General features: G+C 27.3%; 9 protein-coding genes and 1 pseudogene across 12 annotated transcripts; 7 read left to right on the forward strand and 3 right to left on the reverse strand.

The window, feature by feature from the left end:
- Positions 1-20,659: 20,659 nt before the first annotated feature.
- On the forward strand, positions 20,660-32,249 carry LOC111033944 (activating transcription factor of chaperone). Its single transcript, XM_022314909.1, has 3 exons — positions 20,660-20,998; positions 22,854-23,150; positions 31,038-32,249. The coding sequence occupies exons 2-3, from the start codon at positions 22,880-22,882 to the stop codon at positions 31,694-31,696; spliced, it is 930 nt and encodes a 309-aa protein (XP_022170601.1). The 5' UTR covers positions 20,660-20,998; positions 22,854-22,879; the 3' UTR covers positions 31,697-32,249.
- Positions 32,250-36,210: 3,961 nt separating this feature from the next.
- LOC111033970 lies at positions 36,211-38,235 on the forward strand (annotated as a pseudogene).
- Positions 38,236-39,628: 1,393 nt separating this feature from the next.
- Positions 39,629-41,695, forward strand: LOC111033955 (ER membrane protein complex subunit 10). The gene is made up of 6 exons (XM_022314932.1): positions 39,629-39,891; positions 40,093-40,173; positions 40,237-40,395; positions 40,467-40,735; positions 40,802-40,898; positions 41,468-41,695. The coding sequence occupies exons 2-6, from the start codon at positions 40,114-40,116 to the stop codon at positions 41,537-41,539; spliced, it is 657 nt and encodes a 218-aa protein (XP_022170624.1). The 5' UTR covers positions 39,629-39,891; positions 40,093-40,113; the 3' UTR covers positions 41,540-41,695.
- On the reverse strand, positions 41,549-44,757 carry LOC111033953 (N-acetylglucosamine-6-phosphate deacetylase). 2 transcript variants are annotated; one of them, XM_022314931.1, is made up of 5 exons: positions 44,448-44,757; positions 42,973-43,116; positions 42,366-42,463; positions 41,994-42,312; positions 41,549-41,938 (listed from the first exon to the last, which is right to left on the reverse strand). In XM_022314931.1, exons 1-5 carry the CDS (start codon positions 44,641-44,643, stop codon positions 41,727-41,729), a joined length of 969 nt encoding a protein of 322 aa, XP_022170623.1. In that variant the 5' UTR covers positions 44,644-44,757; the 3' UTR covers positions 41,549-41,726. The 2 variants fall into 2 exon arrangements, with proteins under 2 accessions (XP_022170623.1, XP_022170622.1); XM_022314930.1 differs by having other exon boundaries at positions 42,366-42,713; positions 42,986-43,116; positions 44,448-44,753.
- Positions 44,758-46,043: 1,286 nt separating this feature from the next.
- On the reverse strand, positions 46,044-54,605 carry LOC111033962 (B-box type zinc finger protein ncl-1-like). Its single transcript, XM_022314940.1, has 14 exons — positions 54,256-54,605; positions 51,272-51,449; positions 51,080-51,215; positions 50,809-50,991; positions 50,580-50,726; positions 49,869-50,102; positions 49,706-49,806; positions 49,440-49,644; positions 49,005-49,335; positions 48,827-48,937; positions 48,542-48,759; positions 48,113-48,476; positions 47,818-48,050; positions 46,044-46,268 (listed from the first exon to the last, which is right to left on the reverse strand). Exons 2-14 carry the CDS (start codon positions 51,355-51,357, stop codon positions 46,170-46,172), a joined length of 2,448 nt encoding a protein of 815 aa, XP_022170632.1. The 5' UTR covers positions 51,358-51,449; positions 54,256-54,605; the 3' UTR covers positions 46,044-46,169.
- Positions 54,606-54,807: 202 nt separating this feature from the next.
- LOC111033961 (GATOR complex protein MIOS) lies at positions 54,808-64,616 on the forward strand. Of its 2 annotated transcripts, XM_022314939.1 has the most exons (17): positions 54,808-55,087; positions 55,182-55,321; positions 55,401-55,601; positions 55,664-55,939; positions 56,032-56,224; positions 56,368-56,558; positions 56,627-56,811; positions 56,878-57,011; positions 58,657-58,752; positions 59,111-59,334; positions 60,263-60,393; positions 60,458-60,596; positions 61,640-61,781; positions 61,862-62,084; positions 62,632-62,858; positions 62,936-63,025; positions 64,505-64,616. In XM_022314939.1, the coding sequence occupies exons 1-16, from the start codon at positions 55,074-55,076 to the stop codon at positions 63,015-63,017; spliced, it is 2,598 nt and encodes an 865-aa protein (XP_022170631.1). In that variant the 5' UTR covers positions 54,808-55,073; the 3' UTR covers positions 63,018-63,025; positions 64,505-64,616. The 2 variants fall into 2 exon arrangements, with proteins under 2 accessions (XP_022170631.1, XP_022170630.1); XM_022314938.1 differs by lacking the exon at positions 64,505-64,616 and having other exon boundaries at positions 54,809-55,087; positions 62,936-63,228.
- On the reverse strand, positions 62,892-73,495 carry LOC111033959 (E3 ubiquitin-protein ligase HECW2-like). 2 transcript variants are annotated; one of them, XM_022314937.1, is made up of 13 exons: positions 72,938-73,495; positions 68,714-68,827; positions 67,996-68,643; positions 67,795-67,930; positions 67,536-67,704; positions 67,292-67,477; positions 66,863-67,218; positions 65,436-65,630; positions 65,004-65,372; positions 64,746-64,941; positions 64,476-64,674; positions 63,817-64,015; positions 62,892-63,586 (listed from the first exon to the last, which is right to left on the reverse strand). In XM_022314937.1, exons 2-13 carry the CDS (start codon positions 68,811-68,813, stop codon positions 63,475-63,477), a joined length of 2,865 nt encoding a protein of 954 aa, XP_022170629.1. In that variant the 5' UTR covers positions 68,814-68,827; positions 72,938-73,495; the 3' UTR covers positions 62,892-63,474. The 2 variants fall into 2 exon arrangements, with proteins under 2 accessions (XP_022170629.1, XP_022170628.1); XM_022314936.1 differs by lacking the exon at positions 72,938-73,495 and adding an exon at positions 72,246-72,489.
- Positions 73,496-73,627: 132 nt separating this feature from the next.
- Positions 73,628-77,364, forward strand: LOC111033957 (methyltransferase-like protein 25). The gene is made up of 6 exons (XM_022314934.1): positions 73,628-73,834; positions 73,938-74,920; positions 74,984-75,505; positions 75,594-75,767; positions 75,837-75,983; positions 76,716-77,364. Exons 2-6 carry the CDS (start codon positions 74,360-74,362, stop codon positions 76,800-76,802), a joined length of 1,491 nt encoding a protein of 496 aa, XP_022170626.1. The 5' UTR covers positions 73,628-73,834; positions 73,938-74,359; the 3' UTR covers positions 76,803-77,364.
- A 13,173-nt stretch (positions 77,365-90,537) lies between these two features.
- LOC111033958 (DNA replication factor Cdt1-like) lies at positions 90,538-95,942 on the forward strand. The gene is made up of 9 exons (XM_022314935.1): positions 90,538-90,708; positions 92,222-92,374; positions 93,796-94,283; positions 94,730-94,851; positions 94,913-95,013; positions 95,084-95,246; positions 95,306-95,469; positions 95,529-95,730; positions 95,788-95,942. Exons 1-9 carry the CDS (start codon positions 90,538-90,540, stop codon positions 95,940-95,942), a joined length of 1,719 nt encoding a protein of 572 aa, XP_022170627.1.
- Positions 95,943-98,173: 2,231 nt separating this feature from the next.
- Positions 98,174-103,644, forward strand: LOC111033956 (PWWP domain-containing protein 2A-like). Its single transcript, XM_022314933.1, has 6 exons — positions 98,174-98,371; positions 98,485-98,644; positions 98,699-99,782; positions 99,876-100,001; positions 100,838-100,950; positions 103,479-103,644. Exons 2-5 carry the CDS (start codon positions 98,505-98,507, stop codon positions 100,943-100,945), a joined length of 1,458 nt encoding a protein of 485 aa, XP_022170625.1. The 5' UTR covers positions 98,174-98,371; positions 98,485-98,504; the 3' UTR covers positions 100,946-100,950; positions 103,479-103,644.
- The last annotated feature ends 2,016 nt before the right edge of the window (positions 103,645-105,660 follow it).

Consider the following 105,660-nt stretch of genomic DNA (forward strand, 5'->3'; position numbering starts at 1 on the left):
ATCATATACACATAACTTATAAAAATACGATTATAAAATTATCTTTCACTATGATTTCTGAGGTGCCAACATTATTGGAGGAGCAGAAGTTTCTCAAACTATGAAATATATATAATTATCATAGGTGCATTTGTGGGGGAGGGCGGGGGGCTCACGCCCTACTATATAATAATAATGAATAAGCTTAAAAAATTTAGGAAATTTTTGGGGGCTATTGTCATTTTTGGTGGTGATTTATCCGGGTGGGGGTACTATTTACGCCTATGATTATTATATACATAAAAAATATACAGGTTTCTTTTTTTATTATTTATAATAACTAACTGTTTTATTTGAAGCTACATAATAGTATATTGTATGTTTTATCTTTTATTATACCCGAAAAATATATCCGTGACACCTATATTATAATGTAAAATAGCTGAACGCGTGACGCTGGGGACATTTGTGTTTTATTAATGATTAATTTATTCAATTAATTATTTTATGTCTAAGATATATTTATATTTTATATAGACTATGAATATAAGAATTCTTGACTTTGTTAAAATACAGAGTCTTAAGTTACAGCTTTATGGAAAATAAAATTAATTTCCAGTTTTAAAATGAGTATTCAAGATTTCAACTAGGTACATTAACTTTATATACCCAAATTACATCACAAGTAATGAGTATATAATTTTGTAAAACAATCTTTTTTAGATAGTAATATACGTATATCCCATTTACCTAAATCATATTCATATATTATCATACTTAGTGAACCAGTGAAGTAAACAATATAATATAATGTATAAATAAAAATTATAATTTCTATTTTAAATTTAAATATTATTATAAAATATAGTTAATTAAAGAAGATAACTAATTTTTTTTTCATCTTTTAGTAGTACTTATTGAGCGGATTTCCGAAAAATTTTACAGAACTGTAGATATATTTTGATATTATATGGTGTTCGTTATCGTTAAAAAATAAAATAATTAAAATTGTGTTACGATTTATTAATTACTAGCATTTAAATTATTATCTTGCATTTTTTTTACTCAAATGATAAAAAAGTATTAGATATTAGTTTAAAGTTATATATAACAATACAAAATTCTTACCTATAATAGGTAATTAAAGGTAATATAATTACCTTTACCAGTACCTATCGATACAATACCTAGGTATATTATTACTTAAATATACTATTAAATAATTTTAGATGTATTAATTATTATTTTTTTACTAATTATTAATTATATTAGTCTCATACACACTGACGACAAACCTTGATTAAAATAAATAATGATATCAAATTATTTATAACTATGCTTAAAAAAAAATTCTTTCTTAATAGGGTATTATAATTAATATAAAATTAAGATTATTTTTTAAATCGTATGACAGATTAAATTAGTTTAATTTGTATAAGATGTTATGTAATGAATAATGATTAATGTGACTTACCATATTATCCTTGACATACTGCAAAACGTCTCGCTTCTGTATACACTTCACACTTTGAACTCGGATTAAAACTCTTGTAATTTCAACAAAAAATAAATAACAATAGACATATTCTGTAAAATTCAGAGAATAACCTACCTATTGCAGCAGCGACCAATGATTAAAATAAAACGTAGGTACCTACGTATGTACCATGGACAGACAAAATAAATAAATTCAGATTTGGACTTGCAGAATATATTATAATATGCATATACGATTATCAATTGCGAAAAGGCATTATTGAAATGGAACGAATAAACAAAAAAAAGTTGTCAGTAGTCGCACGTTAATTCAGTCGCTAAATACATGCCATTCATTTTTATATATTATGTACCTACTAATATTTAAATATGCAGGCTATGCATATATCACTAACATATGCATATAGTGTGGAACGTATGGTGTGTATATTATATTATTATTTTTATAGACTATACGGCGTATGCGTTATAGGCACACTACGGATGACAGACGCTCGGAAGTGGTCCATCGGGCGATTTAGCTGTGCGAATCGAACGAAAATGAAACTGGCAATACTCACAATCCCAGACTCAGACAAAAATATGTATATATGTTTATGTATACACGCATAATATAATATATATCATGTTATATAAAACAACGAATGTGCCTCCCCTGCTGCAGCAGAAGGTCCCAAAGCGGACAATTCCGACTAACCGGTTATATTGTTGTGCGCCAAACACAAATGGCGCGATTCGAATAGTGTAGTATACACCAAATCATATATTATAATAGTTGTCGGTATATATATAATATTGTATATTTGTATGTATAACGAACGGATTATATACACATTTATATATATATGCGACGATGCAGAGAGATCCACATTAAATCGTATATGCAGATTATACCTTTATTACAATAATATACCTACATATCGTGAAGATTTTTTATAAACGTATCCTCCATCTGTAGGTACGACTGTATAGCCGTATAGGTATACTCCTTTAAGAGCATAAGTATTTTAGTGGTTCACGTCATTAAATGATTATGATACATATACACTGCAAGTCTGCAAAAAGAAAAGATGCACAACATTTTCAGTCTGAGTAGAAAATTATCATTACACATATTACACTATATTATAGGTACTTGTAATACAAATGATATAGTACCTTAAAATTATAATGTTCGATCAAAATCACGGATACAAATGTGTAATATACTATAATATGTATCTTATCTATTATACGAATTGCGGTGAGTTTAATACAGTATATATTGGATATTTATATATATATATTACCTAAGCGATTGTGTCTATATTTTACAAAACGGTTAATCTTTAACTGTTTGATCTAAATATCATTGATAAACTTATATATGGTGATACCTTTAAATACGACACTATCTGGGGTGCTGAAATGTTGTCCGCTATCCAGAGGTCTTAGTGTGTAAAGAGTTGGTTCCTGAAATAACTTCCACCTTTTGGAGGTGTCAATTTAGAGAACAGAGGTGTCCGTCAGGTTGCACTGTATATCTTATATGAAATATGAATACGTAGGTGTAAATTCATGTAATGTTAATAATGTAAGTAATAATAACTATTCATTTGTATGTACCGAAGTCAAACTAGAAGTTAATGCATACTGCAAACGCGTAATTTAATTAGGTATGATTTATGCGTAAATTCTAATAAAATATATTTAAGTAGACCTGGTATTTAGCAAAAAGAAGTTAAGAATTTTCTTACTAAGAAATAATAATTTAAGCTCACAGGTTATAATATACAGACTATTAAATCATATGTAAATATTAGAAATGAGTTAGTAAATAATAATTTTATATTAGTTATTAAACCTGCTTAGTGCTTGGAAAATAAAATAACCATCAGCTATAACAATAATGATTAGCTTGATTTGCCAAGTATTAACACAAACAAATGAAGTAAATATTTAGGTATGACTGGTATGAGGTATGGCCCACAAGCCACATTCACAAGATATCTACCTCACATTATCAGGTCACATTAGTTTTTTAGTAAGGCACAGGCCTTAAACTAAGGTATAAGTAATTTAGACCTATTTGAAAGTGTATCTACACTACCTGTTTACCTATATGGAAATGAGTACCTATAGGGAATTGGGGTTTAATTTTAATAAAGTGAATAATACAAGAAATTGTCTTAAAATAATATTATAAAAAAAATTATAAATTATATACGATATACCTACTCATCTATTTCCTGACACAAATATTGTATTATTATTATTGGCTATGGGATAACTTTTAGTCTATAATACTTAATTCACCAATATCTAACTACTACTGATATCATCTGAAAATAAACTGAAGCACCATCTTAAATATAAAATAAATTATTATTTTAAAATTATAAAGACTTGTTTTAAAATTTTAAATACAAATATAGCCATGTAAGTACTAATCATATTTCGAAATACAAGCACTTTCAATGAATTTATACAGAATAAAAAATACTTTATAATAATTGTATTAGATACAAATCAATAATAAAACAATTTAAACATTTTATAAGTTATTTTATTTTAATGGTTTTTAATTTTTTTATTATTGAAAATGTATTTTATATAAGCATAGCTATTCAAAACATTGATACTTTAATTTTGTTATGTGAGCTGTGCTGTACTGGAGTTATATGCCTGAGTATCAAAATTGAATAAACATTTAAAAGTCAAAACGATGATTTTACTTTGAAACTTAAATTAAATACTGGTTTGGTGACTCCAGACAGAGGACCAATTATGTAAAAAAAAATAGCCAGAAAATCTGAATTAAGCGATTTATGACAATTGTTAAAAGTGCACCAAAACATAGAAATTAATATCAATTTAATATTTATTATATGTTAAAAATGTTAATGCACCTACCCTATTCTTAAATTATTCTGTGTTTAACGTTATTTAGTTTTAAACTATTTTCAGTATTATTTACTATAAAACTAATGTGTATGAGAATTGAGAACAAAAAACATTTTTGAGAAGCCCTAGTTTACGACCTTGAGCAGGTATTAGACAGACATAAACGAGAGGGAAAGAGAGAAAAATAAGCCAGACGACTGGTCCAGCAGCAAAGTATAATGGTTAATATTATTCTGTCCGCTTGATTATTAGTCTACATAAGTTATAAATATATAACAACATAGGTATAATAATATACTGGCACCTAATACCTATCATATAAGTATAGTACTATTATAGTATACGTATAATACACGTGGTACTACTGTACTAGTTGTAGCCGATAAGTTGCTAAGAAATCATAAATACAGTCATTCAAACAATAAGTATATCTGTATTTATAATATTATAATTTATGAGTATTATTGTAGTTTGACAGTTTCTTGTTCATCTACAAATATTATTACTATGGGTAATACGCATAGTTCATTTCGTACATAAATAGTTGAGGTTTTATAGTTTTAAATAATATTATCGGTATGAAAATTAAGAATTGTCTATAAAGATAAACTCCATACATATAGGTTAGGAGTTCACGACTTAGGTCAAACAATGTCTTACAATGAGTTAAAAACACTAACAGTTATGGTACTTTGCATAATAGACCATAGAAAATAGACATAAATCAAAACCTATATGGCTATATATGAATAAAATATGATGTAGAGATTATTTATTTGAAACTATTTTAGAAGTGAGATATCTAGCCAGATTGGTATATTTTTATTTAAATTCCTTACAAACAATGATAATCGAGAATCGAGGTACCTATTCAGCTATTGCCGAATATTTTGTCGATATTTTGTGTTAAAATAATATTATACCTATACTTATATTAGAATTAAGGGGTAAACAACGTAACTCTCATTATTTTAGAAAACACTAACATTTTTGAAGATATTTTTTTTATACATAATGTTAAGTCATTATTAAACAACATACAGTGGAACATCGATAAGTCGAAAGTCAAGGAAAATTAAATTGTTTCAATTTGTCGAGGTTTCGAATTAAGGGAACGGCATTTATTTTGACTTACCGAGGTTTTCGACATACAGACGTTTCACTGTATTTGGAAAAAAATGATATTTTTAACAGTTATTTATGGTTTTTATTTTTTAAGATTTATATTTTTTTACAGAATTACAGCATACAATTTTATAACTTCATATTTTAAAGCAGAATATTATTCGAAGTAATTTGATCTATAATCGTTCAAATATATATATTAAATCTATAACGTATTAAATCGTATAGCAAAAGAAAAAGGATAGAATGGGCTGAACATTTTTGGAGGGTAGATAGAAAAACTATAAAACGAGTTACAGAAAGAAGAATTGTGGGGAAAACCTGTATAAAGACCCCGAACCAGATGGAATTACATAGTAAAAAACATTTTGGAATGATCCATGACAATTCTGCAAATAGAGGATGATAATGATAGGGATCGATGGAATGGAATTTTGGTGGCAGCGATGGATCTACATGGTCCACTAAGCTGTTAAGAAGAAGAAGAATTTGATCCATAAAAAACAAATTTTTACATATAGTTTTCTTGTTTTGTGTAGGTATTTAAAGTTTAGAATTTTAGATAAGAGGATGAGTGGAACAAAATTTTGCATGAGTGTACCCATGTGCCTCTCCATATCGATCATGATTCATATATAAACCTTAAATAGGTACTTATAAACATGAATTATTGGTCCAAAATTCGATTTTTATATTTTAAAGTACTTCATATTCAGCTTTGGAAAAAGGAATTAAAGATTTGTATTGTCATAAAAAAATTTAAAAATAATACTAATAAAAATTGTAAAAATATTTTTTTTTAGAATTAATTGTTTTTTAACTTAGATTAAGCGTCTTTCATGGATCGAACGGTGTATAGTATTACAGAAGTACATATAAAGTTAATAGATATTTTTTAGATTTTTGCTTTTGAATTTCATTTGTAATTGATAATATCATATGATATTATAAAATAATATTAATTATGTAAAAACAAACACAATAATATAGCAATATCATAATTTAAATGTAATAAAGTCACTGTAAAAAATAACTTGGTTAAGAATTGATAAATAAATATTAGTATTAGAAATTAAGATTTATAAAAGGAAATAAATCCTTTTAAAATTCTAAAATGTATTTTAATAGCTAATTATTTAAATTAAGTACCATGTAGTATGCTATATGTCTGTACAGTGGAGTACTAACACTAGGACCCCCCCCCCCCCATAATTTATAGTTAGAATTAACTTTCATGAAAAGTATTTCTAAGGTCAAAAATAACGGAAAACTAAAATATATTACCCGCCCCCCCCCCAAGAAAAAAAAAAAATTCAGATCTAAATTCGCACTGAGTATGTATAATATGTATGTTATAATTGCCATGTATTTTTTAAATATTTGAAGGTCTTTTTCAATTTTAAGTAATTTGTTTACGTAGTACCCAGAACATAAATAAGAAAAATAAGAAAAAAATACACAATATTATGTTTTTGTTTATCTGGATGGTTTGTACTCATTACTCTGTAAGTACACGGTGTATTTTATTTCTGTTTTTCTATCAACTAGAAAAACAAAATACATTCTTGACATTGTTTTTTCTAGCAAATATATTAACATTTGTATAAAATTACATAATATATTTATATATACTATTGTTTTTCTTAGGTTCTTCAAAAAATTTCAAGTATAAACAATTTAAAAATACAAAATCTTTAATATTTTGTATTATCGGGATAATAATTAATAACATTTCGATCAAACTTTAAAAGTTTAAAACTAGTTGATTCTTTTACCGTTATTTTTTATTTGCCATTATTAATATTTCACAGTTATGTAGCAAGTAATTCAACATAGGTACTACTCTATATTATAGAGTATATTATTGTGATGAACTGATGACGGAACTTGAACATTTACTGTTTTGCTTAATTTTTTAATTTAGAACATTTACATTTGACATTAATTTAGTATGTAGTCATATAGGTGTAAATGGCGCACTAGTAGGTTGGCATCTTACTAGCCACTAGGTATCTACTTCAGAGTACCTACATAGTACATATATGATATATTATACATTTATACAGTCATTGGTATTTAGAGTATTAGTAATATTATGTAGGTATTATTAATCATAAATTATAATGTATATACAATTGTTGTATGTATGTATACAATTATTGTACATAGTAGGTACATCGTAAGAGCTATGAATTATAATTTATAACTTTATTTTTGTTGTTATAAATTAATTTGCGCTATAAATAAAAATACAAATTTATATTAATATTCTGATATCAAAAATGTATCTTTCTTACATTCGTTCTTCGTATATTATAATAATTTATCAAATATAGAATTTGCATAAAAATATGGATATCAATTTAGTTTTTGTCATTTTAATATTGTATTATATCATCATCTTCGATACTAGGTACCAATTTTATTTATCATATAAATCATTAAAAACTTTTTAAATCCCATGTTGATATTTCCTTACTAATTATAGATATGATATATTAATTATGTAATTATAATTAATTATTTGTACAATTAAATCGTTGATAAAATAATTATATTTTCCTTTTAAAATTCCTTATTCTTATTTTATAATTACCTATCAGCCAAATGTAATTAGTTTATATTATACTTAAAGTTATTGAAGAGCTTATTATTAACCATTGAATTATTAAATTCGTGAGTAAGTATAGCATTTATAATATACATTTCAAGACTTAAGAACATGAATGTATAATTTAAAATGTTATGTTCTAAAATGAACAAGCTTTACAAGTTTACGATTAAATATTATGTGGTTTATTTTTAAAAAATAATCTTATCATTATTATAATATGACATTTTTATTTTATATATATTATGTTATATAGATAAGACTTTTTTTAAATCAATAAATCAATGTCCAATTTAGTATTTATAATATAGGGCAAGGTGGTCCGACCTATTGTAATGGCGAACAAATTTACACTTTACTAACACTAGGGAGGTAGCCAACAGAAAAAAATTTTATTCGTATTTTATTTAATGACATACATATAATAATAATATAATACAATGCACACGTTATCACATTATCGAGTACGTATAAGTTAATATTCCCAGTGCGCCATCTCCCACCGCCTTAGTTTTGTTTTAATTTATCACACTTAAAACACTAAAATTATTAAATTTATGTTTTCTAAAGAGGTCAAAAAAAAAAGGCTTGGAGAGCCAATGGTTGGACCACCCTGGTCCCTGATAATTTATATAAGACATAGGTACTACTCTAAATTGAACTCAGTAATACTGTAATGGATAATAAGTAATAACTAGCTGACCATAGTTTATTACTTATCTGATATTAATTAAATTACCAGCTATACATATGGCAATATAATGAAAACTTAACAATACATTTTAAACATTAAGTCATATTTAATACAATTTAATGAATTCAATACAATTGATTGTAAATTCAATGAGGTCGTAACATCGTATAACATCGAAAATACTTGGTCAGTTGGTCGCTTTAGCAAAAATTATTTTTGTTGTTTTGTGATTGAAAGTAATCGCACAAGAAGTATACTACACCTATAATGTCTATATAATATTAATTATGTTATATCCTTATAAGATCTAGGTATGTAATTGTAATTAATTACCAAATCTGCCTGCATTTTAATGAACAAAGGGTGCATCGTGCAAATAACTTAAGTCTTTACTCTTTGCTCGTTACTTATTTTTTATACACGATTATTTATCTCTCTGAGACGGATTCATTTCTCATATTCATTATTTTAATTTACTGTGGGTATATGATATTATGATGATGCTAAGTTCTTAGCCGCTAAGAAAATAAAAATAAAAGCTCACTTCCATAATTAAAAGAAATTTGTTGACATAAGTTCAAAGTTGTGATCCAGGTAGAGGACATAGACTCATGAAAATCGCTCTGTTATCAGCTGTGGAATAGGTAAGTCGTGGGTGTCGAGTGTACCATTTCATTGTAGGTAATAATTCTAATAGATTTTATAAATTGAATTCAATGATTAATCATTATAGATACAAAAAACAATTTTGAGCGGAAACGGTGTGCCAAAAACTATTTCTAAGGATATTAATATAATTATAGGTGTAATTTATTTAAATTACCGTCAGTAATTTATTTTATTATTAGAAGTACTGGTATGTTAAACTAGTTACTAACAGAAAACATTGTAAGTATATAATATAAATTAAAATAATAATTATTTTATCAAATCATTTATTTATATTTTTGTTGTAAACTTAAAAGTTTATATAGATGCGCCTTAGCAAACCGCGAATAAAATCAAAGTATGTACAGGATGATTGACCAAGCATGCTCATCTCCATTTATTCCTTTAATAATACACTTATTTAAAATCTGATTTTAAGAATTTTCAAGTATACTTAAAGACCATCATGTATATTCAAATTCTTAAGATTTTTATGGAACCACTTAAGGATTAACATGTGGAAATACAAACTTCTGTTTTTCAAATGAGAACCTCCTTGTCAGCTGTAAATTATTCAGTGAATTATTTTTCTCAACAATTTACTGTACCTAATTCAAAATTTGCACAAATAGTTTTTAAGTTAATTAACTTTGTGTTCTAAGCATAAAAGTCCATGGTAATTGGTTTATAAGATATGGGGCCTATTTTGATTTAAAAATTTTAGTCATAAAAATATTAATTTATCAATATTAATAATTTATAAAAATAAACCATACGGGCGTGTGTAAGTATAATAAATACTACCGTTCCAAGAGTGGTCATAAGAAACCTCCACCCCTCTACCCCTACTGCTGATATCTCTTCGGCAATTGAGGAAATTGGGTTCTCAAGCAGGCAAGTTACAAATATAAAGCATCACCAAACAAAAATGGCTCTTCCCATGTTCTTCGTTGATCTTGAGCCTGACCCCTCCAACAAAGACATCTTCAACATCAAGTCAATCCTGAACACATTAGTCAAAATCGAGGAACCTCACAAACTCCGCGATATTTCACAATGCCTTGACTGCCAATTTTACGGGCACACAAGAGCTTACTGCTCCTACCCCCCACGCTGTGTTAAATGTGGTGAAGACCACCCAACTTCACTATGCAAAAAAACGTCTGACACTCCCGCCACCTGCGCGCTGTGCTCCGGCAGTCACCATGCCAATTACAAAGGTTGTACTGTCCACAAGGAGCTCCAAAACCGCCGCCGTCACCCACTCACCTCATCCAAACTCATTCAGAAACCCCATCAAAAGCAGCCTCCTCAATGCCCTGCTCCATCAAACAGCTCACCATCTTCCAATCTTCAATCAAACACGCGCCACAGATCCTATGCCAATGTAACAGGTAACGAAACCACTCATAATCAATTTTGCGGCAACCACTCCCCCAAAACTGATATTGATGTTTTCTCTAAGTTTTTAGATGAACTAAAATCTGTTATCAATCCTCTAATTACTCTCCTCACTTCTGTCATCTCCAAACTCTTTGATACTAAACAAAATGCCTAACTCTCTGAACTAGCCAAAACTCATTATAAACGTTTCAATAGCCGCCTAGCTCACCATAAGAATCCGTTAATCTCCGACCTATCATCTGCTCCAATCCCAGGTAACCCAGTCAAAAGACTTAAAAGACAGTGGTGTCGCGACCTGCTAGCCTAATTTAGTCCTACTCATGTCGTAGTACCTCCGCTGGGAGGCCTCTACATTCGGGATAATCTGTCATTTATTTTTATTTATTTTTATTTTATTTACTTCATCTCTTATTCTTATTGTTCATGTATTGAAACAGATTGAATAAAAATACTTTAATAACAAAAAAAAAAAATTTTATATTTTTATAAAACCATTTTCAAGGAATATTATAATTAGTAGACATTTTAATAACTAAGAAAATGTTTCGAGTTTTAAAATACATAGACATATCAACATTTAAAAAAAAATGATCTATTAAATAATTTACAATAAAATGATGTACTTACATATGGTGTAAATGTCAAGTATCTATATAGTCTTTTGTTTTTGAATTACAACAAAATAAGAAAATCGCTAGGTACGTAAGAAATCTAGTGAATATCCAATATCAAAAAATTTCAACTTCAAACGCCCATAAAAATGTAATTTGACTTTCTGGTAGAATTTATTATTTATGAATTTCTAATCGAAATAATTTGCAAATTTTCGTAATTTTTACGTATTTTGTCAAAATAAAGTAAAGTTCAAACGTTCATAAAAAACTATTGTGGACTTACGCTCAATATTCTTTTAATTTCCACTTACAACAACTTATAAGGAACAGTATTATATTTTCAAGTTTTTTGGCCTAGCTAACATTTTTTTATAGACATTGATCGAAAAAAAAACTAATAACAATTGATCATTTCATATGCCTATTAATAGTTCAACATGAGTCAAAATACTTTGAAAATTGTATGGTGTATAGAAAATAGTAAATACTAACACAAATATTCAGTGAAAATTCTATGTACTTATCTATCTATGGCCATTCTTTTTAGAGTTACAAAATCAAAATCGATTTTTTCGAAAAATTCCCGTTTTTTCTTAATTGTTTGTTTGTTTTTTCTGTTGCTTTAAAAACTATTGAGAATTTTGAATTTTGCCTCCCGAATGTAACAACTAGATTCACTTTCCTACCAGAAAAGTTGCTGTCTAAGAGAATCAAAGCACTTTTACTGCCCGAAGCCGTGATGACAGACACAAATAAAAATATAAAAAACTAAATACATAAAAATTGTATAAAAACACACATCATTGTAAAATCATTACATATTCATCGCTTCGCTCGGAATATTATAAATTGTTAACTAAAATAATAATTTTCATACATTTGTGATTTTGACGTATTTTGAAGAAATGTGAACCTTAAACGCTTATCAAAAAAATGTGGCCCATGTATTTTCAATAGTTTGAATTGCTGTAAAAACAACTAATGAATTATAACTTCATAAGCAATACGTTGCATTAAATGTCAAAATTTTTGAATTATAACAAATGAACAACATTTTTGACAGATATTGTTGAAAACGGCCGTTGCCCAAATATTCCCGTTTCCCCACTATTATTTGTAAGTTTTTTCCAAATATTAAGAAATTACCCCTTGACTCTTTAAAATATCAACTTTAGATTAAATTTGATATCAAAAACCACCCTCAAAGTTTAAGGTTGAAGTATGTTTACAGCTCTCATTTTTCAAATATGATGATAGATACAAAAAAAGTACGTATTCATGTTCAAGAGTTCATTGTCAATAACCTAATAAAGATGTATATAAGGGTATATATTATATATCTCTCATACTAATAAATCATAATAGGAAATTAAGATGTAGTCCTTGTGATATGCCATGGGAGCAGTAAAACAGGAGAAATCTATTCATTTGTAGAGTAAAGCATATCCAGACAAGAATTATGACGGAGGTTGCATTTAGAGCTTCCTATGATTTACAAATGTATTAATTTACTAGATAAGAAAGTCAAGTTATTAATATATTCTATTAAAAGATGGTTTTTAATTATTTGTAAGATTAAATTATTTGAAGATTTTATATGTGTCGATGATAGCTTTCTAGATTCGATCCGTTTACCCAATAGCACGAAGAAACTCATTATAAATTATAATATAAATATATAATAATTTATTATTTAGTTAGTAAGTAATTTTTTATTAGTTATTAAGACATTAAATGTATAAGTTATAAATTATAATACTACTAATTATACTCATATAGGCAATCGTTTGATTAGTTATTAGTTACTCAAGTTAAAGTTTAAATATACCTACATAAACTAGATAATTTTTTCAATATGTTTTATACAATTTATGCCTTAAAATAAACTTGCATGTATAGTATAGTCCAATATAGATATACCCCTAAATTATTTCCGGACTAAATATATTTATCAATATTATATATATGTCATAGGCATTAGGCTTATAGCAGATGCCTCCAAAGATTGGATGTGTTCTTGAGAACCAACTACACATCACTTTCTACAAACTGAACCCTCTGAAAAGCCAACACCTACGAATAGTGGATATAATAGCGACTGAGAGTGTCCGGTATTTAGAGGTTTTACTGGACATGTCTTATAAAAATTATTTATTTAGTAGGAAAAAGCTAAGGAGGGGTGTTTACTATCCCCCCACAACGTGTAAGCCGATTGCATTTTTAAAATGAATACAACCATATTCAAAATATTACTGATATCTATACAGGTGTACAAAATATTGTGAACCTAATCAATTATTTTTATATTTTATTTCCAGAATTTCGTTTTCCTTGTACCAGGGAAAAAATGTTATGCTTTGTTGGAAAACCTGATCGATTGGAACGGGGACGTCTCAGGTCACAGCAACCTTCAACTTCATAGGCTGGTATAAACGAAGGCTATATTATGTGACACTTAACCACAAAACCATTTAAATTTTAAATAATGAAATGTAATCGAAATTTTGCTTCTACATTTGCCATTACCATAATTGGTATTATAATATTTTTTAACAAATAAAATCACTTCAAAAACAGACATACATTCATACTCAGTATTGTTATGTTAATTTCTATGCATTTTCTCCCATGTTGAACTATCAAAGGTGTCTTTGTAAATAACATTGTATCATAATATCTATTGTAGGTATAAGGTATTATATTTTAAATTCTAAGCTGAGTGATGAATGTATTGATTTTATTAGATTTAGATGACTCGATGTTAAGTATTTTCATAAATTATTGTATAGGTTACTCGTAATATCTTAAATTATAAACTTATTAGTTATACTAACCTATTTAACTTTTTATTAAAAAATATTTCATTATTATTATATCTTTCAATATGTTAACAATTCGTAGTTGTCGAGTTGTTATTGATTTCGTTCGTGTTTAATAATATAAATGCATTTTAATTTTATGAAAAAATAATTATATTTTAATTATACACAATGTCCTTGCATTTAAAAAGAACGCACAAATTATTATAATTCTTAAAGAGTTTTTTGCAAAAAAGTGTGCATCTACAGTTGTAGAATACTTGAATCTTTGTAATTATCTATCACAAAAAAAATTATAAAATCGAAAACCATAGTTACGTATAGTAATGTATTAAACTACAGTTTAAAATATTACATCAAAAATATAAATTAGGTACCCAAAAATAATTGTTATTCAGCATTTTTAATAATCTAACCTTGATTATTCCTATAAGAGAGGAAACATCTTATTTACTTGACCCTATTTATATACTGACTGACTCACGAGATAAAATACACTATTGAAGATGATCTAAATTATAATTCAAATATTAATTTTAAATGGGTAATCTTATTTAAAATTGTTTGTTTTTATTTTATTGTCATTAAATATCAATTGTTGAGGACAAACTTATATTGTTAATATTTCATTTCTTATTTCTATACAATTGAATATCTTAGCTTATAAATAATAAGCAATAATAGTGCAATAAATTACACAATGGGCAATGGTCAAGGGTTTTATAAATAAAATAAAAAAACATTAAGGCATGCAGTTGGGTATACTTTATAAACTGTAAAAGCGTAAATGATCTGTTTTTATCTTGTATCAACATTTTAGGCGTGTGTATTAAGTATGTTTAAAAAAATCATAGTTATGTTACAAACATTAAAACTACTCCCAAATCAAAACATTGGACTAATGTAAAAATAAAATCACTCTAATCAGTCATGATCGATAAATTCTAATAGATATATTTGAGATCATTCTAAAATTGTGAAAACATTTAACATTTTTAACATCGTATAATCAAAAATTAATTACCTATTATAAAACAATAACAATTTTGGGACATACTTAAACCCATATTTCTACATTAAATAAATTAATATTTTTCATAATTTTTTGTACCTAACCTAACCTTGATTACCATAATTTTTTTTAATGTTGTATATAATTTTCTTTAGTAGATATATTGTACTTACGTGACTGTTTGTTATTATAATTAAATTATTAAATACGCAAGTATTAAGTATATATTGTGCATGTAACATACTAATATGTATATTATACTATGCAGTGTTAGTGTGTCACCCAAATTATAATTAATTATTTACTAAACTATCTGACATATATGATATATCAACCAGTTATGGTAGATTGGCAGTACATATAATCATACAATTATATACATACAATTATAATGTATGTATGGTTTTTGTTATAAAAGGTATAAAATAATTACCAATTATTAATTAATATACAATTGTTTAAATTACAGACATATTTTTCAACAAAATATGTAGTATAATATTCTATAGACCGAAATATAACATTGATAATTTCAAGTTTATGTTTTACAAGGATAAAACATTGTTATATTAACTTTTTATTTTTTAATATCACTTTAATTAATTTTATTATTTTATATAAATAAAAATAAATTGAACTTAACTACAACGCCGTGAAATATAAATTCAGCAATTCAAGCTCATGCATGAAATATTGTTGTATCGTCTACTCAGAACGTTGCTGTTTTACAAAAAATACTAGTTTGTAAAAAATTAAGAAACTATAAGATATTATTAAAAATTGTAAGCCATCAGTCTTTGCAATATTTTATAACGAATTGTATAAAATATAACCCACATAAAGATACAGTTAGTACTAAGTATGCTGTATTATGTTAATATGTTCCCGGCTTTATAAGATATAAGCCTAGGGCTCTTAAGTTTTATAAGTTGAATATTAATCTATAATATGATCTCAATGTACAGCAGACCAAGCTAGAAATCAGAGCTATACAACTATACAAATATACATTGATGAATTCAAAAGTCAAAAATTTAAAATACATATTTCGTCAATTTTAGAGGAAAAGTGCTCATTTCTTGATCATTTTTATTATTTATAATATTTTCAAAAAAATTGATTGATTTCTTTCTAAATCTATGTGTTTCCAATAATACTATTGAATATAAAACCCAATGTTATTTAATGTAGTCATGTATTTAGTTATTGTTATCGTGACAGTCGACTTTTAATTATACGACAACCTTGTGATACACATTTAATTTCTATCGCACTATTATTCCGATGTGTTATCATTTCGAATATTTTTGTTTAACAATTTTTTTCAGTTCAGTAAAATGTCAAAGTGTTAGACACTTTTCTGCCATATTACTAATATTATAAATTTATTTTTTAATATTTCACATTTCTTTTAGTGCAAATTTATGACAACATAAAATGGTTTTATTTGGAATTTTGAATAGTTTTGAAATTTTATGAAAATATAATACATTTTTTTGCAAATTTGAAATTTTTTTCATGCATAATTTACAATTTGTTTGTACATACTTAGATGCATATTTTTCTTTTTTTTGCTTCTAAGCTTCAGAGCCCTAGTTGTAACATATATACCTCCTAATATTATGAAAAAATCTTTAACTTATTTATTGTAGTATAGAACATATCAGTATATCACAGATACGTAGTAGTTACCTATGTTACTTATTTGTGTAACAATAATCATTATAATATTATATTAAAAATTGACGTAATAACTTTATGCACAAAATAATGACACTTGTTTTATCCACGTCAGAATGCGGACGATCTATGGACATCAGCGATGCGCCGATGCTTAGGTGCATTGTTTCCTTGTTTATAGTTTGTTATAAGTATAAGTTTATAACTTATAACTTATAGAACACCTAAATAGTTACTTTTTTTAAAAATATTTATTGTTTATGAAACTACCAATATTCTATAACTGGAAAAATAAAGTATTTATAATATAATAATAAATAAATAATTACTAGTATAAATATTTAATTGACTATTGGTTGTTATGTAACTTTGCATTGAATATTGATAGATAACAAAGGTACTAAAGATGAATAAATTAATTTTAAATCTTACTATACATTAAGGATTAAAAATGTGTTGACTTATGATTATTATGTTAATGTTGAACTTGTTTTATTCGAATGCTAATTATCTGTAATTAAATAAAATCAGAACACCTCAATGGAATTTAAATTTTAATAATATCTACGTTCACAACATATGAGTATACCCCATAATCCCACCTTATAAATGTTTTGACAACTATTTTGCGTAATACCTTCTAAAATTCTAACACAATAATTAAGTAACTTTCTTAATCTCTCCCCCTCAAATTACCTTTTGGAACCTACATTGATAATTCACTTTATTATATTGGTATTACATTTTATTACTACTTTATACATATAAAGTAGAGCAGAAATCTACACAAGTCTGAAGTCACAAATTGCTCAACTGCAACTATACCAACTATAGTTATATACAGTGAAGTACCCAGGAGGGCCTAAGTGAGCTTCAGCTCCCTCCCCCCCCCACATTGGCCATGTTGGCATAATTCTTATATAATAAAAAGTAAAGTACAAACCATGATATTTCTGAAAACGATTATGAAGAAACATTTTGCGAACCTATTATCAATTTTTTGTAGAGTTTATTACGGTTACGGGGTATAGTAATAACAACCTAATATAAGGTAACGGATATCAAATCATATTGTTGGTATTTTTTGATAAAAAAAATTAATTATAAATTAATATAAACGGCAACTTGCACGTAAAATATTATTATATTCACATAATGTGACTGAAAACTAGCACACAGAAATCTGCATAATATCTCAATTAGACAATAAAGTAAAACAATTTTAAAGGAATAAAATCTTGAAGCGTTTAATAATTTGGTTCATAAAATTGTACAATATGGGTTGTAAACTTGTAAGTTATAAATTAAAGCTGGCACCTTACGAGTTCAAGTAATAACTTATAACACAACTGCGAGCCATTCGCACGTTCACGTGATACACAATCATATATGTGTCATGTGTCCTCGTGTTTTATTATTATTACTTTTTTTAATATATAATAGATCCCATCCAAGAAAATAATATTGTAATATAATAATGTAATTTAAACCGTTTATAATCGAGTCAATAGTGACTTAACTAATAACGTCGTCCGTCGTCGATAATTATAATAATAGGTATATTATAATATTATTTTATTTTAAACGATCGAGTCTTATCTGTCAGGAGGGATTACAATCGCTCACGTTTACACACACAAACACAATATTATTACGGGTTCTGCTCAGTTCAATAAACTTTCTAAATATTATTAAGACGTAGGTACACAACCGGCTAAAACATAAACCTGACAAGAAAATAATTTTTTATACCTACTTAAAATACACATAATAATGTGTCGATGAAATATTTTGCACAATCGAACCGAAAATATACATTCAACAATTAAAAATAATATATAATATTATTACTTCCATTTAAAACGTATTCAAGTTCTAAGAACCAGGGACCGATAACGGTTAATTAACGGAGAGTGGAGTGGAGTAAATTAAATAACAAATATCATAATATCGGGTGATGATCCATGTAACACAAGACACTCATTATTTTTAAAAGTATAACTTTTTAGGAAAAATTTTTTTACATAATTTTAAGACGTTAAAAAATGATATTTTGCTAATAAAAATTCAACTTTACTATTTTGTATCGTGCTAATTTTTTTTAATTTTTACTTTTATTATGACATCATTATTATAATGCAGTATATTTTTGGCAGTACATCGATGTAAAAAAATCGAAACCTGGACGAAAAGTTCATGAGTTATAAGCTTATTTTAAAGTTTAAATGAGTAGAGTGGAGTAGTGTAAGAGAACCGCGCCCAATGCTGGTCCGCTCATCTTAATTTTAAATGTTTGTCACAAATAAATAACTTTACCAGAAATTTGATTTTTATACATCTAAATACTATTCTGCTTCGGAACATGAAATTTCAAATGTACGTTGCCATTCAAAAGAGTAAGCAACTTTTAAAAATGTCTTTTTCTACAAATGTTGTTTTTGTAACGACTGGGTAACGAATTAAAATCATGTTAAAAAGTGTTGGAGTTTTTTTGAAATAAAAGTCTGAGGCACTCGGGGACTGCCGCGGTAAAGCTATTCCATACCAATTTTGTAGATATGTATGGTGTATTTTTGTATGTTATTAATTCAAGTAACACTTTTTAAGGCGACCGAAAAGAAAAAAATAAGATCTTACGACTTAGGGTCACACTTTTTCATAACGAAAACGAAAAATATTTTTTCAGACACCACGTCAGGCCCGCGACAAAAGCTGTACAATAGCTTAATGAGTGTCTCACATTAAATGGATCACCCCGTACATATTGTTTATTACCTATACGTTGTTATAACGGATATAATATAAGTTTACCATTATTGCCTACCATATCTGAAGCGATTGCAGTTAATTTTTTTTATCAATATTATTATTATTTATTTGAATAATATATTACGCTTCCTATTAATATTATAACACAACAAATTACAATAAAAATCACGCGATCCATTGGATCGCCGAAAAGCATTTGCCATGTGCGATGTGCGTCGTAGAAATCAGACAATATTTACAATAATAAAAAAACCGCTGTAAATTATCATACCTATAATAACAGAGTAGATAAAAGTTTAAAATTTAAAATTTAAATGCCCATCCATACATAAAATTTTATCGATATTCGATAAGCGGAGGGCATGAGGTTACTTACGAAGGTGTGTGACTGTGCTCACAAAGCTGAAAGCGATGGTAATACAATATGTATTTTCATCGATATAATTACATTTAACCATTTAAGCAATCGGTATCGAATATGAGTTGATTTCGGATTTTTCATCGAAATGCGACCGCGCCATACGTTCCCTCATAGAAAATAAACATGATATGGGGGAGAAATGAACTCTAAATTACAACAGGTCGCTGTTTTTGTAGCCTTGTAGGTGGTGGACCTGTAAAATTGAGAAATATTCGAGACAGTTATAATTTTAATATTTTCTCCGAGTCGGCTATTATAATACAATATTAATCTAATCTTGTTCTATGATCTTTAGTATCATAACATCGATAATTGGCATTCGATAGCACGTTGTTCGGCCGCGGCGGGCGTCGAAACAATCGATTGTTGGCACCGTGACCCCTGTGCCCAGCCCACGGAAACCCGTCCTCTACCCTCCGCAACGTCGACGTTACAGACTGCCACTGCTCACTTCTACTTCTACCGATACTTTTACCACAATACTACCACCACTACCGTTTACCTGTACCACCTTTATACGACCACACTACCACAGCCACAAGTCACAACACGCACCGACGCTCCGTTTTTTCGCTCACTACAAGTCTCCACATACAAGTTATAACCGCTTTCACTCGTGACCCCGTAAGCCGTACAACTGATCAGACAACTCTGCCGTTAACCTCTGTCGTCCGCGGTTTTTGCATTTCACTATTTCAGTCGACAGCGAACTACAATCCACTGCAAGCGTGCCACGAGACACCGCCAACATGAAGTGATTCCGGGGTCCCCGTAGACGCCGTACAGCCCGCACACGGCCGTGTGCCCAAACCCAACAAAACGACCATGTCCGCGACGGCGAGGTGAGCGATTTGATTATTAATATTATGTCATTCGTACACGATGCGTCGTGTTCGCGTGCATCGTCAACGCAGCGATTACAGTAATACAGCGCCAATAGTAGGGGTACTAAATCGCATACACCGCGATCCGGCCGGCTCTCCGACAATTTAAAATATAATAATCGTCCGGCGACACGGCAGTGGTGGCGACGACTACCTATGCCGAATGGCCGCCGTCGGACCGCTCGCTCGAGCCTTCGACACGAAGTACATAGTGTCGGCGTGGGCGCGTGCACGGCTGCTGTGCCGACTTAGCATTTTCAAGTGCCCTGTACCTGAGCGGAAACGCGTCACAACCGTTGACGTTTAATATGAGCATTGTGTCCCCGAGTGGTTTGTTGTGACTCGTTTGCCCGCGGCGATAATATTAGGTACCAACTTACCACTCTGTACCACCTCAATTGCCCCAAACGTACTTACAACAGTAGCGCAGCCGTCGTCGTGTACTCGTCTACCATTGACACAGTTGGCAAACGATACGACTACAGATTAAAGTTAATTCAAATTATTCTGTGATACGATTATGATGCCGATGTTGCTCCCGGCACTTTTTGGGATGTAAGAGTATGGCCCAAATTGCTTTCCTTGTCGCACTTTGTCTAGGACTTGAGAACAAAATCAATATTACACTTGTTGATTCTTTCTGCTCTACTCGTTTCTTCCTTAGGGTTAATGTGTTCACCTATTGATTGTAGAATCTAGGCGATCGGCTGGTTTCAATAAACTTTCCCTATACCTTGCAATCAAGTCATCTTGAATCTTGTCCTTACATACAGCATTTACAAACGATATTACCTATACAACCTAAAGTTAAAATTGTTATTTTTCCTCCCACGTGTTGTTATACTTTATTATTATTATTATTATTATTAGAGGTGGTCTTGTCTATTGTACCATATCGTTTTAAAATAAAACATTTCTTACAGCAACATACAGTTGAATTAGATAGATTATTTATATTAAATATCATTTGTAAGTCATATGATATTATAAATTGGTTGAGTTTGTAGCATTTCTGTGTTATAAAAATACTTTAAGTGTAGCACATTAAACTCATATAATAAATATTTAATTAATATTCAAGTAGTAAACTATTATAAGGATTGTAGTTTTCTTATCTTTTAAACTTTAAAGGAGGTACAACAAAATTTAGTGTATTAATAATGTAATAGTATTAATCTAAACGAATAAATACAGATAAACTAGGTTCAGTGAAAACTAGCTCTTATTAATTTGTATTTGTTCATTATCTTTGATAATAATATTTTTTTTAAATTAAAATTACAAGGTTATACTAAACTTTCTGGTGAATACAACATAAATATTTGTTTGTACCTCAATTTTATTATTTTGTATCAAATATATTATAGGTAATACTTATTTATACCTTATTACCCATTATTTATTAATAAACTCTCAGCAATCTAAGGAGATTGAAAAATATTAAAATATTTAGTTAACATACAGCATAAGTATCAAGAAGTTTAATCTACCTATGTTTCAATTTCTGGGAGTTGTTTATTCTGTAAATATTAAATAGCTATTTTATAATCTGTAACAGTTTTTTTTTTTTAATTGCCTAATAGAAACAATCATTTTTCTTCTAGTGTCATTAAACCTATTTCAAATGATTTATTTTGAATAGGTATCAATTAATATATAATATATATATCATCTTGGGTACAAAAATAGTTTAAGAACGCAAGGTGTACAAAATATATTTTTAAATCTAAAAATACCTAAATGTGATGCCTTGTTAAAAAATATTTTTTGTTTCTGAAGTATGAGTTTTAATCATTTTAATTATTTTTTTTAGTGCCAATATGGCTTCCTTATTCAAAGATGGTGCCACCATCAAGAACATATCAACACAAATCATCAACAGCGTACTTTTCACTTCATATAATATTGTATCCAATCCATTACAAAATGTCAGGAATGTCGCAAGTAGTCCAACCAAGCTGCTCGTTGCTTTTAAGCAGCGAGCCAACAACTCCTCTGTCTTCTAAAGCCATATGTAATTTAAACGACACAGAATGGGATAAACTAACAAGGAGTGACATGGCTGGAAAATTATTAGAATACCTAGACAAACTGTATGATAAAAACGATGGTAGGTATTTTTTTAAATTTATAATACTAATTTTTATAGAATTAACAAAAATAAAAGTCTATAGCAACCGTGTTGAAAAAGCACATACTTGAAATTAAAATCACTGCATATAAGTGTATTTTTAATGTAAAAATACTTAAATTGTTCTTTTATATTATGAATCTATATTATTTTCTTAGTCAAAATCTAAAATCGTAATAATTTCTGACTGTTAGTTTTTGAAATACAAATGCCTTAAGTTTGCCTGTTTTAAGGTGTCTATATTAAAAATCCATGAACTACCTAATAATTAGTGTTTTGAAGTCTGAAGCACATTATTATCAATAACATATAAGATTAGTTATAACTAATCCTTAGAAAACTATACCATGTCTAGAAAAATTATAGATAACAGACGTGATTTTATGGTTTCCGATCAAAATATTCATTGGGCTACACTCTACAGCAGCTTTCAAGTATCCTAAGCTCTAATCTATTATTTTATATAGCTGGCCAAACACTGATGCAATTATTGTGGAGTGTTTAGTCACTTTTCTACCGTTAAACTAATAACATTTAGTTAGTTAAAGTTTACGTATCAATTTACTGACAACAGCATCTCATTTATTATTTGGAAATAGTCATTGTCACAAGTTTAAAATGTATGAAACTGAGTGCTCTAATATCACCATATCTGAGATGGTTTCAGGTAAATTTATGTCTATTACTATTTTTACCTCAGCCTTAGTGTTATACATATTAAGTGTTCAATAATCAAGTTTGAATTAATTAATTTATTGTACTAAGTATTATTTCATCAGTTTCACGTAGAAGTTGTTAAATGTTAGCCATAACATAGACGTACAATTAATTAAAGAACAACATAATTTATATTATATAAATTAAAACTTAATTAGTGAAAATATAGGTAATATCACATTAATTAAAATAAATCACTAAATTAGGCACTTTATCAATAATAAAAATAATTATGATGATAGTGGAAATAAAACATCGTTATTGAAAATCAATTAGCTTATACATTAAAAGTTAAAATACTGGCAAATATTTTTTTTAAATTACTATTAATTATTGTGAAGAAGTATTCAGTAATTAAACTAAATATAATCTACAAATATATTAGTTTAAATCGATACATGTAAAATAAGAATAATTTTATCTTAAACTCTTAATAGTTAAAACATTTAACTGATACTGATTCATAAAATTTTTCATTTAGTTTAATTATTATATATATTGACATTTATACATCTAACATTATATTATTTAAAAAAAAATATTTTAATAACTGTACCACTGATTAAACATTCATTTTTAATATACTATTTAATGAATTAAGTGTTTATAGAAACTTGATTGTCTTATACAATTTCTGATAGTCTTTGAGCTTTGATCGCCTTTATTTTTCACAGTCGAAAAGTTGCATAGCTATAAATATTAAAATATATTGTATCATATTTGTGTTTTAATAATCAAATAATTTTTTGTTAAACCTTGATGATTATTATATACCACGAAGATACTCAAAATATGAATATGAATATTTAGAAGCTAATAGAGTTGAATATTACCAAAATATTTTAAGTATTTAATTTAACACTTAAATTTAAAAAAAAAATGTGTTGGTAGTTGGTTATGTATTATTGTATTGTTAAAATAATGTTCTATTTATTACGAGGTGTTTATAAAAATGTTCTCTTTAAGTCTGTAACTTAGTGCCTTAATATAATTTCTAGAATTTTGTAACATGAAACATGTATATTTTTCAACAACAAAAACATCGTAAAATGAATAGACTTTTCCTCTATGCCAGATTTTAAGATCATGAATTAATTAATTAAATTTAGTAACTGAAATTCCTTGAAATATTATTTTTATACAATATTGTATTTTTACTTTTGCTTTGAATTATCTATGCTTTACTATAAAAAATAGTTATGTATATTTTAAAGGTGTCTGATTTCTTTAAATGTTAATACTTAGTACATAAGTAATACAAAAATACACAAATCCTAATTGAAACTTTTCAAGGATAATTACTATCATCAGCTGACAAAAATTGAAATCATTTTTTGTTGATCGTAAATATTGAAAAAAATTGTCATTTTGTGCCCTACTTTTTTATTGTATGCATTAGAAATCATTTTGAAAAACATTAAATAGCTATACGTCATCCACATTAATAATACTTAAGACTTAGGCTTTCAACTCTTGTCAACGTAATGTCTATAACAATGTCACTGTCAAGTGTCAGTTACTAAAAATATTTGTTAATGATAAGTTATAATTTTTAACGACTGCAAAATCACATTTGGTTCCACAACACAATTTCAACCAATCATAGATTATTATGGTAGGTACTTATATAAATATATAAGTATGCCCAGTATGGGGAAGGGGGTTCGCGGGCCCCTCCTATAAACCTCCTAAATCAGTACTGCTAATAATTTAACCATTAGGGGTGTCAATGTCAGTAGTCACATTGTCACCTAACCTATATCTAGCCAATTTATTACTAGTTGTAGTTGATGCTTATTTTTCTATTGTTTTGCGTTTTGCTTCAGTTGAAGTATATAATATTAACACATTAATTTTATGATTTTCCACTTTAATTCTGGCAAATATTTGATGTAAACACAAAACACTGGAAACAGATTCAACTAATGCTTAAAATTCAAAATAAATCCATTAACGTTAAAATTTGTATTAGTCTTTATGAATGTGTACAGTGTAATCCTACCTAATGAGATTTTATATTATGCAGTACAAAAAAAATTGTTTCACTATTTAATTCAATTCCAAGAAATTCATAATAAATATTTATTATGCATAACAAAATATAACTGCATCCCGAAAATGTGAGTTTACAACAAAACAGTTAATAATATCTGATATAAAAATTAAAAGTCTAAACGGACATTGGTGCGTATATATTAAGTATACTAATTCCAAGCACAAACGCCCAAATCCAGCATACACAACGTATTTGTGTCTTTCTAATAAATAAATGATAGAATATTAACTTATAAAATATCTTTATACCGAATTCATACAACCCGTGAAACTCACTCCGATGTATATTAGATATTGACTGAACCTCGTAATTGAGTAAGTCACTTGGTCGTGTTAGGTTTGAATTTGTGGAGATCAACATCTATTTCTAAAAATAGTTTGAATTTATAATATTATTAGTATTTTTTCAAATCAGTATGTTGAACTCAATACTGAAGTTTCTTAGACTGGTGTGTATTGTGTATAATATGTTCGTGGTATAAAAGTGATTGTATAATTAGGCGATAGTAATGTAAGTAATAGTGAAATACAGTTTTTGTGATTAATATTTTTTGAATAACTACAAAATGACTAAAATCGTTATATTTCAACATCCAATTACGTTAACATTTGTCAAAAACTAGCGTTGCGTAAATATTCTCGTATTCTTTTGATTTTTAGTTTTTTTCCGATTTAAAATATGAAAAAATTCTCGGGAATTTCCTACTTTTGCGGCCCAAGTAACACAACTAGATACATATTATTAGCAAAAATCACCCCCAACATTGAAGTCGGAATCATTAATGATACTAAATTTAATGACAGATCCAAAACAAATAGATAAAACACAATTATTGATTTAGTGATATTCATGAAATATTGACTAATGACTATGGAATGTAGTGTCGTAATTCAGTTCGAGTGAGTGAAGCGAGAAAAAACAATCCATTTTTACCTCCGAAAGTGAATCTACCGTCTACACCAGCACACCCCCCATATGATTTTGTTCAGGATGGCCCTGAATACTACAATACTACTATTTATACTATAGGTATACTTGCATTACAAGTTCTATAATGCCTCATTTCTTATTATTCCTTCAATGATACTAGGCACTAAATACCTGGTGACTAGTCGACTCCTACTATTTTTGTTACCTACCACTACTACTACTACTACTATATTTTGATATTCGGTTGCCAACTAGTGAGAATTTATCCGGCTTTAGATCAATATACATAATTATAGCGGTTCACCTTGTTATACTTGCGCGTGTGAATATATGCGTATTATGATAAATACATAATATACAATATAAAACATATTATACTCCATTTATGTGTTATCTATGCACAAAATAAAGAAAAACTTGTTAAAAAAATGACAGACGCGCGCATAGCGAGGTACGCGTAAACATGTTGTTAGAAGTAAAGGAACAATAATAATAATAATAACAATATTAATAATACAAATTGCAAATGTAGGAGGAGGAGGGGGAGGGAGATTTGTTGCCCGGAGTCTTTGTGCGAGATAGAGGAACCAGAGCGGTAGCGTGTCTGTCCGTCCCGCAGTGTTCAGTCAACTTCTCGCGCGGCACAACCAGTTGTTCGTTGAAAGTTTATACACTTCGTTTAATAGATGTATTTTCGTTCACATGGTAGGTCGCAACACATCACATAGTTGTGTGATTATGAAGTTCATCTATCATTACACCTGGAGCAGGCAAATTATATTCAACTCGCAAAAATTGGTAAAAAGAAGGTGAACGGTAAAAGAGCAACATTTTGCACGACATACAAGTGAAACCAAATATCGAAATTTACCATTATTATTTTGTTTTAATTGCTATTACCCTAAATTCCATTTCATTTAGATATCTAGATATAATTCTATAATTGTTTAATTTTTTGTTTCGATTGTTTTATGAACTATATTATATAAACATATATTAGTATTTTACCACAGGCAGGACTACTTTGTATATATTATATTCTGTTGTCTGGTATTAACATAAATTTCGCAATAGCTTGATATTTGGTTTCGTGTCAAAACACGCCAAGGCTGATGATAACACAGCACATGGCTACCGGAATGATTTCATCTCATTGGTGCTCCTCTGGTACGTTGATGCATCTTTTTTATAACAATTATTTCAGTTTTATAGGGTAAATGTGTAATTTGGTATTCTATGTAGAAAACCTAATTTTAATTCATGGTTGTCACAATTTTCTCGATGTTGCATAGTTCATATAATATTTTATACTAACAATGTGCTAAAATAATAAATTCGGTATTATTTAATCTTTTTAAAATTTCAACAAATTATTATATTCCTCATTTTCAACAATTTAGTTAACAGTAAAATGTTATGAATTGATTCAAAGTTTAGTGCATTTAAATGTAAAGTATGCAAGGGTATGAGGTGTATACAAACATGATTTAGTCTAGAACTGTGTTTATGACTTGTTGCAAATTGTAGGCATTATCACATTATTGCTAGGTAGGTTCATTCAACGTTTTTTTGTTCGTTAGATTGGCGGGATTTCTGTTCAATCGAGTTTCGTATTTTTTTTAAACACTTTGTATAGGTACCAGTTTTGTTTTATTTTTTCATTATTTTCCTTTACAAAATTGTTACGTATTTCTAAATTCAAAGACATTTATTGAAAATGTACATTGTTTTAAAATATAATTTATTTTACATTTAATTTAGGTAGGTATTAAATATTTTTCTTTCCGAAAATTATCCAAATATTTATTTGACTGTTTCCTTATTTCCAAGGAAATCCACTATACACCATCCATATAAATATTAATATTTGTTTAACCTCATTTTTAGTTTTAATTTATTTATATATAATAAGTATTAGACAATTTTTGTTAATTTCTTAATCTAAAATCTGATGTTTCGAAAATGAATATATTTAATATACTTAACTAGCTTTGAGACATCTGCACAAGCCTTAAATTATCATATTACATGATGTTGCAGTTTGATAAAATCATTTTGATAAGAATATTAAGTACAATATAATTTCTATTTCCTATCATTTTGTTTCTTGTTGCCTCAATTTTAAGAAACATTTAGAGTATATCTAGGTTAAAGGTTGTTATTGTAAAAATTATATATTAAAATTATTGGAATTGGAGATAATGTAGGCCTGCAGTGTATCAGGAATTGTATGATTTTTAAAACGTTAATGCGGGGAAATCAATGCAAAAAATGGAATATAATTATCTCGTGGAGTAAAAATTTTACTACATAATAAAAACAATTTTGTTGTTAGTGGGGTGTGAATGGTACTTTCTGAATTTTTAAATTTATTATAACTCATATTAATTATCATAGTTGTGCCTACTGCCCATGATTTCCAGTCTAAAAATGTATGATAATTATAATTTTTATCAACTTATGTACCTAATTGCTAATGCTTATAATGACATAATCATTTAGCAGCTGTAATTATTTGTATTAAATTGTTAGAAGTTGAAACATAACATTTTATTTTAAATATGTTATAATAATGTATAAAAAATGACTTATTCAATTAAATAATTGTTTGTAATGTGTTAAGCCCAAAGTCCAGTATTCTGAGTATTCATAACTATTTTTATATTGTTTTTCATCTAAAATTCGATTACATTTTATAAATTCATGTTATTGCGATAGTTCTCTTATAATTTGTTTAAATATAAATAAATACAAACACTTATATTAAGGAAATACATAATATGTTATAATTATATATATATTATATGTTAGACTTTAGAGTTGTATAACTTATGGGGCTATATATATATATATATTTATTTACTTAAGTAAATATGGTTACATTTAGTAGAATAAATCATACAATTGGATATATATTTTAGTCTTATTTATTCGAAAACTTCCTTGACTTATTGACTGCGTCTGGTGATATGAATAATGAAAATATAATAGTCAAATTATAGTATGATGATAAAGTACTCTGTCCTTTGTTACTTTTAAAATTCGTTGTATTTTTACTGTAAGTAAATACATATGATAATGTATTAATAATATTCTGCTACTCGAGGGACATATATAATAATTAAAATAATTACAGTTTATCTCATGATTCTTTTAAGTTAATGTTTGATTGACATCCAAAGACATTTTTCCTTATATATATATACACATATATTTAATGACAACTATTATATGTCGGGTTGACTATTTAGATAAGCAGACGAGCAGCAATTGTCTCAAATGTTCTATGTGTCTATTTGGGTCACTTCATCAAAGGTCAATATTTATCATAGGATGCTTTTACACTATTGTATTGTAAATTGTCAGTGATGGTTTTGATCTTAATATATAGTTTTGTGATTTACCCAGAATTATAACAAAACTAATCATAACTATTAATGTCAATCATGTCTACATGAAGAGAAATAATATTTTATCAAATCAAATCATTAGTATTAGTATTCATTTTCATTGGTCTAATGTATTTAAAAGGATGGAACAATTTAATTTGTCTTGTTCTTATATATCATTATCAATAGTTGTGTTATAACTTGAGTTATTATTAGAGACTAGTCTAATTTATGGATGAGAACATAATATTCCTTTTACTACCTAGTCCTTATCTCCAATGTAGTTTTTTTTTAAATATTTATATTTTAATAAGAGCTAAATAAAATTGGTTAAGTGTTTTTTTTAAACAAATAAAGAGTAGTTTTAAAATTTAAATACTAAAAAAAACCACTCAGAAATGTTAGGTAAAATTTACTCTAATAGTTATATTATGGTAAGTCAATGATGTCTGTGACAAACATCAAAACAAATGCTATTTAACATTTCTCATTGTTAAATCCTCTTAAGTTTAAGTAATTGTTGTATTGGATAATATCATAAAAATATAAGACAGTTTATAGTTTTATGTAATAATTCAAACTTGAAATAACATTTGATATTATTATTACTTAATGCCTATGTTTGAGTACAATTCATCCATAGTTTGTGATAAACTGGCATGAAAGAATTCAAGTATATGTGATTTCAATATAATACTCACATTTAGTTATTTTTTAATAGTTTTTTAAGTATGAGTTTAAAAATACAAATTTAACACAAAGTTTTTTTTTCAGAATCTGAAACTATCACAGATTGGTTAAATGAAGAAAAATTCATTGACCTTCCAATATTTGATGATTTCATGACTAACACTTCTCCAAACAACATTGAAATGAAACCAATGGAATATCAGAAATTTGTCCCTTCCAACAAAGCTATCCAATACCAACCATATCCAACCCAACAGTATGCACCTATGTACTGTCATGAAACGTCCATTCAGCCGAAATTCAACTATGTTCCACCCGCTTCATTGACCCCACCAGAAAGTCCTAAAGATACCGATGTCCTAATGTCTATGCTAGATGATATGCAACCAGAAGAACTCAGTCAGTTGGTAGTCGACGAAGACACATTGTCAGACTTTATGTCGTCAGACGCTAGTAGCCATACCGATTCTTACAGTGATATAACAACTAAACGAGACAAGCCATACTCTCCAAAGGCACCCAATGAAGAAAAGCGATTACGTAAAAAAGAACAAAACAAAAATGCAGCTACAAGGTACAGGATGAAGAAAAAAGCTGAAATCAAGGAATCTGTAGTAGAAGAGAAACAACTTTTGCAAAGAAATGATACACTCAAGGACGAAGCTAAAGAACTAGCTAGAGAAATTAAGTATTTGAAATCACTGTTGAGGGATGTTTACAAAGCTAAGGGACTATTGAATTGAAATACATTTAAAATTTTTGATCTGATTATTTAACTTTTATGGCATATATTTGATTAATAGTTTGTTGGGTTTTCTCGCATATGAAATTTTTATGTATCCTTAAGTATAATTACAGTATTAGAATATTTGGAAAATCTACTTATAACACCAGTGCAGCCATTATCTCCTTGTAAATATATTCTTATTCTTTTTGTACTAGTTTTATTTTAAATATTTTGTATCCATTATAGGCTTGTTAGAACTAACCAAGAAAACTTGTATCATTTTCAAACATACATCTATATCTTGTGATATTTTAAAAACATACCATTACTGTTGAAGTGTTAGTAAACCTTAAATCAATTACTAAGCAACTGTCTTGATATTTTTTTGAACGATGTTGGTGAAGCATTTTTAATAACTTAACACATTTGGTGTTGTATAGTATATAAAATCTCACAAGTTGTGTATGCTTGATTGTTATATTAAATCCCTTGGTTTAGTTAAAATTATTATTTAGATAAAACATTTATTTTTGCATTCTTATTACTAGGTTAAGTCGTATCAAAAAAAATAATAAATAATGTAGCTTAACATAATATTCTTTTTTTTTTTAATTCAAAACCTTATATTGTTTTAAAACATAACATTATTTTAGTTATTATAATTTATTTTTTGATTTCAATTACGATTTTTAGTTTTACTTACAATTTACATGCGTGTTTATTGATTAGGTTGTTATGATATTTGTCTAAATGATATTGTTGTTTCAACTTGGTAATATATTGTAAAGTTCATTTATTTCTCATAAAAATGAACAATTGTTTTGCAAATGAAACAATTTGGTGTTGATCAATTTTTATCTCAATTTTTATTTGTAACGGGATTAAACTACTTTAATTTAATTTGAATATATATATTAAGATGACTGTTTTAATTTTTAATAATTAATAAAAATTATTCTAAAAACTAAATATTTTGAAATGTATCTTAAAAAAATTGGTTTTATTTGATTTGATAAACCTTATTTTAGGTTGTTTAAGAGAAGATGTCAGCGCACTATTTGTTGCATATCTGACTCATGCACGTTTAAGACAAAACATATTTACTCAAAATAGTTTTTTCTGATTTTTAGATACTCTTTGTGTAAAATTTCCTATTATAAAAATTATATATTTAATGGTTTGACATAAAATATTGTCTGAATATTGTCTCAGAAAAATAAATAATAACTTAATATCCTTTTAAAGTTTCAATACAAAACTGGGATGTTAAACCCACATTTATTACTGTCTATCATTTTGGTAATAGGTATTTACTAAGAAGACTACTTATAAATTGTATAAAAAATAAAATAAACTAATATGGTTCACATCTTCTTTGAATATAAAATATTTATATAACTGCTCATGTTATATACTTTTATATGAAACTATACTAGTAAAGTAGTAAACTAAGTAACTAAATTTATAGTGTTAAATGATTTGTTGTTAAATTTAACACATTTAATGAACCAGTGTCAGGCCCGGATTAACACTACTGTAGGCCCTAGTCCTAGTGCTAATATGGTGCTGTAGTGTTCAGTATTCAAATGATTAAGAAACCTAATGTTTGGGAGATGTAGTGTTAAATCTCAGCGTTTTTAGCCTTTTAAAACGAAAATATTTACAACATGAAAATCATCATGATATTTTACATTTTAAGCACATAATAAGTTCTATTCTTGTTACATAGTTATGTTATTATTACTTAATATTACAACAGAAATAGTATAAGTTTAAAAACAAGTGTACTTCTCATAAGTGCCTCCTAATAAGCCACGAAACGGAGTACTATATTTAATAAAACAAATAAAAAAAGTAATATTAATATTGAGTGTGTGAAATGTTGCAACCCAGAAAGTTCACAAAATCGGAAATACACTCTTGACGGTTACGAATAATAATGACAAAAAAAAATTGTTTTTAGCGAAATTGAAGTTAACCTACTGTAGTACTATTTCCTAAAAGTGAAATGAATTACTTTAATCATAGTAACATCATCAAATATACTAAGTAGTATTAATATACTAATATCATAGGCTGACAGACCGTGATTTTATATCATTGAATTCAAATTCAGCATCATTCATTACACTATTACAGTGACCCACTTGGCACTTGTGACCTACCCACTGTAAAACAGAGCGACATCTCCTTACACGCTTTTTAAATGAATAACAAACATGATATTTTTTTAAACAATATATCAATTATAATCTATATTATTATCACCGGTTTCATAATACTATGGAGGCAAGGTATACTTATAAGTACACTTTGTATATATTTAATATAATAATATATTAGCCATAAGGTATATCCATAGATAAACATTTAATGTATTACCTGAGATAATTCTTTAGTTCACGTTCTCACAAGTTGTAATTAGGTTTAAATAATATGTCAATTAAAGTAAATCATCAATTAGATATTTTTAGTCTTGATCATACAATTAAAACGTTTTTTTTTTTTAATTTTAAATTAATGCATTTAAAATAGTATTTAATAGGGTTCCTAATATTTTTCTGGCCTACACCAAAACATCGTTACGATAGATTTGACTAGTATAAATCAGAGGCGTACCCAGAATTTTTTTTTTTAGGGGGGGGGGGCTAAATTCAAAAAATTTTAACATTAATAGGTATTATTTATTTTAAAATATGTACAAAAATCTTAAAACTTGTTTACAATCTTATAAAGTTGAGATGCCTTGGTCCTTTTTTCCCCATTACTGAGTACTTCTGAAGTTCGAACATCGATTTCTCTGTGAATATGAAGAAAAGCTAATCCATTCAGTCGATTCTCACTCATTGTATTTCTCAAGTATGTTATTATTCTTCTCAAAGTGGAAAATTATCTTTCTGTTGTACTAATCGAAACAGGCAATGTTGAGAATATTTTTAAAAGTATAAGTATAGTCTCAAATAGAGTATCATTACACAAATTTAATGCATCGATTGCATTATGTGGTAATGAATGATTTGGGCATTGGAATTTTTGATACCATAAATCAAATTCGGCTACTGCAGCGTTAACACCATTATCTGGTATATCATCTTTAAAAAATTCTAAAAGTTTTAAATGATGTGATTTTTCTGTTTGATTAGGAGAATTTCCAATTGGTAAAAGACACTTAAAACTTTTAATAATACATTTCTGCTTTGAAAATCGGTCGGATATATTGTTTATAAAAGAATCTAACCATGGAATAAAAATGGCACGTCTATAATATTCTTTTTCATTTTCTGCTGGTACATTGCATCGTTTGGTTTGATTTTTTGTTGATCTGGGCATAGTAATTGTTAGTTCTAAAGCATTAGCAATTTCGTTTGCTTCGTCGAAAATAATTTTAAATTCATTTTCAACATTAGTTCGTATCTCGCGAAGAACGAATACTACACCGTCTACGTTATTCAAAGCCTCTGAAATATCTGAATCACTCGATTGAAGAATTTTACTGACTGGTAAAGTATAACTTAACATTTTCTCTGCACACAATAGTGAAATAATAAAACTTGATTGTCGAATCCCACTTAACAGTAAGAACGCATTAGACGATGAATCTTTACAACTCCATTACTGTATATATCTTCTAAAGCTGCAACTACGGGCAACAACATTTGTTTCATTATAATAACCGAATCATGACGTTCAACCCATTTGGTTGGACAAAGTTGCTTTAATTTCGTTTTATTTGAATTATTAGTTTTAATAATTTAAGAAGAAGCCCCATCAGCCTTGTCCACGTAAAAAGTTTAAATCAATTCCAACATTGTTTAATGTTTCTAAAATAACACCTGCCAAGTTTTGGCCTGTTGTAGATTGAACAGGAACAAATTTCAAAAATTGTAACAAAAAACAATTAACAATTAAAAACGAATAAATCAATAAAAAAAAAACCAACGATGTCGACTTGAACAGTTGAACGACAATACTAGTTGAAAGTGGAAAGTTGAAAGTGGAATTTGTCGCCAAGATACCTGCGGTTTGAGATAAACTAAATTGTATCGATAAAAATGTATAATCTAGAATTCTAGACGTTTCCGGTATCCTACACACAGTACACAGTTTCAACTAACGACGTCGCGACGATAATAATAAACAATACAGAGGTCTCTCCCGGGGCCCGGAATGACAGGTATAAATATAATATAATATTATGTTATACCACTTATACCTAATGTTTAAATTTCGATAGTTGATATTTTTTTTTATAATAATTTAAAGTCAAATGTCAATTGTCAATAAACCTAATAAAATATGTTTTGGGGCTAGCCATTTGGGGGGGGGGGGGCTAAAGTCCGTTAGCCACCCCCTTGGGTGCGCCCTTGGTATAAATTATTTTTGTAACTCGAAAATTATTTTCGCGTATTGATCACTATCCACTAGCTAAGCTACCTTGAAGCATCTACGTGCGCATCGTGTTCAGGTGTTCTATACGTTCCCAGTATTAATTGTTGAATCGTTGTACGCTGTTAAGTCATATAATTAAATATGTCTACCGTAGATTCTAACGACATCGTAATGCTGGAGTTAACGGAAGGAGAAAAGATGAAGAGGATATTTGAAGAGCTGAGATCGGCAAAGTTCAACAATCCAACTAAATTTTCGACACGGGTTGGAACTTGGCCGACGTTGAAAAGACACAAGTCTACGCCGAACGTGGCCACGACTTGTCATCAACCAGCCGCAGCAAGAGACTCCGAAGTCTCCCACCAGTGTTTGTCCGCTCCAGCCGAGTTGCCCTGCAAGCCTTTTGAGCTTTCTGAAGTGCTCACACAAAACGGACCCCCATTCAGTCCATCGGACCTCGAGATGTCCGTTCCAAAGGACGCAGGATCCAACAACGCATCGCTGCAGGATAATGGTGCTGTGAGTCCGATGGCTACTCCGAAAGGAGTTAACGCGTTATCGTGTACGTCCGTGCAGTCGGCGCCCGACCTGCCAGCAACATCGCCCAACGTCCGGGAGACAAGCGAATTTGAAGACTGTTCAGCGCAGAGTCGATGGTCCTCACTTCCTCAGCGCCAAATATACTTATAACTTTTGGACTGGTGGACCACCCGGAACCAAACAAATTATAACCATCTTATTTACTCTTTAAGTTAAATTTAAAATTTTCATGAAGTCACTTTTTGAGTTATTACATTTAACTTAAGGTCTTTTAGGTCACCAAGGAATAACTGAGGAATAAAAAAGCCGTATATAGCACTATTAGTACTAAAGTATTTAAAAGTCAATTAATTTTGTAGGTTAAAAAATGGAGGGGACCGCAAATACTCGCTGCCAATTGCATTTGAAAAAGCAAAAAAATAAATAAAAAGACTTATGAATAAACTTAACATTAATTGGTATAAAAAAACGGGAAGAGCTGGTACGGGATACCTACAAATAAATCCATTTCAAGAAGAAAGAAAAAAATCATATAAAATGATGTATAGGATAATTGGAAATAAAATAAGCTGGAAACTAGACTACAGTCAACAATTCATTAATAATAATAATAATAATAATACAGTAGGTTGAATCTGTGGCGTACCGAAGAGGGACAAATGGACGTAGCCATTTGGACGTAGGGACAATTAAAAAAAAATGTTTAAATGAAATAAAGAATAATATTATTATAATATAGATCATTATCAAAATATATTAAATACAGGGTTTTTCTATCATCTAACAAAAAACTTTTGTAAAAAAATAAACGAAATGGGTTTTGCTTCAATGTATAAAAATCATGCTGATTTTTCATTATCTATAAAAATTGTGGTAGCTCTTTCATTTGTTCCAATCGAAAACCTAGATACCACTACCGGGCACTACACAACAATTAGGAGATGATTTACCAGAATGTTTACAACCTTTATTTGACTGGTTTGAGGATAATTATGCTCGGAGGGTTAATAAAAACGAAAAAGAGGTCGTCGGGCAGCATTATTAACACCACACATTTGGAATTTACACCTACGAGTTTTGAATGGTCACGATAGGACTAACAACCACGCTGAAGCAGCTATAGACGATTAAAATATGTCGAAATGGGAGTTCAACATCCTAGTTTGTAGTCTTCCATCAACTGTTTACGAAAAGTACAAGCTGAGCGAGATGTATTTTACAGCTAACTTAAAGCAGGTAAGAGTCCCTCCAAAAAATTAAATACATTTATTGATGCGGATAAACGTATTTTAAGAATTGTTCAAAGTTATGAAACTAGAACTATAATATCATTTTTACACGGAATCGCTCAAAATACTTCTCTGCATTAACATCAAATGTATAATTTAATATAAAAAAAAACTTATAAGATATTTTATAAATTTCACAAAAAATTACATCTACACCAATATCTTCTTATCTCCCACCTATCATCACGTACACTTCCTGACAATCCCCCTCGCCGCCTTATTAGACGCTGGTGTCGTGATCTTCTATGATTCAATGTAAAATAAAAAAATAAAAAATAAATCAATAAATTATGTTTAATTTAAATCTGAAGGGTTCTATCATTGGATGGCTTCTCTTATCCTGTCATTCTGTCATTATATTATATTGTTTGTTGTACATATTATCACATTTACTCATTGTGTTTTCAAAATACAGATTGTAAATTTTCAAAGAGAAAATAAATATATTTTATATATTCTATTTTGGACATATTATAATTTATAATAATTAGTACAAATAACTTTTTTTGATATTGTATTTTGATTGCTGGTATACCTACAAACGTAATAAAAAATTGTTTGGATACATTTTTATTTTTAATATTTTATGTAATAAATAATTTGTATATTTAAATATTTTGTATTCGTTTTTGTTTGACGAATAAATATTATAATACATGCAAATAACTTATTAATTTTATTTACTGCTTTATGATTTCGATTATAATTTTTTTTTACGTCCGATTGTCGACAAGTCTAAACGGCCACGTCCATTTGTCTTAGATCTGTGGCGTACACAGATATTTTCATTGGGTGGGGTTATCGTTATATAACAATTTGATACACATATTTACTATGTAAATATTATATGAAAATTGTTTTTTAAATGTTTATACTTTTATACAAATAGTGGAAAAATAATTGGGGTTTGAACACCGCCCCCCACCTCGTCCCATATTATGTACGCCACTGGGTTGAATTAATATTTTCTGAAAACATTGAATGTATAAAATATAATAAAAATACAAAATGTTTCAAATGTTTCAAGTTAACATGAAAAATATTCTTAAATTACAACAAAATAACTAAAATCGTATATATTTTTTCCACTAAATAATTTCTTCCTATAAAAAAACCGTGTTAATTTATTTTTAAATATTTTGGTTGCAGTACCTATAAGCTATTAATTTCTGAGAAATTTTGTTTAAAATTCAATTCTCATACATTTTTAACTACAAAGTAATTAGGTAACAAATTTGCGTGATTTTGATGAATTCGTCTTTATAAGTAAACTTTTTTCTCTGTTCAAGATACAAACAATTATGAGGAATCTTGTATTGAATTTTAAAATCTAAGATCTAAAAATCAAAAATATTATGAATTTCTATCTTAAAATTATTTTTCGATTTGACGAATTTTATCAAAATTGTAACTTTGGACACTCATATAAAACTATTTTTTAAGTTACGCTTGTTATTTTTGAATTACACAAACGACAAATTGTTATTTTAATTTTTCAAAAATTAAAATCACTTTTCTTACTTAAATGGAAGCCACTAATAAAGTTATACCACAGATTATATTTTCATATAATCTGCGGTTATACTTTACTTTCTCTTAAATCGTGGTAGATCACAGAATAATATAACATTTTTATATTATTACGTATGGTGGCAGTCTGGGTAGGCAGCGCTTCCAGCGGTAGTTACATGTACTTATAACTACTGTAATTTGTTACTTGTTAGTCTGTTATCATACTATCATAGTACCCAATTGCTAATGGTGTAAGATAATATTATTAAAATGTTAGCTAATAACTAATAAGTTTTTTGTTTAAGACTTAAGAATTAAGCTTAAAAATTGGAAACCTAGTACCTATTATAGTAGTGAACGCTAAACACTAATTGTTAGAATATGTTTATGATGGAAACTAAAGTTCCGCCTTTCATTTTATAAATCCATTTTGAGTAATATTAATAGTGATTACTGATTAGTGAATACAACTAGCTATATAGTGAGTAATCTACTTATACTGATTTATTATGTATTTTGAATGTAAGTTTGTTAATATCGTAGTCTGTTGACATATCATTAATTGTATTTTCTGTGTGACTGTGTAAACTATAAGTATGTAATATAGTATCTGTTACTGAATTCAAGCAAATGGTTTTTTTTTGTGTAATCTCTTATGTGAATTATTTTTTTTATTTTAAAGGATTAAACAAAAAACATCAACATGATCCATTATAAACTAATCTTCTTATTTTGTTCTGTATTAAGTGGTATTTACTGTTCAGTAAGTAAAATTAATTGAAAATAAACTGACAAATAATTGCAATAAGTCAATTTATTTTTACAGGACACAAGTTATGATTCAATATCTGACGTTTATTTAGAACATGAATTGATTCCCAATGCTGGTTTCACCAAACGCAGTTCCATTCTTGTTAATTTGGAGTCCAGGAATGATGTTGTATCTACTACCGCTATTAATGACTCAGACATACAGTTATTAAATGTAATCATTTAATAAATATTCAATTAACTGTTTTATATTTATCAATTATATATATATATATTTATTTATAGCAATTAGCATCTAAAAATGAACTATACAGAGTGAAAGTCACCGTCAGAACATTATCCGGCAAAGAAACAAGTTTTCTTACTTTTACTAGAGCATGTCTTATAGTTGGATCCAAATTAAATGATATTCTAACACTACATTTGGATCATTTAGACTCTCCATTTGCGGTTAACTTAGCAACTACATCAAACAACTGTAACAGTTTTAATGAATTGAGCACAAATAATTTTACAACTACAGTATTTTTCAGAAGGCCAGAAAACAGTCCTGTGTTTGTATTTTGATTTTTTTTTACATTCAAATATTTATATTTAACATTATGTTTGGTTATTTGTAGACCTGATACCGCAACTTATATTCAGAAGATGGAACGTGAGCGTGACGCAAGGGAAAAAGGAAAATCAAGCAATAACAAGTCAATGCTTGGTAAATATGTAAGTAAAAATATATTTAAAATTATTAAGTATACCCAAGTGCACTAAAACAAATTTAGTTAACAAGCCATCTTTTGTTCTTCTAATAGATTCTATGTTGATATACATATAAGTTGATATATATATATATGTTGCACATATATTTATTTTTTTAGTTATTTACAAAATAGATCTTGCCCTCACATTCGTACATAAGGTCACTATAGGCTCATCCATCTAAGTATTTTTCAAACAATTTCAATTTAGCTAAATAAAAACTCATTATGATGTTTTATTTTGAAGAAACAGAAATCGACAATACTCTTGTACCTTTGACATTGATAAAATTATCTTAAAAATTATTATTGAATAGGTATTTTTTTTATCAGTCAATCATTTGGAAAAATTAAATACTTTCATGGATAATAACAACTTATTTTATAACTAGTGTAAATCACATTTAATAATTTATTTACAATTGAAAAACCAATTATTAGTATGGCCTGTTCAGTTATGAATTATTGTATACTAGTTAAGTTAAGATTTTATTTATTCCAAACATCAACTCATTAATAAACATATTTTTTCAGTGGATGTATATATTACCATTAGTCATATTTATGATGATTGCTGGTGCATCAAATCCAGAAGCAAGACAGTAAATCCAAAAATGTACTTCTAAGTTGTATTTATTTTATTATGTTCTTTAATCAACTAATGGAACTATCCCGTTGGTGTCTTTATGTTCAATAATTTAAGTTTCATAATATGTACATTAAGTGATATTATTGATTAAATTACAATATTTGGCTTAAAAATTAAAATGGTGAAGTAATAACTAAAAAATATTTATGTACTTTTTTTCACAATATAACCAGCTCCACTCTTATGTTCAAATACACACTGTCCATTGATCCAAGTTGATTGAACATTCAATTTTTGTCCCAAAAATACAAAATCAGCATCAGCCCCATAGTTAAGCGTGCCTTTAAATTGTTGTATCCCTAAAACTTGAGCTGGATGTAAAGTTATTGTCTCAATTGCTTCAGCAACACTACAATCTTTTAAGATATTTTTTTTAATACACAATTTTACCAAATACGAGTTATAACTTACTTGTTGATTTAATAAAATATCTCATACATTCATCTAAAGAAGTCACGCTACCACATAATGTATTTGTGTTTGCTATGTATGCTTTTGAATTCTTTACTTCAATTTGCTTATCACCCAAATAATGAATTCCATTTGGTAGCCCAATGGCTGACAACGCATCTGTTACCAATATAAGACCTTTTGGGTTGACTTTATGGGCTATTTTTAATGCTGCTGGATGTGTATGAGTACCATCAGCTATAATACCAAAAAATAATGGCTTCTCGACAGTAGGTGGACATGCTATGAGTCCAAGCAACCCTGGATCTCTGTGATGAAACTATAAACACAATTCGTTCAAACAGTTGTTGTTGTGTAATAAAGTATACCTACAGGAAGCATTGCGTTAAATAAATGTGTAATGAATGTTGCTCCATTTTTTACTGCTTGTATACTGGTTTCCATATCTGATGTTGTGTGTCCTAATGATACTACAATTCCATTATTAGATAATAGTTTGATTACCTCCATTGAACCATCAAGTTCTGGAGCTAGAGTAACTATTCCTATATTATCCAAGCTACCATAAGTATCTGTCAAGCTAGAATTTCCTAAGGTTTTTATATTAGAAAGACTATGTGCCCCAAGTTTTAGACTACTAATGAATGGACCTTCAACGTGTGCCCCTAAAACTGCAGCTCCTTGTTCATTGCCACGACAACGTTTGAACTTTGGTAGTGTCTAAAAATGAAATATGTGTAAAAATGATGATATAACTAAATTATGAAAATTGAAACCTTCAAATAATATAATAGAAAATAACTATTGAAATAATATATACTTTTAATGTTTTTATTAAATTAATATTAAAATCTATACACCTACCAATGATATAGTTTTTAATTTTCCTAAAACATTGTTTTGTAGTGTATTAACAATTGTACCCAACAAAAACTTATAGTAGGTACCTAAATAATTTAAAGGTAATTTAATACTGTACTGTCTATACTTGCTTCATGGTAATTTGAACTGGTTGTTGTAACTATAGTAGGACAAAATCCAGTAACACCGTATTGTAATAATCCTTTTCTAACTTTATCAAGTCCATCTCCACTGTGATGAGTAAAATCGACTCCAAAAGCTCCTATACATATATTACATTTTTATACTTTAAACATGATTTAGTTAATAGGTCCATTCAATTTTAGTGAACAAACTATCAATTTTTATGCAGCTCGACAAAACTTTTTCTTTTACTCGGTTTATTTATTTTAAATATTTTAGAATAATTTCATAAAAACTAATTATGTATTAAATAGCTGACTGGTGACTTAATCGATAGGACGATAGATGTACCCAAAAAATGTAACTATTTGAAAATAGGGTAAATATATAAAAACAGTATTACTATTAATAATTAATATACAAAAAGATGCTCTTTTGTAATTTAACCATTTAGATCATCAAAGATTAAATCATGTGATGGATTCATAGACGTGCATTAAACATTTGTTTTGTAATATGCAATAAAAATTCAATATGCTTGGTAAGGACAATTAGCAGGTCTATACAATTTTCACTATGGATTATAAATGTATCCAAGTTAAATCTTAATTTAAGTAGGTATGCTTTTCATTTCACTATATGGAGTGATCCCTAGTTTCAAATTTCTTTTAGTTATGGGCAAAAGGGATTATCTCATTGCACCGCCAACACAAAACTGAATTGTTTTATAGTGTGTGAGATCTTCATATTTAAAGGATAGCTCAAGTGCACAACAAATTGTGAATCACAGAAATCATGGTAGAGTGCTCAAGAAGCCACTGAACTACTTGTAGGTAGCTAATGACACCATTATCAAGTATTGCATAAAATAACATCATATGAATATACTATACAAATAAATACAAAATTGGGCAAAAGTTTTGGCAGTACTTATCATTTTATAAAGAAAGTATAATTTAAAATAAACATTGCAATAATTAGCTGTAGATGACACTTAACTAATATAAATACTGTGCATTTTAATATTCAATAAAATATGAATATGCAAGAAAACTATAGTCCATAATGTATTTATTAAGATTTACACAAACATTTATAAACATGGCAAACCAAGTCTTATCTGTTTTTATTTTGTAAATAGATAAATGTTTGTTCTTTGATCTTACACAACTTCAATGTGATGTCAATTTATAGTTGAATAATATTATAGTAATGGCTTTTAATCTATGGTAACAAGGTCATGAAGATAATAGTTTATATTTTATTTTTTTTTAAATGAAAATGGGGAACCTTTATTATTAAAATATTGTAATTAAATTAACATTGAACGTGATTTATAACTTTTCTGGAACTTTGAATGCAACTATGGAAAAATGTTGGTTAGAAATTGTCAAATTGTGGAATAAGAAATACATGAGTAAGTTATTCATGCTATGTTAGGATTGATAAAACATATAACTTTATACTAACCGTTAATTTGCAGATCTATAAATCCAGGAGTTATTAAAGATCCTAGGCAATCAATTTCAATGTCTGGAACTTTTTTATTGTCATAAAATATAATTTCTGGATTTGCTATTCGACCATCCACAACCCATAGGTCATGTGCAAGAATTTTGCCATCTTTTAAAATGTTGCAGTTAAAAAACTTAGTGACAATATTCATATCTGTTGGATCACTTGGATAGAAAGAACTATAACTGCAGCTAATTGAAAGATAACTGAACAGTATTTGTAATATAACTTACCACACGTGCCATATGACTTATTAGGATTTAACAAGGTCATAATTCATTACATATTTTGTTACATGTAATTGTTATCATTGTTTTCATATATAACTATCTGTTTATGTAGAGTAAACAATTTGTTTTATTGCAACTTAAAATAGTACATCATAATAATATAGATTAGATATAAATAATTCGGTAAATAAAACAATTTCCTTAGTTCTTAAAATTAAAAGAAAAAAAATAACAAAAATATCACCTAGTATTTTTTAGCGATTCAGTCTTCTTAAATATTTACAACAAAATTAAATATTTAATATATAATTATGATAAATATGTTTATGACAAGGAAGATTTTTTTCTTAACTTTTTCACATTTACAAAATAAATAAATAAGATTTGTAAAACAAGAGCAGATATCTTGTCACGAACAATTAGTGATAAACATGGATCTTGGTCCTAAAATTAATAACTATTTCAAATAAAATCAATTTTTTTAATTCAGCATTTTTATCATGAAATTTATTTTATTTATGCTTCATGCCTCTTATGGCCAATATGAAAAAAAAATGGCTTTAGTTGTAGATGACTAGATATTTAAATTAATTCCATGTTGTTATATAAGTATAGAACCAAGAAAATAATTATTAAAAAATTTATCGAACTATATAATTTAAATTAGGTTTGTTTTATAATCACGGAACGTTAAAGTTTGAGCGAAAAAGAAAAACACTTGCTTTGTTATCTGTGTTAAAAAAAAAAAGTAATAACAAATAAAATTACAATTGGTACTAATTAGTAACCAATATAACGAAAAAATAATATCTTAATATTGCAATTACGTATGAGAACACCAACAACAAGTTAACTAACAATTAAACAACATGCATGTCATAAAATAATGATAATAATAATAATAATGTGAATGAGTATATATACATAAAATATATAATTAAAACTTCAAAAAAATTGTTTTGCCTATTTCTAGATTAATTTGACTAAAAAGTTCACTAGATTGTTTAAACGAGGTAAACGTCCATTATTTATAAAAAAAAAATAATATAATATATATACTATGTATATAATAAATGACTTACAATATATATCTTAATACAAGAAATTTAATATTATGAGACTTTTAAAATAAAAACAAAAACAGCTCATACATTTTTTTACCTTTTAATAAATAGGAACTAAAATTACTTTTTCTTGATGAGGAAATAAATTAATTTAATAATAATAATAATAATAATCATCATATAAAAGAAAAGAAAGTCAGTAAAATGTCAGTGTTCTTAAAATTAAATTTGTTAAATCTAAAAAAAAACAAAAAAAATGCACTTCGAGCAGTCTCAAAAATTAATTAACTATTTATATAATAAAAATTGAAGAATAACAGGAAAAATAAGTTAACAACAAATACATTTTTGGGGGAGTTTTTCAGATAATTTTCTAGAGTAACTTACACAGTTGCATTCAAGACAAGAACATGGTGATTATTTTTTGCCAAAGTAACAATATGACCACCACTAGTTATTTTCAACCCACAACAACGAGACACCTATAACAAATATTTAATAATATTATATAAAGTGTATAAATTACTACTAAGTCTTTATAGAAATATTGGACGATAACTCAGATGTATGTAAAAGATTAGAATAGTTAAGTTTTTACACCATCAAGTCAATAAAGTGATGATACAAGGTTCTTATTTTACCTTTATTATATATTGGAATTTCATTTAAAAAAATGATCTAAAAATATGTAGTTATGAGGATTTTGAAATTAATGTTTCCCATACTTTAGTTAAAATGTAACTGCAATGTAAGATATTTGTTACATTTATATTTTCAGCGCAATATAAAAAATAAACTGAAAATGCTATGTTATTTAATAAATTATTATATCAGAATACATTCAGTAAATGAATTGCTTGATAGGAAAAGTCATCCATTGGCCATTGATAATACCCTGCATATAATTTAAATGATATTATCTAAGTGTAGGGAATGGAATAAAATGTACATGAGTAATTAGCCTTGATTCCAGTTTCTTTTTAATATGTGCAAGGCCTGATCAGGGTATAAATAAAATTTGAAGACTTAGTTAGAATTGAGGGGCTAGTCAATTGAATGTAAGTTTTGTGTAAAAATGTTTATTATTTAGCATTGCAAGTTCATTTTTAGTTTTAATTTGTAGGTTGTTGGATAGGGCTTGGTAATAATTCTGCTATATAACTAATATGGAGCATTAGTTATGCTAATAAGAAGTAACTATTGAAATGGTTGAATGAGACAATTGTTGAATTTTAAAGACAAAAATTAATTTTATGAATTTTATATCATATATGGCAACACATATTTAAATTTACAAAAATAAGTATTAGAACTCTTAGATTCAGTATGTTACCATGCACTCATCATGTTAAAGAATTTTTGAGATAAGCGATAAATGGATACTTCAATCTTCAACATTGCTACCTTCAATTTCTGGTATGGTAACAAATTTGATGCTGGTGGTACATGTGGGGGGGAAGGGGGTCTAGAATAGAAAAACCTGGAATGGTCATGCCACAACAATCATTTTATGTTTTAATTCATAAGGGAAAATGTATAACATTTTCTAAACATATTATTTTCAAAATAATTTGACTTTATTAAATACTGCTACTACTAATGGCAGTTAAAAATATCAAAAATATAAAGCTACGAATATTATTTATAAGCATCCAAGTTAAAATATAGACAAAATTCTTAAAAATTGACTAACATATTAAATTTCAATCCTTAGGACTTCAGTATTACAGTACAAATACCTAAGGCTTGATAGTTCATAAGAAGTGTTCAAAACGAAGTTGTACATTAACATACATCTAACATTTTGCTAACTACATATTGAATATACTAAACATGACACTGAGTTATAATTACATCTTCAGGTTTTATTTTTAAAACACATAGAATTCTAAAATATGATGCCCATTTAAAATTTACATAATTAGTTATTAGTACTTGTTAGGTATTTCTTTAATATGCAAGTTATATCTCCAGTATATCACATAACTCACATTTTTAAACTAATATAGATCAGTACTACAATATACTTACTTTAATATAAGGACACTCTAAATCTGTTAAATGAGTACCATCATGAGAAAAAACTGCAACATGGAAACGATTCCCATGAGAATCTCCAACTAAAATTTCACCATTTTCTGATATATCTATGCCATTTGGAAAACTAGTGATATATTCACCACCAATACGTCTCAAGCATACACCTTCATCATTAAACACTACAATTGAGTGTCCTTTGAAATCACAAACATAATAGTCGTCATCTGAAATTAAAAAAGTAAATTAATTTATATTATATGGATTTATTGTACTTAAACACTCATACCTCTGACAATAATGTCTGACGGTTCTTCCATATATGAAGCACAATCAAACCACTTCATTATACCGTTATCTTCATTTACATTTAAAACAAATACTGTTGGATGTACACTATCAACCAGTGCAAGATGTCCATTTGCAGTCACAGCCACTCCAGCCACAATTTCAATAAACTGAACCTGAATCTTTTTTATAAATTTACCAGTAGGATATTCAAATATTTGTACTCTAGATCGATCAGAACCACGATCACAAACAACTATTTGATTATGGTTTAAGAAAACCACTTTTCTAGGATAAAATAAGTATCCATCCTCTTTCCCTTCTCTGCCAAATTCAGTCTTATAAGTACCATCTTTTTCAAATACCTAAAAAGCATAAACTTTTAAGTAAATGTCAATAGTTTAATACACAGGTACCCAGGTACCCTAACCTGAATACGGTGGTTGTGCGTATCAGCAACAACAATATCTTCTGTAGGACTGAGACAAAAACCATGAGGTGAATGGAATTGTCCAAGACCACTACCCATTTGACCGAATTTTGCTACTATATCCATACTAGGCCTACTAGAATGACGTTTTGGTCTAGTTGGTGGAGCTCTTCTTTCTTTGCCGTACCAACTTGAATTAGCAGCTACTCCATAAATATCTAAAATATATTTGTTGTACACATTTGAATTATCACATATTTAATCAATATTTAATATGAAAATTACCAGGAGATAAAGTAGTTGTAGGAGAACTCATAGATGACACACTACCTACAGAAAATGGGTCTAAGCCAGATTGATTCAAAGCTAATGGACTCATCAAGCTTTGAAGCATGTCTAAATTACCCAACATAAATAATAAAATAATTATTTATTTTTCAAATTTAAAAATAATATATCTTACTATTATTGTTATTGTTGATGTTCAAATTATCTAGTTTAGCAAGTGCCTGTAAATTGTTTAAAGCAAAACTACCATCCAAACTAGTTGGTGTATTCAATAAATCACCCAATGAATCAGGAGATGACATCGTTGATAAAATAGGGTTATCATCAACATTCAATGAACATAAGCGAGCCAAGTTTAAATCAAATATCTGTGATTCAACCATTGGTGACAACATAGGCGGAGGAAACACGCGGTCAGTTAAAAAATTGGTTCTTGGAGTAGGTGGAGAGATAGGTGCAACTGCAACATTCATTCCTTGTTCTGTTTCAATTTGGCCAAAATATTTCTATAAATGTAAATTAGGCAAAATCCATAATGAATTGTTGTAATAAAATTAAAAATGATCATAACTAATAAAGAAGTTTAATATCAATGTTAATGATTACTTACTCGGCAATGATTTTCAAAACCACTAACATCAGGAGAATACAAAAGCTTAGCATCTACATCAACATCCGGTATTTGACCAAATAACTGAAGCATCTGAGTAAAAATTAATTTTTTTAATGCCATAATTTCAGATTCACTTCCATTTTCTAATAGACGTGTGGCAAATTGTTGTACTCCACCAATGTTGTCAGTGATTTTTTTCACCCTTAAAAGCCAAAATTAAGTAATTAATAAAAATCTAAGTAACTTAAAAATTAATATCATACTCTTCAAATTTGTCCATAATCTTTAATTCTTGTTGTTTTTGAGAAGATTTAAGCTGAGCCAATACCTCATTTTTACAAGTCTCTAATATAGCTTTAAAACTCTAAAAAAAAATTGTAAAGATTAACAAAATGTATTATTCAATTATAATAATACAATTATTACATGAAAAGTTTCTTCAACGTTTGATTTTACATGGTCATGAGAAGTTTGTAAGCTATCCAATGCTTTTTCTAAAGTAGCTGGCAAAGTTGAAACATTTTTCATAACATTCTTACTTTCTCGCACCAGATACTCTAACTCAGTTCCATATTTTTTGTAAGCATTGGAAAGACTATCATAACTATGTTGACATGTCCTCGGAGAAGGTATATTAAGACATTTAGTACAAGCCAACTCCTATAAATAAAATGTAGTCATGATAAGTTATTAACAATATTATTTAATGAATAAAATCAATATTCACTAATACTTTGTAAGGATATTATAAGGAAATAAATATTACATAAATCAGCAACTTTAGTCTTAATATACAAAATAACTAACTAAATGACAATTAAAAACTATTCTAAAGGTCAGTGAATTTTTCAATCATAATACTTAGCTAAAACATTGTTAAATAGAAGTTGGGTTAATTCTCTAAGATTAAGTTAGAATAGTTAATTCTCTGAAATTTCTCTAAAATATAACTTAATTATAGTTTATTTAATCCAGTACTAAAATGCTTTCACACTTTATTAAATTATTATTTAAAACTTGAACTAAATTTAGAAACATATATTTATATAAATCATAGATCTATACAAAATAATATGACAGAAATAAATATAGACATGAAACTTTATCAAATTTACAATTATAACTGTTATAACTTACATTACAAGTGTTACAATAGTACACCATTTGTTCATTATTGTGTTTTTCACACAAAACCATTTTATGTAGAGCAGTTTTATCCTGAGCACTTTGAATCATTTCATCAATGGATACCATATAGTGATACTGCCCTGGTGTTACAAGCATCTAAGAAAAAAATATTTAACAGTATTTAAATGTTCTATACTTGCAAGTACAAATAATAAAAATCCATCATTTGAAACAATACCTTGTGCATACTTTCACAACTAGAACACAAAAAATTGCAGCAAGTAATACATTTATGAGTTGCCTCTTTATTATCTCTACAAGATTTGCAAACTAGTCTATGGGTTTTCAACATTTCAACTTCAAGAATATCCCTAGTCACATAGTCTTGGGGTAAAGTCAGAGTGCCACGATTCAATTGGGTCTAAATATTAAGTATAAAATATAACATGAATATTTTCATTTGAATACATAATAGGTAGATAATTAAAATAGTAAAATTAAATACATACAGTTGTTGGTTGACTGCATGTAGGACATATTATATTAAGAACACTAAACATTGAGTTAACATTTACGAGTTGTAAGATGCATTTTTCACAAAACACATGCAAGCAGTTGAGAACTCTCGGGCACATATACTCATTTCTGTAGAACACAATTCCATTAACATATAAACATACCAAAAGTATAAAATAACTTACTTGCAAATGTTACAAGTATTAACCTCCAAATTTGTTTCATCTTCAATCAAAAAGTCATTACTTGAATCTAAAGATGAAGTATCCATATTTAAGGATTTTTAATTTTATCACAGCGGGTACTTGTATACTCTTGTATCAAATTTTGTTATTATTGGAGTGCTAGTTTAAAATTATAACGCTAAAATCAAATAAAAAAAGATAATCATTAACAATTGAATATTATTCATAGCTACAATAAAGGTTTTATACACTAAGATTCAATACAATTTGTTACATATTACATATGTTAAATAATCATATATTTACTTTTGTTTTTCAATTATTTTTATCAACAATATAATTAAATATGGAAAATAAATTGTACAATATTATAATTGATATATTTTTTTATTGTTACAAGAAATATACAATCTATACATTTCAGCACAATAAGTAAATGTGAGATGAGAGAAAAAAACATAATGAGGTTGCGTGAATAAAGAGCCACCCATTAATGGCACTTAGCTTGGAAATTGTGTTGTTATAGGATTAAGTTAAACAATCTCTACACTATTTTCTTTTAAGTCTACGACGAGGATTTCCAGGAAGTAATGGGATATGTAATCCTTTTATTAGAGGATTTTCATGGTTTTCTAATTAAGTATAAAAACATTTATAGAAAACAGCATCTTCTTCTTCTATGGGTTGTAAACCTAGGTCTTTGTGTAGGGTCAGGTTTCAGATATAGGGTGGAGCACTGGTGATTTTTTGACGTGAGATATTTTTGAATGCCTGAATTTTATTTTTTCACGGAACCCCATAGTTGGATACTATACGTCCATATGGGTTTCAGTAGAGGTTTACATATTTGTAATTTAATTTTTAGGGTTTTGAACTTATTTTTTGAAAGTAATATTTTTAAAGATCAAGAATGGGCATTAAGTATTGATAATTGATATAAATAATTATTTTCATGTGGACTTAATAACTATTAGTACAACTATGATACAGTCATATTCTGTATGACCATTGTTATCTTGAGATCATCCACTAACCATGGTCCACCAAGAAATTTTCAGAGCAGACCAACCTAAACTTTTGGACATAACACAACAAGACAGGCAGTATATGTATAGTGCACTGTTGAAGGTAGAAAAACTAAGCACATGCAGTGAAAAAAAACTGCCAACATTTAAACTAGGGCACCGTTTGCATATTTAACTAATCATGGTTGTGCGTCGAGACAAAGTGCAATTTAAATGGGGAGAAAAAAAATTATTATATTATTATATCAATAATTTACTTTTTTTTTATTATCAGCATATTATCATGAATTTTTTTTTATTGATAAAAACCCAAAATGGGTGGACAAAAATTTAAATCAATTACATATATTTTGTACTCATTCTAATAACTGATTTTAAATATTGGTTTATTATATGAATTAACACTTTTACTCTTGGTAATAGGTATAATAATTTGTGGTTCATAATACAATTCAAATAACTCAAATTGTTCAGAATTAATGTGAATTCTTAGCAAAACAACACTACCAAGTCTTCAAATTACGTATCACAAAATATTTTTATTAACAAATTTTCAATGGAGAGCTGCTTGTTTATCTTGCCGGACAGACTAAATATATTAATGTTATTAAAAATTTTACATCTTTCACCAAAATACAAACATATCTTTTTAGTAGGAATTGCTTTCATTTAAATCAATCTACAAATAACTACTTATTTGTGCATAACATTACATAACTACACTGCTTGGTACTATACACAGATTTAGGCATATAAAAAATTAAAAGTACAATTAGATAGAACATTAATTGAATTACCCAGAAATAAAATTTCTTTAGAATAAATCATAAAAAATAATTCCTACTTGCTTATGATAAATACAGAATCAAAAGCTTAAAAATCTATAAGTGGCAGCATACGACACAAGAGCTAGTGTAATCAATGAAGTTAAACAATTATATTATATTATATAAAATATAATACACCCTATGTTAAATCATAATGATAATTTTAAAGTCTATATAATTTGTTCATGACTAAAATAATGAACAAATAATCATAATTCAATGCTATCAGTCAAATATTAGTCCATATACCAATAGTCGCATAAAGATCAGACTTATTCTACCAATGTAGAAACCTACAGTATAAATAATAGTGGATTAACAAAAATTAACAACTTTTTAGAGAAGAATATTATACACATACTTATAGGGATGAAGGAAAATAAAAATCACCACAGAGTATTACAGAATTGAGTATGTATAATATATATTTCAAAATGAATGAATAGTGTGAATAATTATGTAACCCAAATCTTCCACAATATTTAGTATAATATATGGGCTATTTATTTTTCAATTTGTAACAATTACTATCTAATTAACCTGACTATTTCATCACAGCTTAAGCCATACATTAATATATAAAACAAGGATTTATAATGATGATACTAATTATAAGCCATTAATCATTTTTATATATATAAGCATTAAGCAGGTATTTATTAATAACTTGTAGGTGATTCAGATTTAATAAAAATCTAGTTTAAGTACCAAATGAGAACTTATTTAAAGTATCAGCTGAGTAACAAATGTACCCTATATTAATATCATCAGAATGAGTATATCATTGTACCTATTAATACCCATAAACAAATAATTGTTTAGTTGAATCTACATATATTTGATATTTCAATAAATAAAATGTACAAATAATTATTATAATTATAATGTTAGTAATCATAGAATTTGAAATGAAAAAATTGTTTGAAAGTATTGTATTAAAGAATGTGTAGATGATTAAAATATGAAAGAGAAATTAAAATGTAGAGCCTTATCACATTTGCACAATGTATACTATTTGGGCAAAAATTTTGAACCCCTCCCTCTAAAGGGCATCGCTATTAACCTAGTATTTTTTATTGCCTTATCGTATAATAAGCTATAAACACAATTGTATTTGAAATAATAATCTTACCAGTACACGTTGAATAAATATAATATATCATGCGAAAACGCTGCTTTTGAAACAACGCAGCTGAGTCGCTGAGAAAAGTGACTAGACGAAAAACGGATTGCAACATGCAAATAACGGGTGATAGGGAGAGGGGTCGGGTCGGGTCGACGGCCATTCATGGTAGACTAACGACATACACTTCGACCGCGGTAACTAGTTATTCAGTTATTGTCTAGGAGTAACAATTTGAAAATTGAAATATTTTCTATTTGTGCTACAGACTTCAAAGTGTCATTAAACTTACACATGACTCTTTTAATATTATTCCACACAATGTATAAAACTATGATTTACTTATACAATAGATATATGTAATGGTTTTTAAAAATTAAAATATTGCTTGGAAACTAATAGAAAATTATTATAATTTTTGATTGGTGCTACATAATGCATATTATTAAAATAAAACGAGTTATGTAGTAGGTCTTGGTGGGGAAATCACATTTATTATCTTTTTCTTTATCACTGAAGCATAATAAAATTATCAATATTATATCAATTTGTTTTTTTTCAATTTCTACTTTCCACTTTCAACAATTTCACAATTCATTCATTCAGCAATTCGGCATATTTTTCAATTTTTAGTTTTCATACTGACAAATAGCAATTGTTTGATAAATATACAATTATATTTTTAAAATAGATTATTTTTATAGGTACTCAATGTTTTTTGGAACGTCTAAGATCCTGTACAGTGTAGTGTAAATGTAAATTATTAAATATAAGCATTTTACTTTTTATTTGATGATTAGCATACTTTGATCTGAAATCTTGTCAGTATGTTTGTTTCTCGGTAATTGTGTATAATTAAATTTACTTCATTATAAAAACACATTTTTATATTATTTTAACAGTTCTTGCTAATGTAACTTTTTTTTTATGTCTAGGGGAGATGTACCAAAACTGGAAGTACAATGGTCTCCTGTACATAAAAATAAATTTATTACATGGGGTCCTGATATTCGAATGTACGAAGTAATAAATACTACCATTTCTGAAGGTTCTAAAAGTAGTGACACTCCAAAAGGTTTCATTAACCATCTATTTATCATTGTTGATATTTTATATTTATGTATACAATCTATAATATTAAAACTTTTTTATAGGTTTGGTCTTGTCTTCTAATACAGCAGCTAATTTGTTAGCAACAAGTACAAACCACCGTTATGTTAAATGCATTGATATATATCCAAAACCAGATTCTGAAATTATGCTGGCTATTGGACATGCTAATGGCAAGGTGACTTTTTGTACATTTGGTTTAGCAACAGTGAATAATACATTAGCTGGACTTGAATTAGGGCCAAGTAAGAAATTAATTGAATAATAATAATAAAACATTAACCTATAGTATTTTAAATTATTTTAGATTCACGTTTTTCTCGTCAGTGTAATGCAATATCATGGAATCCAGTTAATTATAATTTATTAGCTTGTGGCTTAGATAGACATCGTTCTGATCAATGTGTTCAAGTGTGGGATGTAGAAAAAAGTCCTTTGATTAATGCTGAATTATCACCAGGAAAACCATTCTTTGATTATGGAATGGGAGAAACTGCTCATTCTTTAGCTTGGTTTAATTCATCTCCTCATGTCTTAGCTGTTAGTTGCAATAGTAAAAACATTCGTTGTATAGATATCAGAGGTAAATATATTTAAAAATAATAACTAATTGGTAGTTTTAAGATTAAATGAATTTTTTTACATTAAATGAGTAATATAAAATTTACTTTTCAGATGCATCTAAATCAACAAACGTTACACAAACTAGAGCAGTGTATGGTATTAATATAGCAGTGTATAACAATAACCATATTGTTTCATATTGTGATAATAGTATAGTTTTGTGGGACTCTAGGCATTTAGAAAAACCTGTCGTTACTTTAACACAGAGTAAAAGTGTTTCTAAAGTTCAATGGTGTCCAACAAGGTAAAATGTTTACTTTTGTAATTACATTATTTACTACTAATGTATAACATATAATTTTACTTTATCAATTAATTTAAATATATAAATGAAAAAATAGATTTTCCACTTAGGCATCATTTTGAATATTATATTATTTTTGCTAGGCATAATTTATTAGGGTCCTTACAAAAAGATACTATGGCTATAAGCCTACATGATATGCAACAAAGCATGGAAGAAGCTGAGCCTTCTGCTTTAGAAAGAACTGTACATCCCGGACAAGGCAACATACATTTAGCTTCTTTTTCATGGCATCCAACTCATGAAAATAGACTACTTGCTATTTCTCAAACTGGTAATATTTGTTAAGTACTACTGTTTTGTTTATATATGTATTACGTTTGTTTTACAAACCTATTTTAGGTGTCTTAAATGATTATTTTGTATTTGAGAGGATGACTTTGAATTGGTCCACTAAATCAAGTATAGCTTGGACATATGGACAACACAATCTTAAATATATAAGTGATAAAGACTTAGTTTATTCTTCATTTGAAGATATATCAACTATTATTAAAATGCGTGCGTTTTCTCAATATGGCATTAAAGTATAAATATTTTAAATTATTTTAAGTTGAAATTAACTGTATTATCTTTTTTCCTTACTGATTTAGGACTTAGCAGAGAACGCCAAACTTGTAGATGATCCTATCATAAAAAATGTATGGAATTGGTTGGATTTAAATAGAAAAGTGACTAGGGCTGGTCTTGTACCAACAACTCCAAATGTACCGTTTCCAGGAATCAAGTAGGTAACTTAATAAAATAAAAGGAACTAGTATAACTTATTTGTCAAGCAACTTTTAGATTCTAAGTGCTCCCATGAATGTTTAATATTTTAAATGGTGTCCATCATCCTCTTTATGGGCAATAAATGTTCTTCAATTTTCTACTTCAGCATCATTTCTGGTAAAATAATGAATCCAGTTGACATTTTGGTACATACCTAAGTAAAAAAGTTGCAGTAGTTTTCAAAAGTGTATAGAAGAACTAAATATAAATTTAAAAAAAAACGGTAATTTTTATGTAAAACCAGTTTTCAACAAAATTGATTTTGTAATTTTAGTATAACAATAAAATAAATAACCTTACATACTATTCATTATCACCAAATACCTATATGATTATATTCCATACACTTAATTATTTTCAAGATATTTTGGATTTTTGAGCTTTTTTTAAGCATGTGAAATTTCGATTTTTTTTTTTAATTACTGTTTAACTTTGCTTTATTTTTGAGGTTTTTGACTAAGCAAAAAGTTATTATTAAACAATAATTTAAAAAAAAAATCTAGAATTTCACATGCCTGAAAATAGTTAAAATTATAATTTTCTATGCATGATATCAAAGACACATAGCCTCAAATTTTTTTTTAACGAAAATTCAAATTGTGTTTTTAGTTGAAAATGTATAAAATGTTCAATCCCTATAGTATTGAAAAATCGAAACAATTGTTCTCATAAATAGTTCATTCTGGAAGTAAAATATAATAAGGCACCCCTTTTTATAGATATTTTAACTTCTAACTTCAAATTTGGACAAAATTAAGTATTTAAACCAAGAATAAGATTTAAGTTATTTTGTTGTAATTTAATAATATTATTCCTGGGTACTTTAAAGTTTATTATTGCATTTTATACACACAATGACATATTCGAATGCAATTTTTTTGCATTAAACTACTTTAATAGAGGTAATATCATAAAATAAACTTAATAATATAAGCTGGCAGATTATTTTTGCAGAGAACTGTTTTTTGTACATAATGATTTTGTACCATTAAGCTCAAATTTTCCACACCATTACAATGACCTACATGATACCCAACATACAGCAGAGTGGTTTCCCACTTGCTCACCTTTTATATTTTAATTATCACCCATAACTCAACATTTATAAATTTTTGTCAACTTTGAATAGTTAAAAATTATAATTTCAGCAATATTTATTTTAAATATTATACATAGTATAAAAAAAACAATTAGTTTGATGGAACTCATACCATTTCCACACTTAGCAAAAAACAAAATTATAATTAAATGTATATTTTCTCAAAAAAGAATTAACACATTTTGCGCATAGTGTCTGACCACTGCAGGTAACTGAGGCTGAATAATTAAATTTGAAATATTAATATTTGCAATTTCAACATAAAATATTTCCATGTAAATAATAGTTTAAAGTAAATTAATGTCTGAGTTTTGTTGATAAGATACATTTTAGTGTAATAGCTTTTACAAGGTTTGAAGTATTTAGATTTTAGATATTATGCCTAAAGTCAGTTTCACCTTAAAATTTTACCTCTAAAAACTTATATATATGTATAAAGTCACTCCACTAAACTACATTCATAGAATTTTAACATATTTCTAATTGGGAAAAATAATTTTAGAACTGTTCTAGGTTTAGATTCTGGATCTACTATGCCTAAATCAGAATTAAAACATGTGCAATGGGTTGATATCCAGGGCACAGTAAAAACTTATCGGTATGTATAAATTTAAAATTATCAAGTATATAGAAGAAAAAAATGTTAACCTTGGTAGGTTTTATTTTGTTGAGGCCAAGTTTACATTTAAAGGAACACTTGTAGTATATCTTGAGTTTGGTAAGCTGGGGAAGAAATTAAATAATGATTGAACAATGGTTCTTAATTAATTTAAATGTGCACATTTGAAATCTTAATTGCTAGTATAATCTTTTGTGTAATTTATTGTACTCGGACAAAATTCCCATTTCTTTTTTATGATCTATTAAAATTTAAACTTACCTATAATATTATTTATAGTATAGTTGTTTAAAGTTACTAAATAATACATTTTTATTATAATTTCATTATTTTTTAGGAGTTCAGCCAGAGATAATGCCTTATTTTTATGTGACTGGGGATTTGATCGTAACAATGCATTACATATATCTGCTCTACTACGAAAATTAGAAAATGAAAATTCTCATACTAGAGCAGCTTCCATAGCAATTTTTAATTTAAGAATGCGTGATGCTATTGAAACGTTAAATAAAGGTGCAAATCAACAACCCAATTTAAGTATGATTGCTATGGCTTTATCAGGTATAACTTTGTTTAAATATATATTAATTATTATAACCAAATTCAGTAAGGTTTTTATTTTGGTGCAATAGAATATTTTATGATTTGTAAACTGAGTGTTAAGAGGTATTTTAAATTTTAAATGAATAATAAATGTATAGTTTATGTTCACATCTGAGGTGTAAACAGGGCTAGCTGCTAACCCCCCCCCCCCAATTTACCGTGTTTATTATAGCCTATATTACAATTTTATATTAATAAAAATTATCTTACAAAAACCCTTTAGTCCTCCTCTCCCCGTACCCCCATACAAAGTTACAGGGTATGTCACTGGTCCAAATTTATTAATTATCAAAATAGATTGGTAATTCTTCAGAACTGCTCAGTAAATGAGTAGAATGTTGGATGTCCACACATCACAAGCATATAATGTGTTTAAATTTCTAGTTTTAAAAGAAGAAAAAGTACATGAAACCTGATTGCTTCTTAAACAAATATTCTGGAGTGAATAATTATTGAGTACATACTGAACTAAGAAAAAAGGGTATTATTAAGCCATATACGCATTCAACAGTTGCTTCAGTATAAAATAAAATGGTTTTGAAAAATGTTCTTTTAAGGACTCAAATTAGTCATATTTTAACAAATCTATTGTCAGTTAAAAATCAGTGACTATATTTTATTTTGACTATTATGTAAAAACCATGATTCTAAACTATTATTTTCATATTCACATAATAAAACTACCTTCTTCAAATTGTTGCAACTATTATAAATTAAAATGACAATCAAAATCTTACCCTATCATAATTTAATGTGCATCTAGATGAAACAGAATTAACAAGCTGTCTAATAAACTTTTTCATAGTAAAATATTTGTTCATATAATATTTTAGTAATTAGGCTTAACTAACTTTTTTATTTAATGAAATATAATATGTATTTTTAGGTTATAGTCCTGATAAATATAGCATGTGGCGTGAATTGTGTTCCAGAACTAGGGAAAAATTAACTGATCCATATTTGAGGGCAGCATTTGCTTTTCTAACATCAGAAACAGAATCACATGATGCTGTTTTGGTAAATATTTGATTTATTTTAATTAATATTTTTCTTTAAAATTGAGTATTAATATTTTTTTTAGAATGAAGTTGGTATACCATTAGAAGACAGAATAGCATTTGCTTCAATTTTTTTATCCGATATAAAATTAACAGAATATATTAATACAATTACAGATAAATTGTTGGATCAAGGCAATTTAACAGCAATTTTTTTAACGGGTAAAATTTTAAAATAATTTAGAATGAAAGTAATTACACTGCTATACAGTATTTGTCAATTACCTAGTATACCTATTATTATTAAGTAAGGGACTGTATTAGTGTTATACACATGTTAACTTTGATAAACATGAAAAACTGTTGTATACAAAAAATGACTATGAGTCAGTCTATATTACTAAGTATATTCCATGAAATTTTCTTTAAAACTTTCTATTCAAATAATTTATTTTATTATTTATATTTAATTATTATAATTACATAAAATGTGTATGATAAATACAATATACCTTTCCTTAGAATCATTTAAATAGGTTCATGGTATGAATACGCAATAAGCTTAATAGTTGAAATGAATCTTGGTATTTTGAGAATGTCATTAGTATATTGTGAAATATACTAACATGCGCTACAAGGCAGAACCTTAAAAATAATATTTTATAATTATAACCAACTAAAGATTAGCAAATCTTTGTTTAAATAATTAATTTAATCCAAATTTGGACTTGCAATGAGTATAAAAAAGTGAGGGGAAGTATGTACCGCTCTTTTGTACAGTAAGGGTCGAGTGTGCCTCATGGATGTGTTCAATTTGAATTCAATGACAAATCTTAATGGGTTGTGTGCGGAGATGGTCTGTCAGCATATCATCTATTGCTATTTTTTTATTTGGTATAAACTATTGATAGGCAATAGCATAAAGTCAATCTAAATATGTATAAAAATCAAATTTTAATGCAATTTTTTGGTACTTCAGATATCAGATAATTATTTAAAATAAAGTTTTTAGGTATTTTGGTAATGTTATGAACAACTTATGAGAAACTTTGTATTACATTTCTAGCCTTTAACTACACACATTTAAACTACATTTTTAATTAATCTAAATTTCAAAGAAATGTGTTTTGGGAATGTTTTTTTTGACTCATTAATTTACTTTCTAAGAAAAAATACATCATTGTCTAAATTCAATATATTCATCCAGAATTTAAAATATTAAATAAAAGATTACCGATTCAAAATGTTTTTTTTTCCATTATTAGGTTCGTCTCCAGATGTAGTTCCATTATTACAAAGGTATTTAGATAGTACAGGAGATATTCAGACAGTTAGTATATTAGTCTTAAAGACAATCCCAAGTGAAATTGTTCATGAAAATGAAGTAATGATGAGTTGGATCAATAGGTATGAAATGAATATTTAAGATTTTCTATTTTGGTTAAATAAATTCTGAATTTAATTATGTTATTTTAATTTGTAATTAGTTACCGAGAAATGTTAAACCAATGGCGAATGTGGCACATAAGAGCCAAATTTGATATAGCCCTTAAAGCAGTAAAACCTCCGCCTCAAAATGTATTTTTATCCTGTAATTACTGTGGGAAAAATATTTGTCCAGCAGCTGATGAAAAGGAGAAAGAAAGTGAAAAAGAAACTAAAGTTCTAAGAGTGAAAGACCAAGCAGAAAATGGATCAAATAATTTCAAAGTATGTTTCCAGAAAAATGGCCATTCTCCAAGAAAATATTTACTTGTTTGAATTACTGTTGGCCATTCATTCATGTTTTTATTTTTGAATAATTATAATGAATATAGTAGAAATTATATCTTTCAGTAATTTATTCAATATTCAATTTTTTAACATTTTATTCTAGTCCAATAAAGTAAAAATGTAAAATACATAAATCCTCAGTATTAGGAAATCTTGAGGTTTTGATGAATACACAAAAAATTCAAGGTTCTACATATTCATAAATAAATGTTAAATAGATCACGATTTTAAACTTTTATCAGTTTAAAGTTTGACTTGTACACAAAAAAATGTACATTACTCATCAAATCCATAAATCAATCCACTATTAAAGTTTTTAAGTACATACCAACTAATGTACTAAATTATTCATAATTATTTTATTTATCTGCATTCAGTATTACGGAATGTAGATGTTTTTATACTATATTTAATAAATGTAACCAGAATTTTGTTAACACCATTATAAAATAGATTTTTTTGATGATATGAAATCATTTTTCAGTTTACATCATGCCCTAATTGCCAAAGTCCGCTGCCTCGGTGTGCATTATGTCTTGCACATTTAGGCACTGCCAGCGCCAAAGTACCATTAAGAAAATCATCTGGCAAACAATTAACATCTAATTATGTGATGACCGGGCAAAGTGTTAATAGTTTTTCTTATTGGTTTTCGTGGTGCCCTACGTGTAACCATGGAGGTCATTCTAATCATATCAGTGACTGGTTTAAGTAATAATTTAAAGAGTTATACACTTTAATACATGATATACATAAAAGTTTATTTATTTGTTATCATTTTTTCTTAGGAATCACTTGGAATGTCCAGTCGCTGATTGTGTTTGTCGATGTTATTCTTTGGATTCAACAAGTCGCTACTGTTCTGTATAGCGCCGGAGGTCAGTTAAAAAATTAATAGCAAATTTTAGGAAAAGCAATATTACAAATAAAATAAAAATATTAACAGTAATAACAATTGAGTTTTTCTTTTCTTAAACATCAAGATGTGAGAAATATTAGTCGAGTTTTAACAGAATAACAAGAAAGTAAATAAATAAATGTAAGGGAATCATAACCATCTCCTGTCATTACTAGGCTATTTGTTACAGGATGTAGTGGTAATAACTAGATTAAAACATTTTTGAACATCATAAATAATAAATAAATTTTGTTTAAATATTAAATTTACAATGATAATATAATTATTTTCACTCTATAGGTTTTTTATATATAAAATAACAAAAAAAAATCTTAAAAATGTTCAATAATAATTAATTTCTGGTCTATAAATCGTAATATCTACGTTTTTTAGCCTGAATATAGCTATAAAAAAATATAAAAAGACTTATTACTCCATTCCAAACGTATTACTTTCATCTATAGCTAACAAGAGTTTTTCGCAAAGTATGTTTTGAGTAGTGTACGGTGGTAAATCTAGACGATTGAAACATGTATGAGCCCTAAAAGAAATAAATACACAAACATAAATAAATTGCCTTTAAGAATATTCTATTTTATAAATATATATAATATATTATACAAGCAGAAATCTCTTCATGGACTATGATAAAAATGAAGAGTTAGTACTATTATATTGTTCCAAACTGTTTTCGTTACAATATAGGTATAATCTATTACTTCAAAAAAAATAATCAAGCCTCATGGAAATTTATAATAAATTTAATATTACCTTGGTAAACTGTTGGCTTTGCCCCATTTTTCAATACAAAACTTTCTAGGACTAGTGGACCCACGAAGAGCAGAAAATCCTTCATATGGTATACTAGATGTGCCAGTTACAAACTGAAGTAGTCTTAATCTTTGCTCATTAGTAAACTGTTCTATTGAAGACCAAAACCATCTAATAACTTGATGTCCATCATGGTAACCTTAAATAAATTGTGATACTGTTAAAACAATACATTTTAATAACATGCAAATTATAATGGATTACCTCTGAAAACTTTTGTTAATTAATATTATACAAATGCCAAGTTGCATGAACAATGTATTAATATAGACCACTAAATTATGTTTAAGGGACCAAAGCTTGCTATTAATGAAGAATAATAATATGTATTCTTCTAAATTAACAATCAAATCATGTATTTTTTTTTAAAAGTGGTCAAAAAGGTTACAAAATTTCAATGATAAATGAGTAATGGATTCAAAATAAATATAATAATTGAGTTAGTCAAAAAATCAAAATAATGAACTAATAGTATAAAAAAACCAATGAAAATTCATTTATTTTATTAAATCTTAAACTATTTTGAGAATAAGAGCTCATTTTTAGCTTTTTTTAAACTTAAGTCTATGTGTCAAAATATTTATTTTATTTTGTGTTACCTGATCTATATTCTGTGTTATTTCTCCAGTCAGATAAATCTATTTCAACAGTTCCAGCAATGACTAGTTCTAATTCTTGAGCATCAAAGACTGATACTAATCGTGGATCAACAACATCATAAAATCCTTGAACCAGAGCTCCAGTTTGTTCAGTAACACCACGTTCCAATCGCCATTTTACTATTTTGTCTATGTACTCCTATGGAAAAATCAATTTTAATATTAAATAAATCATACAAAATATAAATTAAAGTTTTATAATATATTAACCTTTTTATTTTTATCTGTGACAAAAATGCGTTGACCTCCAGGTTTTAACTCTTTTTCAACAGTTTGACCAAATACTTCTTCAGTGACTGAAAATGTGAGGTCCAACATTTCACCTGATATATCTCTTTCTTGTACCCAACATAACGATTGATGGAATTCTCGGTCAACAGATTCTAAGTCGCTCAAACTCATAGGTCTAGATTTCAAAGTTTGAAAATATAATTTAAATTTATAAACCAATTACAATTTAACACTTACAGTTTTAATAGAGTTTTGTAAAATGGCCGAGTAAAAAATGCATCCAATAGATATTGGTGGACTAATGCTAAACCTAAAACTCGTCCGCTAAATCTAAACCAGTCTTCTTTATTATTAACAAATGCCGCCGACATAGGCGATATTTGAACAGTATAAGTATCATTAGCCGAATATTCAAAAAGGCCGTAATAGGGGTTGAACAATTCTCTGGATATCAAAAAAAAGAACTCTCTAGATGGTCCACCATAATCAAGTCCTTCTTCATTATCAAACTGCGCAGATAGTTTACATTTTTGTAAGTCTTTTTTAGGCATGCTCATTATTTTATTGTATGCATCTTGAAGTAGATGATCTCGCCGTACATCAATCCTAAAAAATTCATAATATTTTAATATTCATAGAATTCTTAAAAAAATTGTATCTTAACATTACTTAAGTTTTCCTGGTCCTTGTCCATATCCTTTAGTTTCCAATTTTTTGTAAAAGTTCCTAAGTTTTGCTTCAAAATCTCTTTTGAATGGAGGAACTGTTCTATTTGCCCTATTCATTATGGGCGATTGTTGAGGAGATACTCTTGTGTCTCTGACTCTTACTGGTACATAACTCATTATCTCGTTCTCAAATAGACTAAAAATTAATATTAAGTTGGTTATTTATTTAATCATTGATGCAAGAGAATCTCAACCAGAAGTGCTTAGAAAGCTATATGTAGTACACAAAATTAATGATTTTAAAAATATTTAGATAATATATTGAGATTTATGAGAAACGTTAAATTAATTATCGTACAATGACTAGGCTAAACAAAAATTCAACATTTGTTTATTATGTTTATGAATGCTATCACAATAATCAACACAATTTTATGATTATTGTTTAATTAGTTATAAATAATAATAAAAGCATTTTGATTTACTCAAACCTGTGTTCTTAAGGGATTTTATTTAAAATGCTACATTACATTTTTTTAACTTGTACACGATACTGATATAAATTATGTATAGGTTAAGAACTACTGATCGAAGCATTAATAAAATTCAGACGTTTAAGATCTATACAAAACAGTAACTTAATATATTACAAAGAATAAAGAAAATTGCAAAAAAAAATCCTAAATATTATTTAAAAAACTATTATGACATACTAAATTAGTTATATTCTTTTATTTTATTATACATAAACAGCTACCAAGACTTAATATTATGGTATATTATTTATATGACTTTAATGTAAACTGTGATCGTACAATAAAAAATAAATAGTCAAAAATTGTGTTCATTATTTTGTTGCATGAATCAAATGTGTAGCTAATTAAGTAGTTCCAACATAAGAATTATAATTACTGGAACTATATTACTATGTTATATATCAGTGTTTCCCAAAGGGTGTGCCGCGGCACAACAGTGTGCCGTGATATTTGAAAGGTGTGCCGCGACAACTTGAACTTTTTTTATAAAAAAAACATAAAATGATTTTTTTTTTAAATATTAAAATATATAATACAAATAAAACTAATAATTAATACAAGAACGAACGTCGCAAAGCTTCAATACAATTTGGGCTGGCCGTTGTGTTTTTTGAACGTAACTGTTTCGTATGACCGAACGAATTATCACTTAATATTGAAAGGCCAAAAATGTATAGTACACGGAACAATTCTATGATATATATATACAAGTAATATTATTACCTATTAACGATAATAATATCCGACATCATTACCTATATACGTATTATTCGATAAGTAGATAATATTTACTCAAAGTGTGCCGTGACTTATAATAACTAATAATAATGTGCCGCGATGGGAAAAAGTTTGGGAACCGCTGTTATATATATATAATAAGTATAGTATTTACCTTAACAAAATATTGAGTTCTAGTTCATTTCCAAATGTATCTAGAGATGGAATACCATCAATTCTTATTTGGTTTATTTTATCTTTTAGATTTTGGTCAGTAGATAATTGTGGATACCGTTCAGCTAATATTTCCAATATATTTGGTTGCCGTATAAAAGCTACCACTTTTTCATTATAGGCAGTCGGTATGTCCACTGTATCACAAAGCATGCTTTCAATATGTGTAATAGTTGGGCGAGGGGGAGGTATTGGAGGTTCTTGAGATGTAGATGGCAATGGCACAGAAAGATCATTTAATGGTAAACGTGGGTCAATAAAAGTAGTCATTTTTGTGGTATGGTCCATAAAAAATACCTATAACATTTAAGAAGTTATTTATTTTTTATTTATTTATTTATATTTTCATTCTTTTTACACTACCACTGACCTTTCCAGCAGCATCGGTTTTTGATGTCCATCCTCTAGGAAGTGTAATTCTTGTATTGGCAAACAAATTTAAAAGGCTAACCAAATCACTATGACTTTGATACCGTTGAAATAATGATGGATGATTTCGAATTTTAGGTACAATATATTTAAGCGATGATGAACTATTATAAAGTGCTAAAGCTCTCTGTAAAAAATGTTAAAAATTAATTTATATACTAAAAAACAAATAAATTTGATCATACTTGATTTTGCTGCAACAAAGTTGGAAATTCTTTTTTACTAATAAACTGTAATGCTATACTTGCATTATCTCTAAATTTAGTTTTAGATGAATCTAATCGTAACGAATCGGTTCTAGATAATGTGTTACATTCTGGTTCTTGTGAAATAGTTCTACGTATACTTTGGTACCTAAAATTGTAATACCATACATCTCGTTATTATTCATAGTTAAAACAAAAACATAACATAAGTAAATTATTATTGAATAGGTGAAATGACCTTCTGTCCAATTGTTGTCTTTGTTGATAATAATGCATATCACAATTTTGCCGAGACGGACGATGCCAAGTAGTTGTTCGATTAAGATGGTCTATATAAAATATTCTACCATGACTATCCATTCGAGCTTCCCAATCTAATTAAATAACAAGAGTACAGGATATCATTTGTATACATTTTAAAATAATTAAAAACCACTACCTGGAGGAAGTGTGGTGTCTCTTCTACTTTCTGATCTTCTTGGTTTTCTATTTTCATCAGTTAACATCATAAATCTTGAATGTTCTCTTGTGTCATTTGAAAGTGTTTTTTGAACAGAACACTTCATGTTAACATGATCTCCAGCTCGACTAGAAGCTCTAGTTAAAGGCCTGTGTGCTTTAGACTCAACAATAGGAGAAACATTTGTAAAATCAGAACTATCCATTAGACCTTTTGGTTTTAACTGACGTAAGGCATCCAACGGGATATTAGTAGTTGGAGGCATTGCCCAAGTTCTCTCTAAAGGTCTATGTTTATAGGTTCGCGGAGGCAGAGGCGGAGGAGGAGAATCTGGAACAGGAGTATCCGACCAGATTTTAAGGTAATCATTGTTTTCAGCAACTGGTAATTTTTTATCAACATGTTGAACATGAACATCAACTTTAGTTTCAATAATTTTAGCCTCAGATTGTGTTAATTTGTCTGAATTTTCACATGTTTCTGTACAGTTTTCACAAACTTTAGACTGTTTAGCATTCTCGTTACTGTCTGCTGCTAACTTATACACAGAGTCAAGGTCAACCGGCTGTGATTCAGCCAGACAAGACAAGCCGCTGCAGTAACGGAAGCAAAAGAATTTCCCATATCCTAAGAATAAATTGTTCATTATATTATTTAAGTTAGAGAAAAAAATAACAATAATAATTGTAATACAAACCTTCATTCATGGATGAGCAGTGTGGAAAATCAACTAACCACATTGCACTTCTTTTTGACGTGCCATTGACAGGTTGTGTATATCGAGCTATACAGGTCATAACATTTTTCTCATCTAGAACAAAATTAAAATTACTAAGGCACTTAAAATCTTACAAAAAATTATTGTTTCTACAATTTTTAAAATTAAATCTTTTGTATACTTCATGGTAGGTACAGTCAGATATTGAATAATGCATTAATCATAATTTTATCTATAAATCATTTGATGATATTTGGTATGCTATTTTCATTTTATTTGATTTATGAATAAAAATACCTTATAAACATCTATTATTTTAAATCATAAAAATACATTCTCATTATTAAACTTTGTACTTAAAAATTATATTTATCACAGTTTAAAAACAGATAAAAATATACTCAAAATTTAAATTTGAAAATATTTATAATTCTTATACTGTCTACAATTTAAATAATAATACATTTTACTGTAAAAAACATCAATTCAAATGTAAACTTGATAGACACCAACAAAGTAGAGGTGTCATGATTTTAATATTACAATGTCCGATAATCAATTAAAACACGCACATTAGACTTGACATAATATAGATATAAGACATTTTTCCATGAACATGTCTTACCTTCTTGATGATTACATTAGTTTATTACTTAGAAATAAGTAGGAGAAATATGTATGATGTATTATTCATGAGTTATATGGAATTTAAAAGTACTTCTATCTAGTACTACTTAAATTACTACTATCCAACATCCATATCCCATAATTTTAATATTATAAATGCAAAAAATCTGTCTGTTAGTTTCGTTAATTTTGAGATTTGATAAGGAGATAGTATAGACTCTAAAAAAAACACAGGTTCCTGCACAAGCCATAACTTTTTGAAATTATATGAGACTAAATAACCACTCTACTAATGTGATTGAAAAGCCATATTAGATATTAGAGCAGTCACAAACCCATAGCATTTTAGACACTAGGTGTCATAATCTCCTACAGTGGCTAAGATGCTAGAAGAACCACAGAAATGACATAATTTAAATGTTAAACAACAAAGATGTCATGCTTAAAAATGTAGAATGTGGCATTTGATTATGACCCAATAAATGTACTATGTTTATCATTAATTAGTCATCTTAGAAAGAATGGATAAAAATGTAACCATTGTTGTAATGCATTTAGTGGAAGAGGAAACAGTTGGTATGTGTTGGTATAGTAGGAAAATCTCACTATCATTACAAGATGAGCAAGAGAAACTCCTAAAAATTCTTCTTCCGAACAAATATAATAAATGTAATGAAAAGTATTTTTTTTAATTGGAAAATATAATTCATGTTTTCAGATGACTTCATTTGATGTGAATTTAAATCTTAATACCTAACTTACTATCTCATTATAACAAAACTACGGATATATGATCAAAGTTCATATCTTGTATAATACCACTTACAAAAAAATACAACATTTTTACATAATATAAATATTGTTATTGAACAAACATCAATTTTTAATTTAAGTACCCAAGTAATAAACTATTGAAGCAAATACAAAACATTGATATTTTAACAGACAAATGTATAGCCAATAGAAGAAAGAACTCTATTGGGTACTAACTATTTTCCAAAACTAATAATAAAAACTGAAACCATATTTAATAAAATATCTCACTTCAATCAGTCAGAGATCAAAAATGATATTAAATAAAAACAATGAAAATCTCCATTAAATATTATATATATGTATACTTGTTAGTCTTGGTAACTAAGATTTTTTTTCTCCTGAAGGGTTAACACTTTATAACTTATACTTGAGGTATTTAACTGGAAAAATACTTAAGTAAAATTAATTTTTATCTTCCTAAAAATTTGACTGTAATTTTAATATCTTCAGTATACTATAACTATATAATTATAATGATGTATCTAAGGAAACAAATGGATTTTGACGGTCAATTGAACCATTGATTATATTTTTTTTAATAAAAAGTGACATCCATTTTGATTACTGAGAGTGTGCTTAGAAAACTTAAGTAAATTTATTCGTTTTGAACAGAAAATGACGTATAAGACCTATCTAATTGAGTAGATATAATGAGATATATTTCAATGTATATATATGTATAAATACAACATAAATAGTTAGAATTTGGGTATCCTCAAGACAGAATTGGATATTGTTTTTAAGTTAAAAATTATTCAAAAATCTGGAACACAACATTGTATTATGTAGGTAGTAATGTACTGATGTGTTGTTAACATTTTATCACTCAATACTTCATCACTTCCCTATTATGACAATAAACTACATTTTTAATTCTGAATGCATCTTAAAGTAGTATGTTAACAACGATTACTGCCTTGATTGGCACAGTGCATAAGAGTTGTAATATATTTTATGTAACATATATTAATATTATATAGAAGATAAATAATATATGAGATCAAATTGGTTTTAAAAAACTCCTAATTTCCATTAAAATATATGAAAATATTTATAATCAGCATACATTAATTATTCTGTTAAAATGAATTCTTTATTAATGTTATTGAAAAAGGTAAACATTTTTTTAACAATATGATTTAATGTTTAAAAATATATTTTTTTTATTTAAATACTTTGATTGTTAATAAATTTGCCAACTTTAATGTACGGTTTTAAGGATAATAATAACGTCTTGTGGTTTAGTATATTAATTTTGAATTATTGGTGTTTTAAACTAAAATATTTAAGAACAAGGTATAATATTTTTTCAAAACCTACATTGTACATCTATTGAACTATAAAGTTAAAGGATAAAATAAGTAAAAATTAAATTTACTAATGTATGTTACTAAAGCAATTTAATATAGAATTCTTAGATACGTTGATAAACAATAATTTCAATAGCTTAACTACTTAAAATTTCTATTACATACATTTAAGATGTTAAAATAAATCACTGTGTGTCCTACGATATAATCTTTAAATTATAATTCTAAATATTAAATCGGCACGCCAAATTTGCATTTAAAATAAAATAGAAATGTGTTATAGTAAAACATAATAAACCTTTCTTCATTAAAATAATATTAAGTTAATACAAATAGATAACTATATTGAATGACATATTTAAGAAAAAAATTTTAAAGCATTATACATATAATTAATTAATAAATCAAATCATCAATTTTGTATGTACATAAGCAATTAACAACACTTAAAAAGAAAATAACAAGTTACAATATAGAATTTAGCTAATTATACTGTGACATAATATAATGTTTAATGTTTTTACCTAAGCATAATCAGAATGAGCGACATTAAGAATATGTTTTATCAAATAGGTATTTGATTATTGCTTTAGACTGCTTAGATATTAGATGATATTAATGCATAAAACTTGGTCATGTTGAATGAAATATTCTTGCGCAATATAAAATCAACAATGCTAAACACATTGAAGGCCTTATGTGATCGTATATTATATATACATACATATCTAGCATAAAACCATAGTTCCAAAACTTACCTTTTATGTAGCATCGAAGGGTTTGCAACTATTACTCGAGCAACACTAAATTCTATAAAAATAAACGCGAAAAACACCAACCGGAAGTGAATAACAGATACTAAGTCCGTAGAATACCATTTAACAGGATTTTAAAAACACACGCTCACAGAGAGAGAGAAAAATAACACTCATATAAAAAGCAGTGCCATGCCCTTAGAACGGATATATATGACCATTTGCCAATGAATGAAGTGAATAGATGAATGAAACGGAAACCCCCCGCCTGCCGACCCCACTCTCACTTCCGGTACATAACCCAAAATTACTATGGGCCACGAAAACATGAATGAACACAATGCTACCAACTTAAACAAGACTCATTTTACAGAAATTGATTTCTATTTTTTTTTTGCCAACATTACAGTTTTCGACGAAAAAAAATTATATGCATTATAATTTATTATAATAATAACTACATAAAACATAAATAATAAATATAATTTAATGGATTTGATGAAAAATATAAGTATTTTATCAAATTTGTATACTGTAAAAATTCATAAAGATATTACAGTAACACCTCATCAGTCATCATAAAGACATTGAATAACAAATTGAGACTAAGTTAATTTGATATTAACTTAAGTTATTCAATATTATAATTAAAATAATAAAATACTAGTTTTATTAAATAAATATAGTATACGAACCTAATTTGTAACATCCAATCCAGTCTTTAGTTTTTCGATCATCTTTAACAATGTTCCATAGTACCTTTATAGATAATCGTATACCATCTTCTGATAGATGGACTTTATTTATAGATACTTTTAGATATGTATTGTCTACATCTGAATTAACATAGACTGGTTCGTTTTTGTTATTTTTGGGGACACTGTTGTTAACCGATGTTGACAAATTTTCAACCGGATCATCATTAGTATTTGGGTTAATTCCCACTTCCAATATGTTTACAACAGATTCTTCTGAAACGTTCTCTTCTTGCAAAATTCCATCCGTACTTTGTAAGATTTCTGCAGCCAGGTTGAGATTTAAAAATGGAACAATACGTAAAAATTATTGAATGAAGTATTTCAAGGTTTTTAAAATCTTTCGTAAAATAGAAAAATAAATAATCAGCTTATAGGTAAAAGATTTCTATACAATTCAAAAATGCTCAATGAAAACCGAACTCCAAAGTTTAACTGAACATTTAAGTATTGAACATTCATTTGATATTTTGATACAAACTTGTAACTAAAAATTTTCCAAAATTTTAATATGATAATATCATTCATTGTTAAGGACCTTGAATACCGTGGTAACCAAAACTTATATAGATGATATCTTAGTTCGTGGTGGTGGTAACCAATGATAGTATCATTTAGATGATAAGAAAAAGCAATTTTATTAAATTGAAAGTCCACGGACATCGTACAAGTGGACTTGTGTTATGACCCTAGGCATGACAATTGACAATCATAATTGTATGCAGTTCATTTATTCATTACTATCTTTGATTATAATATTTTAAAAAAGTTTCTTATTTATAATTTGTCCATATTTATTTTGAAGACTCACAATTATGAATCTAATAATTTAAATAGGTAAGTATAGTATACAAATTATGGACTTAATTTTTGTATTTTATCAAGAATTAAAGTTTTTTTTTATATAATTTATTTTAATAATAAACTTAAAATTTTTCAGATTATAATGAATACCAATACAAGTTTTGACTATGATAATATAATTGACGAACTATTGATGAGTGAAAATTATACAGCTGAAAAATATTATATCGAAGGAACTGAGAATTCTTCTAAAAATGCATACAAGGAAGGTTTCACAATAGGTTATCAAAAAGGTTGTGATATTGGATTAGAAATTGGTTTTTATGCTGGGATTTTAATTGGCATAAAAAAATTACTCCAATCAAAAATAATTATACTTTCTGAAAAAGAACTTAACATTTTACAAAAGCTTTCAAACCTAATTGAATTATTTCCTCAGATAAATGATAAAAATGTTGATATCATCAACCAGTATAATGAACTAAAAGGATTATACAAAAAATTTTGTTTTAATTTAAAAATTAAAAATTTAGACAAAAGGATTCTCAATTTTTCAAAATGGAACAATTAAGATCTAAATTAGAAGAAGTTATTATTTATTTAAAACCATATTTACCTATTGCTAATAGCCATGTAGTTAATTTTATTACTAATAACTTTTGGGAAACGATCATACCTAGTGACATACGAGAAGAAATTGATTTAAAAGGCACAGAGTTTGTGTTTTCAAATTTTTGGTCAGAAAATCAAGTTCCTGATTCTCTTACACGTTTTTTTACCTCTTCAAAATTTAACAACTTAAATTCATACCCAAGTACTTGTTATATGAAATTAGATGATGCATATAATGTACTGCAATCTTGGGGTTATAAGCCTATGGATAAACCACTTAATTTAAAAGAATTTATGGGTGCTAAGAAAATGCATGAAGTAGAAGTTATGGCCAAATTAGTGGCAGAGTTTTCTAAGTATGCTGGTACAGAAATTATAGTTGATATTGGCGGTGGAAAAGGATATTTAAGTTCACTCTTAGCTTTGGCTTACAATTTCAATGTGCTTGGTATTGATTCACAATCAATCAATTCTGAAGGTGCTAGAATTCGAACAAAGAAATTTGAGGTTTTTATTTAACATATAGTGGGTGTTGATTATTTTTTAAATATAATTTTGCTTTCTTTTCAGAAATATTGGCAGTCTATTAAGAAAAAATCAAACAGCATTCCTGATGAAAAGATAACTCTTCCAATAATAAAAGAAAAATTTGATACTTATGAAGAATATTATGAAAAATACAGCAGAAAATCAGCTGTGCTGGGTAGTACTTATAAACAAATTACAGAATATGTTACTGAAAATACCAACATTGCACATTTAGCACAAACTGAATTTAAAGTAAATAACAAAAAAGAATTTACTTTAATTGGACTACATACATGTGGTTCTTTAGGTACTACGTGTTTAAAGTTATTTACTGAACCTAAAAATAATTTAAAACTATTGGTCAATGTTGGTTGTTGTTATCATTTAATTGAGGAAGAATTCACCAATGATCCATTTTGGGATGATATTGAAATTGCATTGAATAAAAATGAATCATATGGTTTTCCTGTAAGTAATTATCTGAGAGAAAGAAAATTTGTACTTGGGCGAGATGCTAGAATGTGTGCATCTCAATCACCAGATAAATTTTTTAATTCTAAAGATGTAAGTTGTTTTTACGTAATGAGGTGCATTATGGCCATGATTATTACACTAGAGAAAATAAATAAATGTTTTAATTTAATGCTCATAGATAAACAATTCAACAAAACCACTGTTCTATAGAGCCTTATTACAAGTTTATTTAGTACAAGAACTTGGATGTAAGGATATTAGTAGATGTCATGTTGGAAGGTTAGCACATAAATGTTTGACATTCAATGAGTATGTGCAAAAAGCTGCTAAACGATTACAATTAGATATCGAGGTACAATTAAGTTTAATTGTATATCTATATCTGAAGTATAAGTATTAAAAATTTTATTTTTTTTTTTAGATTGACAATGAAAAAATAAATGTATTTTATGACAAATATTTAATTGAATATGAACGGTTAAAAGTATTTTTTCTTTTAAAACAAGCGTTAGCTCAAGTTATTGAAGGACTTATAATAATGGATAGATTACTTTACCTTTATGAACAGGTAAAGTATATTATATTTGTTTTTTACCTTTCCATTAGATCAAATTATTATTATTATTACTTTTCCTATGTTTTTAAAATAAAATTTAATTTACTTCATTAAAAATCAAAAAGCAATCGGTCAAAACAATATTTTTGAGGACTCACTAGTTATATCGAGGCATAACATCATTCTTATTAATTATTCTTAAAAATACATTTTTTATTTAATTTTGGTTCTATAAATAAATAAATTTAAATGAGTCATTATTTTTAGAATTATTATAATTTATTAATGTTCTATAATATACACTAAATAACATGAACTGAAAACTTAATAGTCTGTTGATTTGTATTTAAAGTATCATTTTTATATGCAATCACTGGCGACCATGTTGCTCAGTTTGTTGATCTCCAAACTATTTAATATGTACCTACTACTATAAAATAAAATTTTAAAATGTTGTTTTTATTTTTTTCAAACCTTTATTTCAAAGCTTTGTCATTGGAAAAATCAACCATTTCAAATAAATTTATTATGTCTTGTTATGTAACTAAGAGTTGATTCAAACTTTCAAAATCAAAATGTTTACCATATTTATACCAATATTATAAAAAACCATAATTTGTTGTCATTGTTTTTAAATACTAATGTATCTTTAAATATATACATTTTAATTTAAGAAATGTGGTTATTTATACATATACGTTTTATATTAACCTCAAAATTAATAACAAAAAATTTTTGTTTCAGGGAATTGATGAAGCTTTTGTCGCCAAACTTTTTGATCCGATATTGTCTCCTAGAAATCATGCGATTATTGCACTAAAGAAAAATTAAACTTGAATAAAAAAAACTCTATTTTATACTGATACTTATTTTGCTTTAGAAATCTTAGTAATATTTAAAAATTCAGCAATATTTTGACTGATTCTTTATTTTTATTAATATCAAACTTGATGAAATGTAATGTTTGTATCGATGTTACATTTATATTAATTTGCAAAGTTAAAACTAAAATACTTTATAATTATATTATTTTAATGTTGATTAATAGCAGCACTGAGACTGATTTTATGAGTCTTGACTCTTGACTAATAGCAGAAAACATATCATAAATCCTACTGATTACTATAAAACAATAATTGTTCTTTTTATTGTGGACATTTTTTTTCAAATTTCAACTTCAATATCATTTCTGAAAGTTAATCTATTTGGTACTTTGGGGTGGATAGAAGGGTGTGTGTGTTACACATAAATGTGTTAAATTTGAATTCTATGATATACTATAGGAAAATGATTCTGAGCTATGATGGTCTATATGTGGTTTAATGGCTTGTATCAAGTTAGTTTCATGTTTTATTTTTTGATATTGCTATTAAAGTAACTTATTTTACTATGAGTATTACGGTTGTTGATTTAATTTTTGCAAAAACATTGAATTTATTATATTATTGTTATTATTACTTTTGAGTCAATACCCCCGTAACCATAGAACAATGTGAATAGATTCATGTTATAAATAGGTAAGAGCTTAAAATTAATCTAGATATATTGAAAATGTCATCGGCATTGCCTATGTTTTATAATATACCTACTTAATAATTTCATCTATTAACGAATAATGTTTTTAAATTACAAATAACTTACATTGTTATTATTTTTTCAAATGTGATTAAACTAAAATTTGAACATTAAATATCTATAAAAAAAAAACAATAAATTATTTTAGTATTTTTGGTTACAATATTATACTATAATACTACTAAATATCTAATCATGAGAAACCTTGATTTAAATTTTCAATCCTTAGCTATAGAAATTAATCATTTTGTAAATTATGAACTACAAAATAATTTTGCAAATTTTCATATTTGCTAATTTTGTTCAAATGTATTTTTAATTTTTTTTTCTATAGCTAGGTATAAGCATTGATTAGGTATAGAATAGACAGATAGCCCACGGCCTAAGAGTATTCGGTGACTAAATTATATATTGACGGGTTGCCTATAGATGACGTATTAATTACGGAAACCTAAAGGCTAAAGGTATATATTAAATCTTTATATAATCTGAACAGCAACCACAATCGCTTATCGCGTTTGTTAACAATTATTATTATCGACAATAATTATCAAATAATCAACTAATTCCATAAAATGTCAGCAGCTGCAAAAAATTCAATGGTCCAATAATCATATAACACAAATTAAATCATAATATTAAAATCAGTTGTTTTTAAACGTTTAAGGAAACCCTGTAAAACTATTGTTTGTCGTTTATTAGTTTCAGATTCTGAACGGAGCGATACATGTATTTATTTTACAATGATGTGTGTTTTTTTATACCTATATGGATTTTTTTTGTGCCTGTCATTACGGTTTGAGGCAGTGAAAGTGCAAATTATTTTGAGTTAGGAATACATACAAATTTTTCTATTTATATCTAAGAATTAAAAATTTAAAACGAGATTCCTTATAAGTTTGAGTCAAATTAAATTTTTATAAGCGTTTGAAGTTGAAATTTTTGCATTATTATTTATTAGATATTCACTCGATTTCTCATGTATCGATTTTCTTATTTTGCTGTGATTCAAAAATAGATTACAGTAAACACTTTAATTTTACACCATATGTTTATTTCATCAATTCATATACTTGATAGTTGATGAGATTTTAAGCGGTTGACGGACATCTTCAATTTTGTGAATAATAATAAAATTGTATTGGTTGGGTCAAAAAGTATGAAAATGTAATACAAGACTCTTGATATATTGTTACAATAGAAATCAAAATATATTAAAAATAAACAGGCACCTTTTTTTATAAACATCTTAAGTTCAGATTTTGAAAATGATATTGTAGTTAAAAATGTATAAAATTTTCAATTTGTATAGCTAAGGAATTAAAAATTTAAAACAAGTTTCCACTTAAGCAATTTTCTGTTTAGGTTTAAAAAACGTAAAAATTTATAAACACAGCTTTTTTATAGTTATTTTAGTAACTACAACTTTTTTTTTATTAAAAAAAAAATAAATAATATTTACAATCTGTAGGTACATTAAAAAAAGTTACAAACGCAAATAGGTGTACAGATAAGATAATTGATATGGAGACTGGGAGAAGGGAACTGGGAAGCTATCCATGATAGGACCCTTTGTCCCTTTTGACATATGGTTATTTTAAGTTCAAATTTAGACGATATTACATCTTGTTGTAATTTGATTTTGTCATTTTGTTGTAATTCGGTTTCAAAACAGTCCAATTTCACATAACTATAAATAATATTTTTCCAGCATCACTGATAATTTAAGAATAATATTATCAAATAATATTAATTCAACTTACCGGTTACCATACCAATAATAACAGTATAAAATGTCCTGGACTGACATACCGTCTCCACTCAGCTTTTTCGGATACAAAGCCACAGAGGTAAAATATAATTGAATTCAAATTTAATACCATCCATAACAGTGACCTTCTAGACACCTTATGTACAGCAGAGCGACATCCACTTACCCCCTTTTTCATATTAATATGGATACTTGCTATTTAGCTAGAAACATTATTTTCAAACAATTATGGTCATTGGTCAACCATTTAATAAAATGTTGATTTCAACAATGAAAGAGTATTCAATTTTAAAAATACTGAGTTAATCTTTACTAATGAGCCTGAAAATAAAAATCGCTGCAACACGATTGCGCAATTTTTCCTTTTTTGACCCGGTTAATTACACCACGATTGCGCAAAATATTTGGAACACGATTGCGCCCCGATCCCTTTTTACCTGTTAAAATCACAACACCATTGCGCACCAAATGATAGGTATGTGTATATACTATATACTATGTATAATAATTTATATACAACATAAAATAATGTATACATTCAATACATTTTCATATACACGCACTTGAACCATATAACTAGTTATTAGGTCTATGACTTAAACTTATTACCTATTAATAATATAATATCAACAAACAAATAATATTGAGTATATTGACTTTAATATAATTCATAATACTAAATATTTTCGTTTGAAAAAGTGCATTTTGTGAATTTATAATTTGAGTGCATGTAATATGTATAATATGCAAGTTATAAAAAGTATGTATTGTATGTATATTGTATGCATTATTTTATGTTGTATATAAATTATTATTTATATTTTATAGTATATACACATATCATTTGGTGCGCAATGGTGTTGTGATTTTAACAGGTAAAAAGGGATCGGGGCGCAATCGTGGTGTAATTAGTCGGGTCAAAAAAGGAAAATTTGCGCAATCGTGTTGTAGCCAATAAAAATACATCATATTTCAAGGTACACACTTAAACACCTTACATTGGTATGATGCAAGGTTCACTTACACCGGCTTAATATAAATGTTGTTTTTTTTTATTAAGCTTCGGCAACTGAGGTCTGAGGCCATTAGCTGTTGGTTGTGGTACTGTAGGGGTTACTGTAGGTACTGAAGGGGTACTGTAGGGGTTATGGAACACGTGTGTGTTTGTTTGCCAGAATTTCTAGTGGGCACCCGTAGGTTTCTGGCATGCCCGGGTGGGGGATGGCGGCCACTCTCTCCAGACACCGTGACTTCTTTATCTATGACCGCGACTGCCCGGAGAGAAGTGCCGCCCGTGACCGAGGTTCGAACCGGCGACGGTGCGCGTCGCTATATTTATTATTATTTCTAATAATTTTAGCATTTTAGTTCACAAATCGTTTCTGCCCCTTGGTATATAAAAAACGCCGATCTTCACAAAGACTTAAACGTTCCCACACTTTCTTAGCTAACCAAATCCCACTTCCTCTTATTCCATTCTAAACTAAATCACCATACTAATCCATTAATTAAACGCCTGTCTTCTTGTACAATTCCCGATAATCCTAGAAGAAGATTGAAACGATCTTGGTCTACAGATTTCCTTGATTGATCTGTCGAGTGGTACTACTGAGTACCTTCGCTCTCGGTTATAACAACGCTATTTTCCATCAAAAAAATTACTTATTGTATAAAATGTTTGTATAGATTGTAATTATTCTTTTAATAAAAAAAAAAAAAACAAGCATTTTAGTTTCTTATAAATTATTATTCTATTTTTAGATTGGCACCGAGCGATAAGCTAACTCCCTCCCCCCGTCATTAATGTTAAAAATCTATGATGGGGGTACCACCACCTTGCAACCCCCCCCCCGAAATTGTTATACTATATTAAATAACCTATAAAATATTATAATAAAATTAGAACACATTTTTTTTTGCTTAACAACCCCCCCGAAATTAATTTCCAGTTACGGCCTTGCACACTTTCATCCCGATAACACTAGCGCTCTATAGTGGCTGCATCCTACGTGTAGTCGCCAAATATTAACATTGTACATTTGTATGGCCACCTGTCTATTTTATAATCAATGGCATAATGATAACTTNCCCCCGAAATTAATTTCCAGTTACGGCCTTGCCACCTTGCATCCCGACTACAATAGCGCTCCATAGTGGCTGCATCCTACGTGTAGTCGCCAAATATTAACATTGTACATTTGTATGGCCACCTGTCTATTTTATAATCAATGGCATAATGATAACTTATATGTGATCTTGCATTAAATTTTAAAGGTATTACAACAAGCAAAATATTTTTATCGACAACAATTGGCAAAGAAATTGAAAATTGCTCATTATGTTTGTGAATAGCTCAAAAAGAGTGGAAATATTTTAAACATGTAATCATATATATAAAATGATAAAATAAACACTGAGTGGAAATATCAAGTATCTACTGTTATTTGAAAAACTGATAAATATCCAATGTAAAAATTTGAAATTTAAACTCTTTAAAGGTAAACTTTTTTTAGGAAGAAAAACTTATGAAGAATCTATTCAATTTTAAAAATTAGCTATAGAGATTAAAATGTTAATGAATTTTTAGAAATACTTGGAAATATTTTTTAAATTTTTTAAATGATCATATTAACATAGGCCATAAAGCAATACAATTGTAATTGTAATTGAGTTACACAAAACAACAAAATCTGTTAAGCGTAAGACTTATTGTTTTTCCTCATTGAAACTTTCAATTTTTAACACTTAAAAGTACAGTTCTTGGCCAATCCTTCTAGATTCAATTTTCTATCAGAAATCATTCTCAAAATTGAAAATCGTTTAAAGAAGTAAAATGTGTACGACTGGTACAGTACCTGTACACAGGTCGGACACAAAAACAAATTAAAAGACAAATCACTGTAACAATATATGCAACATGCGTGTGTTCACATAGGGGTTGTTCAATGGAACAATTGTAACAGACTATGAAATAACTACGGTTTTATATTTGGAGCTCAGTCACAGAAGGTGATAGGTACAAATTGTATTAAAAAAGAGAAAGCTAATTGCACCTACTATGAAGCACACAGCAAAAGAAAATTATGATTTATCATCTTGAATTTGTGCACGAAATAACTCCTGTGAAAATTGTATTAAATTGTCAAGCTTTTTGACAAAACAAAATTTTATTGACATTTCTAGAAAAAAAAAAACTAAAAAAAATGAAAATGTCGGTTAACCTTAACAACTCAAAACAATTCAAAATATTTTGAAAATGTTATCAAGTAGGTATATAGGAAATGATAAAACAAACATTTTTTGTAAATTCCAAGTATCTACGGTCATATGTATTTAAATAACGATACAAAATAAAAAAAAATTGTTCAATAAGAAATCGCGCGAATAAAAATTGAATCTAACTTGCCTGTGGGTAGGTACACATTTTTTTGATAAAGGTAGAAAAACATATTAGGACTCTTGTGTTAAATTTACAAACCTTATATTAATAATAAAAAATGTATAAATTTCTAATTCAAAACAATTTGCAAATGTTCGTGATTTTTACGGATTTTATCGAAATTCAGAAGATCATAAAAAATTATTGTGGATTCACGATCGACTTTTTTCAATTTCCACTACAACAAACTACGATAGGAACCTTGTATTACATTTTCAAGTTTTTTGATAGCGAAAAATATTTATTGATAATAGTAATTTTAAGAAAAAACTAGGTAATAAAAATCGCAAATTTCATATGCCAAAAAATAGCTCTTCATAATTTGTTATTACCAGGACTTTTGAAAACTATTGAGAATTTTAAATGTTTACTTCCCGAATTCACCGACTTCATTCACTTTCCCGTCGGAAAAGTTTCTGAAGTTGAAAATCGAAGCAATATTTCAACTACTTACCGTGCAAGAAGAGATAAAAAAAAACACACACACACACACATCATTGTAAAATCAATAACTTTCATTACTCCTCTCAGAATCTAAAATTTAGAGGGGCTCAGCTGCAGCAGGGGCAGATTGACCTAGCAAGACCCCGGTATAAATTCTGGTGGCTCGTTTTAATAATAGTTTAAATGGCCTGATAATATGTTAGGGATTAAAATATATATGCCTGGTGGCAGGAACAATCACTGCACATTAAACGAATCAATAGTGCAGGCGCGGATCTAGAACGTATTTACGGGGGGGGGGGGGGCATCTTAAATAAAATTTCAGCCTATAAGTCTAATAAAAATGCAAGTAATGCAAGTCCATTTAAGCGTGAGTCTACGGGGGGGGCATGGCCCCTTGGCCCCCCCTTGGATCCGCGCCTGCAATAGTGAGCTAAAGGTCCTTTAGGGCCGATTTCACCAACACAGTTAATCACGATTAAAGTTAACCGCGGAGTTAATCGGCCGAATTTGGCCGGTTAAATATCTGTTATCAGCCGATTAAGCGTTAACCGTGATTAACTGTGTTGGTGAAATCAGCCCTTAAACATGATTTAGTGGCCCATCATATTTTATTGGACATATTTTATATTTATAATATATTTTTCACCCAACCTGGCATTATAGTATATGAAATAACAAAAAAATAATAAACATGGTGCAAATAGAATTATAGACGTATTACCTTATCAGTTCATTCGATTTTAGGTACCTAGGTAAAGCAAATGTTACAAATGCGTATTCGGCTTAATATCAAACAATAATAATAATATTTAAGTATTATGGAGTGATCGAGTACTCGGGTGTTGTGTACCTATTCTTTATAAAAAGCCTATTTTTAGGTCTTAAAGCTATACTCGTATTTTGTTCAAACAATTTATACGATGTGCCGTTGTACGAAACATAAATGCATATATTATAGCATCTATCCCCAGCATGATTTAAGATACTAGATTAAATCATGATCCCCAATCAATTTCAATAGCTCTAATCATGATTTATCAAAAACAGCCCTGACAACTAATGATAGTTTGGGAGAACTCCATCAAAAGTTAAGAGAAGAATAAATTAGTAAGTTTTGGTAATAATAAAATTGAGAAGACTTAAAAAAATCATTTTAACTCACAGTTGAAGATAAGATATGATTTTGAAAATTTCGATTCCTTCGATGAATCACGTCAATCACGATGAATACCAAGAAACTATCGGATTATACTATATGATCTGTAAAACCTGAACAATTGTGCTTGTTGCTGTTTAAGACTATTAGTTTTATACAATTTGTGTAGCTAGCCGTAATGCATATACAAATTAATCTTTGGCTTACAATAATTTTCTTTTAACTCTACCGGTGTCCGGTAACATAAGTGAAAGGCCATTTTCAACATTATAATAATCATAAAAATTCGGTTACGAAATACTATAACTAATGACAATTTTGGAAGCGTATAAAATGTTGAATATACTTTTTAAATAGGAAAGATTTTTTATCATTATTGTTTTTTTAATATACTTACCAAACTATTTGTCACCTATTAATTTTTAGCGTTGGAAAAAATCCCCTACCTGAAATATTGACCCAGTCCGCCCTCGAGAAGTTGTAAAAATGATTCCTGCCTTACCATTAATTCTTCCGGCAAATATTTTCAATACAAGAATTGTATTCATTTGTGTTGTGTATCTTTGAGTCATTAAAAACTGTGTGTAGGAATATCGGGCGAATGTAAGTTCCTACACGACAGTAGTAGGTAAAAAAAATACACACGTTAGTTCCTACACGGCGGAAAAAGGTACGTATGTAAGTTCCTACACGGTAAAAACCAGGTACCTATGTTAGTTCCTACATGGCGGAAAAAGATACGCATGTAAGTTCCTATACGGTAATATCCAGGTACATATGTTAGTTCTTACACTGTGGAAAAAAGGTGTAAATATGTATATACGATGTATATACGAATAAATATAATATGATGAGTAAAAAATATAATAAAAATCGTATAATGCATTTTAATTTTTCATAATTGAATATATTATAATATAAAGAGTAAAAAAATCAAAAAAAAAATCGCATAACGCATCGTCACAAATAAATATAATATGATGAGTAAAAAATATAATAAAAATCGTATAATGCATTTTAATTTTTCATATAATATAATATAATATAAAAAGTAAAAAATATAATAAAAATGAAAACTTATATTTTATGAGGTTTATTTCTATAACTTAATAATTTAACATAATCGTATTTATTTATTTTGCTTGTTCTATAATCTGAAATTTTTTATTTATAAAATCTTCTTTTTCAGCGTATTTTTTACTGATTTTTGGTTTTGGGTTATTAATTGCAGTTCTTATTTTTATATACGTATTTACTTGAAAAAGTTTGAGAATTTCAATAATTTTAAAAATATTTGGATGTTGGTGATAAAAATTAGAGTTAAAATCAGAATGAAAACTTTCACAAGCGTTTGTCGTATGGACTCTGAATATTGCCGCGCCCACATTTTCGGAGGAAAAATTGATTCATTTGATATATAATTGTCTACCAAATAATCACAAAATTCGGTTATAGCTAGATTTTCAGGTTTGTCTGCCATAAAATATTCTGTAAAACATTCTGCCACTTCCTCTGGATTGAGAAAAGGAAGTCCAAAAATATGTACTAACCATTTTCCTACATCGTCATTTGCAGAATTAAATTGTGGTGCGTAACCTAAATTTTGAATTTTGCGGTACCAAGCTTGGCCCAAATGAAAACGACATCCAAACACCTCTGTTTCCGGAAAAATTTCAAAAACTGCTTGATGCATTGCTATTTCAAAATCTAAAATAATTTTTTTAGGTATTACTCCAGCTATTTTTATCGTTTTCAATAATGCAACGTAAGTCTTTTTTTCTTTATTTGGCAATAAACAAAACATTAACGGAATGTACACTCCATTTTTAATGCCATGAATCGTGTATAGTTGCGTATAATATTTATCACTATAGTTAAAAGTACCATCCATATATAAAACATCTAATTCTTTTAACAAATCTATATTTGTTTTACATGAAAAAATAACTATTTCATTTAGCGCATCATTTTCATATAAAAATAACTCACCTCTATTTGTTTTTATGTCTAATAAACTTAATATTTCGTGCACTTCTTTTCTTGATGTTGGCAGTTTGGGGAAACAATGCATCCTTGCATTATGGATATTCCTTGCTATGAGTTTTAAGTCGGGTGCAATCAAATCTCCTTCGTTAGCATAATTTGATACTTCTTTTCGTATTATTTTTGACGGTTTTTCAACTATAGAGTCTACAGCTTTTCTTTTGCAAGCATTGCTTATTTGTTGCCGATTTAAAGTGCTATCACTTGCATGGCGGTGATCAAAACACGATTTATCTGTATTAATTAATTGGGCATTTTGACCCAAAGTATAAACTTTTGCACTACACTTATTTATTACACAACGCCACGTAATTTCATTTTTTTTAGATGTATGATGCTTAAAAAATTTAAAATTATTCAAAACTAGTAGTTGTTTGCCTTTTTCACTCAACATGAATGATACATTCTCGCTCATTGTGAATTTGTATAACTGTATATGATTGGTATAAACGGATATGTACGGACACTCAGATGTTTCGAACAATACTAACAAAACTTTTAAGAGAAATAACTACATGTACATTTTACTGTGTATAGTTATAAGACTTATAACTAATTTTAAGATTATCAAATCAAAATCAAGTTCTGTATCATTTTTATCGATGATGAAAAGTCATAAATATTTTGTATGTCAAAAATATAGATAATAAGATATTTTATCTTTTTCCTTACGTCGAGTCGGTATAGGGGATAATATTATCAGCTTGTAGCTTGTCGTATTTTCCAGTGATTTCGTATATTATACATTTATAAGTATTATTTATAAGTATATTTGAATGTAGTTACCTATACTAAATAGCTAACCAGCGTATAAAGTTTCAATAAAAAATCTAATTATTATATGCTTATTTGTGAAAATGTGTTATGCGATTTGTATTATATAATATATAATCATCATATATTTATTCGTATATACATATTTACACATATATACACATATAGGTACACTTACATATGTACCTTTTTCCGCCGTGTAGGAACTAACATAGGTACCTGGTTTTTACCGTGTAGGAACTTACATACGTACCTTTTTCCGCCGTGTAGGAACTAACATAGGTACCTGGTTTTTACCCTGTAGGAACTTACATATGCCCGTGTAGGAACTAACATATGTAATTGTTTACCTGCTACTCTCGTGTAGGAACTTACTATTCCCCGGAATATCACTATCCAATTCTTCTAAATCATTTGAAGAATTAGAGGATATTTCCGCGTACCTATAGAGCTACGTGAACCTAGAGAGCGGCAATTACTACTATAATATATAGTAATAGGTAAATGGTATCTTATCTTTATTTCGATAATATCAAGTGGGTAGGTAAATTACATGAACGAAGTGTACTCAGATACATTAAATAAAATAAGAGACAATATAAAGGGAAATAAAATTTGGGTCTGAATAGACAAGGCCACAGATGTTATTGGAAGAGATGTGGCTAACGTTGTGATCGGAACACTCCAAACTGACCAACCAGGAAAAGTGTATTTATTAAATACAGAAATTCTCGATAAAGCAAATCTTTTCAACCATAACCAAATTATTCAATAAATCTATGTTCCTTCTTTGACCGGACGGTATTCATTGTGATGACGTTTTTCTGTTTCTTATAGTGACGCAGCTCAGTGTATGGCGAAAGCAGAGACTATAATTAAAGCGCTCTATTCAAAAATGATTCATTGATTCATCATTCATGTCACATGTTTGGCCCATGGCATGCATCGAGTTGCAGAAGTCATACGCGGAAAATTTCCTGAAGTAGACAAACTCATTGCTAAAATTAAACAAATATTTTTAAAAGCACCAAGCCGAACTATTTTTTTAAAATGAAGCACCAGGTACACCATTATCGGCACAACCTATAATCACACACTATAGGGTACGTGGCTTGAGGCTGCATCATACTATTGTAAATATTTGAATGAAGTGAAAAGTGTAGTGCAAGAATTTGATCCTGACGATCAATAAAAGTATCACAAAATATTTTTAACCAGAATTCAACTTTAGTATTTATTCACTCGAATTACGGATTTTTGCCGAACGCGATTTTAAAATAAGAAAATCAAGGACTTTCGATAGTTGAAGCCATTAGAATAATTAAAAATGTTCAAAATAATTTAGACAATGTAGGTATTTTGTGAAATCGGGATTTCAATCCATGAAAAGTTTAAAAATGTTATTGAAAAGAATACCGGATTTGTCACCATTATTAAAATCAATGATATACTTACTCACTAGACATAGAAAACTGTTAGAGGGTTTACCCGAAGGCCGAAGACTTGACAGTAAGCGATTTAGCTTATTTTAAATACACTCCGCTTACACCAACCGATGTAGAACGAAGTTTTTCGAGGTAAAAGAACTTACTAGCTCCAAATCGAAGAGGGTTCTACTTCAATAGTTTTAAAACAAACACTTATAGGCAGTGCAATGCAATGATGTATAAAATGAATTTATGACGATGACATGATTATATAGTGAACTAATGAATAATGATGTATAATATATACAGTTATTTATATATTTTTTTGTAGAATTTAAATTATAATTTATAACAGTACCTATAAATGTAAAACATTTCTAAAAAAACGTTGTTATTTTTTTGGTACGATTTTTAGCAATTTTTTAGTGCAATACTGCAATCAATTTTATTTTTTTTTAGTACTACAACATCCGTTATAATAATAATTATTTAAAAACCTCGAGAACCAAATGTCCTATGATCAAAATATGCCGGGGACCAAACGTCCTATGGGCTATGGGCATGGCTAACTATAGTAACTATAATATGGTTTAATCGCGCTCTAGATAAATAAATAGACGCCTATCGACATATCGAAGTATAACCTGGAAATTCTTAAAAAGTAAGGTATTTTACATAATGATACAATAATGATCGTACAATTTTCTTCAAGTTTGACAGGGTTTATCATAACAGAAGATGTCATTCGAGTTAAGAATAAGTGTATAAGTCTATTCTTCATTATATAATAGTAGGTACATGAAAAATGTAGCTTATAGAGAACCTAAAAATATTACATTGGTCCTATTAAATTTAGTTGGTGGTGAGTGGGTTATGGCTAATGGGTATAGTTTATTTGGTTATGACTTATGAATCTTGATCCCTGAGTTGTGCAATCTTATACCTATATTCACACCATTCCTATGGCAAGTTGCTACCAATATATTGACTCAAAAGATAATTACAATGATATAAAATATATATAATTATAATTTATAATATAGGTAGTAGGTATATAGGATATAAATATATACTATTCAAATAATTAATAATATAATAAATGTAATGTTTTTGACAAAAATTAATTCAACCTACATATAGCTGGTAGGTACCTATATAGGTATTACCATTGAGTCGATACTCAATGTCTCAATGCTATTACTAACAGTAGTAGAATAATTTATTAAGATAACAAAATAAATACCTATAATATGTATTATGTATATCTCAAAACATATTTATTAATATTTAATGGGTAGGTGTACCATCTCCACTCAGTACCATTTTTTGCATGCAATAACTTATCATTGAAGTCAAGTCTCAGGCAACATATCAAATTAAAATTTTTAAGTACAAATAAATTATTCTTATTGAAAATAAGTTGGTAGGTATTGAAAAATAAACTTAAGAATTTTGTCATATTTATCTATTATTAAATTGTAACAATGTAAGTATCTTCCATTTTTCTAGCAAAGCGATAACATTTTTTTTGTAGGTGGATGAATAAAAATAATTTTTTGCACTGCAGTGGGCTCATTGTTGTAAAATGACTTGTCACACCACTACTAACAGCTATGTCTAATGTTCCGTGCTCAGTGTTCGTTGTTTATAGACATTGTTACTGAACAGTTGCAGATGATTAGTCTACTAGGTACCTAGGTACAAGGTACTTACTTTAGTGTAGCATTCGCATGCTCCTAAATTTCTATGTTAATAACTGTTACTTACATAGGAACTTACTATTTTTTAATAATAAATACTTAGGTAATTTTATTCAAAATATGTTGCTTATAATTGTATACAATGTGTAAATTAAATAATTTTTACTTTTATTAATTTATCAATTATTTTACATTAAAGATATTTTCAAATAATTTTGTTTTATTTAAAAAAACATGGAAACTGAGCAAAAAACATTAGATGATTTCATCAAGAACAAAAAACGGCCTGTTAACGATCATAGCTTATGTAAAAAAGAACTGATGAATTCTACTGTTGGAATTAACAAACTTAGTATAAAATTATCATCTGATGGTTTTGTACTCCAAAGCATTAAAAAACAAAAGGTTAGTTGAAAATAATATTTAAAGATACAAGGATTCCCATTGGCTAAGCATTCATATCAATTTTTTTTCTGTTATTACATCTTGACAGGTGAATATTTTTATCCTATACCTACTAAAAAAAATCACTTCTGTGCAACAAAATATCTTGACATAAAAATATTTTCTCAATATTTTGTGCTTCTTTACTTTTTCATACAAATAATATTTTTAAAAATATTTCAATTCAAATATATGTACCATTTATTTTTATCAAATAGAAGTTTAAGCTAATGGTATCGTGTTTTAAATAATTAGAACACATGGAAAACATTTAAGCATCAAACAATAGTTAGTAAACTTGTAATGCTTAAACTATTCATAGTCAGATAGCTAGTTTTTTTAGATGTGTTTTTTTCTAGATTTGATTCTTGCAAGTCATTAATTATATTTTTATGATCTTATGACGATGGTAATTTTGGTAATATGGCCAATGAATTTAGTCTTCTTTTTGGTATATAGTTTATCGTAAAAAATTATTCATTCTTTATAAACAAGAAAACAAATATTTGGTGAAGTGCTAATGTTGGATAGTGGTTGTTGTAGAGACAAATGTCCAATAGGCAAATTCAATACTTGAGTAAAGGTCATTCTTTCTAAGTGTATAAATTGCCTTCATGTAAAAAGAGTACCTAGTGTAGTTTCCTTTTTATTAACACATTATAATTTGGTAGAAACCACAATTTAACATATAGTTTGTTTGAAAATTAATTTTTTTCCTAGGCTCTTTTGTAAATCAACATTCTTAGTTAATTTGCCTTAGTCATTAGTTCAGAGTCTTAATATTGTTTAAATTTAAAATTGTGTAATTTATTAAGAAAATCAAAAAGCTTACCTACAGTATTATACCTACGTATTTCATACGTTTTTCAACTACTTTTAAATTATTGGGGCAGAGACAATGCCAACTAAACTATTGTCTATAATATTAATACATACAGGCTCTATATGAATAAAGTGTACTGTAAATAAGTATTATTGTGTATTCCAATATTTAAGTTTTAAGTAAAAAACAAATATATATTGAAATTGTACAATAAAATTAAAAACTTTATTTTTCCTATAAAAAAACAAAATTAATTCTTTAATAAAAATGTGCAGTCCTCCAATTCAACCATTGATATTGTATACATGTCTTAAATTAAAAATGTATTATTTGTATGATAAACTATTTTAGTCTATTCATTTATTTATTATCATGTATATTACTAAATATATGCCTCAACAAGACATATTTATGACAAATTAAAAGTTTTATTATTTTGTGAAGCATAAAACAATGTAAGTACAATAGAATCTTGATTATCCAAGCTAATTGATACTGTGCGTACAAATTTTATTTATATGATAAAAAAATATTTATAATAGGTACATGAGAAGGCAACAGAAACATTAAATAAATAGATTAAAATAAAATAAATAATATGATAATTAATATAAAATATATTTATAAATATTTTGATTTTATTACTTTTAGGTTGAAAATTGTGTAAGACTTAAAGATACAATTGATGTTTCTAATGCAGTTACTAATAACTTTTTAAGTGAAGAAGAAAAAAAAAATGATGTTAACCCTGAACGATTTATAACTCCTGAGCAATCACCATCTACTAAGGCCCAATTACGACAAGTAAGTATATCAGTAGGTACTCATTTCTGTACATCTATACATTTTTTTTAATGTATTTATTATAAATTAGAATTATCAATAAATAAGTATTAATATTTTATTATATTATTACTTAATTCATTAATTACACCTAAAATAAATGTTTGATATTGTTATAAATAAGAAAAGCATCTAAATAAATATGTGCACCGCATATTATGATGATTACAATTTGTTTAAAGCATAATTTAGTAAATACTTAGTCTTTAACAACAAAAAATGCTAACAGTACATATTTTTGTAAAACTGAGTATAACGAATTGAACGCAAAGTTATTATTGTTTACAAAAGTGTATGGCGGAAAAGAAATTGTATACAAGATAAGTGCCATAACAATAATCTCTGCTAAATATTATTATATTTCTTGTTTGTTATCATATTGTTATTTAACATTTCTTAACCTGTATTTAATTACTAGGTATAAGTATACAATTATACAATGTTTGGACATTATGTTACATTTTCTAAGTTGATAATCAAAATTTGGCTCTGTTAATTCGACTGGGTCAATAACAGTACCTACTCACAGGTGTCCCTCAATTTAAATTGTTTTCATATAAAGTTATATCTAGTATAAACATATTATACATTAATTTTCTGGAAGTTGAAAGTTCTGAGAATTGTATTTCCAGAGAAACCATATGTTTGTTTTTTTCAGTGAAAAAATGTAATAGATCTATTATAGACAAGTAATATATTATTTTTTGAAATGACTTGGTTGAGTTGGCATGGTTTATAGTATTATTTGACATTTTATTACCTAGGTACTGACTTAGTATAGGTACTCACTATTCTGTATTGGTGAGAGTTAATGGGACGAGACATATTGATTTTGTTTAAGTCAAAAAAGAATTAAGGGACTAATAATAAAACTGTGTAGGTATGATGGGTTAGTATTAATTTGATATTGAAATAATTATTGATAATATTTGATTATATTTGGTCTGATGTCTATAACTTATTTTAAGAAATTAATTTTGGAAACAGAAAATGGATATTTACAAATAAAGGATATTTTTAAATTTTTTCGAAGTAAATCTACAATCTTTTCAATTTTGTACAATGAGTAGGTTTGATATTATGTTACATAAATAATAATTAACAATGTGTCTTACGATTATAGAGGTTACCTAGCTACTGGTAACACCCAGCAAACAAATAAAGGTAACCCATAGGTCACAATTTAAAAATTATAAGTCATCAATTTGGTGATGTTATTTAATGACACTTAAATGTCTTGAAAATTTAGAATTTTATAAAAATTCTATAAATATTTCAAAGATATAAATAAATAATCAAATGTACATATAAAAAGTACTTTGGTAATTCTGTTAGTTGTCTGATCAACTGCATTAATTATTATTTGTATTATTATTTTTTAGATTTTGGATTTGAGTGAATTTAATAAAATTGTTTGTTGTAAGCAAAACATTAAAAAACTTCAAGAAAAGCTTAACTTGGTAGAACAATGTCAAAAGAATCTTAAGTCTACAACATCTAAAGTTGAAACAACTAAAGAAAATTGTTCAGCTTTGTCTGAGTCAGACAATTTCAAGATTAGCACTAGTCCAGTAAAATATTCTCAATTAAAACCGACATCATTATTTCCTAGTCCTAGAAGAGTAATGATGGACCTTCAACCAAAACTGACTAAAATATTACTTAATGATGTTGGATCTGTCATGACTATTTCACCATTACGACAGTATTCTGCATTAACAGATTCTAAATCCTTACCTTTGCCATTGAAATTTCGAATTTTGAATGAATTGTTTAAAGTTATGGACACAGTGTTATCTATGACATTTTCAAGAAAAGAAAAAATAACATTTTATAAACTCAAACAAAATATTCAGCAAATTACTAGAAAGTAATGGTCATTGTTCAAATATACTTTTATTTTAAACTGGACCGATATCATACATTCTATTATTCTAATATCTGATAAATCAATATTGGTAATATTGTAATCTGCCATTTTTAAAAAATATATATATTTTATTATACAGTTATTTAAATATATATATATATATATTATAGAAATTTTAAAATGTCACAAAATATGTATTTCAGTACTTCCTAGGTTCCCTCCAAAATTTGTTTCAATACAAGTTCTTCCGTCCAAAATATTTAGTGTTACTTTAAATTGGGATGACACTGTGTATAAAATGTAATAAAATAAAATTTTTTATAATTATAATAATAATATAATTATGCAGTGTCAAATATATATTGGTTTATGGAGTCAGTCCAGTTATTTTAAATTATTGTCTATAAATATTAAGTAAATAATAATTATTCAACATTATTTTCCAGGAATTTTACTGAATTACATTTGGCTCAAATTAAAACCATTGTTCCTGAATTTTTCCAGTTTTCCTTAGTGAAATCATCAAAAGATAAATTTAGTATTGATTTAGTAATAGCTCCAGTTTATGGTAGTTCTACTTTTTTATGATGTATATCTTATGAATATTGAACAATGTTTATATTAATTAGGTTTGGCACACAAAGATAACATTGATCTAATACAAATAACAATTCAGAGAAAAAATACATTTTTGAATGCATTAATAAACATTATGAAAGTACACCATGCAGTAAGTAAAATATTAATTTAATAAAGGAATAATTTTCTTAATTTAAGAGAATCATTTTTTATTCTTCAAGGAATATTTGAATAAATTAATCCCTCCTATCTTAATTGATGAAGATAAAATTATCAGATGGCACCCTGAGTTTGATGTTGAATCCGTGCCAAATATCAATCCATCACCATTGCCTAAGATTGAAATTGACAAGTCAAAAATACCAACTGCAAAAGATATATTGGGTACAAATAATAAAAAAAATATATTGCATAGGTACCTCTTTTTATTGACCTTTTTTTAGATCAAATGCATGCATTGTTTATTTACAATAATTGTTTAAATCGAGCCCCTACTCCAATAACGAATGAAAACCATAACAGCTTAATTGAATTAAAATTACCTGCAGAAGATGCAAAAAACACTTTAAAGGGGACACTAAATATTCCCAAACTATTTTTAATTAAGGTAAAGTGTATTTATTTATTTTTTATCAGTATTTTATCTATTTAAGTAATTATGTTTAGATCCAGTCCAAGCAAATTGAAAAAGCAAGAGGATTAATGATGAGATCAAACTGTCAATTAAGTAATTATAAAATGATGATTAGATTACCAGATATTGCTCGAAGAATGCGTACTTACTTTGTACAACTTCAAAGAAATGTTATGCCATTAAAAAAAGTTATTGATCAATTAAAGCAAAGTTATCCCGAGGCTATGACAGACTGTAATAATATTTTCTCTGTTATTTAATTTTTTATATAATTATTTATTTTTATTCCAGATGAATGGGAAGCTCACTTAAATCTTCTTCAAAAAAAAGTACCCCACTGGGTTGTATCAAAAATAGTAGATGGAACTGAATACATTCGAGTTGATAAAAAAATTAATTTTGAAGAATGTGTGATTAAAAAATTAAAAAATAATTTCGAATTATGACGTTTATTTTAATTTGTTTTAAATTTACCTTATTTTATTTTTACTTTATTTCATTTTTATAACATATTTTTAATTATTTTTTTTTTTGAATACCACATTTTTTGTTGTAGATTAACAAAACGCATAAATTAAAGTAGGTACCAAGTCCCTCCTTGGTACCTATATAGTATATAGTAATTACTTATTATAAAAAAAAAGTAAGTTATTAAAAAAATTCTAATGTTTGCCATTTTTTTTTTTACTTCTACCTTCCCAACCACCCTAACACATAAGCTGAGTTTTTTTTTATAACATAAGGTATACTATCATTTTACGGCAGCCGCGGTCACTTCCCCTGAGGACAAATTGTATACGTAGTAACACAAATGTCAAGTCTCAATTCCCTGTAAAAATAAGATTGGCAAAAAAAATAACAGAACAAAAAAAGCGGGAAAAGTGGATGTTAGGTGTCTAGAAGGTTGCTGTAATGGATGGTAATAAATTTGAATTCAATGATATAATATCATTGTACACGAAAATCGATTCTGTGCGGAGACGGTATGTCAGTCTAGGATATTTTATTTTGTTATTACTTATATTAGTTATTAGTTATTATTAATACGGTAGACGGTAAGTTGAATTAACATTATTCGTAATATTATTCTTAAAGTATCAGTGATGCTGGAAAAATATATATATACTTATGTAAAATCGGGCAGTTTTGGAATGAAACTAAAATCGTCTAGTTATATTCGTCTTTTAATTACAACAAAATAAGAAAACCGCTATATGAGAAATCGAGTGAATATCTAAGGTTGTAAAAATGTCATCTTTAAAAGCTCATAAAAATTTAATTTGACTATAGTAATTTAGTAGACATTTTTTTTTTTATGAAGGTAGACAAACTTATAAGGAATCATGCATTACATTTTTAAACCTTGGATATAAAAAGAAAATTTTTTGTGAATTTCTAACTCAAAATAATTTGCTAAAAAACTTTTAAATTCAAATGCTCATAAAAAATTTTTGTGGATATACTCTCAATTTTTTTTTAATTTCCACCAACAAAAACTTACGAGGAATCTTGTATTACATTTTAAATCTTTTTATTGACATTTAAAAAAAACAAATAATAATCGAAAATGTCATATGCCTATAAGGCTATAAAGTATAAATAGTTTAACACGAGTCAAAATATTTTGGAAATTGTAGGGTGTATAGAACATGCTGACACAAACAATCAGTGAAATTTGCATGTAGGTACCTACCTATGGTTATTTTTTGTAGAGGTACACTAAAAACCAAAATTGATTTTTTTCAAAAATTGGTTTTGGGTAAAAATTCCGGGTTTTTACTTAATTTTTTGTTTGTTTTTCCTGTTATTGAACCGCTTATGAAAATATGGCGTGGTGTGGTTTGGATATAGGTAACTATTGTGACAGTGAGTTTTATCAAAAATAGAGGGAAAATTACTAATGGAGACGTAAACAAGAAATTAGTTGGTTTAGAAAACAATAAAAAAAGCCAAAATTGGGAATTCTTAAGCAAAACCAATCCGCTTAAATTCGATTTTATTTTAGTGGCGTAGGTACCTCTAAAACTAATAAATGTGGACAATTAAAATTTTGACCCAATATTTATATAAGTATTTTCTATACATGGTAAAATTTTCTTTTTGAGCTTCTTATAGCCTTAAGAAATTTTTCGAGTGCGTTATTTAAATTTCAAATGTTGACAAAATTCTGTAAATTTGTTAATTATTTTCTCGGCGCTTCCGAAAACTTCTCAGAATTTTCAATATTGACCTCCCGAATGCAACCAACTAGATTCACTTTTCTAACAGATGAGAATATAAGATACTGATGTCGGAAATCAGAGCATTTTTACTACCTCAGATGTTGATGACTGATAAAAAACACACATCATTGTAAATAGTAAATACAATACATTCATTTCCACGCTAAAAAAAAGTAAACATACTACTTATAGCAATAAAATTTAACTATTTAAGTAAAACATACATTTTAATGAATTTTTAGTGAATTTGTAAACATATTTACACTGCAATACCTACAATTGGAAATATGAATATGACTATGAAATATGAATGTGTAAAAAATAAAATATTTGTACCCGATATGTTCATAGTTAAATTAAAAAACGATATTATCCTATGGCTGTCTGCTAATTAAATTGTTAATTTGTAAAATCTCTTTGGTGTCGCGTAATCATGATCCTTATCAAAGCTCCACCCCACGTCTCCTGTAATAGTGTACCACTTTTTGCCTTTCATCATTTAGCCTTTTAGTTTTTACTAAACATTTTAATAAGATTATTTTTTTCATACTTATTATTTACCTATTTAATTATATACGTATTAGGTTAAATACTTAAATATCAATTGTAAGAATATTTAATTGTTTACTGTATATGTTACAGTCATAATATTTGTGAGTTTTTTTTTCCATACGCATGCTAAATGTTATGCAGTTTTATTTTAAATTATATAAATGCATAATAAAAAAATTTAATGTTTTCTTTTTGTAATTGTGTGATTCCTTAGAAGTCAAATGCTAACTACAGATGGATACAAATATTGGGGTCCTCGAGAATGCTGTCATACAGGTGGTGGTCGAGAGTGTTACGCCGGATATGATTGTAGTGTCATATACTGCCATAAATGGGTCTGTTTACCAAGGCATACTGTTGAACAATGTCAAAAGGTAAGATTTGTGTATTATAAATAAAATTATAAATACATTTGTGCGAACTTTTAGACGTTTTCCATGTGGAAGTGTTCCTATGACAAAACCTCCACTATCGCCCAGAAATTTAAAGACTGAATCTGATAATGACATTTTATATTCTGTAAGTCAACGTTTTACTTATTTTCAAAACACCCCAAACACATCAAAAAAAATTCCTAGTAAAACTAAAAAAGTGAGAAAACCCATGACTGTCCGTCTAAGACCTCGTGAAGTTCTATGTTCAAAATGTAAATCAAACTGTACTGAAAATTCAGGCAATGTTGAAACCTCCAAAGATCTTGTCAAAAATGAAATTAGTAAAATTCCTGAAAATAATGGAGAAAAGAGATTATTACGGAGTCATGGACCTGTTCCAGATTTTCCTATAAAATCATCAGATTCTGTATCGACTGTATCTCAAGTTAAATCTATGTGCCGTACCCTAATACCTAAACTTGTTAAAATTAAATCAAGAGAAATAAAAGAGGCACTTAATAATTATTCAACATTCACTGAACTAGATCAATGGGTAGGTAACAAAAAAGACTGTGAAGATGACTGTGATATTGAAGAAAAAATGGTGTTACGAAAAAAACCTAGCATTGGATCAATGGAAGATCTATGGGATGAAACAGCATTTGAAGAAACTAAAAAAACACCAATCATAAAAATAACATTTGGATCTCAAGGTGAAGGTACAGTTATGGAAATACCATCTCGTCAAGCTGATGGAGATAGTGAACCAGATAAACTTTTACGTAAAAGGGCAAAGCGTAGAAGACAAGATGGAGAAAAAAGAAAAAAACATAAGAAAAGACATAAAGAACAAGAGGATGAATTAGAAATGAATAATTTCTCAATAAATTTAAATAATTTTAATTCTAAAGAGGAATATTGTACAAGAAAAGAAACTAATAGTTCTGAATCAATTAATAACGTAAATGGCGAACACTCTGATGATGATATTGAATCAAATAGTTCACCTGAACTTGTAATGCCTCAGACAGAGACATCAGACTCTAATTCTTTTTTTGTATTGAAATCGGGTAAAATTCTACATGAAGGCGATGTTGTTTGGGGAAAAGTAAAAGGATTTCCTTGGTGGCCAGCAAAGGTATGTATAGTCAGTAAAATGATAATTTTAAAAGCAGATATTGGTAACTAACTGTTATGTTTTAAATTAAAATTGTTGATATTGACTATTAAGGTATCAAATTTTACTACAAGTAATGGTGAAGAAAATGGGTCATTTGTTAATGTCACTTGGTTTGGTTCTTCTACTACATCTTTTCTTAATTGCGAACAGATTAATCCATTTTTAGATTTTTACAAGGTATGTAAAAAATAATAAAAATAAGATGTACCTAGGTATTATGGAAAAATGAATAGTGTTAAAATGCCTAAATAGGGTATTAATGAATAGATAGAGGCAGACTGTCAGAGTCGATAAACAATTGTTGACAAATTTGAATTCACCAATTATCTACTTTTGGAATAATTTGTATAACTGTCCAGTTATCGGGTGGTGTACTACTGAGTACCTTGCAACTCTGTAATTTCCTGTTATTTTAAACTGTTATAAACAATTACCTATTGCACAAATATAATGTATAGATTGTAATATTATGATTTTTTGATAAAAAAAAATTCAATCATAGAAACTATTTAATTATATATTTAAATATTTATTTATTAAATTAGTAACTACTTTATAAAATAATAGTGGTGTATTTATGATTTTCTTTTAGGGGGCAATAACCAACAAAAAATCTCATTGCTACTGACCTAAAATTGCTTTCTCAGAAATTGTTATATATCAAATGTCCAGAAAAAATATTTTAAGAGAACTTTATTGCCCGTGTTTTAAAATAACCAGAAAATAATAAATTTAAATTTATTTTTGTTATTAAAATTTTTAACTATTCATAAGAAAGGATGGTATTTGGTACAATATTTCCTCTACATTTTTTTTAACTTATAACAGGCTCTTGGTAAAAGTTATATGCTACCCAGGTTAACGTTGCGAATACCCTACCTACTGAAAAATAGTGTGGTTTAAATGATTATTGAACTTTTTAAAAGAACTGTTTTAGAGTATAGTATTTTTTGATACTTTTAATATTATGTGTTTTTTTCAATAGTTTTGAGTAGAAATTATTTTGTTTATAGTCTCGATTTAACAAACACAAGAAAACAAGTAGTTATAAAGAAGCTATCAAACAAGCAATGGCTGTAGCAAAACAACAACAAAATACAACCAACCAAAATACCAGTTGATAACTGTGAGTTAATAATTATTATATTGTTTTATTATCATATTAAATGTTATTTATCCTTAAATTGTTAATTCAAATTATTTTTGTCTTAACACTTCATTTTATTTTTAACTAGTCAAATTTTTGTACATGTTTCGCATCACAAAAAAAGGCTTAAGAGCTCTTATTAAACATTGCTTATATGTCGTGTTAGATAATATAATGAAAGACTTAAATGATAAATATTGTTTTATATATTTAAAAGTTCCTTATTGGATATATCTATTTGAATTTATTCAGAACATTTTATCAATTTTTAATTTAGTTATATTTTAACATTTATAATAATTCCTTAAAATATTTTCTATTATAGTTTTTTTGGTTATTAAATGTGTTTACAATGATTTTGTTATATTAACTATGAGTAAAAAAAATATTAATTGTAAAGGACCAATAATTGTTTGTATTTAAAAATATTCTATAGGCTATTTAATTAATATTAATATCTTACAAAAATTTATTTTAAATAACATCAAAAGTATGAAGGAAATAATTGTATTTATAACTCTGTCTCACAGAAGAATTGTATTTTTCACCACTAAACTTTGTGGTGGTTAGAGCCTACCTATATGTGAATCAGTAGAAATAATAACATCTTATAAAGAACAATTCAAAAATGCATTTTTGTTGGGGACGGGGACAGTATATAGACACTAAATAATATTCTTAACCATAAAAAAACCCATAAAATACAAAGAAATTTTAATTTATAAATACTTGTACACATTTTGAATCATTATTTTATTTAATAAATAATTAATGGTTGTTTTTTTTATTTAATATTAAAATAGGTTTTTACAAATAATATATATTTGTATATTTTTAAATATTGAATAGTTAATTCAATTAGTTTAATTTATATTTTCTTGAGTTCTAACATGAATACAACCTACTGTCTAGAGCTCACTAATCTATTAATTAAATGTGAATTTATAGCTGTGTGAGATAATATTAACCTATACATATGGCACTGTGATTTTGTGCTTGAGTGATAACCAAAACCAGTTAAGGGCTACTTATAATGCAATTTTAGTAATTTAATATGGTCCATTATTTTCAACTACATTTTGAACACAAACAAATTGTTCAAAATAAGAAATGTTCTAGTTTCCACGTTTTAAACTAAAAGTTGTTTATGATTATACTTTTAAAAAACTGTAGAGATTAAATAAAAATTGTAAGGATTTAATTAATTTACCCTCGTTAACTAAATTAAATATATCTGAATAAATAAATATCAAATTTATACATAAATATAAGAAGTATAAAATAACATATTTTGTATATTGCTTGAATATGTACATAATAAATACATGAGTCTTATCAGCTTTCACTTAAATTGTAATAATTTATATACTATATAAAATTAAAAAATTAAACTCATTAAAGGTGATAATATAAAGTAAACAGTTCCGAATTTTTTTTAAATATTTACTATTTTAATGAAGAATTATTATTTAAATTTAATATTTCTTTATGTTATAAATAAATTACAAATAATGCATAAGTCATTCAAACTACAATGTATATATAATACAACATATTAAAATATATTTAAAATACAATTTTCATTTGTATCATTTACCAAAATTATTGTTATCTGTTCTTTAATCGTTAGTACAATATTACATGCAATCTATATGTATACCAAGTGGTTCTTTTATCATTAAACACTTATTACAGTAGGGTCTCGATAATCCGAACGAGATTGGGGAGAGGGGTCGTTCAGATTAGCGATTTGTTCGGATTACCTATGGCTTAGAAAAAACATCATTTCATTGTAATTTAAATTATGAAATTTTATTTTTATCTTTATTAATCATATAAAAACTCATAATTTCAAAAGACAATGAATATATAAAAATATTAATAATCATAATAAACATAATCGAAAAATTGTATTACCGGAAAATATTATTTATAAATACATATGTACATATTAGATAAGATAAGATAATTCCCAAGCCCGTTCGGATTACCGCATCTTTCGGATTAGCCTGTGTTCGGATTATCGAGATCCTACTGTATTTCAATAAGTATAAATGTTTTAGAAAAAAAATTGCATGGTTTCTAGTTGTTAAGAAACAACTTTTTACCATTTTTAGTTTTGTAATAACTTAAAACCATGTAAAAAAAATATTTTTGAAAACATTAATATATTTTTTGAATAATGAGTGTCGTACATTACATTAACCACCAACAGTAGAATTCTGTGTTTTACATTTATTTATGTACAATGACTTCTTATTTGTCATAAATGGACTAATATTGTATAAAACTAAACAATATATATCTTAATATTTGTATTTTTAAAAATTAATGTTTAAAGTTTCTGTATATTTGAGGTATAATATATACCCCATAATTATTATTTATTATTTTGTTTGATATTTTATTATTTTATTATTTTATTATAATACATTTTTACTAGATATTAATCAAAAATGTTAAAATAAAATTCTTGCAATGATACATTTTATAAATTAAATGTACAGATATTTCATTAACATATACCAAAGAGTGAACAATACTAAAAAATCAAAGTTGTCATCTCAGTTACCATTTGCACACTTCAAATTATTCCCATTTTAATTTTGGTGAATGTTTTTTAATGTGTACACATTTTTATTTGTTATTTAACATATTTTATTTGTTATTACATTATTTATTATTATTATATTTTACATAATAATTATTATTATTTATATTTTTATTATTATTATTATTATTATTATTATTATTATTATTATTATTATTATTTTTATTCAGCCATTCAATGAATTATTAAAATGTACATGCTTTAATCTTGGCAATCTGTAATTATTTTTTTATTGATAATGAATTGGTTGTATGGAAGTAAAAACTTATTTTTATACTAAATATTATGTTTTTATTTATACAACTAATTCGTTTTATGTTAAAATGTTTGCTATGGCAGAATTGATTTTAGAAACCAAAGAAATTATAAGAATGTTTAATATTGTATAAAAGAAAAATAATTATGTAATAAACATTTTTTTTAAATATATATTCCTTTTAGTTGTAATAATTTTTAATATTGTACTGTATGTTTGGTTGGTGTGTAAGTTTTTACACCATTGTTTCTCATATCTAAAATATTTTAATACATAAATAAAATTAATAAGGATAGCTATGAACATTCAGTTAAATTTATGTTTTTACTCAAATCTTAGCAGTCATCAGACCAAAAGAAATACTTTAACTTATAAGTGTCTAATTGAATAACTGTTAAGCTATCATAGTTACCAACTAAAAGCTAATTAAATTTAAAAAAAAAAAAACTTATTAAAAACTTATAATATTATTTTATATTTTATATCTATAATTTCTTAAATTAATTATTTAATATTATAAAGTATAAATATCTTCTAAAATTGTTGTTATTTTCAAAAATAATAATATAGGAAGGTATTGAGACAAAATAATATATTTCAAGAACAAACTGTTAATCACTTATATTTTATTTTTGCTCAAAACACATTTGTTCAATCTTGTATATTCAATATTCTCATAGTTAAAATAACTTATAACTATAAAAAACATTATTTAAATTGAAATTATGCTTATAAATAACAAAGAAATATGTTAATACAAATTGTATTCTTGAATTTAATGTGAATCATTTATTTTAAACTATTCATTGATATTATGATGTACTTGAATATTGAATTGTTATTTTACTTAAGTTTGATATTGAATTATGAAATTAAAAATTATGTGTTATAAGTGTTCTATTGATAAAAAGTCTATTAATTTCTTAGTCAGTATGCTATTGTAATGTATAATGTCTTGTTACATTATTTTTGTTGTTCAGCAAAATAAATTGAATTTAAACATTAACAGTCATTGCAAATTTTTAATTTTGTCCTATTGATTCTTAAAATGTATCTTACATAGTTAAATATTAATATATTGCATCAAATAATTATTATCAAATGTGATAAATTGAAATATTAAGTTATGTTTGGCCAGTCAGTAAGCATTAACCCAATGTAATGATGTTCAAAACTTTAAAAAAAAAAAACAGGAAAGTGAGTAATGTTCTGTTATTCATGCCTAGAGACTAGAGAGTCACTGTGATGCATGTGTTTGAATTCAACAATCATCGCATACGAAAAACTAGTCTGTGTGACGATGGTCTATAAGTATAATATTACTAAGTAAATACTAAATTGTATGATATTATTGTGATTTTATTATTAAGCATTAATACTACAGTAGGTTACATTTAATTTTACCAAAACAGTTGCATTTGTAAATGTCACTGTGTGTGTCCTGTTTACAATATATCAATGTAGTCTAATAGTCTCAAGTACCCACAGATAATATTTTTGAAATGACAAAAAAATTATTAAATTGCTATTCTTCAGTTTAATGTGTAATTTTGTCCAAATTTGAACTTAAAATATCAATAAAAAACAACTTTTAATATATTTTTCTGTTAAAAGTAGAAAAATGTCTAATCTTAGATATTCACTGAAAAAATATGAAATCCTAACTAATTTGGCAAATTTTGTGATTTTGATGAATTTTATCAAAATTGTATCTTTAGATGCTCATAAAAAATTATTGTGGTTTTGAGATCAACTTTTTTAAAATTTCACGTACAACAGCTTATGAGGAACTTTGTATTACATTTCCAAGTGTTTTTAGCAA

The sequence above is a fragment of the Myzus persicae genome, unplaced genomic scaffold, assembly GCF_001856785.1.
Source record: "Myzus persicae strain clone G006 unplaced genomic scaffold, MPER_G0061.0, whole genome shotgun sequence".
NCBI classification, from domain to species: domain Eukaryota; kingdom Metazoa; phylum Arthropoda; class Insecta; order Hemiptera; family Aphididae; genus Myzus; species Myzus persicae.

Excerpts from the sequence above, each read along its gene's own strand:
- LOC111033944 (XM_022314909.1), top strand. The coding sequence starts at position 22,880 with ATGGTGCCACCATCAAGAACATATCAACACAAATCATCAACAGCGTAC. Across the intron at positions 23,151-31,037 it reads ACTGTATGATAAAAACGATG|AATCTGAAACTATCACAGAT; the intron begins GTAGGTATTTTT and ends TTTTTTTTTCAG.
- LOC111033955 (XM_022314932.1), top strand. The coding sequence starts at position 40,114 with ATGATCCATTATAAACTAATCTTCTTATTTTGTTCTGTATTAAGTGGT. Across the intron at positions 40,396-40,466 it reads CAGACATACAGTTATTAAAT|CAATTAGCATCTAAAAATGA; the intron begins GTAATCATTTAA and ends ATTTATTTATAG. Across the intron at positions 40,736-40,801 it reads AGGCCAGAAAACAGTCCTGT|ACCTGATACCGCAACTTATA; the intron begins GTTTGTATTTTG and ends GGTTATTTGTAG.
- LOC111033953 (XM_022314930.1), bottom strand. The coding sequence starts at position 44,643 with ATGAATATTGTCACTAAGTTTTTTAACTGCAACATTTTAAAAGATGGC. Across the intron at positions 42,714-42,985 it reads CCAGTTCAAATTACCATGAA|ACACTACCAAAGTTCAAACG; the intron begins GCAAGTATAGAC and ends TTTCATTTTTAG. Across the intron at positions 42,313-42,365 it reads TATTTAACGCAATGCTTCCT|TTTCATCACAGAGATCCAGG; the intron begins GTAGGTATACTT and ends TTGTGTTTATAG.
- LOC111033962 (XM_022314940.1), bottom strand. The coding sequence starts at position 51,357 with ATGGATACTTCATCTTTAGATTCAAGTAATGACTTTTTGATTGAAGAT. Across the intron at positions 49,336-49,439 it reads GTTTTGAAAATCATTGCCGA|AAATATTTTGGCCAAATTGA; the intron begins GTAAGTAATCAT and ends TTACATTTATAG. Across the intron at positions 48,477-48,541 it reads CGCACAACCACCGTATTCAG|GTATTTGAAAAAGATGGTAC; the intron begins GTTAGGGTACCT and ends TATGCTTTTTAG.
- LOC111033961 (XM_022314939.1), top strand. Across the intron at positions 56,559-56,626 it reads ACTTGCTATTTCTCAAACTG|GTGTCTTAAATGATTATTTT; the intron begins GTAATATTTGTT and ends AACCTATTTTAG. Across the intron at positions 59,335-60,262 it reads GATTGCTATGGCTTTATCAG|GTTATAGTCCTGATAAATAT; the intron begins GTATAACTTTGT and ends ATGTATTTTTAG.
- LOC111033959 (XM_022314937.1), bottom strand. The coding sequence starts at position 68,813 with ATGACCTGTATAGCTCGATATACACAACCTGTCAATGGCACGTCAAAA. Across the intron at positions 67,931-67,995 it reads AGACACCACACTTCCTCCAG|ATTGGGAAGCTCGAATGGAT; the intron begins GTAGTGGTTTTT and ends TTATTTAATTAG. Across the intron at positions 64,942-65,003 it reads TACAAAACTCTATTAAAACT|ACCTATGAGTTTGAGCGACT; the intron begins GTAAGTGTTAAA and ends TTTGAAATCTAG.
- LOC111033957 (XM_022314934.1), top strand. The coding sequence starts at position 74,360 with ATGGAACAATTAAGATCTAAATTAGAAGAAGTTATTATTTATTTAAAA. Across the intron at positions 75,506-75,593 it reads AATTTTTTAATTCTAAAGAT|ATAAACAATTCAACAAAACC; the intron begins GTAAGTTGTTTT and ends TAATGCTCATAG. Across the intron at positions 75,768-75,836 it reads GATTACAATTAGATATCGAG|ATTGACAATGAAAAAATAAA; the intron begins GTACAATTAAGT and ends TTTTTTTTTTAG.
- LOC111033958 (XM_022314935.1), top strand. The coding sequence starts at position 90,538 with ATGGAAACTGAGCAAAAAACATTAGATGATTTCATCAAGAACAAAAAA. Across the intron at positions 94,284-94,729 it reads ATTCAGCAAATTACTAGAAA|GAATTTTACTGAATTACATT; the intron begins GTAATGGTCATT and ends ATTATTTTCCAG. Across the intron at positions 95,731-95,787 it reads TCCCGAGGCTATGACAGACT|ATGAATGGGAAGCTCACTTA; the intron begins GTAATAATATTT and ends TTTTTATTCCAG.
- LOC111033956 (XM_022314933.1), top strand. The coding sequence starts at position 98,505 with ATGGATACAAATATTGGGGTCCTCGAGAATGCTGTCATACAGGTGGTG. Across the intron at positions 98,645-98,698 it reads CTGTTGAACAATGTCAAAAG|ACGTTTTCCATGTGGAAGTG; the intron begins GTAAGATTTGTG and ends GCGAACTTTTAG. Across the intron at positions 99,783-99,875 it reads TTCCTTGGTGGCCAGCAAAG|GTATCAAATTTTACTACAAG; the intron begins GTATGTATAGTC and ends TTGACTATTAAG.